The sequence below is a fragment of the Orcinus orca genome, chromosome 20, assembly GCF_937001465.1.
Source record: "Orcinus orca chromosome 20, mOrcOrc1.1, whole genome shotgun sequence".
NCBI lineage: Eukaryota > Metazoa > Chordata > Mammalia > Artiodactyla > Delphinidae > Orcinus > Orcinus orca.
The window spans coordinates 58,703,160-58,839,974 of NC_064578.1; the positions used below are offsets into that span (position 1 = coordinate 58,703,160).

The 136,815-nt window shown below is 51.2% G+C and overlaps 10 protein-coding genes across 25 annotated transcripts; 5 read left to right on the top strand and 5 right to left on the bottom strand.

Moving 5' to 3' along the window:
- Window positions 1-10,141: 10,141 nt before the first annotated feature.
- On the bottom strand, window positions 10,142-18,698 carry SLC27A5 (solute carrier family 27 member 5). Its single transcript, XM_004283241.3, has 10 exons — window positions 16,873-18,698; window positions 16,273-16,482; window positions 15,714-15,872; window positions 13,721-13,845; window positions 12,633-12,827; window positions 12,459-12,549; window positions 11,239-11,437; window positions 10,872-10,969; window positions 10,592-10,722; window positions 10,142-10,508 (listed from the first exon to the last, which is right to left on the bottom strand). The coding sequence occupies exons 1-10, from the start codon at window positions 17,558-17,560 to the stop codon at window positions 10,332-10,334; spliced, it is 2,073 nt and encodes a 690-aa protein (XP_004283289.1). The 5' UTR covers window positions 17,561-18,698; the 3' UTR covers window positions 10,142-10,331.
- Window positions 18,699-18,959: 261 nt separating this feature from the next.
- Window positions 18,960-23,887, bottom strand: ZBTB45 (zinc finger and BTB domain containing 45). Of its 4 annotated transcripts, none has more exons than XM_049703300.1 (3): window positions 23,754-23,887; window positions 20,364-21,648; window positions 18,960-19,739 (listed from the first exon to the last, which is right to left on the bottom strand). In XM_049703300.1, the coding sequence occupies exons 2-3, from the start codon at window positions 21,646-21,648 to the stop codon at window positions 19,483-19,485; spliced, it is 1,542 nt and encodes a 513-aa protein (XP_049559257.1). In that variant the 5' UTR covers window positions 23,754-23,887; the 3' UTR covers window positions 18,960-19,482. The 4 variants fall into 4 exon arrangements, with proteins under 4 accessions (XP_049559257.1, XP_004283299.1, XP_033267690.1 ...); XM_004283251.4 differs by having other exon boundaries at window positions 23,703-23,820; XM_033411799.2 differs by lacking the exon at window positions 23,754-23,887 and adding an exon at window positions 23,373-23,514.
- On the top strand, window positions 23,423-38,751 carry LOC117197922 (nascent polypeptide-associated complex subunit alpha, muscle-specific form-like). Of its 3 annotated transcripts, none has more exons than XM_033411806.2 (2): window positions 23,423-24,013; window positions 38,203-38,751. In XM_033411806.2, the coding sequence occupies exons 1-2, from the start codon at window positions 23,423-23,425 to the stop codon at window positions 38,749-38,751; spliced, it is 1,140 nt and encodes a 379-aa protein (XP_033267697.1). The 3 variants fall into 3 exon arrangements, 1 of the variants encoding a protein (XP_033267697.1); XR_007474254.1 differs by lacking the exon at window positions 38,203-38,751 and adding an exon at window positions 24,693-26,863 and having other exon boundaries at window positions 23,899-24,013; XR_007474255.1 differs by lacking the exons at window positions 23,423-24,013; window positions 38,203-38,751 and adding exons at window positions 24,024-24,231; window positions 24,693-26,863.
- On the top strand, window positions 38,594-44,984 carry TRIM28 (tripartite motif containing 28). Its single transcript, XM_012538004.3, has 17 exons — window positions 38,594-39,208; window positions 39,543-39,655; window positions 39,882-40,014; window positions 41,692-41,827; window positions 41,905-42,021; window positions 42,121-42,235; window positions 42,394-42,540; window positions 42,644-42,758; window positions 42,844-42,950; window positions 43,041-43,077; window positions 43,160-43,205; window positions 43,286-43,538; window positions 43,626-43,945; window positions 44,024-44,147; window positions 44,230-44,316; window positions 44,395-44,532; window positions 44,627-44,984. Exons 1-17 carry the CDS (start codon window positions 38,860-38,862, stop codon window positions 44,801-44,803), a joined length of 2,514 nt encoding a protein of 837 aa, XP_012393458.1. The 5' UTR covers window positions 38,594-38,859; the 3' UTR covers window positions 44,804-44,984.
- A 659-nt stretch (window positions 44,985-45,643) lies between these two features.
- CHMP2A (charged multivesicular body protein 2A) lies at window positions 45,644-49,019 on the bottom strand. Of its 2 annotated transcripts, none has more exons than XM_012538010.3 (6): window positions 48,375-49,019; window positions 47,423-47,614; window positions 46,341-46,520; window positions 46,137-46,267; window positions 45,985-46,046; window positions 45,644-45,866 (listed from the first exon to the last, which is right to left on the bottom strand). In XM_012538010.3, exons 1-6 carry the CDS (start codon window positions 48,594-48,596, stop codon window positions 45,739-45,741), a joined length of 915 nt encoding a protein of 304 aa, XP_012393464.2. In that variant the 5' UTR covers window positions 48,597-49,019; the 3' UTR covers window positions 45,644-45,738. The 2 variants fall into 2 exon arrangements, with proteins under 2 accessions (XP_012393464.2, XP_004283295.1); XM_004283247.3 differs by having other exon boundaries at window positions 47,423-47,636; window positions 48,375-48,514.
- A 151-nt stretch (window positions 49,020-49,170) lies between these two features.
- Window positions 49,171-51,936, bottom strand: UBE2M (ubiquitin conjugating enzyme E2 M). Its single transcript, XM_004283250.3, has 6 exons — window positions 51,801-51,936; window positions 50,519-50,613; window positions 50,358-50,396; window positions 50,142-50,245; window positions 49,769-49,832; window positions 49,171-49,683 (listed from the first exon to the last, which is right to left on the bottom strand). The coding sequence occupies exons 1-6, from the start codon at window positions 51,907-51,909 to the stop codon at window positions 49,543-49,545; spliced, it is 552 nt and encodes a 183-aa protein (XP_004283298.1). The 5' UTR covers window positions 51,910-51,936; the 3' UTR covers window positions 49,171-49,542.
- Window positions 51,937-56,707: 4,771 nt separating this feature from the next.
- Window positions 56,708-64,945, bottom strand: MZF1 (myeloid zinc finger 1). Of its 2 annotated transcripts, none has more exons than XM_033411757.2 (5): window positions 64,550-64,945; window positions 63,973-64,156; window positions 63,402-63,472; window positions 63,183-63,303; window positions 56,708-58,326 (listed from the first exon to the last, which is right to left on the bottom strand). In XM_033411757.2, exons 1-5 carry the CDS (start codon window positions 64,943-64,945, stop codon window positions 56,891-56,893), a joined length of 2,208 nt encoding a protein of 735 aa, XP_033267648.1. In that variant the 3' UTR covers window positions 56,708-56,890. The 2 variants fall into 2 exon arrangements, with proteins under 2 accessions (XP_033267648.1, XP_033267647.1); XM_033411756.2 differs by having other exon boundaries at window positions 63,967-64,156.
- A 1,793-nt stretch (window positions 64,946-66,738) lies between these two features.
- LOC101281124 (tigger transposable element-derived protein 1-like) lies at window positions 66,739-85,506 on the top strand. Of its 9 annotated transcripts, none has more exons than XM_049703222.1 (7): window positions 66,739-71,040; window positions 71,699-71,775; window positions 72,406-72,516; window positions 73,144-73,228; window positions 73,677-75,319; window positions 83,074-83,153; window positions 83,588-85,506. In XM_049703222.1, the coding sequence occupies exons 5-7, from the start codon at window positions 73,772-73,774 to the stop codon at window positions 85,398-85,400; spliced, it is 3,441 nt and encodes a 1,146-aa protein (XP_049559179.1). In that variant the 5' UTR covers window positions 66,739-71,040; window positions 71,699-71,775; window positions 72,406-72,516; window positions 73,144-73,228; window positions 73,677-73,771; the 3' UTR covers window positions 85,401-85,506. The 9 variants fall into 9 exon arrangements, with proteins under 9 accessions (XP_049559179.1, XP_049559180.1, XP_049559176.1 ...); XM_049703223.1 differs by having other exon boundaries at window positions 71,703-71,775; XM_049703219.1 differs by lacking the exon at window positions 71,699-71,775 and adding an exon at window positions 71,836-71,996.
- An 839-nt stretch (window positions 85,507-86,345) lies between these two features.
- On the top strand, window positions 86,346-89,213 carry LOC125962642 (tigger transposable element-derived protein 1-like). The gene is made up of 3 exons (XM_049702780.1): window positions 86,346-86,366; window positions 87,464-88,102; window positions 88,149-89,213. The coding sequence occupies exons 1-3, from the start codon at window positions 86,346-86,348 to the stop codon at window positions 89,211-89,213; spliced, it is 1,725 nt and encodes a 574-aa protein (XP_049558737.1).
- A 278-nt stretch (window positions 89,214-89,491) lies between these two features.
- Window positions 89,492-93,533, top strand: LOC125962643 (uncharacterized). The gene is made up of 3 exons (XM_049702781.1): window positions 89,492-89,530; window positions 90,556-91,205; window positions 93,259-93,533. The coding sequence occupies exons 1-3, from the start codon at window positions 89,492-89,494 to the stop codon at window positions 93,281-93,283; spliced, it is 714 nt and encodes a 237-aa protein (XP_049558738.1). The 3' UTR covers window positions 93,284-93,533.
- The last annotated feature ends 43,282 nt before the right edge of the window (window positions 93,534-136,815 follow it).

Sequence of the window (136,815 nt, forward strand, 5' to 3'; positions counted from 1 at the left end):
TACTAGCAGAGGTGGGGTGGACACCTGGGCTGCGTGGGGAGGACCTTGCTGCAGCCTGAAACTGGGAGGGAGAGGCCTCCATCTGGAGGACCCGTCTCCTCCATGCCCAGTCTTCTGAGGACCTTTGACCTGTCGGCCACACTCAGGCCTGGGGAAGTAGAGCCAGGCTGGAGATGGAACCGGGCACTGGTGATCTTGTTACCGAGTCCCAGCTTGTACTGCTGGCCGCACCACAGGCCAATAAATTGAGAGCCGAGTTGTTGAGGCAAGGAATAGTGACTTTATTCAGAAAGTCAGCGGACTCGGGACTTCCCTGGCGGTGTAGTGGTAAGAATCCGCCTGCCAACCTATGGGACACGGGTTCGATCCCTGGTCTGGGAAGATCCCACATGCCGCAGAGCAACTAAGCCCGTGCGCCACAACTACTGAGCCTGCGCTCTGGAGCCCGAGAGCCACAACTACTGAGCCCGCATACCTAGAGCCTGTGCTCCACAACGAGAAGCCACCGCAATGAAAAGCCCACCGCAACTGGAGAGAAAGCCCGCGTGCGGCAACGAAGACCCAACGCAGCCAAAAATTCATTGAAAAAGAAAGTGCTGGGCTTCCCTGGTGACGCAGTGGTTGAGAGTCCGCCTGCCGATGCAGGGGACACGGGTTCGTGCCCCGGTCTGGGAAGATCCCACATGCCGCGGAGCGGCTGGGCCCGTGAACCATGGCCGCTGAGCCTGTGCGTCCGGAGCCTGTGCTCCGCAACGGGAGAGGCCACAACAGTGAGAGGCCCGCGTACCGCAAAAAAAAAAAAAAAAAGAAAGTGCTTTTAAAAAAAATAGAAAGCCAGCAGACCAAGAAAGTGGTGCACTCGTGCCCCAAAGAACCATCTTGCGTGAGTTAAAATTCAGGTTTCTTTCATACTGAAAGGGGAGGGAGTAAAGTGAAACATTTCCTGGCTCAGATCAGCTCCGGGAGAGGATGTGTTCGTTTCTTCTCCCTGCAGTCATTCACAGGGGGGCCTGGTCAGGAGGTTTCCTGGGAGCTGAACAAAGGTATTTTAGCTTAACGCCCATTATACCTGGGAGGCAGGGCTCCCAGGAATGGGCCATTGTGTATATTGAAGCTTATAGGCAACATCCCTCCGGTTACTAACTTGTAACACAATACAAAGGTGCTTCCCTGTTACAATCTGGTTGGCAAGCAGGAAGCTTCATCCATGCCGGGGACACGGCGGAAGAGGACAGAGCAGGGCCCGAGCACTCAGGCCAGGCCGAGGGCCCAACGTCAGGACCGCCAGGTGCTGAGGGAGAGCGATGGGCTATCTTCTAATGCAATTTTGCATATTTAAAAGTAGTTTATGTTCACTTAGAGAAATCTGAAATATACAAGAGGGCAAAGGAGATCGCAAAAACGATTCCTAATGCTGCTGTCTTATTCTCAGTGTTCATCCACGGGGGTTTGTGTCACACAGCTTGTGAAGCTACTGTACGTTGTGAATCGTGCTCTTACCACGCAGCTCCCTGTGTTATTAAAAATGCCGGGGTGGAAATCCCGTTTTCTGGCCGGCAGTGTTGTTCCCACCAAGCCCAGATAGTTCCTTGTTTCCCGCCCCCCTTAGCACCCAGTGCTGTGGTGGCCGCACCTGAGCAGACACCCCAGATGCAACCTAGCTGTTTCCTCAGAACAGACACACCCCAAAGTGGGAGCGGTGAGTTTCCGGGAGCATGGGATTTCTGTTCTTGTTTTTTCCTTTTTCTTTTGTCTTAAAACATTATTTTATAGTTCTGGAGGTCAGGGGTCAGGCACAGTCTCACTAAGCTAAGCTCCAGGTGCGGCAGGGTTGAGTGCCTTCTGTCTCTGGGAGAACCCATCCCGTGTGCTCGACTTTTCCACCCTAGAGATGGCCTGCGAGCCGGTCTCACGGCCCTTCCCCACCTTCTGAGCCAGCGGTGGCCAGTCGGCTTTCTCCCACAGGGCGTCACCCTGCCACTGTCCTCTGCCTCCCCTTCCACCTCTGAGGGTCCTCGTGGTGACGTTGGGCCCACCCGGATCATCCAGAACGCCTTTTTTTTTTTTTGGCTGCATTGGGTCTTCGTTGCTGCGCGCAGGCTTCCTCTAGTTGCGGTGAGCGGGGCCTGCTTTTCGTTGCGGTGCGCGGGCTTCCCACTGCGGTGGCTTCTCTCGTTGCGGAGCACGGGCTGTAGGCACACGGGCTTCAGTAGTTGCGGCACGCAGGCTCAGTAGTTGTGGTGCACGGGCTTAGTTGCTCCATGGCATATGGGATCTTCCCAGACCAGGGATCGAACCCGTATTCCCCTGCATTGGCAGGCGGATTCTCAACCACTGCGCCACCAGGGAAGCCCTGGACCATGGGATTTTTAAATTCTCATGGATACGTCAGTGTCTTCCGGAAACGTGGGGCCCGCCTGTCTGCCTTCCCTCCAGAAGGGCTCCCTGGCAGCTAGAACACCCTGGTCTCCCGTTCTCTACCGTCTTCTCCATCCTGCAGGCAGAACCCAAGTGCACTGTTTCTCCATGGGTGCCAGGCGGGCTGCACCCTCCTCCCCACAGCCGCTCACGTGGGTTTCCTCTCCCGTGAATGCACGGTGTGGGCCACACCGCTGGTCACATCTTCATGCATCTGATCTGACTTTGGAATTTTCACGTAGTCAGATCCATCACCGTCCTCATCTTCCGTCGCTTTTTTGTTGTTGTTGTTAAATATTTCTTTCTTTGGCTGTGCCGGGTCTTTTTTTTTTTTTCATTTATTTATTTATTTGGTTGCCCCAGGTCTTAGTTGCATCAGGTGGGCTCCTTAGTTGCGGCATGTGAACTCTTAGTTGCAGCATGCATGTGGGATCTAGTTCTCTGACCAGGGATCGAACCCGGGCCCCCTGCACTGGGAGCGCAGTCTTAACCACTGTGCCACCAGGGAAGTCCCTTCCCTCGCTTTTCTTAGACCGCTTGCCCCAGCCAGCTCAGCAGCATGGTCAGCCTGCAGGGCAGCTTCCAGAATCTACCTCTTCACGTTAGAAACCGGGCCAGGCCACCCCTCCCGTGGCAGCCCCTTACCCCTGCCATCCCCTGGGCTGTCTCTGGGCTGAGGCTGCAGGAGGTGTCTTCCTGCCCAGTTCCAGCTGCTCGCCCCCCGCCCCCAGTCTCCTGTGATCCTCACGACCACCCCAAGCGCCTCTCCTCCTCACCTGGGTCTCCCTCCAGCCCCTTCTCCTTCCTCTGCCGCTGCTCCTGAGGTCAGCCTACTTGAGGTGACCCAGTGATTGGCAGAGCCAAAATCTGACACGGGTCCGTCTGACTGTGGAAGCATCTGCGGATGTGGGGAAAGGCTAAAAGCAGAGCCCGATTCTAGGTGCCTCCCTAACTCCTGAAACCAGGAGCGCCCCAAGGGCAGGTAGCAAGTCCCCCTCCCTCCCTCCACTACTCCTGCAGTAACAGCCCCAAGTCACACAGCCCTCCCCATCAAATGGCTGATCCTGCCAAGCCTGCAGAATTATTCCAGAAAGCCAGTCACACATCCTGCAGCAGGGGCCAGGGGCCACCCAAGAGCACGTGACCCTGTGTGGTGTGAGGTGCTCTCCTCCGCAGGCTGTGAGCTCATCTACACGTGTTGTGCGTGCAGCCACTCCCCATAGCCCTAGGGCTGGTTGAACAGAAGATGATTAAAACAGTGGGCCCCCATGCACTTATGGTCAATAATCTATGACAAAGGAAGCAAGGATATACAATGGAGAAAAGACAGCCTCTTCAGTAAGTGGTGCTGGGAAAACTGGACAGCTACATGTAAAAGAATGAAATTAGAACACTCCATAACACGATACACAAAAACAAACTCAAAATGGATTAGAGACCTAAATGTAAGACCGGACACTATAAAACTCTTAGAGGAAAACATAGGAAGAACACTCTTTGACATAAATCACAGCAAGATCTTTTTTGATCCACCTCCTAGAGAAATGGAAATAAAAAAAAAAATAAAAAAATGGGACCTAATGAAACTTAAAACCTTTTGCACAGCAAAGGAAACTACACACAAGACAAAAAGAGAACCCTCAGAATGGGAGAAAATATTTACAAATGAATCCACGGACAAAGGATTAATCTCCAAAATATATAAACAGCTCATGCAGCTCAATATTAAAAAACAAACAACCCAATCAAAAAAATGGGCAGAAGCCTTAAATAGACATTTCTCCAAAGAAGCCATACAGATGGCCAAGAAGCACATGAAAAGCTGCTCAACATCACTAATTATAAGAGAAATGCAAATCAAAACTACAATGAGGTATCACCTCACACCAGTTAGAATGGCCATCATCAGAAAATCTACAAACAACAAATGCTGGAGAGGGTGTGGAGAAAAGGAAACCCTCTTGCACTGTTGGTGGGAATGTAAATTGATACAGCCACTATGGAGAACAGTATGGAGATTCCTTAAAAAACTAAAAATAGAACTACCATATGACCCAGCAATCCCACTACTGGGCATTTACCCTGAGAAAACCATAATTCAAAAAGACACATGCACCCCAATGTTCATTGCAGCACTATTTACAATAGCCAGGTCATGGAAGCAACCTAAATGCCCATCAACAGATGAATGGATAAAGAAGATGTGGTACATATATACAATGGAATATTACTCAGCCATAAAAAGGAACAAAATTGGGTCATTTGCAGAGACGTGGATGGATCTAGAGACTGTCATACAGAGTGAAGTAAGTAAGAAAGAGAAAAACAAATATCATATATTAATGCATGTATGTGGAACCTAGAAAAATGGTACAGATGAACTGGTTTGCAGGGCAGAAATAGAGACACAGATGTAGAAAAAAAAAGTATGGACACCAAGCGGGGAAAGTGGCGGGGGTGGTGGTTGTGGGATGAACTGGGCGATTGGGATTGACATGTATACACTAATATGTATAAAATAGGTAACTAATAAGAACCTGCTGTCTAAAAAAAATAATAAAATTCAAAAAAAATTTTTAAAAAGGAAAAAGAAAACCAGTGGGCCCCCTCGGGTGCCCACTGCCCACTGTGGGAGCCATGGTACTAGATTAAGACGCTCCAGAGTTGGGTGGAGCACCACACCCCAGAGCTGCTGAGCAAGGCTGAAGCAGGGCGAGGAGAGCAGGGCTTTGAAGGGAGGCCACAGGCTCACCATCAAGACAGGTAATAGCTTCATATTCTACGAAATAAAAATGAATGCAAACATCATAAAATGTTACATTTCAGTGTAGAGATTTTTCACAGCTTTATGGAGATATTCACATACCATGCAATTCACCCCTTGAAGGTATACAATTCAGTGGTTTTTAGTCTATCCACAGAGCTGTGCTTCCATCACCACACATTTAAACATTTTCTCACATTATCCAAAAAACGCACACCTGTTAGCAGTCATCCCCAGCTCCTCCTCCCCGGCCCCTGACGATCACCAGTCTCCTTTCTGTCTCTGCGGATCTATCAGGGCTTCTTCTTTTTGCTGCCGAATAATATCCCATTGCATGCATGTAGCACATTGTGTTTATCCATTCCTAAGTTGTTTGGACAGTTTGGGTTGTTTGCACGTTTTGGTACTGTGAATAATGCTGCTATGAACATTCATGTGCGAGGGTTTGTGTGGACATATGTTTTTATCTGTCTTGGGTATAAGATTATGTTAGGAGACTTCCCTGGTGGTGCAGTGGTTAAGAATCTGCCTGCCAACGCAGGGGATACAGGTTCGAGCCCTGGTCCGGGAATATCCCACATGCCACAGAGCAACTAAGCCCGTGCGCCACTAGTACTGAGCCTGCGCTCTAGAGCCCGCGAGCCACAACTACTGAAGCCCGTGCGCCTAGAGCCCATGCTCCGCAACGAGAGACGCCACCGCAGTGAGAAGCCCGTGCACCGCAACGAAGAGTAGCCCCCGCTCGCCGCAGCTAGAGAAAGCCCACGCAGCAACGAAGACCCATCGCAGCCAAAAATAAATAAATTTATAGGGGAAAAAAAAGAGTATGTTAGCACTGGAATTACTGATCATACAGTAACTCTACATTTAACCTTGAGATGACTGTTTTCTAAAGCAGCTGCACTGTTCTGCATTCTCACTAGCAGCGTACAAGGCTTCCAGTTTCTCCACACCTTTCCCAACACTTGTTATTGTCTTTTTTTTTTTTTTTTTTTGCAGTACGCGGGCCTCTCACTGTTGTGGCCTCTCCCGTTGCGGAGCACAGGCTCCGGACGCGCAGGCTCAGCGGCCATGGCTCACGGGCCCAGCCGCTCCGCGGCATGTGGGATCTTCCCAGACTGGGGCACGAACCCGTGTCCCCTGCATCGGCAGGCGGACTCTCAACCACTGCGCCACCAGGGAAGCCCGTTATTGTCTTTTTTTATAACCACGCTAAAGGGTGTGAAGTGTGATAAAGAGGTGTTATAGGATCTACCTTTTTAATCGTAATGAAACACATTTAGAAATAAGACCAAAAAAGCAAACTATTGACAATTCTCCCGAAAAGACCTCTGGATCAGAGAAGGAATCGCTGTTTCATAGTAAATTGACTCTTGTCCACTGAATTTGCCAGGCCAAGAAGGGACTCCCAAATCAGACTGTGTCTTGCTCTACGATCTATTTGCTGACATCCAAAAGGGAAAGAGTCTTTCGCGGGGGCTATCGAACTTGCTTTTCTTCTGTTGCAAAATGTATATTAGGGCCCTGAGGCCCAAGTCAGCGTGAGGGAGACATGGTTTGGGGTAAAGGCCTGAAGTCACAAAACAACGGCAGAGTGAAGCTAGATGCGGCTCACAGACTCTGCTCACAGGGTAGGCTTACAGGGATCTTGTTTTCAGGGGTGAAGCGAGGACAGCCTGGCCCAGCGGAGAGGACCGCTTGTGCCGGCTCTCCCGGCCGTGCCCGCTCGTCACCCCAGAAGTTTACACAGGCAGGGACAGTACACAAACTTAAAAGACCAATCCAGAAGAGTAGAGCAAATAAATCCCAAATAGAGCTCTCTGCACAGAACAATAAATAAAATAGATGACGCCACTGAACCTGAGCAAAGAAATGAGACAGGCCACTAAAGCATGTAAGTCTAGTCATGAAAAAAGAGTGAAAGGTACCCACAAATAGACTTGTATCAGAGATAAATCATAAATATACATTTATGTATATTATGAGCAACCCCATGGCAACACAGTTAAAAATCCATTAGTAATGGATTTTCTACAACGGAAGCCCAGGGATACAGAAATCTATCCAGTTATTTTACGGAACTGGCTTAATCTTATGTGACTACATAAAAGTCTAATTTCTGTACAGCAAAGAGATACAGAAACAAGATTAAGAGAGTCTGCTCCAAATCTGTGCCACCCAGTACAGATAAAAGGCTAATATCCTGAAAAGACAAATTTAAAGGACTCCTTTAAATTGTTAAGAACAAGGCAAACCTCCAAAGGAAAGTCAGCAGAACACACAAATGGAGAAGTCGCAAGGAGGAACAGCCAATGTCCCTGTCACTTGAAGACACGGGATTTAAAGTGGCTCCAAGCTGTGACTCTACCTGACAAGGCAGCAGAAAACAACAACAGGCGCAAACCTCCTTGCTGGCGTTAACATGAGCAGCCTTTGGGAGAGAAAGCTGGGGCCACCAGCCACATTTTTTTTTTTTTAATTTTAAGCTGCATTGGGTCTTCGTTGCTGCACGTGGCCTTTCTCTAGTTGCGGTGAGCGGGGGCTACTCTTCGTTGCGGTGCGTGGGCTTCTCATTACGGTGGCTTCTCTTGTTGCAGAGCACGGGCTCTAGGCGCACGGGCTTCAGTAGTTGTGGCTCGCGGGCTTCAGTAGTTGTGGTTTGCGGGCTCTAGAGCACAGGTCAGTAGCTGTGGCTTATGGGCTTAGTTGCTCCACGGCATGTGGGATCTTCCCGGACCAGGACTCGAACCCGTGTCCCCTGCATTGGCAGGAGGATTCTTAACCACTGAGCCACCAGGGAAGCCCCAACAATTATGTTTTAATCCTTGCAAAGGTAATAGCAAAAACTGTGAATGTCCGAAGCTGACTGGGGCTTGCAGGGGCAGGAATTTGTTTAAAGTGCTGGTGAACCTGTAAGCCTTCAGATCCATAGTGAGATCTTTTTATAACATCCATGCGATGACGGAGGGACTTGACGCCTGCCCTGATGGTGCTGGCTAAATAACTCATGGCTGAAGCACCCCCTCAGCCAGGGCTTCCTTGACAGTAAAGTGGGAATAACGCTACACCCACCCTGTGAGATGGGATGAGGGTGACACAGACTGTTGACTGAGACGTACCCGCATTAGCCCGGCTACAAGGGCAATCTTGAGGGTTCTTAGGTACAGTTTGATCCTGTTGTTGCTGACAATGATCCCTCCCAGTGACGCTGCTGATGAAGAAACAGGCCCGCAGTGAGAGCCGAGCCAGGATGCCCATGTCAGGGCCGACAGGTAGCCCTTGTGGGGAACTTTCCCTGCACTTCTATCTTGTTTAATCCCCATAAACATCTGTTGAGGTGGACACAATCACCAGTCCCATTTTACAATGAAGAAAGACAGTGCTCGGGAGGTAAGGGGTTCTAGGCATTGCCCCAGGCCATCCAGGCTGTAAGCGGCCCGCTCTCAATCCACACTGAAACCTCCGGGATCCACAGACCCAGGTTCGCGTCCAGTACACGTCCCCCCGCGCCACTCTCCAGGCATCCCAGCACATGTTCTTCTGTTGACTGGGTGGGTCTCTTTGGCTCACATCCCAGATGCTAGCCTCTTCTGTCAAGAGGAAATGCAGTGACACGGCCTCACCAGTCAGGGCCCCTTGACCTGGGTGCAGGAACGCAGTGTTCCTCATCGGGGGTGATGGCCACAACTTCACCCCACTCGCAGCATGGTATATGCAAGAGAAGCGGACGTATCGGCTCATGCTGGCACAGGCAGTGGGCAGCTTTTCCTTCTCCAGGGAAGCCTGGAGAACCTGTAGAGCAGTGCCCAGCAGATCTTAAGGGACAGTGACCAGTCATGGCAGGAGCACTTGGTCGCAGTGGGGTGGCCAGTGGCAGCCTCTACTGCTTCATCCATACACTCCAAGCTCTCTTCCAAGCTGGTTTCTGGTCCCGGAGGGTACAAGGGCCTTAACGGCAGGACACTGCGCCTCAACCTGGACCAGCCCAGTCTCTGCTGCTATGTGCCAGCTATCAAACGATACTGGACCTACTGTGTGCTCCAGGAGGAAGTAGGCCTGGGCCAAAGCAGGGGTGGCCAGCCGGGGCCTCTGCTGCTATGTTCACACAGCCCCAGCTCCCTTCCTAGCCAGGGTCTCTCATGGAGGGAACAGGCATGTGAACAAACCTGATGACCTCGTGTGTGCAGGGAGGCGGGCTGGACCACAGTGGGCCCAGATTGAGTCCAGCTGTGTGCACCGGTGCCAAGAAGGGGCTGTGGTTCTGTGGGGGACAGACGGGGCTCCCTTGGCCCCAAGGGCAGAGAAACAGTCAATGACAACAGGAATTGCCACATCCCGGAAGATAACCACAGGGGTGGCCCGCAGGGCCTGGTCTGCTTGCTCAGGCCGCACACAGCGCCCGGCCGCCGCCACTGACCAGAAGATCCTCATAGCAAACCCACCTTAAAGTGCCCAGGGGCCCGTGGGACCATGATACTGCCTCGGGGACGTCACCCAGCAACAACTGCTCCTGCTAACATCCCCCTGCCCACTGCTCCCACAATGGACCCTAAGACACTGTGTACTCTGTTCTCCAGAAGCCTCTGCCTCTGCTTCCCCCAGAGGGACTTGCCACAGGGCCTTTGCACATGCACTCTGCCAGACACACTCCTCCCCCAGTCACACCCTTCTTGCCTCAGTCCAACGCCCTCTGGCCTTTGTCAGACTGCCCATCATGGCACTTCTCCCCACATCCTCCAGACCACGCCCACATCCACTGGCCTAGCCAAGCCTCAGCTGCATCAGAGGCCACAAGTGACCCACAGATAGAATTGTCTCTCCACCTGGGGTGGCTGCGGGGCTGCGGGCTCCTCCCACACCCCTGGCCTTGACCACTCCTCAAGTGGGAGGGGGCCCTGAGGTAAGTGAGGGCGCCGGCCCCTGCACTCCTTGCTTGTCTCCCCATCCACACAGACATCTGTGTGCACATCCAAGTTTATTCTCGCTCTGCTGCGGGGCCAGGGCCATCCCACACTGCAGCTGGGGATAAGGAGAGGCTGGGATTCCTGATGACGCCGTGCAGGTCTGGGGTGTGGGTGACAATACAAGAGGGGGTGGTGATCAGCGTTGGGCCTAGTGCCTTCGGACGTCCTGTGGGCTGACCCGATGGTTAGAGTCTCCAGGCTCCCTCACCTACTGCCCGGTATATGTCTGGAGTCAGGGGCCGGAAGGCTCGGGCCTGGTTGTCCAGCAGGTACAGGGGGTCAGCAACAATGCCCACGTTGAAGCCCTCGCGCACCAACCGCGACTTCACCAGTTTGAACGTGCTTGTGATCTCCAAGGCGTCCTGCAAGGGCAGGGACTGTAACCCCGACTGTGACTGTCCCGCCGAGACCTCCCACCCACCTACTCCAGCCACGGTGAGCTCACCTGAATACGAATGAAATGAGGGGCAGCGTAGGCGGGGAGCCACGTGCGCACGTGCTGGTACAGCCTCTGCCCATCAAACGCCTGGCCGGGGGCCAGCTGCACGGCAGCCATGCCCACCTTGCCCTCACATCCTGTGGAGCACATGCATCCTCGGCGGACCCACCTCACAGTGCCCGCGACTGGCTCTCTCCCCTGGGTCCCAGCAGCCCCCCACCTGTAACAAAGCTCCGGCACCACCCACAAAGCAGTTGGGGGTTAGAATGAGGTGAACCCTCCGCACCTGGCACAGGCACACCGTAGACGTTCACCTCCTGCAGGAAGTCCACGAGTGACAGCACGCCCTCCACTTCCCGCGTGGACACGTTCTCACCCTTCCACCTGCGGGGTTGGAGGGGGTGCTGGGACCAGGGCCCAGGAAAGGAGGCCCCGCCCCTGACCAAGCCCCGCCTCCTGGCGACTAGGCCCCATCCCCTCTGGAATTCAGAAGTCCCGCCCCTGGAAAGGAGAGGCCCCGCCTCCTTCCACAAGCCCTGCCCCCTCCGGCATCTACAAGTCTCGCCCCTGGAAAGGAGAGGCTCCGCCTCCTGCCCACGAAGCTCCGCCCCCTCCAGAATCCAGAAGCCCCGCCCTGAGAAACCCCGCGGGACCGGAAGGTGTCCCCGAGGCGGTCGCGGAAGTAGAGGAAGCCTTCGTCGTCCAGGGCCAGCACGTCCCCGGTGTTGTAGTAAAGGTCGTTCGGGCGCCGCACGTTCTTCACCAACTTCCTTTCTGTGTGCTCCCGGGGCCCACGGTAGCCCAGGAAAGGTTGGTGACGCAGCACCTGGGTCAGCAGGAGCCCTGCCTCCCCTGGGGGGTAGGAGTGGGAGTCCAGCATTAGCCGTGGACGAGGACATCAGGAGCCCACCAGGCCGCGGCCGGGACTCTGCCAGAGAAGAGACAGAGAGAGACCCAGAAACAGATCCAGAGACAGAAAATAAGAGGCAGAAGGAGAGGGAAGGTGGCGTCAGGGAGTCCATTAGAAATAGGGGGACCACCGCCGCGGAAAGGAGCCCGGAGGAGTCTCTGCAGGGAGTGTCGGGAAGGGAGAAGCTAGGGGGACGGATGAGTCTTCAGATGCTGCGAAGTCGACCTTGCGGAAGGACAGTTAAGGCTCGTACTGTGTGGCCCCACAGGGGCAGAAATAGAATCAGAGGGTGGAAATTGCAGGGAGGCAGCTGGGGTCAGTATAAAGAAGATCCTTCCAATCACCAGTTATCTGTCAGTGTGATGGGCTGTTCCAGGGGGTAGTCAGCAACTTTGCACGTGTGCACATAGGGGCTGGGTTCATTCACTCAACAAACTGACCGCTGGCCGTGGGCCAGACAATATGCTGGGGGTAGATATTAAATAATTGTATGTATAGCACAATACCTGCCACATAGTAAATGTTATCTAAGTGTTTAAAAAAAAAAAGAAAAGAAAAGAAATAGGGAAAGGCTAACAAGGATGGACGAGGGAGAGAGGCAAATGGTGGTGGGAAGAGAGAGATTCCGCCAGGACCTTGCAACGCCCCCGGAGAGAAGATCCTAGGAGAAGGTTCAGGACAAGAGACTGATGCCTGGGAGGATGTGACTTCCACAGAAAGCTCAAGAGAACAACTCAAATGGACAAGAGGTTGAGGCAGAAGAGCTGGGCAGAGCTGACAAGCTGAGAGGGAGAGGGCCCCGGACCGCTGTCAGACAGGCCTGGGACTCAGGGTCCAGGTGAGGACTGCAGACACCACCACTGGACATCAACCTCAAGGCTTTGGGTGGCTTGTTCCAGCCACGGAGGAGACCTAGGGTCTCCACCCTCCCCACACCCAGGGAAGGTCCCCCAGGCCCCATACCTGGCCTCGCAGGGATGCAGAGGCCCCAGTTGTCCCTCACAGGCTCCTCTGTCTCCATGTTATACTGTACAAGCTCGAAGGGGGACAGCATCTGAGTGGAGGGTGGGGAGGTGTCAGCAGAGGTCCTGTGGGCTCAGCCTCAATCAGGGCCACTGTCACGCCCAACACACTCACTCGAAGGAAGCAGCTTGTCTTGCCCTGGGCCCCACAGCGCCCTGGATAGTTGACAAAGCCACCGTTGCCTTCCGTGGAGCCGTAGACTTCCCAGATCCGAATGGGGCCAAAGCGCTGCTGGAAGGTCTCCCACACTTCTGCCCGGAGTCCACTGCCAATCGCCAGGCGGACTTTATGTGTTCGGTCCTCTGGCCGCTGCAGGGACATCCCAAGAAGGGTGAGGAGGTGCCCTCGGGTGTGCCCAGGAACCCTTACCCGGGAGGGCTATCTTGGGTCCTGACCTGAGCAGCTACCTGGGAGGTGATGGGGGGTCTTTACCTAGGTGATCTACCTGAGTTCTTACTTGAGCAGTTACCTGGAGAGTTACTTGCAGGGGTTACCTGCAGAGGTTACCTGGGAACCTTACCTGGAGAGATATCTAGGGGCGATGGGAGGCCTCATCTGGGGTCTTACCTAGGGGAAGCATCTGGGGTCTTACATAGGGGTAGTTACCTGAAGATTTTACCTGGGGGGTGGGGTTAACTGGAGGCCTTACCAGGAGGGGTTACTTGGGGGCCTTTACCTGAAGGTAACCTGGGGAGTGACTTGAAGCTTTATCTTGGGGAGTTATCTGGGAGCCTTACTTGGGGGTAGTTACCAGGAACCTTTCCCTGAGGGGTGACCTAGAGACTATATTTGGAAGGATACCTGGAGATCTTGCTTAGAGACAGTTACCCAGGGTCCATACATCATCGATACACAGCATGAGGCCAGCTCGCATCTAGTGAGTTTATCCTGAGCCACGCCCTGTTCTAGGCACTTTACGTGTTTAATTCTCACAATACCCCCTTGAGGTGTTATTCCTGATTTCCCAAAGAGGACACTGAGGCTGAGAGACGTGAAGTCACCTGCCCGAGATAGCACCGCTGTTCATCAGAGCAGCCATGACTGGAAACCTTGTGTGGGACTCACTGTCCGTGCCTCTTGTCTGGGGTGTTTTATTGATACCTGAGGGACCTTGCTTGAGTCCTGGACTGAATCTACCTGAGATCTTTACCTGGGGTGATTTCTGGGGTGTTCACCTTGGAGCCCTAATCTTAGCACCTCACCTGGGGAGTGTTGCACAGGTACCGCAGGACCTCGCCCACATACTGGATCACAGTCACGCCGTGCTGCCGACAGTCGTCCCAGAAGCAGGAGGCAGAGAACTTGGGAGCCAGGACACAGGTCACTCCTTGGAGGGAGGAGAGGAAAGGGTTTCAGATCATGCTTCCAAACCACTGTGAGAAGCTGCTTTGATCACCTGGCTGTGGCCCCTGAAACCCAAGATGACATCAGGCTCATCTCTGTGTTGCTGGCCCAGCCAGAACTATTCCCATGAGAAGAGCACAGCCGAGCCTGAGTTTGAATCCCGTCTCCAGTATGTGTGGAAAGCTCGGTGCCTGGTACAAAGTGAGCACTGCCGAATAAGGGCTGTGAGTAGGAATCACTCTTGATTGTGATAACTGTCTTAGGAATGTCTAGCTCGGCAAATGGATAGATGGATGAATGGGTAGGTGGATGGAAAGGTGGGTGGATGGGTGATGGGTGGGTGGGTTGGTGGATGGATATATGGATGTTCTGAAGGATGGACACATGGATTAATACATCTTAGGGGCCACTACATGCACTCCAGGAAATTGCTCCCTCCTTTTCTGATCCCCTCCTCTGCAGCTGGCTCTGTGGATGGTACTCTCCTTACCTCAACCCTAATCCTCAACAAAACCCCGAAAGCTAAATATCATCCCTGCACCCAAAGGGACGATGGCTCGTGTGCTTGGTGAGGTAGCAAGCATGTGTCTTCTTCGAGGCTGTATCTTGACAGAGGTGAAATAGAATGCCCTCTCTGTGAAAATGGATGCTGGGTCCTTGAAACCGATAGCTTTGTTAGCAACCCCTAGTGAAATGCCTGGATTCTGGAAAGGTCTTCAAGAGCTGCTAAAGCCAGGGGGGAGGTTGATAAGGATTTTTCCAATGAAAGCTTCCCAATTCTTCTTAGCCTAAGGTAGGATCCCAGTTTTGAGCAGCCTCCAACGTGACAAATTAGGAGGCACTTTGCACCCCACCAAGGTTCTTGACAAGAATAATTGGACTGAATCTGAAAACATCTCTAGAGGGAACATCCAGTCTACCAGGAAGTGTGGGAGGGAGAGGAGCAGAGACCAAGCAAGCAAGTACAATGAGAACAGTTTAACTGCAAAAAGGCAGTAAGACAATTGGGGAAATTTTTAACATGAAGTGCACATCAGATAATATCAAAGAGTTACTGTTAATTTTTTCAGGAGTGATGATCACTCTGGTTACAGTTTTTTAAGGCCTTACCTGTTAGAGATACATACTGCAATATTTACCAACAAAAAGATAGTGTCTAGGATTTGCTCCAAAATAATCCAGAAAGAAGGAAGGGAGTACATATGAAATAAAATTGGCAACATGTTAACAATTGTTGAGGCTGGGTGAGGATATGGGAAGCATCATCAAACTGACTGCTCTGCTTTAGTGTATGTTTGAAATTGTCCATGATTTTAAATATTTTTAAATAAAATATGAGTAAAAAGACAAGTGGGAATAAGGGGGAGGCGATAAACGAAACACAGAAGAGCAGAATGCTGATGGTGGCTGAAGCTGGGTGGTGAGTACTTGACGATACATGTAGAGAATTTTAGAAATTTTTATATTTCAAAATTTTCCATGTTAAAATTTCAGGGAAAAAACAACAACAACAACAACAAAAACAGACCAGCGCAGTCTGTTGACAGAATTCATGGTCAGGTGTCTAGGGAGACGACAATCGGATGGAATGTTTGGTGAGTGTTCCCTCACTGGCTCCGCCTGTGACGATGATAGATATGAGTGACCAACACTCACATCAGGTCTTTCACCTCCCGACTACAGCACAGCCATTAAGGACTGTCTGGGTGTCCAGCCCTCTGTCCAGGTAGCCCTGGGGCTCACTGTCCCTTGTCGAAGGTAAGAACCTGGGGTGCTGGGTAACCTATGGGGCCTTGACGTCAAGTCTGGCAGTCCTGTGGATTGGGGGGTGGTCCTCAGCGAAGGGCTTACCAAGCTCCAGGCAGCTAAGGACCCCAAGGACCAGCCCCATCGTGTGGTACAGAGGCAAGACCGTGTAGACCACGTCATCAGCTCTGACCCCACACAGGGTCAGCATCCCGCTTATCTGCAGCGCCCGCTCGTACGTGAGGATGGCTGGCTTCGGGAGCCCTGGGGGAAGAAGCAATGGGAAGAGTGGGGTGGTGCACAGACAGCACTAGAGGGACCCGCACGCAGGAGTGGGTCTCCAGGATCAGGTCTGCACAGTCAGGGGTCTGAGGCTCTCGAAAGGTGGTCAAGTATGGGACCTGTGGGCGCGTTTAGGGAGGACACGTTGGACTGGAGTTCAAAGGCTGAATTCCAAAGTTCAGGGTTTCAGTGGCTCTTTACTGGGCAGAGGCAGGATTCTGGCACTGACCATTCAAATAACACTGGGGGTCAGAGTTCGGCCAGGTGTCAAAATCAAAGGGCAGGGTGGGTTTCAGAGGTCAAATTTGAGGCACAGGTCAGGCTTGGAGTCATGTCAGCAGAAGGGTTCAGAGGTTGGGCTAGGACTGCTGGGCGCCCTCACCGGTGGTCCCCGAGGTGTAGATGAACAGGGCTGGGCTTCTCAGCTTGATCTCAGCTCGAAGGTCAGCGGGCACGGGGTCTGAGGGTGCAGCATCAAGGGCAGCCCCCAGAGCCCTCACCCCCGGCGTGGGCGAGGAGTGGCTGAGGTAGAAGCAGCGGATGTTCTCTGCCTGCAGCTTGGGAAGGACCTCCTCCAGGTTCTCGCGGAGGCCTGTGGGAATGGGTCAGAGGAGGAATTTAGAGGAGGCCCACCTTTGAGGTGGGGGGGGACCCGAGATGTGGGAGAGGAGCCCACTGCCAGCCATGGAGGAAGCAGCCAGCAGAGAAGAGCATCTGCCTTATCTGTAAAGAACCCCGTAATTGTACTGGGGGGCAAAAAAAGTTGAAATAGCCATGTTGAAGAAAACACAAAGCAAAGCCCTGGTGCCCTCAGAATTACTTCCCAGCAACTAAGTTTTGGCCCTAATTGCCTGGGGGTGGGTGAGGAGCGTGGACCTCTTGCCCAGCCCCCACCAGGACCCTCTGAACAGCAATCCTCCACGTCTGTCTCCTGCCCCTGTCCCCACCACATCCGACCTCCGCTGGTCTCTGAGGTCCTCACCTGGGTCCACCACCAGCACCCGAGCCCCAGAGCTCAGCACCGAGTGCACCAGGGGCGCCCCCCGGCCGTGTGGATTAATCCAGGCCACCGGACAGCCCAGCTTGGCCAGCCCGAGCCACAGGCCCAGGGCAGGAATGGTCTGCGAGGGCAGCACGAGGAGGGCGGTGGGCTCCTGAGCACGGGGTCCCGTGGCGTCGCCCAGCTCGGCCTTCATGACCCACGCCGCCCGGCAGGCCCTGGCGTCCAGCTCCCCGAAGGTGACCGAGCGGCTCCCCGGCCCCGTCCACACCAAGATCGCTCTCCCTGGCTGCGCTCGCACCCGCCGCTCGAAGGAATCTACGAAGGTGTCAGGTGGCTGCCGGCTCAAGCGCGCCCGGATGTTCAGGCCCAGGCGAAGAACCTTGAAGATGTAGGCCAGGTCTGCAGGCAGCCAGCGCAGCCCTGGGGGCGGGTGCGTGGGCAGCAGAGCCAGCGTGAGGGCCGCGGCCGCCAGGCTCAGCCAGTGGGGCATCCAGGGCCCGAGCCAGGGCCACGCCAGCACAGCCAGGACCAGCAGCCCACAGCAGGCAGAGTCTCCCAGGAGCCAGCGCAGAGCCAGGGCCACTGCTGCAGGCCACGAGGACTGCCCCAGGCCTCGCAGCAGCAACAGCAGCAACAGCAAGAAGGCCAGTCGTCCCCAGATGCCCATCGTACCTGCTCCTGCCTCAGGGACACGTCCAGGAATGCCCACCTCTTGCCCGGGCTGATAACCCGTCAGCCCCACCCCCTGGCGGTGACCCAGAGGCTGCTGGCCATGGCGGTGGTTCCAGGACTCTGCCTCCAGCCCTTCTTAACCCCAACTGTTTGTTTCACTCTGCCTGGTCTTCCGCGTGGCTCCAGCCCCTCTGCCTCTGTCCCCCACGCTGTGCCCCAGGCACTTGGGAAATAGGCAGAAATCCCTCTCTCAGGAAACTGAACTTCCAGCCATGCCAAATGCAAATTCAGCAGGATAGCAGGGCAGCTCTGGTTGTAAGCACTGCCTTCCCATCTGCAAACCTCACCAGGAAGTTCTCCTGTGGCAACTACTTAATCTGAATCTTCCGGGAGATGGGGCCTGGCTGGAATGAGCCCCCAGCCTCCTGCCAGGTACACAGCAGGTGCTCAGTAAGCCCTTGAACACCTGCAGTGCCCGAATTCAAACGCAGCTCTGACCCCCAACCCATGTGGTCCACTCTGACTCTCTGCCTTACCCTTGTCATCAGTGGGGACCATGCTCAGGGTTCAGGAGGCTGAACTCTGCCTGGAATGTGGGTCTGGCAGTCTATGCACGGTTGGACCAGGAAAGCCTTAGCCCCCCCTCGTCCGGGAGGCAGTCACAGGGGGTAGCGCAGAGAAGCGTTGCCATTGGCCTAGGATCACAGCAAGCTGGGCTACTGGAGCGCCCTACAGGCCACACCCCCCTCACCGGCTCCAGATACTTTGGACCGGGGTGCCCAGGCCACGTGCCGACAGTGTGATGGGGCACGCGGACAGTAGCCTCGAACTGACACTGGTTGGCCATCTTCCGCAGCCCAGTGGGCAGCCCAAGGGTCCCGGCTGCCGCTTTCTGCCCTGCCCCCACCCCAGCCCTGCCTGGCACTTCCGGCCTTGCCGGCCAGGACAGCTATCCTGGGGCTCGGACCCCCTAGTGGCAGCCTGGCCCCAAAGGCCCCCTGGACCCCCAAAAGTGCGGTGCTCAACCGGAGGAGAAGTCTGAAGGCTAGCGATTCTGTCTGGAAGATATGGGGGGAGGGGCCTCGAAATCTTTATCTTGGGCGGCAGCAGCTGGGATTGTGGCTGCGAATTTCCCACACGTGGCCTCCCTCTCCGAGACCCGCCTGTACCCCTCCCCACAGGACCGAGGGCTCTGGGAGAGTCAAGCGCCAGTCATACGTGCACCCCACTCCCACCCAGAGAACAGAGACACGAGATGGCAAAGCGGATCATCCGCTCGCAGCCCAAAGGAGCCCAGGGAGCAGCAGGGATGCTGCCAGGGACAGGGGCACTGAGGCCCAACACCCACAGTCGGTCTGTGAGGAAGAGGAACACACGGGTCCGGGAGCACATGCTTCCAGCTTTCGGCCCCACGGCCCACAGTCCTTTATTACAGAGCAGGGGTCCCAAGACCAGGCCTCAGTCCATGATGGGCCCACCTGAGACGCCCCAGGCGCCAGATGAGGGAGGATTAGCTCGGGTCGGGGAGCTGGGGACATTTCCCGGCTTGACACAGGGGCAGGGGAGCAGACCCCACCCCACTCATGGGAGGGGAGAGGCGTGAACCAGAGTCGGAGCCATGAATCCTGGGCCCTGCACCATGGTTGAGCCCTAGTTCAGGTTGGAGATGATCCAGTTCTCAGAGGTGGTCGGGTCCCTGACCATCCCCAGCCAGCCCCCACCCGGAGGGCCGAGTACGTAGGAGGAGAGGAATAAGGCGGGCTGGGCTGGAGAGAAGGGTGGAAGCAGGAAAAGGGCCTGATCTCAGGAGAAAGCGTGGGCTGGTGGCGGGAACGTGGTCAAGTGGCCGCGGCAGGCGTGACAGCGGGTGGGGCTTGACCGATCCCTCGGTGGGCGTGGCCAGGCCCCATGCCCGGATCAGGGCGCAGGGTGCGCGGCCAGGTGGCGCTCCAGCAGCGCGCGGTGCGAGAAGACCTTGCCGCAGGCGGGGCACGGCGCCCGCTCCGGCCGGTGGGTGCGCATGTGCACGTTGAGCGAGCTCTTCTGCGTGAAGCGCTTGGCGCAGACGGCGCACTGGAAGGCGCGCACGCCCGTGTGCGTGACCATGTGCTTGAGCAGGTAGTCGCGCAGCGAGAAGGATCGCCAGCACACGGCGCACTGGTGGGGCTTCTCCCCTGCGGGCGACAGGGCGGGCAGCAAACTCAGGTCAGGTGGGGAAGGGCCCCGGGGCGCCTTTGCCGGCAGGGACTCCCCTCCCCAACCGGACCAGCCATCCATCCGGAATCCCCCCGCCCGGCAGCGACGCCCCTCTCCCCGACCCTTAGGGTCATACCGGGATGTCACTGCCTGTCTGTGACCCACAACTCCAACAGGTAGCCTCCCAGCGGGGAACCCCGCAGGTCTGGGACATCGTTGCCCACCGAGGCTGACCACTCAGGTCTACCCCCACCTCCAGGGACCTTCCCGCCCCCAAACCGCACCGTGCCTGGCACAGGGCCGCGGGCTACCCCTCCCCCATCCCTGCCACGCTCACAGAGCGTTCTGGACTGTCTGGTCGCTGGCCACCATTCTGGGGACAGTCTAGCAAGGCCCAGCACCCTTACACTGGGAAAGACCCCGGCATACCTACCCCCTCCCTTCTGGCTGCTATCATGTTCCAGGGGTGACAGAGTAGGCTGCCCCCCTCCCCCTGAATCAGACAGGGGGAGACAGGCTGTGTTTGACCCCTAGGGTCATCAAGTATTAACAAAAAGCCTATCTCCAACGATCAAGGGGCTCAGAGACCCTGCCCGGCTCACCCGAGTGGATGAACATGTGCTTGGTGTAGTTCTTCCGGGAGCTGAACGTCTTGTGGCAGTGACTGCACTCATAGGCGGGCGGCTCAGCACCCGGGGCGCGCGCAGGGGTGGTCGACGGGGCTGCGCTGGGAGCGGCCGGTGGGGCCGGGGCCTCCCCTAGAGGCGCGCTGGGAGCTGCGTCCGGCTGGAGCGCTGGGTAGAAGGCGGGTGGGGGCGCAGGGGCCGGCCCCGAGGGCGCGGGAGGGGGTTGCGCTGGCGGCCCGGGAGCGCCCAGATGAAAGGGGAAAAGCGCGACGGGCGGCCCGGGGGTCTTCACGCCAGGTGGGCGGGGTCCGGATAGGACACAGTCGGGCGGGGCAGGGGTCTCGGCGGGACAGCCTTCAGGGGCGGTTTGATCTCCGTCTTGCCAAGCGGAGACGTAGCTGTCGGGGAACACGTCCTCGGCAGCCGAAGTCCCCCGGAGGAAGTCCCGCCCGGCGCCGCCGTAATCGGAGAGGCCGGCGGGCGCAGGCGGCTCCTCGCGCGCGCCGTCCGCGGCCGCAGGTAGGAAGCCGGCGGCGCAGTCGGGGAAAGAAGGGGGCGCCTGGCCCTCACCCGGGCCGCCGCCTTCGCCATCCTCGCCGTCGGTCTCCTCATCGGTCTCGTCGTCGTCGTCGTCCGCGCCGTCGTCTGGCGCAGCGGTCAGGGCAGGGTCGGCATCCGATCCCTCCGCCTTGGCAGGCGCGGGGGGCGCGGGCAGCTGCAGGCGCGCGGGCTGGCGCTGCTTGCGTGTGTGCGCGGCACCGGGGTGGCCCGGGGGGCGCGCGGCCAGCAAGTGGCGCAGGCGGTGGCGCAGCTGCGCGGGCGCGAGCGGCGGGGGCACGGGCGTGGGCAGGGGCGCGGGCACGGGGGGGCCCGGGGCAGGGGCGCGGGCGCGGGCTATGATTTGCGTGCATTCGTCTATGACCGTCTGGATGCGCAGCACCGACGCGGCCGTGAGCACCTGCAGCGCTTCACCCTGCGCCACCACGAGCGAGCCGCTGTAGAGGAACTCGACGAGCTGGCGCACCGTCTGCGCGGGCACCACAGGCGGCACGCGGATCTCAGAGTGGCCGAGCAGCAATTTGTCCTGGAAGAAGGGCGAGCCGGCTGCCAACACGCAGCGGTGTGCACGCAGTGAAGCCTCGCGGATGCGCACAGTCACGTCACAGAAGTGCCCACCCAGCCGCTGCCCGTTGAGAGTCTCAAGCAGGGATCGGGAGAAGTTCTGCAGGTGAATGTGGTGCACCGCCTCCGCTGCCGCCATCTGCACCGGACCAGCGGGTGTGGGCAAGAGGAAGTCAGCCAGGGACCCACCTCTGCCCCAGCGTTCCCATCCCTTCAGCGGGACAGGGCCCAAGGGTGAACCACACCCCCAGGCCTCAGGAACCCCAACCTTCTCCAATGCCCCTGGCCCCTCGAAGTCCTGGTTCCCAACACAGCAGGACTCCCTGCCCCCACCCCAGGACTTCTGCAGCCCCCTCTACCTCTGAAGCCCCCAGCACACCGCTGTGAGAGGGCTGGGGATACCAAAGGTTTGCTGCCCTCCGGTCTTGCTTACTGCCAGCGTGGGGAGCTCCAGGGCTCGCTTCCCCTATTTTGCCCCACCCACCCTTCCCGGAACTCTGGTATCCATAGCCTTCCCCACATCCTCCTCTGACAGGACACCCTGTGGAGGAGAGGGCGGGGACCCCTATCTAGAACAGGCTTCCACGTCTCACCCACTCCCCACCCTGCTGGCTGCGACTCCCACCATGAGTGGCTTCTTTTTGATCTCCCTTGATACAGCCCCCAACCTTGGAACATCCAAGGCCCTGTGCAGACCGAGGTCTGCTGCCTCAGAACCTGGCTACTTTAACTAGTGTATATGGAAGTCTTCGCAGGGGTGTGGCTGGCATGAACTGCCTCCGGGGCTAAGCGATTTGGGGTGTGCATAGTCACACAGAGTTGAGACTAGATTGGGCATTAGCCTAGCAGGTGCCCTGCGGGAGGAAAATACATGGTCTCTGGCCCGCTCCAGCACAGCGAGCGGGAGACGCCTCCTGCAGCCTCATGCTTCCTGGAATCTTGATTGGGCCTGTGGGGCGCAGGGTGTGGGTGAGGCATAGAGAGGGGGCTTGTGGACTGTGCAGGGGTGTGTGATTGCTTGGGTGCAGGTGGAGCGGCAGAGGCCTCAAGATCAGCATGGCTGAGCAATATGGACACTTCTTGTTAAACTGTGGCCTCGAAATCCCAGCACTGCCCAGCCTCAGGCACTGGAAAGGGAAAGGGGTACCACCCCCCTGGGAACAATGGGAATCTGAGAAGCTCAGCTACTTCACCAACAAACAGGCAACATGCTTGCTTGGCCTCAGTTTCCCCTCTATCTTAGATACCTGGCTCACCCCACACCCAGGCCACACACACCTCCAGTCTAGGGGAGAAGCATCAGTCAGGACAAAAGACACACCCTGAGACCCACCCACTCTGCACCAGCCTGGCTCAGGTGAGGCCTCTCTTAACTCCTCGGGGTCTACTTCAGTCTCAGACTCACCCCCTCGGGCGCCTTAAGCCCAAACAGCCTTTCCTTTGCTGGGGCCATTCACGATCCATATCTGACCCCTTAGACCACTCTGCACACCTCCACTGCCCCAGTAACCTCCTCGCGTCCCCCCACCTCCCGGTCTATTCCCGACGCGACAGCCAGAGGGAGCCTGTTCAGACCTAACAGTTCGGGACCCTCCTTAGCTCAGAGCTCTCCAGTCAATTCCTCAAACAGGCCAACTCCGCACGTACCGTTACCTCTGCCACAAGCACCCATCACCGTCTTTTTTCACCCAGCACCTAAAGGATTTCAAATCTGTGCCCGGACAACGGGGGCAGAAACCTGCGCCTCAATCCGTAGGGACTGAACCCTTCCTCTTCCGATCCACCCCCGCCGTGCTCCCCAGCAGGCTCCAACTATAGTGCAGGTGCAGCAGAGCCTCTGGGCGCCTCGGAACAAAGGCCCACCTTGAGACGCCGCACCCAGGCGTCCTCGCCACCACGCTTTTGCCCACGCCATGCACTTTGCTCCGAGCACCCTCTCCCGTTCTCTGCGCCATTGCCCGCGCCTCACCCTGAGTCCATCACCCCCTTCTCTGATCTGCCCCGGCTGCGCCCGCCCCAGCCCTAGCCGACTAGGTTTCCCGCCTCCGCGCTCCTGCCCGCGAAGTGCCCCCGTCCTGCAGCGCCCCCTCACGTCTGCGGCGCGCGCTCCAAGCCTAGCGCGGGCGCCCCTCCCCTGGCACGCCCCGGCCTCCCCGCCGGCCCTGCGGCAGGGGGATGCCCGCCTGACCCCACCTCCGGCTCCTCCTCAGGCACCAGGCCGGGCGGTGGCCGCCTCCAGCTCACCACTTTCAAGGCCGCACTTCCGGGCCGCAACGCCGGCGGAACCAAAGTCCGCCGCTGCAGCGGCGCGGCGAACTACTAGGTCAGAGCAAGTTTCCGGTGTCTCCATGGAGACTAGTCGCCGCTGCAAGGTCGCACTTCCCACCAAAGTCACAGGGGCTGGGACAACCAGGCAGTGTCGCCCTAGAGACGGGGCGGGGGCGGAACCTGTGCCGTCAATCTGTGGGCCGCACCCACTCGCCTGTGCTGCGGGGCGGAAGAAGGTGAGAGGGAAAGAGGGTGGGAGGGCGGTCGGCTCCGAAGACCCCGGCGGGTCCCGGCAGGTTTAAACCCCACTGCACCCCAGCCTTCCACCCATATGGTTGGAGCAGCAGTAGGGCTCGCCCCTGGTGCGGGACTCCAGCCCGAGTGGGGCCTGGGGGCTGCAAGTGGGATGTGGGAGCGGACGCCAACTCGGGCCGGCCCTGAGCCTGGATCCCAGGTAGAAGATGGAGGCAGCCAGACTCGATGCCCCTACACCAGGCCCACCTGCCCCAGGGCGAGTAGTGTTCACTTAGTGCCCGCTGCATGCCACACTCTGAAGCTGAGAAAAGAAGGGGAGTGGGGTGTGTGTGTGTGTGTGTGTGTGTGTGTGTGTGTGTGTGAGCTGGGTCCTACGTCTGCCAGGAGGGTGGTGAACAGCCAGACTTCAAAGCCCAGAAGACACTTTAGGGGACAGAATCTGTGGGAAGAGCTGTCTGGGCAGAGGAACAGCCGTGATCCGCAAGGGCCTTGAGGTGGGGCTGGTTGTCCAGGACATCCGTGAACCAGGCCCACTAGATGGTGAGGCTGCAGTGGTGGGCTGGCTGGGCCTTGTTCCCTACTCATGGGGGCTGAAGGAAGGCGGGGAGTCGGGGGGGAGCGGTGCCTAGACCTCAGTGGACCCCATGCTTTCTGCAGCAGGTGTGGATTCCAGAGTGGAGGGGCTGACTTCTCTGCTGCCAGTATGAGGACAAGGTCAGCATGCCAGCCTCCTGCCTCAGGCAGCTGCTGAGCGAGCAGCTGTGTTGTAGACGTGTTCTAGATGTGTTGTAGACATGTTCCAGGCAGGGAAGGGAGGGGATGTGCCAGGTGGGAAGCATTCCATGGCCCATGCCCCGAGGAACATTAAATCCCAGTCCCGTGGCCTCATTGTCCTCATTGTCGCTGTTCAGAATCTAAGTCCTTCACGATGGCCTGCCCGGCTCACTGGGTCTTCTTCCATCGAACCTCCTCTACCCAGTTCCTATCACTGTTCATTCCTCTCTGGCTTCACAGGCCCCTTGCTGTGCCCACCTCGACCTGTGAGGCTAGGGGTTCATCTGTGTCCTTCACCTTAACAGACAACTATTGCCACTACGACCCAAACGGGAGGACAGTGGACCTAGTGGGGCAGCACACATAAGAGGTCCCGAAGGCAGCAGTGGCGGCTCAGACCTCAGCAGGGGAGGCCAGGTGCGGGCAGAGTCAGGGTAGGAAGGAGAGGACACGGGCGGCTTCAGAAACGTTCTCAGCAGATGAGGGTGCGATGGAGGACCTGGCCCTGAAGGAGTGTGAGAGACAAGAGGAAACACCCAAGCCCCGACCCCCCTCAGGCTGCAAAGGAGATGGGAGCAGTGGCCTCCAGCGATACAAGCCTTCAGAAAATGTCTTTTTTTTTTTTTTTTGCGGTACGCGGGCCTCTCACTGTCGCGGCCTCTCCGGTCGCGGAGCACAGGCTCTGGATGCGCAGGCTCAGCGGCCACAGCTCACGGGCCCAGCCGCTCTGTGGCACGCGGGACCCTCCCAGACCGGGGCACGAAACCGCACCCCCTGCATCGGCAGGCGGACTCCCAACCACTGCACCACCAGGGAGGCCCAGAAAATGTCTATTTTGCTTTTCTCTCCAAAGACCTTGGCCTGTGATTGTGGGAGCATCTCGAAGAATAAATAGTGTGGCTGAGGACGCAGGTTTAAGATGCCAGGGGTGGGCCCATGTGGCCTGCCAATATGGCAAGCTCCCGACCAGGTCTGAGAGTCTTGGAGGCGGTGGGGATGAGAAGGCCACACTGAAGGGAAGAAGCCGAGAGCTCAGGGCAATCACAGACACATGAAAGGAGCAGAGGAAATTGAGCTCCCACATGACTGGGCCTCCTGAGCGGGGAGGCAGGCCCCCACCCCCAGCCACCCAACACACACAGAGTTTTCGTTTTATTTATTTGCTTATTTTTTGGCCGCACTGCACAGCTTGAGGGATCCCAGTTCCCCGACCTGGGATCAAACACGTGCCCCACCCCCGCAACTGAGAGCATGGAATCCTCACCACAGGACGGCCAGGGAAGCCCCTACAGTTTATGTCAGCAGTCAGGAGGCTCAGCCCCTCCTCCCAGCTCAACCAGGGTCCCCAGCCTCTCTCCAACCTCCTGCCGTGCCAGCCACTGTCCACGGGGGAAGCCCAGTGTTCAGGTCTCCAAGCCCAGCCCTATCCTAGTGGGTCTGGACTGTGCCAGGTGTGGGATGCAGGGCCCAAGACTCAGGCACACACCTCAGTCTGCCAGGAGCTTCCCTCGGCCAGCCCGGGGTTAGACACCAAGGACATCCCCAGGAAACAGGGTGGAGACCGAGGGAGGTCCCTGGCAAGGGACCTGCAGTGGAGGGTTTAGCCCTCCAGACGTGCTGAGAGGAAATGGAGAGCCCTTTGGGCTGGGGGAGGGGCAGTGGCAGGATCCCTAATACACCAGAAAGGCCCTAGAAGGAAAGAAACATCCAGATAGACATCAAGGACTGTCACTGAGGGGGTAGAGGTGGCGGTGGGGGGGGGGAATAATTGCTACTTCAATTTGCTTTTATATTTGAAAGACAACGAACCTCCTACTAGCCCTGTGGCCTGAGGAAACTGTGGGGAGGAGGAGACCTAAACTGAAATAACAATCTTAACTGCACAACTACTGATGTCGCTTCTCCAGGGTCCCTGCACCTAGGTCAAGTACCGGGCCCTTGGATTAATTTTCAAAAGTTAAAAAACCCAAATATGTGGAACCTGGAAAAGTGGTACAGATGAACCGGTTTGCAGGGCAGAAATAGAGACACAGATGTAGAGAACAAACGTATGGACACCAAGGGGGGAAAGTGGCGGGGGGGGTGGTGGGATGAACTGGGAGATTGGGATTGACATATATACACTAATATGTATAAAATAGATAACTAATAAGAACCTGTTGTCTAAAAAATAAATAAAATAAAATTCAGAAATTCAAAAACAAAACCAAACCAAAAAAACCCCCCAAGAAACAGAAAACAGTAGAGCACACACTGGAGCACTCACACTCTCAAATTAGCAAATATTCTTGTTTTGTCCTTTTTTTTTCTCCTGTTTTTAGTACACTAAAAATATTTTTTTCAAGTAAAAACCTTTTTTTTTTTTTAAGTAAAGCTTGTAGGTGAAGGGGAAAGCCCCTGGAGGTGGCACACCTAGGCAATTCTGTCCTTATGGCCTCTTGTTCCATCCCGGTTTAATGCATCCCCTGAGGCCAGATTAAAATGTTTGTTTTAATCAATGTTCTAATCCCTTCCCCTCCCATCCATCATTGCTCCTCGGTGCCCTGGGGCTGGGAGTTCCTGGCACCCTGGCACAGGGGCCCAGTACAGCCTTTCCTACTTCTTTTTTTTTTTTTTCTTAAACTACTTTTTTAAAAAAATTACTTATTTTTGGCTGTGTTGGGTCTTCGTTGCTGTGCGCGGGCTTTTCTCTAGTTGCCTCGAGAAGGGGCTGCTCTTCGTTGCAGTCTGCGGGCTTCTCATTGCGGTGGCTTCTCTTTGTTGTGCACAGGCTCTAGGTGCGCGGGCTTCAGTAGCTGTGGCACACAGCCTCAGTAGTTGTGGCTCGCAGGCTCAGTAGTTGTGGCGCATGGGCTTAGTTGCTCCGTGGCATGTGGGATCTTCCCGGAGCAGGGCTCAAACCCGTGTCCCCTGCATTGGCAGGCGGATTCTTATCCACTGCGCCACCAGGGAAGTCCACCTTTCCTACTTCTGAACACCAAACTCTCTGATAGAATTCTCCCATCTCAAGTGCACATATGATCCAGTCATTTTTAGTAAATTTACCATTTTCTGTAACACTTAGCATCCTCCTGTTTTAGAACATTTCTGTCATTCCCAATGAAATCCTCTGCCCATCTACTGCGAGTCTCTGTTCCCACCCTGTCTCAGGCAGCTGCAAATCTAATGTCTCTATAGATTTGCCTGTGCTGGACATTTCATGAGCAATGAAACGGCACAATATGAGGTCTCCATCACTTTGCCTCAGGCTGGTGTGCCAGCCACCCAGATGTGAATTTCGTCTGGTTGGATTGTTCCTTGTTTTCCATTCAGGAGCTGTGTGCCCTTGGCTTCAGGTCTGAAAAGCACTTCCCTGCCGAGGTGGGTGACTAATGCAGAAACCTCCCAGGCCAGCTCTTCCAGGCTGTGTTCCTGCTGGGTCCATGGTGGCTGAGGCCCACCCAGACCTGGTTCCCTCCACTCTGCCCTCTTTGTGTTTAAGACACTGATTAACTCTTCTGGTTTTTCTTTTTTCTTTTAATTTATATATTTTGGCTGCACCAGGTCTTAGTTGCAGCATGCGGACTTCTTAGTTGTGGCATGCGTGCAGGATCTAGTGCCTCGACCAGGGATCAAACCCCAGCCCCCTGCAGTGGGAGCGTGGAGTCCTACCCACTGGATGACCTGGGAAGTCCTAACTCTTTTTATTTTATTTTATTTTTCTTGACGTATAGTTGATTTACAATGTTGTGTTAATTTCTGCTGTTCAGCACAGTGATTCAGTTATACATATATATATATATATATATATATGTATATACAATTGTTTTTCATATTCTTTTCCATTACCGTTTACCACAGGACATTGAATATAGTTCCCTGTGCTATACAGTAGGACCTTGTTTCTTATCCATCCAATATATACTAGTGTGCATCTGCTAATCCCAAACTCCCAATCCATTCCTCCCCCACCCCCCCTTCCCCTTGGCAACTGCAAGTCTGTTCTCTATGTCTGTGAGTCTGTTTCTGTTCCGTAGATAGGTTCATTTGTGTCATATTTTAGATTCTACATATAAGTGAAACCATACGGTACTTGTCTTTCTCTGTCTGGCTTAGTTCAATTAGTATGATAATCTCTAGGTCCATACATGTTGCTGCAAATGACATTATTTCATTATTTTTTAGGACTGAGTATTATTCCATTGTATATATGTACCACATCTTTTTAATTTTATTTTTACTTTAGTTTTTTTAAATTTTATTTATTTACTTATTTTGACTGTGCTGGGTCTTAGTTGCGTCATGTGGACTTCTTAGTTGTGGCATGCATGTGGGATCTAGTTCCCTGACCAGGGATCGAACCTGGGACCGCTGCATTGGGAGAGTAGAGTCTTGCCCACCGGACCGCCAGGGAAGTCCCTGTACCACATCTTCTTTATCCATTCATCTGTTGATGGACATTTAGGTTGTTTCCATGTCTTGGCTATTGTAAATAGTGCTGCTGTGAACACTGGGATGCATGTATCTTTTTTTTTCTTTTTTTGGCCGTGCTGTGAGGCATGTGGGATCTTAGTTCCCCGCCCAGGGATTGAACCTGTGTCCCCTGCATTGGAAAGCGGAGTCTTAACCACTGGACTGCCAGGGAAGTCCCTGCGTGTATCTTTTTGAATTATAGGTTTTCTTTTGGTTTTTTTTTTTGGCTGCGTTGGGTCTTCATTGCTGTGGACGGGCTTTCTCTAGTTGTGGCTGGGGCTACTCTTCGTTACAGTGCGCAGGCTTCTCATTGCAGCGGCTTCTCTTGTTGCGGAGCATGGGCTCTAGGCACGCGGGCTCAGTAGTTGTGACGCATGGGCTTAGTTGCTCCATGGCATGTGGGATCTTCCCGGACCAGGGATCGAACCCGTGTCCCCGGCATTGGCAGGCGGATTCTTATCCACTGCGCCACCAGGGAAGCCCTGAATTATAGTTTTATCCAGATATATGCCCAGGAGTGAGATTGCTGGATCATATGGCAACTCTATTTTTAGTTTTTTAAGGAACCCCCATACTGTTTTCCATAGTGACTGTATCAATTTACATTCTCACCAACAGTGTAGGAGCATTCACTTTTCTCCACACCTCTCCAGCATTTATTATTTGTAGCCTTTTTAATGATGGCCACTCTGACGAGTGTGAGGTGGTACCTCACTGTAGTTTTCATTTGCAGTTCTCTAATCATTAGCGATGTTGAGCATCTTTTCATGTGGCTGTTGGCCATCCTTATGTCTTCTTTGGTTAATTCTTTTAACCTCCGGATTCATCTTTTAAAAACAAGGAGGTTGCCTAGTTGCCTGTCTTTGGAAGCTTCCTTGACTCCTTAGCATGTCTAATCCACATCCCCACGTCACCAACTGTCCACAAACAGGCCCTGATGGCTGGTTTGTCCCTGCCCAGGACCCATTCAGGATGGCTCAAGTCCTTTGCTCCCTATTGATCTGGAAGCCTCACCTCTGCTTTTAAAATTAAGGTGATTCACATAACACAAAAATTAACCATTTTAAAGTGAACAATTCAATGGATTTTATTTTTTGTTTGTTTGTATTTTTTTTTTTTTTTTTGGCTGTGCCACGTGGCCTGCAAACTTCCCCAACCAGGGATCAATCCTGTGCCCCCTGCATTGGAAGCATGGAGTCCTAACCGCTGGACCGCCAGGGAAGTCCTCTGTGGATTTTAGTATAGTTGCAAGTGGTGTAACTACCACCTCCATTTAGTTCCAAAACATTTTCCTCACTCCAGTAGCTCCTCATTTTCCCCTCCCTCCAGCCCCTGGCAATGAATAATCTCTATGTCTCTATGAATTTGCATATTCTGGATATTTCATAAAAATAGAATCATACAATATGTGGTCCTTTGTGTCTGAGTTTTTCACTTAGCATAACGTTTTCAAGGTTCATGTATGTTGTAGCACATACCAGTACTTTGTTCTTTTTTTATGGCTAAGACTCCATTGTATGGAAATACCACATTTATTTTTGCATTCATCAATTGGTGGACATTTGGGTTGTTTCCACCTTTGGCTATTGTGAATAGTGCTGCTGTGAACAGTCCTGTACCAGGATTTGTTTGAACACCTTTTTCAATTCCTTTGGATACATACCTAGGAATTCATTGCTAGATCAAAAAGTTAACTCTATGTTTAGCCATTTGAGGAACTGCCAAACTTTTTTCCAGGATGGCTGCACTATTTACGTTCCCACCAGCAATGTAGGAGGGTTCCAATTTCTCCACATCCCTGCCGACACTTGTTTTTTTCATTTTTTTTTTGAAGCCATCCTACGTGGGTGTGAATCAGTACTTCACTGTGGTTTGGTTTGCATTTCCCTAATGACTAATGATGCGGAATGTCTTTTCATGTGCTTATTGTCCGGGCCATTTGTATATCTTCTTTGGGCCTGCCCTCCTCTTTCAACAGTTGTATTGAAGTGGAATTTATATGCCATAACGTACACCCACAGCAGGTACCCTTCAAAGACTTGTAGTAGATTAGTATTCATATCGTGCAGCCATCGCCACTATTCAGTTTTAGAGCGTTTCCCTCTACCTTAACACTTCCTTTGTGTGGTCTGTGTCCATTTCTGCTCCAGCCCCAGCAGCAACTGCTCCAACGTCTGGCTAGAGACACAGCCCCTCAGTGAGGACTGGGCGGGCACAGTGGACCCTGGCTTCTAGCAGGACACGCCCCATCCAGATGGCCTCTCTCCCTCCCCCCAACATCCCCTTTAGCGCCCACGGATGGAAAATTAGATCTAAAGACTCGCTGGGCTTTGGGCCAAATATTGTTGGCTAGAACCCCTCACAGGGGGTGTTAGATGGGCACCATTGCATCCCATGCAGGACCTCGGTGCTGCTGACCCTAACAAGAGGGCAGTAACAGCCTGACTCTGCTCACTCGTGTGTCCCCACCCCCAGATGTCCACATTGACACCTCACCCTCCATTCACCTCATAGCATGTACACCAGATAATCCTAGCCTGCTCAGGAATCTCATTACCGCTTGGGAAGTGATGTTTTCCAAACTCTAGCATTTAATTATCTCATCAAGGACTGGGGCCATGTGTTCCCTGAAATACAGGTTCCTTTGGGGAGGCAGAATCGGTGCTGAATTCTCAGAGTGAGGAGCTGCCTTAAAAGCAGCACCATGGGGACTTCCCTGGTGGTACAGTGGTTAAGAATCTGCCTGCTAAGGCAGGGGACATGGGTTCAAGCCCTGGTCCGGGAGGATCCCACATGCTGCGGAGCAACTAAGCCCGTGCGCCACAACTGCTAGACCCGCGTGCCACCACTACTGAAGTCCGCACGCCTAGAGCCCGCGCTCTGCAACAAGAGAAGCCACCGCAATGAGAAGCCTGCACACCGCCAACAAAGAGCAGCCCCCGCCCGCGGCAACTAGAGAAAGCCCGTGTGCAGCAGCAAAGACCCAACACAGCCAAAAATAAATAAATATACTAAAAAAGAGAAAAAAAAAGCAGTACCATTTGGTGACAGATGGGCTTATTTTTCGACTCTTCCTTTTGAGAACCCTTAACTCATGGATAGGGTGGATTCATTGTGTGTCAGTCAATGACAGTCATTGTTTTTCTGATGCTTGAGTCATATCATCATGTATGGCTTCTGTGTCCTTTTAACAGGTTTCTTTCGTGCTCCTGGGGCTCACCTGGGGCTTTCCCTGGAATGCTTTCTCCCAGGAGCCCTGGTTCCTAACTGCAGGGAAAGGGCTGAAACTCTGGGCTCTGGTTGTGTCCTGTCCTTTCTCTCCCTGTCCTCCCTGGGGGCCAGAGATTCCCCAGAACTGGGTTGAACTCATGCAGGCTGTGCGGCCCTGGATGACACCTTCTACTCTCTGGGGACCAGTTTTCCCATCCGTGAAATGTGGGCTGCAATAGGCAGAAAGGTGGCTCCAAAGATATACACATCCTAATCCTCAGAACCCGGAAGTGTTACCTTATCAGGAAAGAGAATCTTGGCAATTGTGATTAAAGATCTGGAAACGGGGAAATCATTCTGTGTTATTTGGGTGGGCTCTAAACGTAAATTCACATGCATCCTTGCAAGAGCGGCAGAGGGAAATTTGTCAACTGTCTTAGTTGGGCTTGGCTGCCATAACAAAATACTATAGACTAGGTGACTCAAAGGACAGAAATTTACTTCTCACAATTCTGGAGGCTGGGAAGTCCAAGATCAAAGTGCCGGCAAGGTATGTTTCATTCTGAAGCCCCTTCTCTTGGCTTGGAGAAGCCTGCTGTATTGCTGTACGCTCACGTGACCTCTTCTTTGTGACCACAGCAAACTCTCTGGTGTCTCCCCCTCTTTTTAAAAAAATTTATTTATTTTTGGCTGCACCGTGCGGCTTGCAGGATCTCAGTCCCTCCGACCAGGAGTTGAACCCTGGCCACGGCAGTGGAAGCCCGGAATCCTAACCACTAGGACACCAGGGAACTCCCTGGTGCCTCTTCTTAATAGGACACTAATCCCATTATCAGAGCTCCTCTCTCATGACATCATCTAACCCTAATTACTTCCCAAAGGCCCCATGACCAAATACTATCACATTATATTTTGGGGTGGACACACTTCTGTCCATAGAAGGACAAACAGAGGAAAAGTCAGTATGAAGTTGGAACAGAGAGTGATTTGAAGATGTGGACCTTGAAGACTGATGTGATGCAGCCACAAGCCTAGGTACCCCTGGAGCCACCAGAAACTGGAAGAGGTGAGGAAGGATTCACCCCTCGAGGCTTCAGAGGAAGTGTGGCCCTAACATTTAGATTTCATAATTTTGGCCTCCAGAACTGTGAATTAAATTTTTTAAAATATATATTTATTTATTTATTTTTGGCTACATTGGGTCTTTGTTGCTGCGCACGGGCTTTCTCTAGTTGCAGCAAGCAGGGGCTACTCTTTGTCGTGGTGTGAGGGCATCTCATTGTGGTGGCTTCTCTTTGTTGAGGAGCACAGGCTCTAGGTGCGCGGGCTTTAGTAGTTGCGACCCGCGGGCTCAGTAGTTGTGGCTCACGCACTTAGTTGCTCCATGGCATGTGGGATCTTCCCGGACCTGGGTTCGAACCCGTGTCCCCTGTGTTGGCACACGGATTCTCAACCACTGCGCCACCAGCAAAGTCCCTAAAGTTTTGTTTTAAGGTACCAAGTTTGTGGTAATGTGTTACAGTGGCCACAGGAAACTAATGGAGGAACCATAGTTGTTTAATTTAATTAATTAATTTTATTTATTTATTTTTGACCACGCCAGGCGTCTTGCGGGATCAACCAGGGATCAAACCCGTGCCCCCTGCAGTGGAAGTGCAGAGTCCTAACCACTGGACCACCAGGGAACTCCTGAACCATAGTTACGTTAAAGCGTGATTTTAGGGGATCTAGTGCCTTCTCTGCCTGGCCGGCATGGACGCTTCTCTTCTGCTTTCCAGCTCCTACCATCCATTCCCTACCTAGAACACTTAAAATGGGCGTCCGATCCTGCCATATTCTAAACCCTTCTGTTAGCTCCTTACAGTGAAATAAAAGCCCAGCCAAAAGCCCTGAACTGGGAGTTCCCTGGTGGTCCAGTGGTTAGGACTCGGCACTTTCACTGCTGTGGCCCAGGTTCAGTCTCTGGTTGACCCTGCAAGCCGCCTGGCGACGAAAAAAAAAAAAAAGCCACTTATGGTGCTGCCGCAGCCCTACTGTGCTTGCAGCACAAGCAGGACAGAGACCCAAGCGCCGCCAAGAGGAGAACATGTAAACAAACTGTAGGATATTTGTGGGCACAGAGGGAATCAAGGCCACACACAGCCACGTGAATGTGATGTGAATGTGAACGCGGGGAAGAAGGCGTGTGAACACATGGTGTGGACATGCAAACTGTGTGTGGTTCCGTATGTATACCAGGAAAGCCTGTCCGGGGTGGGAGAAGTCAGGATGGTGGCAACTGCCAGGGGCGTGGAAGGCTTCTGAGAGCCAGAGACATTCTGTGTTTTGCTATCAGAGCTGGTTACCAAGGGTGCTCACTGTACGTACACTGTGTAGGCTTTTCTCTATATATCATAAGCCGCCATCAAAAGGTTTAAAAGTCCATAGAGACAGAAAGCAGAGTAGTCACTGCTGGGGGCCGGTGGAAGCAGGAATGGGGGGTAAGTGCTGATGGATACTGGGTTTCCTTTTGGGGTGATGAAAACGTTCTGGAATTAGATGAACTGGTGGTTGCACAACATTGTGAATGTATGAAATAACACTGAACTTACACTTCAAAATAGCTAAATTGATGGATTTGATATTATGTGAGTTTTAACACAATTTAAAAAGAAAGCTTAAAAAGTAATAGAACTCAAACCTTATCTTGTAGCCTACAAAACTGGCCGGGTAGAGACAGTCATTATCTTCATGCATTTGTTTGTCCTTTTACTCACTGACTGAGTGCCCACTGTGGAGCAGGCCCCAAGCAAGACATGGCAGACGCAGCAGTGACGTAAACGGTTTGGAGCTCACTTCCTTGTGATTCTCACTAGTTGAAATGTGAAGGAAGAGAAGGAGCCAGCCAGAAGGGGAGGTGGGAAGAACATTCTGGCTAGAAGGAACAGCAAGTGCAAAGGCTGTGAGGTGGGAACAACAGGTCAGCCTGTATGGCTGGAGCCAAGCGGTGAGGTCAGAGGTCAGAAGGGACAGACTCACCAAAATCTGATTTTTATGTGTGTGCTAAAATACACATAAAATTGCCACTTCAGGGACTTCCCTGGTGGCGCAGTGGTTAAGAATCCTCCTGCCAATGCAGGGGACATGGGTTTGAGCCCTGGCCCAGGAAGATCCCACATGCCTCGGAGCAACTAAGCCCGTGCACCACAACTCCTGACCCTGCGCTCTAGAACCAGCGAGCCACAACTACTGAGCCTGAGAGCCACAACTACTGAAGCCCGCGTGCCACAACTACTGAAGCCCACGCGCCTAGAGCTCGTGCTCCGCAATAAGAGAAGCCACCGCAATGAGAAACCCGCTCGCCGCAACTAGAGAAAGTCCGCGCGCAGCAACAAAGAGCCAACGCAGCCAAAAAAGAAATCTAAAAAAATTGCCATTTCAACGCTTTGTAAGCATACAATTCAGTGGCATTAAGTACATTCATGATGTTGTGCAACTACCACAATCGCCCAGTTCCCAAATGAAACCTGTGAAGGTGGAGAAAGAGATCAGAGTGATGCAGCTACAAGGCTTCCCCAGGAAGTGGCTTTGGGGGTGACACCTGAAGGTCAGAGGGAGAATCGGGAGCAAGCGCAGAGTTTGGGAAGTGAAGAGGCAGTAAGGATGGCTGTCTGCAGGCAGGTGCCTGCAAGGGGTGGTGGTCTGGCTGACACCTCCTACACATTGCTTCACCCCTTGAGCCCTGTCTGCAAAGCCAGGATACAGGCAGTTTCCAGTGGTCCAGGATTGGAAAGGGTGAGATGCCTGTGAAGGGTGGACAAGGCACACAGGGGATGAGAGTATACGATGACACTGGCCCACTGGGAGGCAGAGTCAAGATGTGCCCATGTTCTGCCACTCACCTCTGGACAGGCTGGCTCCTCGGAGAGGGCCTCTGAGGAAGGCTTCTGGCCTGGCCTTGCCCTCCTGTATGCCCACTCTGTCTCGGCCAGTCCCAGGATGCTCCCGTGCGCTTCCCTGAGTTTGCCCGAGCCTGATTTCCAGGTGAACCTGCCCGCACGGATGCTGTTCTGAAACAGTTGCCAAGGTCTAGTGAAGGGACCATACCAGGGGCAACCGGAGGGCTCAACCCATCCCCAGCAAGCTGTCCAGCAACCTCTAGGCATCTCCCACCACTCTTCCTGTCACTCCTCCGGGTGTGCCTGTCTGCCTCCGGGCCTTTGCACTTGTTTCTCCCCTGAACGGTTCTTCCCCCAGGTGTTTGGGGGCAGCCCCGAGGCAAGTCCACTCCTACACTCTTTACCATCACCTACTTATTGTGACTGTCTGGCCCTCGACAGCCCCGCATCTGCCCGGGCGGGGGTGGGCGGCCAGGGTAGGTATGGATCATCTCTACCCGACACAACCCGGTGATTTTGGGGCCCAGCGCAGAGAGCGGGAGGGGGCATGGAAAGTACTCAACAAATATCACTAAAGGATTCCGCACCTCAACTTGGGCGCTGCCAGCCACCAACTTTCCTTCCCAATTGTCGGAGGAAGGAGGCGAGGGTCTGCAGCCCAGGCCTCGGGGGGAGGGGCTGAGCCGGGGCGGGCTAGTCAGTGGGGGGGAGGGGCCTCGCGCGGACCGGGCGGTGGGCGCTCCGGCGGCTGAAGGGGCGGGGCGGGGCGGGGCCCGGATTTTGGGGCCGCACTCGAGCTGGAACAAAGGCAGGCGCGGAGACAATAGGCCCGAGTTCCCCCCAGGCCCTGCGGCAACAAGAGCAGCGCCGGACGCACTTCCACCACCGCCACCTACACCGCGTGTGGGCGCCTAGGGGAGCTGGGGTGGGGGAGGCTGCGCCCCGCTCCCCTGAAGCTTTTGCGTGGTCAAGCCCGCGGGAGGCGGAGTAGGGCCTGGGGGCTGGACGTGCCGGCCCTCCAGATTCTCTGCATCGTCTCAGAGCTGCCGCCCAAGCCTACCCCTGGACTGGCAACCGCAGGACTGAGGAGCCCTGCACAGGGACGAAGGCCCACCCCAGGCAGAGGCTCCAAGGCACCCTTGCCTCAAGTATTCTCCGTGCCTAGTGACTTCAGAGAGGATCCCTTCCCACAGGCCCCACTCCCACCTCCGACGGGATCCCCTCCCACTGATCTTGCTTTCCTCTCCGTCAGGACCCCTCCTCCGCCAGCTCCAGCCTTAGGCCCTGCTTCCCTCCTTCTCAGCTCAGACAGGACTCCTCTCTCCCCACGGACCCTGCCCCACCCCCATTTCTCTCGAATAGGATTCCTCCTCCAGGCCTAGCTTCCCCCATCTGACAGAATTCTCACCAGACACTCTACGTCCTTCCTCAGACGGGAACACCCTCCCCGCACGCAGATCCTGCTCCCCACTGAGGCAGGCTTCCCCTCCCTACAGATCCTGCCTCTGCCCACAGACGGATCGCCCCACGCAGACCCTGCTTCCCTCTCAGAATTTCCCCACTGTTGCGGTTCAGTCCGCCCGCTTGAAGAGCATCAAGGCCAGCGCAGTGGCGGACTAAAATATGGCAAGGGGCGCTTGCAGGGCCAGGCGGGATTTCAGTCTCGGTGTTCTGAGCCCCGTGGGATCTATTTGATTTAGTCAGGTTTCAGTGTTGCTCATGTTAAACAATAAAAAGGTTAAAACCCCAAAGTCTAAGTCCCGGTTTAGAACAGTACTTCCTCCACGGGATGGGGACCCTTCGCCCCTCTCCCTGGGCCCAGCATCTTCCCTAGCTCTCGGCCCCGCCCCCTCTAGGGAACGCTAGTCGACGCAGCAACTGGAGACCTCCCCAGGCGGGCAAAGGGGCGGGGATCGAGGTGGAAGAACGGACTGCCGGCGCGCGTGCGGAGTAAACGGCCTGGAGCAGGGACTACAATAACGGACGCGAGCCCGGCCGGTGGACCAGGCTGCGGCGGCGACGACGCAGGTGCCCCGCCCCTGCCGCACGAGCGGCGCTGCGGGTGGTGGAGGCGGGGGTGGGAGGAGCCCGCTCAGGCGCGTGCGTACTCATGGCCTCCCCCGCCCTGGCCCGCCCCGGCCCCGCCCCCGGGCGAGAGGCGCCCAGTGCGCGTGCGCGACGGCGTCGGCGCCAGTTATTTCTGTCCCGCCCCCCAGCCGCGGCTCTTTCTGCGAGCGGGCGCGCGGTCGAGCGGTTGTGCGCGTGCCGCGTGGCGCTGGTTTCGGTCGCCGCTGAGAAGGAAGCGCGGGCGGCGGCGGAGACAGGAGAGCGGGCAGCGGCCGGCCGGGCCTCGGCAGCGCCCCGCGCGCAGCGGGCGGCGACCTAGGAGCGCGTGGCGGCGCTAGGCCTCGCGGCGGCGGCAGCGGCCCAGCCGTTGGCGGCGAGCGCGTCTGCGCCTGCGCGGCGGGCCCCGCGCCCCTCCTCCCCTCCTGGGCGCCCCCGGCGGCGTGTGAATGGCGGCCTCGGCGGCGGCGGCCTCGGCGGCGGCAGCGGCTGCCTCAGGCAGCCCGGGCCCGGGAGAGGGCTCGGCGGGCGCCGAGAAGCGCGTCGTCGCCTCCTCGGCCACGGCCTCGGCTTCTGCCTCGGCGGCGGCGTCCGCATCGGCATCGTCGCCCGCGGGGGGCGGCGGCGAGGCGCTGGAACTGCTGGAGCACTGCGGCGTGTGCCGGGAGCGCCTGCGGCCCGAGAGGGAACCGCGCCTGTTACCCTGCCTGCACTCGGCCTGCAGCGCCTGCCTCGGGCCCGCGGCGCCTGCCGCCGCCAACAGCTCAGGGGACGGAGGTGCGGCGGGCGACGGCGCTGGTGAGTGCGGCGGGGCCGGGGGCGGCCCCTCCCCCACCCCGCAGCCTTTGATCCCTTTGAGGCTCGGGGACTGGGGGTCGGTTCCCAGCGTGACGATGGCGGGAGTCGCCTGGGCGAGAGGATGGGGACCCGAAGAGTGGCCGGAACGTGTGTGGGCAGTGGGCTGTGTCCCGGGTACTGAGATGGGGCGACTGTTTAAAGTTCGGTAAAAGAAGGGTTTGGTTCTTCCTCCGGGAGGGGAGGGTCGTCTCGGCTCGGCAGGGGATGGAGTTTGGGGCCCAGTGGGGGGATGCGCTCACCATGCGATGGTTTTGTTTCTTCGTGTTTTTCGTAGTGGTGGACTGTCCAGTATGTAAGCAGCAGTGTTTCTCCAAAGATATTGTGGAGAATTACTTCATGCGCGACAGTGGCAGCAAGGCTGCCACCGATTCCCAGGATGCGAATCAGGTATGTCTCGCCCAAGCAACCCCCAGGAGGTCTCTGGCCATGAGTAGGGGTCACTAGACCAGAGCGTGGTACCAGCTCCAGGCTTTACTGTCCCCGTAGTAGAAAGCTTAGGGCAGGTTATCTAGGCTAAGTAAGGCCCCCACCTTTCTTCATGTCGTATTTCTTGGTTCTAAATGCAGATTTCTTTGGTGGTTCTGTCTCTTCTGACTCTGCCTTTGCTCAGCAGTGCTGCACTAGCTGTGAGGATAATGCCCCGGCCACCAGTTACTGTGTGGAGTGCTCTGAGCCGCTGTGTGAGACGTGTGTGGAGGCACACCAGCGGGTGAAGTACACCAAGGACCACACTGTGCGTTCCACTGGTACGCGACGTGCAGGGGGCTGCCCTTGCTGTTCTCCTCTCTATGCCTTCAGTTGCTTATGATGGTAGTTGCAGATGGTGGAAGGATCTCAGGGAGTTTCTCTACAGGGTACCAACTGAAGGGCCTGAGGGCAGAACTCAAAAAGGGGGAGGCTGGGGCTCTGGTGGGCAGTCTCTGCAGGTCCAGTGGCAGGGGAAAAGCCACAGGCAGGGAGTGGGGGGAGTTCACAGGGGATCTCATGGTGCCGCAGGGGGTGTATAGAGGGCTTGAGGAAGCTCATCAGGGAACCCCCCTAGGCAGGGGATAGGCCTCCAACGGTAGAGAGATCCGCATGTATGGATAGGGAAATGCAGGGTGTTGGGGGAATGATGTGAGGGACCTCCTGGACCAGAGGTTCCCTGGCACCTGTTTTAAGCCTCTGTAGGGGAAAGTGAGATCTTTGGGCCTTGTGTCTTAACAAGCTGGTAGAGTCATCAGACTATCACTGACCAGTGAGTGCTGGAAGTGTTCTTATCATTGGGTCACAGGTATTTCACAGCCTAGCTTGGTATTTCCAGATTTTTCTGTGAGTGTGTTGGAAGTGCTATGGAGAGGGGCTTGCGCTTGGTGTTTGGCCCAGGACTCCCCATGAGTGGCGTCTTGGTAGTCACACTGTGGCTGCGCCAGCCCAGAGGACAGTTTTGATGGGAAAACTTGGGTAGAGATGGTTCCTGTGGGGCATGAGGAGCCAGGAGAGAAGGGCAGGGGTCTCCAGGGGGTCCTGGGTTCCAGGCAAGGGTCAGGGTGCAAGAGCGGGCAATATTTAGAGGAGCTGAGGCTCGGTTTATTTGTATCGAAATGTTCCTATGTCTCACGCTGGGTTGGTGTGGTAACGAGACATGATAGGGATTGGGGAGAAAAGAAGGATGGATGTTCTCGGTTTTCTAGTGGCAACAGCCTCTGGGGAGGGCTGGGGGGTCAACGTGGTGTATTAGTCTTTGGGGAGTGTTGCTCTGAGCCGTAGGACCTTTGTCCCAGCACAGGGGCCTGACGCCTCTCTGAGGGTCCTGGTCTGATATCGTATCTCTCCAGCCTGAGAAGGCTTTGCAGGTTCCCCGTGGGTCGTTAAGATGGTGTGGTCTCCTTTTAGCAGAGAAGAGAGGGGAGGTCACCAGGCATGGCTTATGAGGAAAATGTATCTGACGGTCTCTTTAAGCCCTGATTTGCTTTTTGTCTGAGCCAGAAAGCAAATGTTGTGTGTGCTGGGATGCCACAGTAGCCAGAATGCCCTCCCCTGCTGGACAGAATCTTCTGTGAGCGGAGTAGAAAGGGAGCCCAGTGGCGGATGGGGGCAGGGCTTCAGAGGCGGAGGAGCTTTCCTGAGTGTCCACCTGGAGGAGGTTTCAGCAGAGGGAACAGCGGGAGGTCTCTCCTGGCAGAGGCCGTCAGTCTACGTCAAGCTGTCACCTCCAGAAGCTGAAAGGAGAGGGGTGTGACCCTCTCGGTCAGGCTGAGGGCAGAGGGTTTTGAGAGCAAGGATCTCTGCTCCTCCCTGTCCACTGCTGTAGGCCCTCTGGGTCCTTCCGGCAGATAGCCCAGGGTTGCAGGACAGGCAGGAAGTGAGGCCCTGATCTCTGTCCGCTCCTCGAGCTGGAGGTGGTGAGGATGAGCTCCCGCTTCATAGATCCCATTCCCCAGGACCAGCCAAGTCGAGGGACGGTGAGCGCACGGTGTATTGCAACGTGCACAAGCACGAGCCCCTTGTGCTGTTTTGCGAGAGTTGCGACACCCTCACCTGCCGGGACTGCCAGCTCAACGCCCACAAGGACCACCAGTGAGTCCTGAGGCTTGGTGGGTGGGTGCTGCCTGTTCCTGTGCTGGGCGCCTGGGCCCACCTCTATCTGCCCTCAGGTACCAGTTCCTGGAGGATGCTGTGAGGAACCAGCGCAAGCTCCTGGCCTCACTGGTGAAGCGCCTCGGGGACAAGCATGCGACATTGCAGAAGAACACCAAGGAGGTTCGCAGCTCGTAAGTGTGGGTGCCTGTGCTGTGCTGGGGCGGGGGGTGGGGTGGCTCTGGGTGAGCACCTGCCTGAGTGGCCCTGACCTCACCCACTCTGCTACCCAGGATCCGCCAAGTGTCTGACGTACAGAAGCGCGTGCAGGTGGACGTTAAGATGGCCATCCTGCAGATCATGAAGGAACTGAACAAGCGGGGCCGTGTGCTGGTTAACGACGCCCAGGTACCCGCTGCGTGGTCCTCCTCTGTTGGCAGCTCACTCTACCTCAGGTGGAATCGCCCTGGGGTTTGGCGCCCTCTGCTGGCTGCTGATGCCCTCCTTGGGTGGGGAGAGGTTCTGGTGCTTTGTCCTCCCTGACCCCATCTGCTCTCCACCTGCAGAAGGTGACTGAGGGGCAGCAGGAGCGCCTGGAGCGCCAGCACTGGACCATGACCAAGATCCAGAAGCACCAGGAACACATCCTGCGCTTTGCCTCATGGGCTCTGGAAAGTGACAACAACACTGCTCTGCTACTCTCTAAGAAGCTGGTGTGTGCTGGTGGGCACCCAGGTGGTGGGTTCCAGGTAGGCACCTCCCAAGACCCTGGAGCCCTGTTCACTGCCCGTGTGCTCATGTACTGCCCACCCCCAGATCTACTTCCAGCTGCACCGGGCCCTCAAGATGATCGTGGACCCTGTGGAGCCACACGGTGAGATGAAGTTCCAGTGGGACCTCAATGCCTGGACCAAGAGTGCAGAGGCCTTTGGTGTGTTTTTGTCTTTCTCTTGCTGCACCCTGCCATCCCAGGCACTGCACTCACTTTCTTACACTGTTTTACTTCTTTACTGCAGGCAAGATCGTGGCAGAACGTCCTGGCACCAACTCCACAGGCCCTGTACCCATGGCCCCTCCTCGGGCTCCAGGGCCTTTGAGCAAGCAGGGCTCTGGCAGCAGCCAGGTGAGCCAGGGAGGGGACCATAGTGGGAGGAAAGAGGCACGGGGTCCTGTGGGATACCTGTCCACTGAGGTCCACTTGCTCTGCCCACAGCCTATGGAGGTGCAGGAAGGCTATGGCTTCGGGTCAGGTGAGTGATTCTGCCCCCCCAGTAGGTGGGAGAGCTGCAGTGCCCTATGTCCACCCCAACCTGTTTTCTGTGTTCTGAGCAGATGACCCTTACTCGAGTGCAGAGCCCCACGTGTCAGGGGTGAAGCGGTGAGTGTGGCTGCCCTTTGGTGGTTATAGGGACAGGGTGGCCATAGGGGTGGGGCGCTCACACCAAGCCGCGCCCACAGGTCCCGCTCAAGTGATGGTGAGGTGAGTGGCCTCATGCGTAAGGTGCCACGGGTGAGCCTCGAACGCCTGGACTTGGATCTCACGGCTGACAGCCAGCCACCAGTCTTCAAGGTCTTCCCAGGCAGCACCACTGAGGATTACAACCTCATCGTCATTGAGCGAGGTGCTGCAGCTGTTGCAGCTGGACAGCCTGGGACTGCGCCCCCAGGGGCCCCTGGCGCTCCGCCCCTGCCTGGCATGGCCATCGTCAAGGTGAGCCTGCCCAAGTGACTGTGGCTGGGAGATGAGGATCTACTGCCCAGGCCGGCACCCCACTGAACACCCCTCACCTCCTCACAGGAGGAAGAAACAGAGGCTGCCATTGGGGCCCCGCCTGCCGCCACTGAGGGCCCCGAGACCAAACCTGTGTTGATGGCCCTGGCCGAGGGCCCCGGCGCCGAGGGCCCCCGCCTGGCTTCACCCAGTGGCAGCACCAGCTCAGGCCTGGAGGTGGTGGCCCCTGAGGGCACCTCAGCCCCAGCTGGTGGCCCAGGTGCCCTGGATGACAGTGCCACCATCTGCCGTGTCTGCCAGAAGCCAGGCGACCTGGTCATGTGCAACCAGTGCGAGTTCTGCTTCCACCTGGACTGCCACCTGCCTGCCCTGCAGGATGTGCCAGGGTGCGAGGCTGTGCGGGGTCTGTAGGGCGGAGGGCTGGGCCAGGTCCCATGCAGCCCCTCACGGTCTGTTCCCTCTAGGGAGGAGTGGAGCTGCTCTCTCTGCCACGTGCTACCCGACCTGAAGGAGGAGGATGGCAGCCTAAACCTGGATGGGGGTGACAGCACTGGTGTGGTGGCCAAGCTCTCGCCAGCCAACCAGCAGGTGAGGGTGGGGCCCACTCCCTTGGTTTGGCCAGCAGCACCCCAAGTCCCCTATGACTCTGATGTTCATGTAACGCCTGCAGAAGTGTGAGCGCGTCCTGCTGGCCCTCTTCTGCCATGAGCCCTGCCGGCCCCTGCACCAGCTGGCTACTGACTCCACCTTCTCCCTGGTGAGTTCTGGGACTTGGGAGGGTGGGAGGTGCAGGGGCTGTTTGGCCTCACCTTCAGCCTGTGGCCTCTGCTCGAAGGATCAGCCCGGCGGCACCCTGGACTTGACGCTGATTCGAGCCCGTCTCCAGGAGAAGTTGTCACCCCCCTACAGCTCCCCCCAGGAGTTTGCCCAGGATGTGGGCCGCATGTTCAAGCAGTTCAACAAGCTGACAGAGGTGAGCCTGTTGGGGTGGGGATGGGTTGGGGAGGGGAGGCTGGGGGCAGAGAGGTGGGCGACCTAGGACCCATCCACTGTAATTTGCCCGGCAGGACAAGGCCGATGTGCAGTCCATCATTGGCCTGCAGCGCTTCTTTGAGACTCGCATGAACGAAGCCTTTGGTGACACCAAGTTCTCCGCTGTTCTGGTGGAGCCCCCGCCGCTGAGCCTGCCTGGTGCTGGCCTGAGCGCCCAGGACCTGTCCAGTGGCCCTGGTGATGGCCCCTGAGGCTGGGCAGCCCCCGAGCCGCTCCAACCTGGCTCTGTTCTCTGTTCTGTCCTGTCACCCCTCTTCTCTCTCCTCCTCTCCTTCCTCCGGTGGCCTGGTTCCCACTCCTTGGTGGCCCATACCCCAGCCCCTCACAATATGGTTTTTACTTCTGTGGATTTAATAAAAACTTCACCCGTTACTCAGGCCTTGGTTGGTGGGGGCAGTGGTCCTGGGGGCCTGGTCTCTGGCTGTTACCGATCCCTCACCAAACCCTGTTGGGCCAGATGGGGGTGGGGCACTTGTCTCCGGCCACCTGGGTGTCCAGGGAGTGGGGAGCAGCATCCCTCCTGGGCCCTTTGCGATCTGGGGAGTGTCTGGTGGGTAGGAGGGTCACCCGGTAGGTAGGCAGACCCAGGCTAACCTGTGGGCAGGCAGGGTGAATCCCCAGGTAGGTGCTGCACGGCAGCTCATTCTCCCCGAGAGCTTCCTGGACTGGCTTGGAACTGTTTCTCGCAACCAGCTCATCAAAGTGAGCTGGGTGGGCTGGGCTAAGCGGAGTTGGGCAGTGTATCCCTGGGGGACAGGCCTGCACTCCTGGGATGCTACCAGGATGTCTGGGGAGCCTGCCTTCTTGCGGGTGCTGGGCCAGTGTCTGCTGCTCATTTTCACATCCCAAGCCCTGAAGACGGGTAGGCTTGGTCTGTCCACTCCCGCCAAAACGAGAAAACCTCCAGTCCTCTGTCTTATACCCCAGCTAATGTGGCACACATGACCAAGCCCTGCCTGAGCAACTCCTGTCAGCCCTGTCACCAGACTCCCAGCCTGGCTCACATCAGGCCACTCACACAGGCCCAAGACTAGTGGCCAACTTCTTTTATTGCAGAAGGTACAGTGAAAATGCTGGGCCCTCCGCTGGCTCCCTAGGGTGGCACGGGGGTGTGTTGTGTGTGCAGTCAGTCCCTTCGAAGGTTCTTGAGCCGCTCCTCCAGGTCTGCGTCTGCATCGACTAGGGCGGAGGCTGCAGCCTCTGCTTTCTTCCCACTGGCAGCCACACTGAGGGAGCCTCCAGTGGAGGGGAGGTCTGCAGAGAAGGGGGGTTAGGAAGAGAGCCCCTGCTGGAAGGAGTAATGCTGGGAGAGGGAGGGTCTGCGCGATGGCTGAGCTGCGCGCAGGACAGGGCCCAGGGTCTGGACACTCACTTGACAGCTCATCGGTCAGGCTCAACCCCAGCTCGTCCAGGACCTGGGCTACAACAGCGTCACTAGGTAAAAAAAAAAGAACTATGAGGGCCAGGCACCCGGAGGGCCAGGCATCCCCTCTGTCCCCACCCTCCTGCCTCCTGTCTCCAAACCTCTCCTCTTCATCGTCCTCGTCACCCATGGCATCGTCAATGGCATCGTTCATCATCTCCTCCTTCATGTCCATAATCTCCGCCTGCCGCTCGAACTCCATCATGATCTTCTGGATCTGGGGCAACTTCAGCTGGAAGTGGGAGGAGGGTGAGTCTGGCCCCTGAGGTTAGCAGGGGTAGGGAGGGGGATCGGGAGAGGCGCACCTGTCTGTTCATGGTGCCCATGGCCTTGGTGACGCCCTTCATGGCTTGTGCCATTGAGTTGTTAGACTTGAGTGTCTGGATCTTGAGGGACACAGCTTGGATGTTGGCCCGCATCAACACAAACTTGCGCACGTACCGCCTTGTGCGCACCAGGTCTCTTGCCATGATACGCACAGCGTCCTGCGAGGGGACAGAGGTGGCAGGGAGCCAGCCTTGGGAGTGTGCTCACTGCCACTCCACCATGCCCACTGAGGCTTTCAGGGGCTCCTATGTGCCTGCTCCCACTGGCCACTGTTCCCTCTCGCCCTCATGCCTCTTGGGTCACCACTGCACAGACTCCTCCGCGGCCTTCTCATCTCTGCTCCAGAAATGAGAGGAAGAAAGGTGGGGCCACCCTTGAGGGATCCTTTTCTCTCCATGTCTATAGAGTCAACACCCATTCCTGAATTTCTCTCCTGGCCGAAGAATGTGTGTCTCCCTCCACCTCACACAGGCCCTCACCTCAAGTACAGGATCCTGATTCACACACGAACACTTCCAAACCTCACCTTTTCACTTCCTCCCCAGAGCTCTTCCTTGCTTTGCCCATCCCAGGAAATGGCGCCTCAACCCAGCTGCTCAGGCCAAAACTCTGTCGCCCATCAAAGGTGCTGCTCCCCAGCGGTTCAGGCTGTGCCCATCTCTCTGCTCACTGGCCCCCAGGGCCAGTGCATCCCATGCCACGTGGGCTCCCACTGTGGCCCACGATTCCAAGTGGTCTGGCCCACATCCACTCCTCTGAGCTCACCCATCACTCATGGAGCATCTGCTGTTCTATCTGACACACTTGCTGTTCTATCTGACACACTTGCCACTTGGATTTTCACGGGCTCACTCTCTTCCTTACTCAACGTTTGGCTCTGTTACCACCTCCACAGAGGCAGCCTTTTGGACCCTGAAACTAGGGAAAGCCCCACTCAACCCTTCATTTCCCTAGAAGCACCTCCCTGTTGGTGCTCAGCATGTCCAGTTTGCTGCAGCCCCAGTGTCTGAACAAGCAACAGCACTGGCCTGTGTCCCAGGCTGTGCCCAATCGAGCTTACCATCTGGCCCTGCTTGGCCATTTTCTTGATGTCTGCAATGATTTTCTTCTCCTGAGTCTCTAGCTTCTGTCGCTCACGGTCCAGCTCTCGCATGGCGCGGTTCAGGGCGCGCTGGTTCTGCCGCAGCAGCTCCTCCGGCGTCTTCCGGCGCCCAAATAGCAGGTCCATGGCCGCAGGAGCCCACCGGTAGGACTGGGGCAAGTGTGAAGCCTTACTGCAGAGTGGTGTGAGGCCCAAAACGAGGGCATGAGGCAGAGCTGGGGTCACACTGTGTATGGGCAGGGACAGATGGGGGCTCCCAAAATGGAAAGGGCCGAGCAGGGAGAAAAGGCGTGAATGGAAGGCCAAAAGAGTGGAGTCTGGAACTTGGGTAGCCCCAGGGACATGAGTGGGGACAACGTGCCCACCCCAACCCCTCCTCCATCACAGTGCCCCCACAGAGGTTCAAGGCTTCCACCTCGTCCTGCAGACCCTGCGATGAGGCCCTAGCGTGTTCGGTGGACTGAGACTGCAGATGGCCGTGTTTGGGCTGACGGGGGTAGGGGGCACTTGGAACCCTGAGCGCCAAGGACAGGGCACTTGAGAGGGTCCCTGACAGGAGGAGGTGGAGGCTGCGAGTGCTAGAAACAGGGTGGATGGGGGCGGCCCTGAAGCTGACAGCGTATGCATGGAATTCGGTTTGGGGCGGGGGTCCTAAATGCTGAGGGAATCTGGGCGCGGAGAATAAGGTTGGGGGGCGTTGCGGACTCCTGTACAGAGGGAGGGATGCTAAGTGTTGGGGTGCCTTGTTCACGCAGGAAAGCCTGGGGGGCCATTCGGGGTGTTGACCACTGAAGGCAAGACAGCATGGGGTCCTCTGATGATAAGGCCGGGTCCCAGAGAGGGGCGAGGCCCTCGTACGCCGCCACCCACGCGTCCACCCAGGGCCCGCACCCCAGTAGGGGCCACTCACCGGAGTTGCGACAGGGACTCGCTTCCGTTTCCGGGTCACGCTCTTCTCGCTGGGAGCCCCGGAGCGCCCACCAACAGACCCTCGGTTCTGTCGCGTCGGCGGTCGCCGCCGTTTCCGGATTAAACCACCTGACGTCACACGCCCCGCCGGCGCCCGGAATGCTGGGCGGGGACAACAGCGCGCGTGCGCACGCGCCGGGGACCAGACCGGCCCCAGGCGCATGCGCACCAGCTTCCGTGTCCGTGCCGCAGACTCGGTGTTCCACAGGTTCAAGTCCAGCCTGAGGGAGCCGAGCCACGGCCGGAGTCCTGGTCCTTGTGGGGTTGGCGCCCTTCCGGGCAGCCACCCGGAGGCCCTGCACCCCACCACGTTACCCACTGTAGGGCCCAGCTCATCTCAGGGACCCAGGACTCTCGCTGATGTTTCTGGACCTCAGGCACCCGGTGGCACCAGACAGCGTTCTCCTCGTCAGGCCCTCCCATGGCAGAAGGGGGCAGAACAGGAGATGGTGCGGACTTTCTTGTATGTTGGCTTACTGGCCAGGAAGCCTGTGGTTACTGGATCCTGCCCCTCCTTTGTTCCGGAGTGGGATTCATCCCACCCTGCCCGAGGCCTGGGGCTTGGTCCCCTCACGACTCCCAGGGCTGCCCCAGGCACTGGGCAGCCTGCTGATGCGGGGGTGGGGGGGGGCCCCTAACGCCACCTGTGATCACACAACTCCCACCGCGCTTGCTGCAGGAGCCCTGGTGGACATCACCTGCCCCTCCCACCCCACAAAAGGAAGAGGCAGAGGCCATGCAGTAACATTCCCCTTTAATAGCCTGGCGGGACCTCCAGTGGTGCAGGGGTGGGGTGCCGGGTGCCCAGCCACCCTTGACCTCCCACCCCAGAGCCCAGATTAGGGGGGCTGGACAGCACCCAGCGTGGGGCTAGACAAGCCAATTCATTTCCCATCGCTGAGCGGGTCGGGGGAGGCAGCGCCGACCTCAATCACATGGTGGTTTAAAAAAAAAAAAAACTAGGAGCGGGTGGCAGGGAGGGGTGGCAGGTCAGGGCATGGGATTCCCCCACCGGCTGCCCCATGCCCCCCCCCACCTGTGGCCCCCAATAAATATTTGCAGGGGACGCCGGGGCTGGTGGCCCTGGCAGGGGTGTGTATGCGCCAACCCTATTTCAGGCAGCGCTCGAAGTAGGTGGAGCCAATATAGCCACCCCGCATGGAGCGCTGCACGTTCTGCTCAAACAGCCTCCGGTTGTTCTGCAGGACCTCGGCGGCTTCCTTGTTCAGTGGGTCTTCAGGGTTGGGCTCCTGTGGCCGGTATGGGTGGGGGTCAACAAGCCCAAGGGGCAGAAGTCCAACCTCCCCCAGCCCCAGCGCCCCCGCCCCTACTCACCAAGAAGAGATACTGCAGGCCATAAATTATGGAGTTTATCGTAAGGACTGGCTTCCAGTCCTCTCTGTGGGCAGAGAACATCATGATCAGGGGCTGGTGAGTGGGAAGCCGCCAGAGGCCCTGCTGGGACCGGACAGATCAGGCCCAGGGCACGGGACAGTGCGGATGGGAGAAGCTAGCAGGAGGGTGCAGAGAAGGACAGACCATGGAGAAAGCCAAGGTCAAGCCACGAGGAAGAAAATGTGGAGATGAAGAGACAGAGGAACACGCACCACAAGGGGTAAGGAATGGACAGAGACTGGTGTAGTGCAAGGCCATGAAGGGTGCCTGGCAGGCAGGGCTGGGGGGAGCTGTGGAGGGCTAGTGCCCTCACCTGAGAATGTTGAGGCAGACGTTGCCCTCGAGGTCAATGTTGGGGTGATAAACCATCGTCTCACACTTCACCTTGGGGGGGTCATGCGGGTAACCCTGGCCCACCTGGCTCCAGGAAAAGAGAGGGGAGGTGGATAGGTGCCCCAGCAGTGCCTGGCCGGGGCCTCAGCTGTTGCTTCCTCAGCCCAGGGAGCCACCCCGGCCCACCGAGACTCACCTTAAAACTGAACACAAACTTCCCGCTCTTGTAGAAGCCCTGTGAAGGAAGAAAAGAGGAGCTGGGATCCCATCCAGCAAGGCCTGGCAGGTGAACCAGGTATCCCTACTTGAGGTGGGGCCACCCGCTGTGCCTGGGAGTCCAGCTGAGTGTGCCCTCACCTCATCAGGACAGATAACCAGCTTGAAGTTGAGGAGGTCGTCTGGATCTGAGAAGCTGATGTCGCACGTCTTGGGCAGATTCAGCTCGTTTATGTCTAGGTTTTCACAGCAGAAAAGGGAAACAGAGAGAAAGAAAGAGGGAGAGAGAGGAGGGTGTTCAGAGCAGGTGCAGGTGCCAGCAGAGCCTCCATAGCCTCCTCCAGGACCCCAGCTTTGTCCTGGGCAGTGGGACACATCCCCAACCCTCTCCCTGCTCTTTCTGCTCCCCAGTCTCCAGGCAGGCTTTTCTGGATCTACAGAACACCACAAACACACATGTTCAATTGTGACTGTGCTTGAGCTCCTGGCCCAGGGTAAGTTCCAACTCTTCTGAATCCACAGCCCTAAGTCCCAGCACCCAACAGCTGGGTCCCCCCGCAACCCAGCTCCTAAATGCCCCCACTCCCATGTGCCCTCCAAGAACCTCTGACTACCCCACACCCAGGATCCCTGGCCATAACCCCCACCTTCTAGAGGAGTCCCCAATTATCTGCCCAAACTCAAAGACCTTTTTCCCCCTCCACACCCTAAATCATCCCCCCACCAATCCCTGGTCCCCAAGATCCATATACTCCTCTTTCTGCCTATCATCCCAAACCCAGGTTCCCATCTGACCCCCAGATCTGTTAGTTCCCAGCCCTCCTACCTTACACTGTTCTGACTATAAGATTTCCAGCATCTCCAGCACCATGGTCTAAACCCAACTCTACTCCTATCTCTAATCTCTGGCACCCACTGTCCCTCCCTCCTCCTCCTGTCACCCTAAACCCCAAATTGCCATGTGACGCCCCCCCCAGACCCACGAAACCCAGGCCCCAGAACGTACTTCACCACGCCTGACTCTGATTCCCACTGACCCCAGCATAAAACACTAAATCTCCCACTCGGATCCTCAATCCTCGGCCCCCACTATCCATATCTCCTCTGCCTTTCACCCAGGTTCCCGTCTGACCCCGCAGACTCTCGAGTTCCCGGTCCCCCCACTACACTGCCACCCTCAGATTCTCAGTCCCTAATATCAGACATCTGGCTTTCCAAATACCTTCAGTGCCCCATCCTCGGCCCCGCATCTCTGACCACTTCAGTGACTATTACTCCACCCCTGATCCCTCAATCCCCAGGCCCTGATCTCCGATCCCCACATCCGCGGCCCCCCCATTTCTGACACCTCTGACCCCTGGCGACCGCATTACCCCAAGCCAGGCCCTGACCTCCGACCTCCACCCCCATCCCGACTCCTTACCCTTCTGGATCCGCAGCTGCGCCGCCGACGCCTTCTTGCTGCTGCCCTTGGTGCCGCCCGCCGACTCCTCCTCCTTCTTCTGCTGCTTCAGCGAGAACAGCTTGATCATCCTGCCGCCGCCGCCGCTGCCGCCCCTGCGGGGCCCGGGACCCCGGCCACCCGGCCCCCCGCCGCCGCCGCCCTTGCCGCCTCCGCCACTCGGACCCGCCGCCGCGGCCTCTTCGGCTGCTGCCGCCGCCCGCCCGGCCTGCCGCGCCGCTCCGCGCCCACCGCGCGGCCCGCGTCGGCTCCCGTAGTCGGCTCCGGCCTGGCCCCGCGCCTCGGGCTCGCTCGGCAGCACTCGGGCCCACTCGGCTGTTCTCGTGTCCGCTCGGCCCCGCCCCCACCCGCCGCTCCCTCCTCCCCCTCGCCCGCCCCGGTGTCCTCAGGCCCAGCGGCGGCTGCGGACGCGGGGTCCTCAGGCCGCGCCACTGGCCCGTTCACTCGCTCCCTTCCCGAGGGGGTTGCGGCTCGGGTCGGAAGAGGGAGGCGGGGGCTGCGGTGGCGACGGCCGTGTACTGGAGGAGGGTCGGCTTCCGCGGCAGCAACGGCTTCGGCGCGGAGGTCCGCAACGGCCTCGGGCGCCCCACCGCTTCGGATATTTCCGCCGCCTGCCCGCTTCGGCTCTTTCCGTCCGGCCTGCGCTGTGCGCCTGCGCAGCCGCCGACGCCACCGCCCCGCGTTGCTCCGCGATGGGACTTGGGGATCGGGCTCCTTCGGCTAGGCTCGAGTATTTCCGTTCGCGCAGGCCGGGCCGGCCGGTCACTTCCGGGGACGCCCGCGGGTCCAGGGAGTGGGGCGGTGTTGCCGCCATCTTTAAGTGGGGCAGATGCGGGCAGCTTCGCTTGCGGTCCAACCATTCCCACTTGCACTTGTGCAGACGGCGGCGTAGGCGGGCCAAACGAAGTACTTGGCCCCGGGGTTCACAGACTGAGGCTGGGTCAGGTCAGAGCCTGAGCAAGGCAGGGGCGTTGCCTAGAGGATGCGTGGTCCAGCACTTTCGGTGTCCCATCGCAAACCCAAAGAACCCTCTCGCAGAGAGTCTGGTTGAGGTAAACTAACAAATAAAACGTGTATTGTGTCAGAGAGTAGGAAGCACTGTGGAGGTTTACACAGGCTGACACACTTCGGAAGCGGAAAGTGGGGAGGGCCACGCTCTGCGCGGGTCTACAGTTCCAGCGGAGGTGCCCTACGACCTTCCGCCGGCTGCGCGTGAGATGTGGGCGGGGCCAATCTCCCCTCCAATCACGGCTCAGCGTGCCTCGGCGGGGCGGGAGGAAGCGGCGCGGAGCGGTTCTGCGATTTCAGGCTGTCACCAAGGGAACCGTCAGGCGGTGAGCGGTGCCGCGAGGGCTGGTGGTTGGGGCGGGGGGCCGGGCCCGTGGGGGCGGCGGGGGCTCTGTCTCTCAGCCTGCCCGCGTCCGAATGAGGCTCCTGCCGCACGTCACATCCAGTCGCTGAGGCCACGTGCCGCCATCATACGGACCACCAAGGGAGAAGTAGTCGCGGCGGCCCAGTTGGGCCCGCGCTGGGGGTGGGCAGGCTCAGTCCATGGCCTCCTCTTGGCGAACGACCCCGGCCCCATCCTCACCCCAGGGAGTCGGCTCTACGCCTTCGGGTCTTGATTTGGCGTCCATCCCGGCCCCAGCCTCCTCAGAGGCCCTGCCCAGGTATCCTCGGCGTCTTTGGGCTCCGTGGACTGATCCCAGTGGTGTCTGTGCAGCCGCTCCCCCTTTTGCCCCTTTCCATTCTCTTTCCACCATCCCACACGCCCCTCTTCAGCCCTGTAGTTGTCCTAGCTTCACACTCCCAGCTTCGTTGACTCCCCTGAGAGCTGAGTGCTGGAGAGGCGCCGGAGTGAGGATGGGAGATCAGAAGCTGCAAACGGCTCAGGTTTGGGGCTGACAAGATTGCAACCATCCCAGGGTTCTCAGGCTTCAGACATGGCTGGTCCTGGGACCCAGAGGGCTCTTCCAGACTCAATTTCCCTCTCCCTCTCCGTTCTTCTCATCCGCTCTGCTCTTGCTAATTATTTATTTTTGTACAGGACGTGAGGGTTGATGACCGTACTGTGGTTTCCAGCCAAAGTCTCAGGGGTGGTTTCTATTGGCCAGCCTGGTTCATGTGCCCATCCCCAGGCCAGTTGCTGAGGCCCTTCCGCTAAGGTCCCATCTGGGGATGGGGAATTAGTTCCCTGGAGAGGACTAGCCAAAGCTTGACTCACATGATCTCTGATCTTGTGGCTTCCCCACCGTCCAGTGGGGGAAGACTTGACCATGCAACAGAATGCTAGGCAAAGGGGGCCATGATTTCTGGACCAGGGAGGAGGGGATGGCCTCATCCCCCTCATCCCCTCAACCCAGGGGGCTGGGTTGGAAGTGGTGCAGCTAAGCTGTATATTCCTTGTCACCTTCGTGGCCCCCACTCAAGTGGCAGAGAGGCACAGGTGGTTTTGGTGGCAAAGGTGCCTGTGGCCCTTGGGCCTGCAGCCTCTTAGGATGCAACCTAGGGCTTAGCGCATGCAGAGGTCCTGAGGGAAGCTGGGGCCAGTGCCTTGGAGGGACTGGGCAGAGCGTGGCGGGTGAGTTGTGAGGGTGGAAGTGCACGTAGGGTTGTTAGCGTAGCCTCTGGGAGCTGACACTGGGAAGAAAGTGTCTGTTTGGGGAACGAGGGAGCAGGAGTAGGCAGGGAAGAGAGGCTGGGTGCCATGGGCCTCCAGGCTGGAGATGGACGGCTGGGATCAGAACAGTGCTGGGGGGTGGAGAGAAGTGGATAGATTCGGGAGGCTGGGCTTCTGGTGAGAATAATTGGATGGACGTGGCATGGGGAGGCTGGGCTTGAGAGTGAACAATATGGGCTCAGGTACAGACAGTCCAGGGACAGGCTGGCTGGGCACTGTTGTAGCTTTCTTAGATGACCAGTACTTAGGTATTCGTCTCCTGGGTTCCTCATATGGCTCTGGCCAAGTGGGGCGAAGTGGTCATTCTGTCCAAGACCTCAGCCCTTGATGATAGTATGGTAACACTTGGGTTCTCGACCTGCAGCCACATGACTGGATTGCAAAGGTGTGCCTGACCAGCTGCAGAAATGACCTTTCATGGGTGGCCCTCACATAGCTGTTCATGTTGACTTCTTCTCAGAGGGTTGTTTTGGCAGGTGGGTCCATGGACTTCTCAAGGCTTCGGGTGTGGGGCCCTGGCCGGATGTCTCCATGCTTTTCATGTTTGCTGTAATTTTTCCTGTGTGGAATTTCATGTTTTTATGTAGTTGTGTCTGCATAGATTTCCCTTCATGATTAACACGAAGATGATCACAGATGAGAGCTTTCTTGTTTTCTTTGTTTCAGATTATAAAAGTCATACAAATTGTAAAAAAATATATATATATATATAAGCCATGTTACAGGATTTATAAAGTTCCGGCAACATTCCTCCAACCTGAGACCACTGGCTACCCCAGTGTTCATTCATGTGCCTTCCCTGATCTGATTCTCCCAGCCCCTCCCTGCCTTCCTCTCCCCTCTGATTCTACAGATTCTAGACCAGGTTTCCTAGAATCCCCTTTGTGATCAGAGAGAACCGTGAGTGCTGTCAGAGGGTCCGGGACGCCCCACCCCTGACTGTGCCACACAGGAGTGCCCCTGCATGGGGGGGCTGCTGACTTTGCCAGATGCAGTAGATGCCAGAGTGGCTCTGGTCTTGGCTAGGGCTAGACTAGCGGGGAGGTGGGGAAAAGAGAGGAATGGGGGAGGGGAGGAAGGGGGGCTGAGGCAGGGAGCATGCCTTCTCTAGCATGTCTGTAGGAAGCCTCTGGCCCGGGCTGGCTTGTCTTTCCCTGATACCAGGGCCCAAGTCTTGAGGGGATCAGGGTCACTCAAAGTGGCAGGGGCGAGTCCAGCTGCACTTCTGGAAGAAGCTTGGACATACAGGCCTAGAAGGGCTGTTCTGGAACCTCTAGGCCAAGGGCAGGCTGACACCCTCCTAGAGTGGGGTTTAAGTCCCAAGCCAGACCCTGCTGCATGAAGATGCCCTCTTTGGAACTGCCTTTCTCCATTGTCTCTGGCACTTACAGCACCCATGGGTGGAATGGGGGACTGTGTCAAGGCCTGAACAATAGGATGGAAGGGGAAGATAGGGCAAAAGAAGCAGTGGCACAGGAAGAGGTTGGAGGGTTCCAGAGACACCGGCCCTCAAGTCTGCAGGACACGGAACTGGAACTGGCAGTATCTGTCCATCTTCATGAAAGCCGCTGCCAGCTGTGCATCCTGTGACTAGTTACTGAACACACGATAGATACCTCCCACTGTGCGGGAGCCCTTAGGGGCTGTGCGTGGGGCCAGGGAGGGAGGAGAATGGCGCATGATGGCAACGATCACCAGAGGGCTGGGGAACTGGCCTGGGGCTTGCAGCCACCTGCGGGTCTCGGACTGGCCGGAGTCTGCGGGGAACAGAGGAAAGCCTTGAAAGAATATGGATTCCCAGGTAAAGCCTTGTAGCTTTTACACCTAAGAAATGGCTCCCTAGGTTTAAAGTTTCATAAACACATATCCTCAGGCCGGCTCTGGCATGCTGGACACCAGTTTGATACTTCAGCACCTGATGATACTGGCTGCCAGTCCACGTCCTCATCTGGCAGTTGGCTTGGCCGGCAGACGTGTGGGTCGAAGGGAACATGGGCAAATAGTACAGGAGCCGTGGTGCAAGGAGGGCACCCCACAGATGTGGCCAGGCTCTGCTAGGGGCCACATCTGCAGGGGCCTCTGGCTCTTACAGGAATCATGTGGTTGCAAAGAAAGTGGTGGACCTGTGGGGTGGGCAGAGAGGGACCCAGGCAAGTGGGGAGGAACTGAATTGGTGCAGACCCAGACGCAGGTTCCGTGTACTGTTTATTGAGCACCTACTGGGCACCGGGCCCTAAGAGGGCTGGCTTGTACCCACGTGATCACAGGCCTCACAGCATCCCCGCGAGGTAGGTGTTCTGCAGCCCCCCCTGCCCCCCCCCCCGCACGAAGGAACGAGGTGAGGGCGGAGAGGGGGTGCAGCGCGCACTGGCTACTCTGCACTGTGGACGCGCTGATGCTGGATGAGCTTGGTGCTCTGGTGGAAGCAGCGGCCACAGTCCTGGCAGGCAAAGGGCTTCTCGCGCCGGTGGGTGCGCAGATGCTGCGTGAGCGTGGGCCGCTGGCGGAAGGCTTTGCCGCACTCGGGGCATGCGTACGGCCGCTCGCCCGTGTGGATGCGCCGGTGCTGCGTGAGGTTGGCGTGCTGCCGGAAGCTCTGGCCGCACTCCGGGCAGGCGAAGGGCCGCTCGCCTGTGTGGATGCGCTGGTGCTCGGTGAGCCGCGAGACTTGCGTGAAGCCCAGGCCACACTCGCTGCAGTGGTAGGGCTTCTCGCCGGTGTGCGTCCGCTGATGGCGAGTGAGCTTCAGACGCTGGCTGAAGCGCTGGCCGCACTCAGGGCAGGCGAAGGGCTTTTCCCCCGTGTGCACGCGCAGGTGCTGCGTGAGCGTCGGCCGCTGGCGGAAGGCCTTGCCGCACTCCGCGCAGGCGAAGGGCCGCTCGCCCGTGTGGATGCGCCGGTGCTGCGTGAGGTTGGAGCGCTGCCGGAAGCTCTGGCCGCACTCAGCGCAGGCGAAGGGCCGCTCGCCGCTGTGCACGCGCCGGTGCTGCAGCAACACCGAACGGCGGCCGAAGCGCTCGCCGCACTCCACGCAGCCGAAAGACTTGTCGCCTGTGTGCACCGCCTGGTGCTCCAGCAGCACGGCGCGCCGTGCGAAGCTCTCGCGGCACTCGCTGCACGGGAAGGGGCCTGGGGGCTCCGGCGCGCCAGGAGGCGCCGGGGGTGCCGCGCCGGGGCCCGGGGGGTCGCCGTGGATACGCTGGTGCTGCAGCAGGTTGGAGCGCTGCCGGAAGCTCTGGCCGCACTCGGCGCAGCGGAAGGGCTGCTCGCCCGTGTGCACGCGCCGGTGCTCCTCCAGGCGCGCGCTGCGTACGAAGCCTTGGCCGCAGTCGCCGCACACGAACGGCCGCTCCTCGGTGTGCGTGAGCTGATGGCGCAGCAGGTGCGAGCTGCGGCTGAAGCTGCGGCCGCATTCGCCGCACACGAACGGCCGCTCTCCCGTGTGTATCTTCTGGTGCCTCAGCAGGTTGCTGCGTTGGCTGAACACCTTCCCGCACACGTCGCAGCGGCCACCTCGCACGGCTCCGGCGCCTGTGCTGGGGCGACCTCGACCCCGGCTCCGGCCCCTGGCGGCACGCCAGCGAGCGGCGGCCAGCCCGGGGCCCACGCCCTGGCGGGGATCGTACGTGGGGTCCTGCTCACCTCCCGGGTCGCTGGAGAGCACCAGCGCGTGCGAGAAGCCACCTTCGAGGGAGGGTGACTCGAGTTGGCCCGTGAGGCTGGCCACGCCGAGGTCCCAGGGGAGGTGGATGTGGGGGCTCACAGTGTCTGGGCCAGCAGAGATGCTGTCCATCTGGAGTGTAAACCCTGCATTGCAGAAGGGGATCCACTCATTCATGACAGAGAACCCACTTGTGCCCAGAGCCACTCCAGCCCTGCAGAAACGGTGCGAACTAGAGCGACCTGAAACTGACCAAGGAGGCAGACAGAAGTGACGTGGGCAGGGGCAGGGGTTGTATCTGTGCAGGCTTCCCTAAGGAGGTGACAATAGGACAGACCCTTGCAGGAGGTGGAAGACTGAAAAGCTGGGGACAGGCTTTCCAGGTCTGACTTAAGTTTGTAAAAACCGCCTTTCTGGAAGGGCTGTAGGGCAAAGGTGGGGCAGGTGGCCCTTGCACTGTCCGGGTGGCTGATGATGGTTTCCACAAATGCAGAGCTGTGGGTGGGTCTGAGGGAGGCTGGAAGTGGAGCCAACAGGAAGGGAATAGGGCAGGGGACAGAGGCAGGGAATGCAGGCAACCAGGACTTTTGTCTGTCGTGCCTTCCTTGAGATGCCACGGGACTCCCGAGGGACAGAGGGCACGCACAGGCTGTGGGGCACAGGAGTCGGGCCCAGTCTGCCGGGAAAGGTGAACACGGGTGCCGTGGTGTGTACATGGCCTATGGAGTCCTGGGCCTGCATGTGATCAGACAGTGGTGGGTGTCTGCGGATAAAAGGAGCAGGTTCCAGCCACGCTGTGAGCACTCCATCATTAGATGTTGGGGAAGGGAGGCGATGTGAGCACAGGCAACGGAGAAGAAGGAAGTTAAAGCAAGGAGACTGGGAGACTAGCAAGGGCTTCAGTAGGTGACAGAAGACCTATCAGATGCCAAAGAAAACTCAGAAAAATTATACTGTGTCAAAGGAAATCATCTGTGCACAGCAAAAACCCTCCGAGTCAAAAGACGAATGACAAACTGCGAACTCTCCAGAGGCAAGGGACTAAGTAACCAGAGTAAGGTGCGCCGGTCAATCAACAAGAAAGACGGACAACCTGACAAACGTGGGGAAAGGGCAGGAAAAGAAAGGAAATGTCACGGATGCTTAAATTCCGTAAAATATGCTCAGGCCCCTCCTAGGAAGCAAAGTGCGTATTAGGGCCGTGCTCGTTACCGTTTCCACAGCCTAACTCCAGGAACCCAAGCATTCGTGTGCCCCGCTCGCCAGCATAAACAGAAGCTAGTGTGGCAAAGGGCATCAGAATGTCCAATTTCCCACCCTCTGATCCAACAGTTCCACGTCTAGGTACTTCTCCACCAGTTGTGTTCCCCCTGTGTGAAATGGTCGGTGTAGGAGGTTTCTCAGTTCTCACTGAAAAGTAACCCAAAGGAATGTCAGTAGGGGCCTGGATGGATAAACAAGTGTGTCCACGGTGAGCCCCAGTGGGCTCTATGCAGCTGTCACAAAGAGGAGGGCGCTCGCTGCTGTGTGTTCAAGTGGGAAGATGCACGAAAAATGTCAGGCGTGGAACATTGTGAAGATTAAGCATCCACGTGTGTTTTAAAAACGGGAAATGAGTATGCACCTGAATTTGTGTTTGTTCTTCTATGCAGAGAATCTTTCTGGAAGTACGCACAAAAAACCGGTGATGTTGGCTGTTGGGGTGCAGGACCATGTGATACAGGCAGGAGAGGGGCATTCCACTGTATACTCCCTTGTGCTTTCTGAATTTTCTAACACATGAATGTCCTAGCAATTCAAACTGTTCTCCTGATAAAAGCACTGGCTGCACAGAAGATGTTCGGTTGAGGGCAAGGGGAGCAGCCAGGAGACCTTATGGGGAGGCCAAGGTGGCTGAGGTGAGCTGTGGTTGTCTGGGGAAGAGTGCAGCCTGAGGAAAGAATGGGGCCGCAGAGAAAGAACCCGCCGAGGAGCCTGGGGTGGAACTGCCGGTGTGGCTGGAGAGAGCAGAGAGACTGTGGGGCTGTGGGCTAAGAGAAGCAGGTCCAGGCTGGAGTGTCAGCTACACAGCATGAGGCAAGCCTGGCCAGCCAGCTGAAGACTGAAACAGCAGAAGGGGCATGTATCACATGCTACTCTCTCAGCTTCAACATGCGCAACTGACAGACAGAACATAAGAAAAGAGCTTTCAAAATACGTGGGGCAGCTCCAAAGCAAGAAAGGACGGTGAGATTCAGGAATCCAGAGCCTGGTGCATGGTGCTCTACAGTGCCAAGGCTGTGGAGACTGAGGATGAGAGCCAGGCTCTGTCATGAAGTTGGGGGTTGAGGACATAGCCTGGGTGAGCCCAGTCCATCCATGGACCTTTTGCTTTCAGTGAGGCTGCAGAGGTATCTCCACTGAATGGCTAGGGGCCCAGATGAGCCTTCCAGTTGAGTTATGATGGACCCTGTGGCAGTCCCTCACCCAGGATGATGCTTAGGGCAGGGACAAACAAGAAGCCCCCAGAGCTGAGCAGGGCAGGCTGTCCACGTGCACCCAGTGGGAGCATTCACACCCAAGGAAACCAAGCTAACTAACAAGGCCGGAAATAACATAAGGTACTTGGAAATTCTCAAAGGATGGATCAGTATCCACAAAACAAGGACGCTATGAAAAAAGAATGAGTTTGGATCCTTGTTGATAAAAAACAGCAAATGGGGACTTCTGGGGAATAATGGTATCTATTTAAATTTGTTTCATTGTGCAACAACATTAAAAACCACCATAAAGGTTTTGTTTTATTCTTTCAAGGCATAAAATCTACAGGGATGAAGAGAAGAAGAGAGGAAACAAACAAATCCCTGATATTTTCTACTCTGGAAAGCAAAATGGGCAAATGGTAACTGTACAGCAGACTGGAGAAGGCGAATAGTAAGTCAGCAGTGGGGAAGACTGAAAGAAATCAACCCGTTTTACCGCAGACGTTGAAAAGTTCAGGAGCTGGAGGTACCAGGTACCTCTGGCCACGCAGGTGAAGGGGCAGGGGCATTGGGCGGGCTGGGGAAGCTGTTTCAGAAGCTGAAGCTGAAGCTGGGCAGGGCTACTGCAGGGAACAGCCCTGGGTCTGTCTGCACAGAATTCTGAGGAAGCGGTGGGCAGTGCTGTAGCTGTGACTTTTGGACCTCCTCTCGCTTCCTGGCAAAGGGCTGGGTTGAGGGCGGGAGAGGACCCTGAGGGAGTCAAGGGAGTTAAGGGAAGTCACACTGGGCGCCGCGACGCTAGCGTCTCTCCCGGGATGCTGGCAAGAGGCTAGGAGTGCCTTCTTAGAACACTCAGAGGAGAGAACTGAAGATCCTCACAGCAGGGGTACCTTCAAGCAGCCCAGCCAGACTGCCCTACGACTGCTTCAGTGGCATCCACTCATGTTCCACCCACCCACTCACGTTTCCCAAGAAGTGAGTCTCCTTGGGGAGTGAACCCCTCACCCTCCCCTTCCAGCCCTGATTTGTTGTCCTGGCCGATAAGACCCTCACCCATCTGCTCAGAGCTGCCAGAGGGACCAGAGACCACACTGGGAGAAGAAAGCTTAAAAAACAAGTTATTGTTATCCTCAGAGAAATAAGGAAAGATGTTACAACTGTAAGAATAACAGAAAGTGGTTAAAAAAAATGAACGATCAGGGAAAGAAGACACTCCTGGAAATTAAAACTCTGCTAGCAGATATGCAAATCTCAAAGGAGGGTCTGGAGGCTATAACTGAAGACATTTTCTGGAAAATAGAGCAGAAAGAAAGGGATGGGGAAATCGCAGTGAAGAGAACATTGGAGGATCTGTCCTAGAGTCCAATAACCAAGTAACAGGCATTCCAGAAACAAGAGAGCAGAACAATGGAGGGGAAGGAAATCAAAGAAACAATGCAAGCCAGTTTCCCACGACTGAGAAATGTGAATTTCAAATTTTAAGGGCTCACCAACAGTGGTGCTAAAAAATGTTTTGACCCGGTTTCACAGCAATTAAAAACAAAATGTTTTGAGAGAGAGTTAATAAAAAGAATTCTTCTGCCAAAATTCAGTGTAATACAAATGTGTTTCAGATATGGACCATAGCTCAGAACTTTACTTCCCACACCAGAGTTCACAGGAAGGTTCACCAGAACAAGGGGGTGGGACTTCCCGGGTGGCACAGTGGTTAAGAATCCGCTTGCCAATGCAGGGGACACGGGTTTGATCCCTGGTCCGGGAAGATGCACATGCTACGGAGCAACGATGCCCGTGTGCCACAACTACTCAGCCTGCGCTCTAGAGCCCGCGAACCACAACTACTGAGCCCGCGTGCTACAACTACTGAAGCCCATGTGCCTAGAGCCCGTGCTCCGCAACAAGAGAAGCCTCTGCAATGAGAAGCCCGCCCACAGCAACAAAGAGCAGCCCCCGCTTGCCGCAACTAGAGAAAGCCCGCACGCAGGAACGAAGACCCAACGCAGCCAAAAAAATAAAATAAATAACGAGGGAGTAAACCAACGTAGAGAAGGGGTCCAGGGAACAGGGAGCCTGGCCGACGGCAGACCATTGTAGGCTGCGTGGCTGAGGTGGACAGCACAGGGCATCTGGCCTGAGAGCAGGGAACCGCTCTGTCTTGCCCAGTCCCCAGCCTGTGTCAAGGTCCCCCCTGTCTGCCTACCCTGTGTACTGACTGCTGTCCCTCTCTGCCCCGCCCCCCAATCAGTGGGATGCAAGCCCAGAACCCGGGGGCCATCCAGGGTGCCGGGGCTGGGAGCGGACATGGGGAGCACAAGTCCTGCTCTCAGGAGGTTTTACTGGGGGCGGGGAGCAGCAGCTGGAGGGGCCATGAGGTTAGTGGGGGGCTTGGCTCTCGCGGGCAGGAGATGCTAAAGCAGGTTGAACGCTGCAGGCGATGGAGGAGCTCGGGGAATGCCAGAGTAAGGGGCCCATCTGAGCAGGGCCAGGAGTGGGATGGTCCGGGGTGGTGCTGCCCGTGTGGAGGGCCCCATATAACTCACCCGGGGAGAAGATGCTCCCAGCTTCCTCCTGCCACAGGGCCTCAGGGTGCTCCGTCCATGAGGACCCCTCAGGCCCAGTCTCACTATGGGGAGAGGCCTGGTCCAGCGCCACGCCACAGCCCTGAAACCACAGTGGTCACTGCTCGCCTGTGTCTGGCTAGGCCCAGGGAGGGACCTACCCAACCCCCACCCACTGAGGCTCCCAGAGCAGGGGCTCACCTGGGCCTCCTCAGGTAGGACAGTGGAAGTGGCCTCCTGGGGGTTGGTTAGAGGCCCAGAGTCCAGAAGCTCTGGAGAGGAAGGGTGGGGTCAGGCAGCTCCAGGGGCTCCCCACCCTGCTGCCCTCTTCAGTGGTGTGCCAGGTGCTGGGGTCCAGATGGGGCAAGAGCCGGGTGTAGACTTGGGGCTGGGCATGTCAAGGGGGCTCTAAGTGTCCACACAGGAATGGCAGAGAGTGTGGGTGGGCATGTCTGACACTTGTCTGGGAGGCGGATGAGAGAAGGGAACGCTCCCCAGCACTTTGGGGTCCTCCCTCCGCTGTGCCCACCCATACTCCAGCCTTCTGTCTGCTCTCGAGCAATCGGCTAATGTCCCCCAATGGATCTCCTCAGGGAGTGAACCCCACATGCCTCCCACACCAGGAAACCCCAATAGTCAGCTCCATGCCAGCTGAGAACATGGAAGGAACCACAGTGGTGACAGTTGGGCTTGGCACGCGAGGGATAATGACGGCCACTGGCTGGGCGGGATGTGGGGACCGCCAATGCATGGGCACGTTACCTACCCTCACCTGGATCCTCTGTAACCCCAGGCTCCTCTTTCACCCATAGGCCCAGTGACGACTCCTGTGTGGCCCCACGGGGCATCTCAAGTCCAGGTTCTGGAGTCCGAGGTGTGATTTGAGGGAGGGGCTGGAAGTCGGAGGGCTCCATCTTCTCTGATAGCACCTCCTGGCCTTGCACCTGGACTGTGACCTGGGGAGGTGCCCCCCACCATCAGGAGCTCAGGTAGGGAGTTCATGGGCATCCACCCTATCTTGGGACCCCAGGGGTCCTGACTGACTAGGTCCTCTAAGGACCCATGTCCACCAGGGACAGAGCAAGGAGCAAAGGGACCACCTGCAGTTGCTCTCCTGCTGCTGACACCCACCCTCTCTCCCCACCCTGCATCCCTTGTCCATGCCTCTAGGTGATGGAGGGATGGGCCAGTGATGCTGGCCCTGGAACCCCGTCTGCCCTCACACAGGGTCTGCTGCAGGTGACCACTTCCAAACCACAAGGGGCCAGTGTCTGGCTGAGCATAGCACCTCCCAGGAAGAGGCAGAGATGCATACTGTTCCAGCCCCGACCCCAGGGCCACTGACTCACCCATCTCCGGGGCCCTCCTGGCTCCCGGCGCAGGCCCTCGACCAGGGCAGCGGCCTCCTCAGGGCTGCCTGGCTGCTGTCCCCGCACGCGGGCCTGGATCTCGGGGGGCAGCGCGCCCAGGAACTGCTCCAGCACCAGCAGCTCCAGCATCTGCTCCTTGGAGTGCACCTCGGGCCGCAGCCACTGGCGGCAGAGTTCACGGAGCCGGGCCAGCGCCTCGCGGGGACCCACTGCCTCCTCATAGTGGAAGTGCCGGAAACGCTGTCGTGCAGCCTCTGGGCCGGGATCCCATGGGGCGGCTTCACCCTCCTCCTCAGACTCCTCCAGCTTCACCGTGATGGGCCCCTCATCTTCTGGGGGTGCGTGGCCCGGGGAGCCCAGAGCTGTGGGCCTCATTGGAAAGACCAGGCTGGAGCTCTGAGGCCAGTGTCTCTCCCTGGGGGAGGAATGGGATGAGGCTGCTGCGATGAGGACAGTGGTGACAAATGCTTATTGAGAGCCTACTGGATGCTGTGCTGTTGAATCCCGAGACCTGCCAAGTGGAAGGAGGATGAGGAAACTGAGGCACAGAGGCAGTCCCGTACCAAGGAGCCGTGGGGCTGGTGAGCCCTCGGTGAGCCTCTCTAGCTGGGCCTGTGCAGAGTCTCTGGTAGCCCCCTGTTCCTGGGCTGCTTCTTAGGCCCAGAAGGCACCTCGTCTCTCCCCCAAAGCCCATGTTTCTTCTACATGCACCACCTAACCCCTGCTCTGCATCCCTCTCTCTACCAGGTGAATGCCACCTACAACATCCACTGCCTAGGCATCTACACCACTACCACCCCTCCCCCACCAACGCCAGTCTATCACTGCAGCGTCCAGTCTCCCGCCTTGTCTCTCAGACCACTCCCCTCCCAGCGCGGTTTCACAGCGCAGCCTGACTGCACCTGCACCACCCCACACCTGTGCAAGGTCACCTGTATGGCCCAGCACCCAGACACCATTCTCCCCCCATTCAGCCCCGTTCTCTGAGCCCGACTTGTCACAACACGCAATGCCCCACTATCTCCTCCGTTTCCTGATTTAGGTGGGACTAGGAGGTAACAGGGGAGTTTTCAGAGGGCAGCTACAAAGGAGCCAAGACCACTGGACTCGGAGCCTGCAAGGAAAGTCGGAGATTCTGCCCAGCCTATTTGCCACGTAACCTCGGCTTGTCGCTGTGCCACTGTGAACCTCCGTTTCCCCCACCCCCACCACACTCGCGCTGCTCCTTATGCAACTGGAGGTACAGTGCAACCTTTGTAGAGAGATCTGAGTTTATTAAGGAAGTGGATTCGATTTCGAGGGCCGCCTGATCCCGTGGGTCTAACCTTCGCTCCTCAAGGTTCCAAGTCAACCTGAAACCCCAGGAGACGGCTGGGCCTCCGTAATCTGGCCGGCCCTGCGGAGCTCCCTGAACTACATTTACCAGAAGCCTGGGCGGGCACCTTCTGCTTTAGGGAGCCGGGACAGGTCCGGGTGCCGCCATGGCAACTGGGGGCGGGGACTCCAGATTCTGTCGCCGTGGCAACGCGCAGTGATTGACGAGCCGCGCGCGACAGCGCTGGGCCCGGCCACGGGGGACACCCAGGCCCCTGTCCTACGCTCCCGATCCCGCTGGGCCGCCGCCCCCGTCCCCGCCCGAACCTTCCCGGTTGAGGGGCCCCCGCCCTCACCTCCGCGCTCAGCGGGCCGCTCCGCGCTCCTGAGCATGCGCACTCGCCGACCTTCCCTCCCCGGCCGGACTATGTCTCCCAGAACGCTCCACGCACCAGCCGGAAGCGCCGCCTTGCCCGTCCCCCACCCTCGCCTCAGTTTCCACCCTCCTCCCGCTGTGCCCCGGGGCAGCGTTGTTCGCAACAATCGGGTCACACTCCGGGCCGCGTCTTCCCGCGCTCCCAGCCTCAAATCCAGGCGTCCAGGCGCCCGTCGACGCGAGCAAGCTTCTCAGGGGGTAACGGGCGGCCGCACCGCCTTCCCAACCGCGCATGCCGCCACCAAGTCTCCCTGAATACTCTACGGGGCTTCCGGGGATTAGCAGGGCTCTGCACCAATCACGGCCCTCGCTAGGACGCCGTCAGCCCCCTGTCTCCATGGCAACCCCCTGTGGAGACCCGGCCACCCCTTCCACCGCCCTCAGGACCGCAAGCGAGCCTCTCCCACTTTCGCCTTGGAGAGAGGCTCGGCCGGCTCCTGTCCGGGAGGTCAGCCAGTCCTCCGCGCGCGTGCGCGGCGCGATGACAGTTTTTTTTTTTTTTTTGCGCTCGTGGGCGGTAGGCGGGCCCGGGCGTCTTCATGGTAACCAGTGGGCCGTGCGGGCGGTTTCCAGGGCAACCCTGGGTACCGGCCGGCGTCTGAAAGAGGATGGGAGAGGTAGGCTGAGGGTAGAGATGCGGAGCGAGAGAGACAGGACAGACAGACACAGACTCGGGGGCGCGGAGAGTTGTGAGGAGAGACAGTGAAAGTAAGTGAACAGACACAGGGACAGAGACACGGGCAGGACAGAAAGAGACCTAGGTCAGAGAGTCAGGGCTGGGCAGACATGTGTGTCAGAACAGTTAACAAGAGGGAGAGCGATCAGGGCGGGATGGAGAGGAAAGGAGAGACAAAGATTTACAGCGACAAGACGTGCAGCTCGAGATTCAAGGGACAGACAAGGATCAGGAGTACAGAAGCAAGAGGGGAGAAAGGGACAGACATTAGAGATACAGTAAAGTGGATCGAGAGTTTTTAAAGACTCAGAGAAGGGTGACAGCAAGAAGAGAGAAAGACGGAGCGGGAGGGACACATGTTAAGAAAACTTATCCAAAACTTGCCATTAAGAGAAAAAAAGATGACTGGAAGAACTAGCACCGTCTCTACCAAGCCTGCTTCAGGTCATCTGATTCCCTAAGTGAAGCAACTTTTTTTTAAGTTAACTGCTTTTGATCAGAGTCCAGATACTGTGAAGTTAGATGCTAACGAGTAAAAGGTTGATAGGTTGTAAATGCTTTCTGTCCAGTAGAGAAGAGTACCCCAAGTTTTTTGTCACCCAGTAGGACACTAAGCAGGACACTAAGATGCCTGCCCACTGCCCCATGGTGCACTACCGATCCGACTTGGAGCTTTTATTTCACTGTTCGTTCTTTCACCCTTTCTGTTTTCCTTCTCTCTCATCTTCCCGGAACCACCTATGTCATCCTGCTAGTTGCCACCGGAGGTAAATAGATATTTGACGTGTGCTCACGGAGTTTGTTTTTATCTGTTTCGAAAATTATATCTTGACAGTCTAAAGGGAACCATTTCTCCGGAATGGGGGACAGACAGGGAGAAAGAGAAAACAGTGAGACAGACCCAGGAAAGGAAAGGAGGTAGCGAGGATGGTGGGAAAGAAAGAGACCAGGTCTAGGCGCGGAGGCTCCGGTGGGCCTCGCAGTGAGCTGGGCCCTGACTCATCCCGCGTGGGGAACGCGAGCCTCAGCCGGGCATGAGGGTGACCCTCGGGGCGGCTGGTCCAGTCATGGCAGACTACTGGAGGTCACAACCAAAGAAATTCTCTGATTACTGCAGGTGCTGGATTGCGGACAATAGGTCTAGTGTTGAAGTTCATGAAAGAGGAAAGAATCATAAGGAAAATGTGGCAAAGAGGATCAGTGAGATTAAACCGAAAAGGCTGGATAGGGCACAGGAAGAAGAGAAGGCATCAAAGGAGTTTGCTGCAATGGAGGCAGCTGCCCTGAAAGAATACCAAGGGGATTTGAAAAGCCTTGGCTTAGAGTCAGAAACTTCAGAGCCAAGCATATCACCAGTAACCAGCACTATCCCATCCGCCTCTGCATCAAATCAGCAAAAGAAAAAAAGAAAAAAAAAGACCCTTCAAAGGGCAGATTGGTAGAAGGCATAACCTCTGAGGGTTACCATTACCACTATGATCTTATCACAGGAGAATCTCAGTGGGAGAAACCTGAAGGATTTCAAGGAAATTAAAAAAAGACGGCAGTGAAGACTGTTTGGGTAGAAGGTTTAAGTGAAGATGGTTATACCTATTATTATAATTCAGAAACAGGGGAATCCGGATGGGGAAAACCTGATGATTTCATTCCACACTCTGGCGATCTGCTTTCTAGTAAAGTCAATGAAAAGTCACTTGGTACCCAAGAAGAGTCCAAATCATCAGATTCACGTTGTGATTCTGATGTGGAACACCAAGCAGAAAAAGGGGGGGGGGACAGGGGGACTTCCCTGGTGGCGCGGTGGTTAAGAGTCCGCCTGCCGATGCAGGGGACACGGGTTCGAGTCCTGGTCCAGGAAGATCCCACATGCTGCGTAGCAACCAAGCCCATGCGCCACAACTACTGAGCCTGCACTCTAGAGCCCGCGAACCACAACTACTGAGCCCACGTGCCGCAACTACTGAAGCCCGCGCGCCTAGAGCCCGTACTCCGCAACAAGAGACGCCACCGCAATGAGAAGCCCGCGCACAGCAATGAAGAGTAGACCCCGCTCGCCGCAACTAGAGAAAGCGCGCGCAGCAACGAAGACCCAACGCAGCCAAAAATAAATAAATCGAAGAAAAAGGGGGGGGGGGAGGAGAAGTCTCTACAGAAATGCAAAAGCTAGAAGTAAAGTTTAAAGAAAAAAAATAGTGATAAAGGAACTGAATCGGAAACACAGAAAGAAAAAATGCCCACGGTTATTCATCAGGTCCAAATGAAGAAAAATCCAAAGCTCATAAAAAATCAGACCCATATGGAAGGACTTCCCTGGTAGTACAGTGGTTAAGACTCCGTGCTCCCAATGCAGGGAGTCCAGGTTCTATGCCAGGGAACTAGATCCCCTATGCCAAAACTAAGACCTGCCATAGCCAAAATAAAAGTAATAATAATAAAGAAAGCTCCTCTGTGTTTGTTTTACATTACTTAATGCTAACATTTTAGACTTATTCTGAATGTATTTTATGTGAATTTAAAATAACTCTTTTTTTGTGTGAAATTGATTTTTGTTCCTAAAATGGAAGCCTACTACATTGCATTGTAATACAGTGTGTTATGTTCAGTGTCTAAAAATTGCTAATTACCTCATAATATAAGATGCTATGTATCTGTTATTTAAAACATGGAAAAGTAAGGCCGTTATTCAATTCTTACTCGTATGAATATACTTGTACTGCACTGAAAATGCATTACTTTTTAAAAAAAATATTTATTTATTTGGTCTCACCAGGTCTTAGTTGCGGCAGGCAGGCTCCTTAGTTGTGGCATGCGAGCTCTTAGTTGCAGCATGCATGTGGGATCTAGTTCCCTGACCAGGAATCGAACACAGGCCCCCTGCATTGGGAGCATGGAGTCTTATCCACTGCGCTACCAGGGAAGTCCCGAAAATGCATTACTTTTGCACACTGATATTATTCAAGAAATAAGAATTAGACCACGTAAGAGAAGATTCACAACCTGTGATAATTCAGTTCTGAGGATCCTGTCAGAAGGCTGATGTAGAAAGTGTATGTATATTGGCTTACCTTACTCAATTTAAGGTCAAGAGCCAAGAACTGGGACTGCAGCTCAGGTCATGCTTAATATGGAATGAAAACTGGACCAAAGATGTATCTGCCTGGTTCAATGTAAAGCGCCAACCATTGCTTAAGCATTTTCACCTTGAGCCAGGCACTATGGTAGGAACTGGAGATGTAAAGGTGAGCAAGACATATCTCTGTTCTTCATGGCTTCTCATTCTGATGGAGTCCTTTTTTCCCTAGTCGTGCGCTCTGTGTAGAGGCCTTACATATACTGGAAAATATTATTTAGGGTTTATTTAAAACTATGGAGATGAAGTCTTGAACAAAAATAGTAAGTTCTCTGACTTCAGTAAAATGTTTTGGTGTTCCTTTAGAGAAATTGGAAAGTTCCCATTTCCTGGTTAAATTTCTTAAAAAGTGGAATTTTCTTATTTAATCCATTTGAAGTAGGTACCTTCCCTTTATTTTTCCAAATTCTTAAAATTATATGTTTTTGTAAACTGTACAGTAGTTAACATTTGATAGTAAATATTTGTCTTTTTAAGGTTACTAGTGTACATGTAAGAAAATTATAGGTTATTAAAAACTTTATGAAAGAAGAAAAAAAAAAGAAAGAAAAGAAAGAGACCGAAAGTAGATGGCAGGAAAGACAGGAGAGAGAAATTAATAGGCGAGAAATCCGGCCTTGGGCAGAGGCGGCCTTGGGCGACCCCGCCTGGACTCTGTGCTCGGCGGCCTCGTCGCTGAACTACGTTTCCCGGTAGGCCCTGGGTGACTGGACGCAGCACCTAGAGCGCCGTCGGGGGCGGGGCCCACGCTGCCTCCTCCAATCCCAGCCGTCGCCCGGCAACCTCCGCCTCCGCCGACAAGATGGAGGCTGGATTCGGCCGCCGCCGGGAAGCGGCGCCTGAAGCCGGAGATGGGGAGGGGCCGCAGCTCAGTCGGCCCACTTGAGGAAGCCGGCCTACGTCGCGGTCCGGAGGTGAGAGCGGTCGGGCGCGCGGGAGCCCGGGCTCCGGGGGGAAGGGGCCGAGGCGCCTATACCCTTGGTTCCCGTGGGGGGAAGGGGACGGACGCGCGCGAGGGGGCCAATCGGGGGCCTCCGGCGGCCCCGCGGCCTTCTGGGAAATGTAGTCTCGAGCCTTCCCCGTGGGCGGGCTTGGGGACTTTCTAGAGCGGGAGGGTGAAAACGAATGAATTTAATTTAAAATTGTGGGTGAGGGACTTACCTGGTGGTGCAGTGGTTGGGAATCGAACCCTGGTCGGGGAAGATCCCACATGCCGCGGAGCAGCTAAGCCCGTGTGCCACAACTACTGAGCCCGCGTGCCACAACTACTGAAGCCCGCGCGCCTAGAGCCCATGCTCGTCAACAAAGAGAAGCCACCGCAGTGAGAAGCCCGCGCACCTCAACGAAGAGTAGACCCCACTGGCTGCAACTAGAGAAAGCCCGTGCCGTGCACAGTTACGAAGACCCAACGCTGCCAAAAATATATAAATAAATAAATTTATTAAAAAAAAAATTGTGGGTGAGCAGGCGAAGGCAGGCATGTGGAGAGGGAGGGATGGGCGCGTGAGTGGTTTGGAATTTGGGGCCTCCTTCCAGGCAGGAAGCCTTCCCCATGCCCACCTCCCCTTTAAGCCAGGTGCAGCCCATGGGTCCCTGAAGGTACTCTTCCTCGGTGCCATAGACACTCCCAAAATACAAAGACCTGTCAGGTACTGTCCTTGTTTTTCACACGCATTCCTTAAAAAAAAAACTTTTACTGTTTTGATCAGGTGCTACTTTCACATGGTTTGAAATGCAAAAGGGACAAAGCGAGAAGCCTGCCTCCATCACTATACTTCATTAAATAATTCAGTCAGCAAGTGACTGTTGGATGCCTCCAAAGTGCCAGGCTCCCTTCCTGGGCCTGGAGACCCAACAGAGTGCTCAGTAGGTACAGTTCCTGCCCTCAGGCAATGTGTGATGGATGCATAATAAAATATAGGTGGGGAGGGCCTCTCTGATTAGGTTACATTTGAGCAGAGACCTGCAGAAGAGGGAATAAGCCATGCAGATTACAGGGAAGGGCCCCCAGTGGGCCAAAGAGCCACAGTAGCTAAGGCCCCTGGGTCGGGAGTGCCCTTAGTGTGCCCTGAGGATGTGGTCAGGAGTACGCAAAGGACAAAGGAGGCCCTTGACAAAGCTGGTGATGATTGTGGCTTTGACTCAGAGGTGGGAGGCCTGGGAGGGCTCTGAGCAGAGGAGCCACTGTTTTGTTTGTTTGCTTTTTTTTCTTTGCCGCGCCGTGCGGCTTGCTGGGATCTTAGTTCCCTGACCAGGGATTGAACCTGTGCCCCCTACAGTGGAAGCCCGGAGTCCTAACCGCTGGACCGCCAGGGAATTCCCCCCGACTTGGTTCTTAGAGAATCATTCCGACTGCTGTGTGGAGAACCACCTTCCTCCTCTATCCCCAGGTACTCCACGGTGGTGGCAAGAATTAAGGAGGTTACCTTCTGTGTTAGTTTCCTGTGATTGCTTTACCATATTACTACAAGCTTTAGTGGTTTATTTATTTTTAAATTAATTAATTAATTAGTTTATTTTTGGCTGCATTGGGTCTTCGTTGCTGCATGCGGGCTTTCTCTTTTGGCAAGCGGGGGCTACCCTTCATTTCGGTGTGCGGACTTCTCATTGCGGTGACTTCTCTTGTTGCGTAGCACGGGCTCTAGGCGCGCGGGCTCAGTAGTTGTGGCTCGCGGGCTCTAGAGCGCAGGCTCAGTAGTTGTGGCGCATGGGCTTAGTTGCTCCGCGGCATGTGGGATCTTCCCGGAACAGGGCTCGAACCAGTGTCCCCTGCGTTGGCAGGCGGATTCTCAACCACTGCGCCACCAGGGAAGTCCCGACTTAGTGGTTTAAAAGAACACAAATTTATTATCTTAGAGTCTTGGAGGTCTGAAATCTGAAATGGGGCTCCTTGGCTAAAATCAAGGTATTGGCAGGGCTGGTTCCTTCTGGAAGCGCTAGGCTTCAGTGGTCACATTGCCTTCTGACGAGGGAAATCTTCTGTGTCCTCTTACAAGTATCCCTCTGATTACGTTTAGGGCCCACTGGGATAATCCAGGATAATCTCCGCCTCTCAAGATTATTAACTTAATCACACCTGCAGTGTCCCTTTTGCCCTGAAAGGTAAACTTACTCATAGGTTCCTGGGATTGGGATGTGGATGTGGGTGTGGTTAGGAGCCATTATTCAGTCTCCCACACTGATGTTCCATGTCTCTGAATAGCATGGAGATGCTTCTGCTCATCAGTGTCTGAGAGATGGGTCAGGATTTCTAGACTCTCTTTGCATCTCCTTGTGGTTGCAAGAGGTTTTCTGGGGGAAGAACAAAGTCTCCCCACAGCACTTTTTTTGGTCTCATAAGCTAAAACTAAATGAAATGCTCATCTACACGCAAAGTATACTCGGAAGTGTGTATGCAGTGTCTTTATTGTTAGGGAGAGAAGGGACTGGGCCTGCCTCTGAGGCAGTGCTCATCAGGGCTGGGGGCCTTAGGTCAGAGCATGGGAAGGCCAGGCAGTGGTCCAGACTCTCATGTACTCACACATTAATGCCCATGTGTTCTCCTCTTCAGGCAGAGGCGGGCGTGGCAGGAGAGGCCCAGAGGCCATTGTGGGCACGGCAGTAGCTACCGTGGATGGGCAGTGGGGAGAGAGCTTGTTGAGGTGCATGGCTCGGGGAAGCGGCATGAAGACAACTCCCCACCCGCAGGTGCTGGGGAAGGCGCCCCTTGGGATTGGCCTCCGCCACAGTGCCAAGCGGGACCGGAAGTCCATCACCCTGCATGTGAAGTTGGAGGTGCTTCGGAGGTTTGAGGAGGGTGAGAAGCTGACGCAGATCGCCCGGGCCCTGGGACTGGCCACCTCCACGGTTGCCTCAATCCGCGTGAACAAGGATAAGATCCGGGCCAATTCCCAGGCAGCCACGCCCGTCAGCACCACCCAGCTGACCCGCTGCCGGGGTGTGCTGATGGGCCGCATGGAACGCCTCCTGAGCCTGTGGATTGAGGAGCAGAAGCGGCAGAACCTGCCTGTCAGCACGCTGCTTATCCAGGACAAGGCGCGCCGGCTCTTTGCCCAGCTGCAGCACGAGCAGGGCAGCGGCGCCCAGGCCGAGACGTTCGGGGCCAGCAATGGCTGGTTTGCCCGTTTCAAGGTTCGCCACAACGTGCTGTTGACGGATGAGCCGGCTGTGGCCGACGCCCAGGCTGCCGCACGCTACCCCGTGGTGCTGCGCGCCATTCTGGAGGAGGGCTGCTACTCACCACGGCAGGTCTTCAACGTGGACGAGACGGGCCTGTTCTGGAAGCGGCTGCCTGAGCGCATGCTTCTGGCACTGGAGGGGACAGCTGGGCCTGGGCCCAAGGCCTCTAAGGACCACCTGACCCTGCTGCTTGGTGGCAACGCGGCTGGTGACTTCAAGCTGAAGCCCCTGCTGGTGTACCCCTCGGAGAACCCGCGCGCCCTCAGGGGCTGCTCCAAGGCCAGCCTGCCTGTGGTCTGGCGCTCCAACCGCAATGATTGGTTGACACCCAGCATCTTCCAGGAGTGGTTTACTGGCTGCTTCTGCCCAGCTGTGGAGAGCTACTGTGCCAGCCATGGCCTCCCACTCCGCGCTCTGCTGCTGCTGGACAGCGCACCCTGCCACCCTGTCCACTTGGGTGGCCTCTCAGCCCATGTGCGTGTTGAGTTCCTGCCCAAGAGCACGTCAGCCCTGATCCAGCCCATGAACCAGGGTGTCATTGCCGCCTTCAAGGCCCATTATCTGCGCCGCACGCTCAGCCAGCTGGTCCAGGAGACGGCGGGTACAGACCGGCCCTCCGTGCGGGAGTTCTGGCGCAGCTATACTGTCATGACTGCTGTAGACAACATTGCTAAGGCCTGGGCAGAGCTGCAGCCTGCCACCATGAACAGTGCCTGGAGGAAGCTGTGGCCCGAGTGCGTGCCTGCTGGTGCCCCCCAGCCCAACGCCCTCCCCCAGCTCCGTCACAGCATTGTGACACTAGCCAGCCACGCAGGCCTCGGGGATGTGGCTGAGGCCGATGTTGCCCACCTGCTGCAGGCCCATGGGGAGCCCTCGCCCCGCAGCATCCCCCAGGAGGTGGAGGTTGGGGGTGTCAGTGACTCTGGGCTGCCCTGTGAGGCGGGGAAAGGCTTGGCCTCCAGAAGACCAGAGTCAGATCTCATGGAGGCCATGGTGGGTGTGGAGACTGAGGAAGTAAGTGTGGGTGCACTGCGCCCTGAGCACCTGGCCCAGGCACTGTCCCACTTTGCTGCCGGCCTGCGAGTCCTCATAGAGAACGATCCCAACCGGGAACGCAGCCTGCAGGTGTCCCGGGGTGTCCACTGTGCCCTCGCCCACCTCCGAGAGCTGCAGCGGGAAAGGAGGCGACAGGCTCGGGCAGTTGCGGGGCCTCAAGGGGCCCCATGATGGTGGCAACAAAGGAGTTGACAGAAAGCCTGCACTCACCCCAGGTGGGGCCCACAGAGGGTGGGCAAGTGGCCAAGGGCACAAACCCTGAAGGACAGACCTCTTTGGCTGTCCTGTGTGATTTAGGGCTTGGGCCTGACCTCAGATGAGCTTTGTCTGATGATGCTTTGTTTCTGGAGGGTAGACACTGCCACTTCTCACCCATGGTTCTCATACCTCATGCACTGCCATCTTTGTACAGTGGCACCCAGAGTGTCAGGCTTGGGGAACAAGAGGGTGGTGTTCTCTGATTGGCAGATGAGCTGCGGGACCCAGGAGTGCCCATCCGTGTCAGAGACACACCCTGTAGGACAGCGGTTGCCAAGCACAGCCCACCAGGGTAGCCTTCCTTGTGGTGAGGGGCCAGGGTTGAGACAAGCCTCTCCTATTTGCCAGCCCTGACCTGTCCGTGCACCGCTGTTACTCTTCGTAGCCAACTCTAGGTGGGGGTTTCCTGCTCTCCTTGCTCACCTTCCGTGTCATCCTCACTCTTTCTGGCTTCCACGGTTTGTGTTGTCTGAGGTTTCTGGTACCTTCCCTGTGCCCGAGCCTATGGGCGTGTGTGGCTTTCCTTGGTTTGGAGATGTTTTCTTCCCTGGGTTTCTGTGCCGTGGTTGTCTTGGCTTCCCTCCAGCCTCTGAGGCTGAGCCTTCTGACACTTCGATGGTCTCCCAGATCTAGAGCTCTTTGGAAAATCTCAGCCATTTTTGAGGGCTCAGTGTCTACCTCAGGGTCAGCTCCCAGCACATTGGCTGCAGCCCAGCCTCTCCCCAAGGTTAGAAACATGGCTCCAATTCCAATGGATTGGCTCCTTGGACGGTCTTGTTATCTCCGTCATTCCAGCTTGTTCTCCTGTCCCCCTAGATTGTAACAGCAAGCACACTGGGGTATCCACTTGACTCTGTAGACATACCATATGGGCCACCAAAACCCAGAGAGTCATCAAGGGAAGGAGTTCTTGTACTCCAGCTAGGTGAGCCACAGGCGGTGAGACAGGGCTGCCTGGCCTCCTGGCCTCCTTTCGACACAGGTACCTGCATGTGTCCGTGAACGTGTGCGCGCGACACACACACGCATGCCAAGAGTAAAGTTGGGAGAAAGGATTCCTTCTACCTCTGTCCCAGCTAACACTTGAAGTGCTGGGCCTGCTGTCAATACGTAAAAGGGGCCGGAGGCCAGGGAGGGGTTCCAGGGTCCAGCCTTCCTGGGAGAAAGGTCAGATGAGGCCCCTTGTTTGCTTTCTTGGGGAGAGTGGCAAAAGGGATGGCAAGGAGAAGTAGAAGAGCTTTTCTTAGGAGCCTGGTGACTGACTGGATTAATAAACTGCACAAATTATAAGCACTTGTAATGTGCTAGGTGTTGGGGAGACCAGGGTGGGAGAGACTGGCTTCAGGAGCTGCCGGTCCAAAGGCTGTTACATTCTGTGTGACGACGGCTATGACGGGCGACTTGTGAGGGACCTAAACCTAGCTGGGGTCAGAGGAGAGGACATGATAGGGAAGGCTTTTTGGGGAGGTGCTGCCCCAGCTTTTGGAAACCGGTCATTTCAAAATGCCAGGCATCACAGAGGGGCCTGTTTTAGACGGCCCAGCACGGTTTGGCTGGTGAAGCCCTGAGGACGGGGAAGCAGGAGCAGCCTCGATGGAGGCGGAGTGCGGCACAGCAGCTGAAAGAGGCAGGTGACCAGGTAGGAGGAAATGCCACATCCTCCGGGCGGGAGTAGAGAGGCAGCTGAGGGGCAACCTGGCACAGTCGAGCGGACGGATAGCGAGGGGTCCGTCGCGCGGTCGCGCCCATCTGGCTCCATAACTCTTTACTTCGGAACCCGGGACACCGCCAGTCGCACCACTGGCGCCCCCTTGCAGGCCCCTGAAGAACTCCATTTCCCGGCGGCGCCGAGCGCTGGTGCTCGCTGCCTTCTGGGAAATGTAGTGTCTATAGGTCACCCGGGCTGTTACTGTGGCGGGCCAACGACTACATTTCCCAGAGGGCTTCGCGGACAGGGCCGGGCTTGCGCACGTTCCACTTCCGGGCGCCGGACGTCGCCAAAGAGTTGCAGAAGTATACTGTTACCTCCCCTTCACCTCCGTGCGCTGGCCTGTCGTGGGGAGGTGGGTGGTTGCTAGGGAAGGGAGGGAAGGGGCGGGGTGGGCACAAGGCACCGGAAGTAGTCCTTGGGACGGACGGAAGCTCGTGGTCCTGGGGCCCCAGGGTGGTTGGTCTTTGTTCCAGCACGGTGTCGTTTGACGCCGTCCGCCTGGCTTCCTGGGGCGGTGAGTCTGGGCGCGACGCGGTGGAGGCTTCGGAATAAGCCCGGGGTAGGGTGTGCAGCTGGCCAGAGGGCGGCAGGAGAAGGGGGGCGGGGGAACACCAGCTGCTTTCCGAGGACTCCGGCGAGTCCACGGGGAAGGGCGGCGCGTGGGCTGCTGGGACATGGAGTCCGGCGGGGCTGGGCCTGCACCGGAAGTGATTCTGGGCAGAGCTGGGCTCTCGCCACGCCTCGGGGGTCGTGCACGTGCACCCGCGCTAGTCCCTTTCTCGGCGGAATTCCTGGGTTTCTGTCCACCATTCCACCCAGCTCCCCCTAAACTGACCTCCCCTGGAAAGTCTTCCTGGATTTCTGCAGCTCAGACCACCTCTTTGCTCCTGCTGCACCTGCGTGCGTCCCTCTATAAAGTGAGAGTGCGGGCGGGGTGGGGGGACGCTCCCCGCACAGGGGGATTAAATCCAGATCCTTCCCTGGCCGAAGGCTGTGCAAGTTCGCCCAGGCCACACAGCCTTCGCATTTGCTTATTCCGCTACGTAGACCGTCCTCCACTTTAGCTGTCATCTCAGGGTACTTGGGGGTGAGAGCCGGGGGTTGGGGGCTGTTGGATGGGGCGGCCTGGTTCAGGGGAGCCCTGACCAATGCTTTAAAGACGTGCATTGGCATTGAAAATGATCTGTGTTCTTTTTTCTTAAATACTTATTTATTTATTTTTTTTTGGCTGTGTCGGGTCTCAGTTGCGGCACGCGGGATCTTCATTGCGGCGCGTGGGCTTCTCGTTGCGCGCGGGCTTCTCTCTAGTTGCGGCTCGCATGCTCAGTAGTTGTGGCGCGCAGGCTTAATTGTCCCGCGGCATGTGGGTTCTTAGTTCCCGGACGGGGCATTGAACCCACACCCCTTGCATTGGAAGGCAGATTCTTAACCACTGGACCATCAGGGAAGAAGTCCCAATCTGTGTTCTTTTCTGAAGTTACAGTGGTAGCAAATGGCCGTTGGCAGAAAAATTCAGGTGCTCTGCAGACATTACAAAAGAAAAAGCAGATGTCCTCCCCCAGTTCCTTTCTCCAGAATTGCCAGCTGAGGCGTTGCTGGTTTTCAGGATCCTTTTCTGAACACTTGTAGCAGTAGCTCCTGTTTTTTGTTTTGAAATTTTAACATTAGTGGGATCATGTCAGTTGAGGAGGACCACAGCTTACTTTCTTGTTTAGCACTGTAGCGTGGACGTCTCTCTCACTGTCCATTGTTGACCTTGCCTAGTTGAGTTGGGCCGAGCCTCTCAGGCCCCATAGGATTGTGCCATGAGGGAAGGAAGTCCTTCCAGTGTAGGAACCAGCTCTTGCTCTCCCTGTGCGGCTGCACTGCAGCCGTCCCCACTACCATCTTGGCCTTCCAGCCTGTCCCCCACATCACTCTTTCTAGTGCCCCACAGACTGCATCCTTCACTTGCACGGACCCTCCCTGGGCACTGAGTCTCTGCTAGTTCCCGCCAACACCTCTGCTTGGCTGCTGATGGGGTTCTCTCCACCCCTGAGACACTGGACACGTCCACGCCCCATCCCCAGGAGCAGCCCTCCTACTGGCCCAGTCTGGCCTGAACTCCTGAAGGCTTCTCTGCAGGAAGCGCTCCCTCACTGTCCTAACCAGATTCCCAGTGTGAGGCATCCTCTTGAGGGCACAGATGGGGAGGTCGAGGCTGGAGGTGTCCCCTTGCCAGGTTGTCAGCTGGCCAGGTGTGGGGACAGTTTCCACCACAGCAAGTGACCTTGCAGGCTATGAGTCGGTGGAGGGGTGTGGGTGGCCCATGGCCCTGATTGGTTGGGTGTGTGTCCCAGGAAGACGGTGTGTGTGGCCTGAGTGAAGGCAGAGAGGCCAGCTTCCCCAGGTTTCGCCATGGCAGCCGACCCAGCACCCATCGGTCAGGAAGAGCTCGTGATCATCAAGATGGAGGAGGATGAGGCCGCCTTGTGGGATCCTGAACCGTTCTTCAAGCCTCAGCCCCAAACCCTGTTGCCTGGGCTTGGTAGGGACCCCCGGCAGTGCTTCCGGAGCTTCCGTTATGAGGAGGCAGCAGGGCCCCGCGAGGCGCTGGCCCGGCTCCGGGAGCTGTGCCGCCAGTGGCTGCGGCCCGAGGTGCACTCCAAGGAGCAGATGCTGGAGCTGCTGGTGCTGGAGCAGTTCCTGGGCGTGCTGCCACCTGACACCCGGGTCTGGGTGGAGTCCCAGTGCCCCGAGAGTGGCGAGGAGGCTGTGGCACTCGTGGAGGACCTCGCTCAGATGTTGCAGGAGACTGGTGAGCCACGGGGGACTGGGCTTGGGGGCAGGGAAAGTGCAGGGGGACACAACTCATGACGCAGGGTCCTGAGTGCCTGCCCGCTCTGCCCAGGCCCTGTGTCCTCATCTCTGGGAAGAAGACTCAGAAGCTGTGACATGTTTGGAGACTTTTCTAGACTCTTAGCCTCCCAGAGGTGTGAGCCTGGGGTTGGTGTAGCATTTCCCCTGCTCAGGTGCACTGGCCTTCTTTCTCTTCCTTTTCTCCTTCCTGACAAAGTCACGGAGTGCGTGCCATGTGGCAGGCCCTGTGGGTCCAGCAGGGAAGGGAGAGAGGCAAGGTCCTTGGCCTGTTGGAGCCCAGTCTGGTTTGAGAGTTGGGACAGTGAGACCTCCAATCACAAGTAGGGTGTGTTTCTTTCTCTAGAGGGGGTGGAGGCAAGAGGAGGTGGGCACAGAGGTCGGCCCGGCCAGGGGTGGCTTTGCAGTTCGTGCTGTGTGATGTCTTCACCTTGGACGTGTGCTTCCGCACCTGTGAGGAGGTGACAGCCGTGCAGCAGGGAGGAGAGATGGTTGGTTACCACCTCGGTCCACCCTGGCGTGTGTTTACTTATTTACTCGTGTATTTGTGCAGTTCCTTTTGCCTGCTTGGCCCCTTGTATCGAGGGGTGGAAACCATAGCACTTAAACAAGCAAACAAAAACCCAGCTTTATTAGGCTCTAGCCCACATAATCAAAAAATTGTACACTTAGTGGGTTTTAGTATAGTCACAGGTTTGTACAACCATCACCCATGTCTAATGTCATCACCTTCAAATAAACTCCGTACCCGCCAGCAGCTACTCCCCATTCTTCCCTTTCCTAGTGCCTTGGCAGCCAGCAACCTGCTTTGTGTCTCTGTACACTTTCTTATTCTGGACGTTTTATTAAATGGTATCATACATTTCCTGGAGTCATACATGGCTTTTTATGATGGGCTGCTTTCATCGAGTGTCATGTTTCCAGCGTTCATCCACAGTGTAGTACGTCACTCATCTTTATGCCTAGTCATATTCCGTTGTGTGGTTATACCACATTCTGTTTATTCATTTATCTGTTATGGTTATTTGGGTTGTTTGTACCTTTTGGCTGTTACGATTAATGCTGACGTGAACTTACGTATACTTTATTCTCTTGGTTATATACCTAGGAGTGGAATTGCTGGATCACACGGTAACTCTGGCCTTTTGAGGAACTGCTAACACACCACTTGTTTTAAGAGAGGGGATTTAATGTAGAGAGTGTAACCTAGGCATTGAAGGAGTGAAAAAGTACAGAAAGAACTCTAAGGTGTCATGGCGGTAGGAACTGCAGGGAACTGTGTCCGCTCCGGGAAGAGGTCGGAATTATGACAGTTAGAGACTCAAAGGAGGGGCTGGGAGGTGGGGCTGCTGCTGGATGGTGCTGGGGTCTCCCAGGGGGACAGCATGCAGCTGGTTCTGCACATGTTGGAAAAACTGCAAACTGGATCTAGCTGCTGCTAAAGAAACCCTTGATAATGCACGACTGGTTTTCACCCAGGCATGAACGTGAGGTGCAGGTGAGACACCTTGTACGCATGGGTCCACAGTCCTCCCAGGGTGTCTGGCTGTCGTGCTGGGCTGTTCTCTGAGCCATGGGCAGCGTTTGTCGTCTTAGGGGACTGTTCTTAGGGAACTGTACCAGTTCCCAGCTTCCCACGGAACGGATGCTTAGGTGATGCACACTGTTAAAAGAGATTTTGCATCGTAAGAGTGTGGACGTTGGCAAAGCAGCCTGCTGGCACTGAACGGACTTAGGCCTGGTGTTCTCGAGGATCCTCTGGGGCATGCATGGTTATGTCCACTCAGTCCTGAAGCCGCATGGTCTCACGTTTACACGAAAACTCCTGCCTTTGCTCCGTACCCTTACCTGCTCTCAGCCTGTTGCTGGCCCCTTCGATGTCCCCACATGGGAGAGGGTAGGGCCCGGCCCTGGCTTTCTCTGGGTGGTTTTGGAGATGACTGCTCTGATGCTATCAGGGAGACTAGAATGATGTCCCAAGCTCTTCCTTGGCTGTTACTGTTGCTGTGTGTTCGGGGGTCCCAAAGACCCCCCTTAGCCTCAAGTGATTTGCTAGGAGTCACAGAATTCAACAAGGCTATTATATTCATGGTTGTAGTTTATTACGGTGAAGGATACAGATTAAAGTCAGCGGTGGAAAAAGGTGCCTAGTCTGGGAGATACCAGGCACGAGATTCCGGGTGTCCTTTCCTGTGGGAGTCGTGTGGGTCGTGCTTAATTCCCACAGCAGTGATGTGCGACGACACGCACAGGATGCTGCCACTGGGGGGCTCGCCTGCAGTGACGTCCAGGATTTTTACTGGGGGTCAGTCACCGAGTTATGGAACATGACTGACCTTAGTTACTCAGCCTGAACTCCCGCCAGAGGTCAGACCTGTACAGTGTGGCCCAGGGTTACTACCATGTCACATTGTTAGCATGAACTATCTGTGTGACCCAAGAACTTAGGTAAACAAAGATGTTCTTATCAGGCAGAATCTTCCAAGGGCTTAGAGGTCTCCTCCCAGGAGCAGGTCAAGGGCCAGACTTTCGTTTGGAGTGTGGAGGGTTTGGACAGCTCAGGCCTGCTGAGTCAGCCCTTTACTGACCACCCAGCTGCAGCTGAAGGAAGCTTCTAATGACTATCTCCTTGGTGTTTCAGTGACTTGGGTTTCAGGGGCCTTGGGTGTGTTCTTGAGGTACGTATGTGTGTGTGCATCGGAAGGGGCTGCCTGTCAGCCAGGGTACGGTGTTCTCTGTGAATCAGAGGGCAAGCGGTGTGTCATCTGGCTCAGAGTGTCTGGCCAGTAGGACATGTTGACCTCTGGATTGATTAATGGGCTTGGGTGCCTCACCCCTTTGTCCCCAGGGTGGGCCTGCAGACACTAACACTGCTCTTTCCCCTCAGCCCTGGCCCAGGCCCCTCCCGAGGACCAACGGTTTGGAGACCTGGCAGAGCCGGCCAAGCCCTTCACGGATGGAGCTCAGGTGAGCTGTGAGTCCTCCAAAGTCAGAGATGCTACATCCTGCGGGACCCAGCCCGCCTCCCACCCCCCCTTCACCCCAGGCCGTGGAGGGTCACATTCAGCAACTGTGCCCAGCCCCCACCCCCACCACCCCTCGCCCTCAGGCTGGGCTCAGGACCTGCCCATCACCCTCTCCCAGCTCCTGGGTCTGAGGATGGGGCCTCCCCAGGCTCACACCATTTGAATACAGAGTACAGTAAGTCCCCTACACACAAACCTCCAAGTTACGAACTTTCAAAGATGCGAACATGCGTTCGCATGTCCAATCACGTAAGTTAGTTCACGTGTCTGGCGTACATTGTCATGTGCGTGCATCCTCTACAAGTGGTTGTGCTTTTGTGTGCTTTACAGTACTGTATAGAGTACAGTAGTACAGTATCTTTATTTCAAGCCCAGGATGTCCGGAAGCAAGCGTAAAAGCAGCGGTGATGTAGCGGGTACTGCTAAGAAGCGCCACGCGATAACGATGGAAACAAAAGTGAAAATAATTGAGAGAGTGGAGCGAGGCGAAAAGATGGTAGACGTCGCTCATTCTTATAACCTGAATCGTTCAACCATCGGCTCAATCGTAAAGAACAAGGACAAGATCATGGAACATGTGAAGTCTGCTATGCCGATGACGTCCACAATAATAACAAAGAAGCGTGGAAAAGTGATGGAGGAGATGGAGAAACTTCTCAGTGTGTGGATGCAGGATCAGCGTCAGCGTCGAGTCCCACTCAGCTTAATGCTGATTCAAGAGAAAGCCAAGAGCCTTTATGAAGACTTGAAGAAGAAACACGGCGAAGAATCAGAGGGCAAATCTTTTAATGCCAGCCGTAGCTGGGTTCACCGGTTCAAGGCTAGAGCCAAACTTCACAATGTAAAAGTGAGTGACAAGGCAGCGAGTACAGATACAATAGCTGCCCGGGAATTTCCTGAAACGCTTCGAGAAATTATCGATGAAGGCGCGTATTTACCCGAGCAGGTGTTTAATGTGGACGAGACAGGACTGTACTGGAAGAGGATGCCGGACCGAAGTTACATCAGTAAGGAGGAAAAGTTGATGCCGGGCTATAAAGCATCAAAGGATAGGCTCACGCTGTTGTTTGGTGGCAATGCTTCCGGTGATATGAAGCTGAAGCCTCTGTTAGTTTATCACTCAGAGAACCCAAGAGCCCTTAAAAACATAGCCAAGGGCTCTCTTCCTGTTGTGTGGAAGAGTAACCCCAAAGCCTGGGTTACACAGGCCATTTTCCAGGACTGGTTTTTCCACCACTTTATCCCGGAGGTAGAGAAATATTGCTTGGAGAAGGACGTCCCATTCAACATTCTTTTGCTGCTTGACAATGCTCCGGGCCACCCCCCATTCATGGACGACTTTCATCCCAACGTCAAAGTAGTGCATCTGCCACTGAATACTACGGCGCTCATCCAACCTATGGACCAGGGAGTTATAGCGACTTTCAAGAAATATTACTTACGTCACACTTTTCGTCAGGCAGTAAAGGCGAGTGACGAATCAGGAACAACCTTGCGACAATTTTGGAAGGACTATAACATCTACAAGGCCATAAAAAACATTGACTTTGCCTGGAGTGAGGTTACGGCCGTCACCATGAATGGGGTTTGGAAGAACCTTTGCCCGAAGTTTGTTCACGATTTTCGTGGATTTGAGAAGGTGGATGAGGAGTCCAAAGAGGTCTTCAGCAACTTAGTGACCCTCAGCGAGAAGCTGGAGCTAGATCTGCAAGAGGACGACTTCATTGAACTCCTTGCTGTGCAACATGAGGAGCTCACTAATGAAGACCTGATGGAATTGGAGGCCCAGAGAAAGGATGAAGAGGGACAGGAGGAAGAAGAAGTAACTGAAGAACCGAAGAGATTCACGACGCAGGAAATGGCAAGGGGGTTTTCTTTATTTGAGGAGGCGCTGTTGGTGTTTGAGGCACAGGACCCGAATGTAGAACGGTACACGAAGGTTGCAGCAGCCGTTCAGAATGCAATCCAGTGCTACCGTGTCATCTATGACGAGAAAAAAAGAGCTACTACGCAGACATCACTGGATCGTTTTTACAAGAGGGTGGATAGAATTAAATCCAGCAAGGAACCAGAGCCTGTGCCATCCACGTCAGGCGTGAGTGAAATTGCAGCTTGCCCTCCGTCTCCTACTGCTGACGATCCTTCAGCCCTACCATCTCCCACCTCCTCTTCCTCCTCCAGTCAGTAACTCTTCCTGCCTGTTCCCTTGATGCCAGCCCCTGGATGCCAGCTGTTGTACTGTACTACGGTACTTTTCAAGGTACTGTACTGTAAGATTAAAAATGTTTTCTTTATTTTTTGTGTTTGTTTGTTATTTATGTATTATTCGTGTGAAAAGTATTATAAACCTATTCCAGTACAGTACTGTATAGCCGATTGTGTAAGTTGGGTACCTAGGCTAACGTCGTTGGACTTACGAACACATTGGACTTACAAACGTGCTCTTAGAACGGAACTCGTTCATACGTAGGGGACTTACTGTAGTTGTAGTCTCTCTTGCACAGAGATAGAAATACAGCAGTCATTATTTATCCTCCCATTTTAAAGAAAAATTTTAAATGTATATAAAACATGTATATGCATTATAAAGTAATTCAAACCTTAAGAGAAGCACATAACGTTGAAACCCCACAGCCAGTCTTCCTCTCTGGAAATGGCCACTGCCACCCATCGTACACCCTTCCTCTTTCCTGTACACACGTGCAGTTCACACACATGGGCGTGTGTATGAACGGGGCACACAGACATTTCCAAAGGAAGCCCATTAACGCTCTGCACCTCACTGATTTCACTTCGTCTTGTGTTGAGGTCCCTTCCAGTGGCACAGGCAGCTCCAGCCTTTCTTTTTAGTGGCTATCTTGGAGTCATGTGCCCAGCCCCGCTAGGGAATGTGGGCCGCTGTTGGTTTCTCATCCCAGAACACACACCCTCATCTTGGCTGCTGCCCCTCTGGCTCTTCTGCCCCTGGGCCTGCCTGTCCTCTGGGTGGCCTCAAGACACAGGGACCAAAGCTTATCTCTGTGTCACGGGGTGCCTGCATGTCTTTGATCCTGGTGGGTAACCCAGGGGGCTTCCCCAGGAGGACAGAGGGACTTGCTCACACGTGGGAAGGAGGGCAGACCAGCCAAGGAGCATGGCTGGGGTCTCCTGCCAGGTGAGGGGGGAGAGTGGACCACACCCTGGCCTTTCCCACCCTTGACTGCCATTCCTGGTCTTCCTGAGACACTGCGAGGCCTGGGAACGCCTGCGGTGGCCCTGCCTAGATCTGCCCAAGTCCGGCTCAGCCGGTGTCCTGCCGGCAACTCTCAGAGAACACCCAGGGCTGCTTTACTGTCAAACTCCCATCACCAGTCGGGAGTGTAGAGCTGGGCTCTGAGAGATGCTGCTCCTGGAAGAAACAAGGTGCTTGGCCCACCCCCCTGTGGAAGGACACTGGGAAGTGGGTCTCCTTGGCCACCTCGGGGCCCCAGGGCTGGAGGCAGGCCTGCCCCTCGCCGGGTTCTCCAGGAGCCCGTCTGGGTAATTGAACCCTGCACAAGTATTTCCTTCATTAAAAAAACCAAAAACAGGGACTCCCCTGGTGGTCCAGTGGTTAGGACTCTGCTCTTCCACGGCAGGGGGCACGGGTCCGATCCCTGGCTGGAGAACTAAGATCCCCCATGCCGCGCGGCTTGGCCAGACCAACCAAAAAATCAAAACAACACACAAACAAAACAAAAACCTTGAGTCCTGACACCCTTAATTAATGACATTGCTCAAGGTCTTGCGAGCTCGGGGCCATGAAGCGTGTTGGCTCCATGGACAGCTCGTTCCTCTGCTTTCCCGGGTTGCCACCAAGCTCTGAGCTGAGGTTTATACACTGTGGCTGCCCGTCCCTGGGCCCGGCTATGACGTGCTGGTAATTTCTGGGTTCTGTATTTGGTCTGACATCAGTTTGTGGTGTATTACGCCACCCTGGATGCTTCAGGAGGCCGGCGAGTAGGTGACCGGGGATGGTGGTGTCAGCGGGGAAAAGTGGTAGAGGGTTTTCAGAAAAAAGTGGAAGAGTGGAAGGAAAGTGGCAGAGGGTTTTCAGAGGCTTGCTGCAATCCTGGGGGTGGAGTTTATTTAGTCCACGGGGCCAGACTCATCGAGTGGCCGGATGTGGCCCCGAATCTCCCACCTAAAGAGAGACTAGTCAGGGACCTCTAAGGGTTTTACCCAGGCCCGTCAGCACTTCCCACCGGTAAACGTTGTCTCCCCATTTTACAGCGGGTCAGGGCTGGGGCGGCAGCGGCCCTGAAATCAGCGGGCTCAGGGCGGGAACATAAATATTCTGTTGTGGTGTCCGGAGAGAGTGATGCGGGCCCGAAGCCCCCCCTGAAGAGGCCGCCGAGGGCGGGCCAGCGCCCAAGTGCCAAGCGGGACCGAAAGGCCATCAACCTGCAGGTGAAGCTGGAGGTCCTGCGGCGCTTCGAAGCCGGAGAGAAGCTCAGCCGAATCGGGAGGGCACTGGGTCTCTCCACCTCCACTGTGGCCACCATTCGTGACAACAAGGACAAGATCCGAGCGAGTTCCCAGGCGGCCACCCCGCACGCGGCCTGTAAGCTGACGCGCAGCCGCAGCCTGGTGATGGAGAACATGGAGCGGCTGCTGAGCGTGTGGATCGAGGACCAGAACCGGCGTGACGTGCCGGTCAGCGTGGTGCTCGTCCAGGAGAAGGCCCGCAGCCTGTTTGAGGAGCTCAAGCGGGCGCAGGGTGAGGGCTCCGAGGCGGAGACTTTCGGCGCCAGCCGCGGCTGGTTCGCGCGCTTCAAGGCGCGGCACGGGCTGCGCATCCTCGGGGCTGGAGGCGAGGCGGCGCGCGCAGACGCAGAGGCTGCGCGCAGGTATCCGGCGCTGCTGCGGAGGGTGATCCAGGAGGGCGATCCAGGAGGGCGGCTACACGGCCCGGCAGGTGTTCAACGTGGACGAGACCCGGCTCTTCTGGAGGCGGCTGCCGGGCAGGACGGGCCCTTCCATGGCGGAGAAGCCAGGCCCCGGGTTCACAGCCGCCCAAGATCTCCTGACCCTGCTGCTCGGCAGCAACGCCGCCGGCGACTTCAAGCTGAAGCCGCTGCTGGTGTACCCCTCAGAGAACCCGCGCGCCCTCCGGGGCTTCTCCAAGCCCAACCTGCCCGTGCTGTGGCGCTCGCACAGGAAGGCCTGGGTCACTGTGAGCCTCTTCCAGGAGTGGTTCGTGCACTTCTTCTGCCCCGCTGTGGAGAGGTACTGCGCCCGGCACGGGCTCCCGTATAAAGCTCTGCTCGTCCTGGACAGCACTCCCGGCCGCCCAGGGAACCTGGACGACCTCTCCGACCACGTGCGCGTGGAGTACCTGCCCAAGGACACCACGGCCCTCATCCAGCCCATGACCCAGGACGTGGTCGCCACGTTCAAGGCCTGCTACCTGCAGAGGGTCTTCCGCCTCTTGGCGGCGAGGGCGGGAGGCGCTGGCGAGCGGTCAGCGGCCTCGGACTTCTGGCGGGACTATAGCATCCTGGACGCTGTGCACAACATCTTCGAGTCCTGGGAGGAGGTTCCGCCCGCGACGTTGAACCAGGGTTGGAGGAAGCTGTGGCCCGAGTGCCTCCAGCACGACGCCAGCCCCCGACCCGGGGAGGCCCTCCCGCAGATCAGGCGGGACGTCGTGGCGCTGGCGCACGGCTTGGGTTTCGGGGAGGTGGCAGAGGCGGATGTGGCTGAGCTGCTGCCGAGCCAGGGCGCAGACCTGTCCAATGAGGAGCTGGTGGGGCTGGAGCAGGAGCTGGCAGCCGGGGAGGAGGGTGAGGACAGCTCGACGGCTTCCCGCCAGCTCACGGCCAGGTACCTGGCCAAGGCCCTAGCACATTTCGATGCTGGCCTGCAGATCGTCAGGGACAACGATCCCAACCTGGAGCGCAGCCTCCGCGTCTGCCGGGGCGTGAACAACGTGATCAGCTACTATCGGGAGCTCTTCAAGGAGAAGAGAGGCCCCAAATAGTGTGTGTTGAGGGGGAGGGGGTGTTGGGAGTTCTGAGGCCTCCAGACTTTGTTGGGGAGAGGGGGTCCTCCCTCCCCATCTTTCACATGGAAGTGACACTGGTCTGCATGTTTCCATTTCATTAATCCCTCAAATGTTTTTCTGTCAGCAAATAATTTAGTGTCTCAAGTGAACTTCTCAAATATATGGTTTTAGAAGCCTTGGTGAATTCTCAAGTGACTTTATTGCATCCTGGGCCCTTTCGGAGCAGTGCATCCTCGGTTTCCTAGTGGAAGCCCATGAGGAAGCCGGAATCACCGGGTAGCACCCCTGGCACGGTATTCCTGCCACCTTGCTCACTGCGCTGAGCTCTTCCTGTATTCAGAGCTGGGGCTCACGGAGCTGAGAGGGGTTCAGAGAGGGGTTCTGCTTGTTTTATGGCCCGCTCACCCTTCAGCTGAGCTTCAGGACCTGCAGGCGGCAAAGGCTGACCCCGGATGAGCACCCAAAGAGACTCAGGGATCCAGAGAGTGGGCCTGGGTGGGAGGAGTGTCCGGCCACACACCTCCCATCTCTGTTCTCCCGGGACACTGGATGCGTCTTGTCATCTTGTTCTGTCCTCTGAAATGATGCTGTGCCCCTGCTGACTGGCCGGGGGGGAGGGGGGCCGGGAGGAGAGACTACATCCCGTTGTGGGTGAGCTGGTGAGGCAGCACATTCGCCAGGCTCCCCGGCCCCGGCGCGGGCGTCCTCACGGCTGCAGGCCCGGCTGCAGGCCTGCTGCTAACTCTCCCTCTCTTCTTGTCTCTCTCCTCTGCTGCTCCCTCTCTCCACCAGTTTCCGTTTGACTCCTGCCATGCCCCTTTGACTCTTCTTCCCGTGGACACGGGCTCATTCCAGGCAGTGGTGGCATTTGGAGACAAGGCCCCGGATGCCATGTGGGAAGACTGGGAGGCACACGATGCCCCACAGAAGGAGGGGTAAGGATGTGGGGTTTGGGGTAGGGTTGGCCTTACTTCAGGACGCACGGGTCCTCAGGTGAGTGGTCCCTGTCTCCAGCCAAGGGGCCCTGTTAGAGGAAGCCTTCCCTGAGCCTGCCTTCCTTCTGCAGGAGGTGGGGGGCAGGGGGTGGGCGGGCTAGCCCGGGAGATTGGTTGGGGGCTAAATTTGGCCTGAAGGTTTTGCTGGGGAGCCCAGGTGCCCTCACATCTCCCATCTGCTGTCCATACACCCCGGTGTACACCTGACTGAGGTATGCCCAGAGCCGACCTCTGAACCCATGCACAAAGCAAGCACTCCCTGCTGGCTGGACCTCTTGCATCCGCCCCAACTCTTGGGCCATCGTGGGTACCCGTAGCTCTAGGCTGTCCTGGGGGTGGCCACTGTGGGTGTACCTGACCAGGGATGCTGGTCTGCTCCTGCTTGGCTATCTGCACCGTTCAGTGTAGAATTAGAGCCAGAGGAGAGACTGACTTTAAAGGACACTTCTGGGCATATTAATCACGTTAAGGCTGTACACGGGTCTTCTCTTCCTGGCTGGGGTCTGGCTGGACACGGGGTGTTTTCCAGGGGTGCTGGGCGCGGAACCGGGCCCCGGGAGCTGGGGCCGGAGCGGGACCCAGTCCCCGGGCGCTGGGGGCGGAGCCGGGCCCCGGGCGCTGGGGGCGGAGCCGGGCCCCGGGCGCTGGGGGCGGAGCCGGGCCCCGGGCGCTGGGGGCGGAGCCGGGCTCCGGGCCGCTGGGGGCCCTTCGGGTTCGGGCCAACAAAGAGCAGCCCGGATACCCACGCCCACGGCTGGGCCTGCTGGTCTCTCCGTCCTTCTGTCGGGCACAGTGTTCACCTCCCCCTGCTGCCCCGGCTGGCCTATCTCCTGTCGGGTGGTAAGCTCTTCGTCCCAGCCGCCATCTCCCGCAGCAACCACCCCTTCTCCAGCCTCGGGGATGACCCAGGACCCTCCCTGGGCTCCCCGCCTGCCCCCCTTGGTCGGTGTCCTCAGTCCCCCTGTGCTGACAGGTGAGTGTTCCCTCCAGACGCTCCCAAACGCTTCACCCCAACATCCTCCCCGGGGTCGGCCCCATGTCCTGTCGGGATGTCCCCTGTCACCAAGCCCCAACTACATGGCGAGGGCAGGCATCGGGCTTGCAGCAGGTACCGCTGTGTATCCTGCTGTATACACAGGCATGACCCTGCCCCAGGGTGCAGGAAAGGCAGCCCTATCTCAGGATATGGGGAGACGACTGACTGACTACAGGGCGGACGTCAGCTCTCGGCGCACTAGGCAAGAGCAGCCGGGTTCTCGCTCCCTGGACCCTTTCTCACCTGACTGTGACCCGGCTTTGTTCCCACCCCCGTTGTCCCTCCATTGGCCTCGCTCTTGTGAGCAGAGCAGGACAGTGTGGTCAGCGGTCACAGGCTGAGGCACAGGGACACTGGCTGACCCCACGGAACGGGCATTGCACCAGGGCCTGTGTGGTGCTGGTTCACCTGCCCACAGAGAGGCCGGGCCTCTGTCCTGGCTCCAGAGGTCACCTTGAGTCTGACGGGAGTGTCCGTGCTCCATGGGCCTCGCTCCAGGCTGGTCTGTGCTGACGGCATGATACACAGTGGGGCTTCCTTCCCCGGGGGCTGGAGGCCGAGGTCGGGCACATGGTGGTCCTCATGTCGACATGACCGACCCCAAAAAACCCTGCACCTCAGGATTCAGGAGGGCTTCCCTGGGTGGCCACACCCAAGGGGCCCCCGATGCTGCTCCTGACCTCTGCCCTCGGCTGATATTAATCTACACCCTAAGCAACTCTGTGCCAGCTGCAGAGAGAGGGGGCTTGTTCATACCCCCCTCCCTGTGCACGGGGCTCTCGTGGACAGGCCCCTCCCAGGATATGGAGCTCACCTGGGCATGTACCCAGCAGCCCACGGGGCTCTCGTGGACAGCCCCCTCCCAGGATATGAGCTCACCTGAGCAGGTACCCAGCAGCCCACGGGGCTCTCGTGGACAGCCCTCTCCCAGGATATGGAGCTCACCTGAGCAGGTACCCAGAAGCCCACGGGGCTCTCGTGGACAGCCCCCTCCCAAGATATGGAGCTCACCTGAGCAGGTACCCAGCAGCCCATGGGGCTCTCATGGTCAGGCCCCGCCCAGGATACAGAGCTCGCCTGGGCAGGCACCTGGCAGGGCTGGGCACACAGGAACCGTGCACATAGCCCTCATTGCAGAGCACCCCCAACTCACCTGTTGGTCAGAGCTGACCCTGAGCACCTCAGAGCAGGACCTGAACTAACAAACAGCAGCTCCTGGACAGGTCTGTGACCCTGGGCTTCACTCTGTGTGGCCTCCCTCCACCGCGTCTTCCAGAGGCTTCCAGTGCCGCCGGGGCACCAGGCCTCTGTCTCCACCCACCACCCCTCCTCTCCCTGACTCCTGGGTTCCTCTCATTACGAGAGGGTCTTCTTAAAGTTGTCTCCCACTCATGGACCAGATAAAATGATTAGAAAACAGGACTTCCCTGGTGGCGCAGTGGTTGAGAATCCGCCTGCCGATGCAGGGTACATGGGTTCATGCCCCGGTCCGGGAGGATCCCACATGCCGCGGAGCGGCTGGGCCCGTGAGCCATGGCCGCTGAGCATGCACGTCCGGAGCCTGTGCTCCGCAATGGGAGAGGCCACAGCAGTGAGAGGCCCACGTACCACAAAAAAAAAAAAAAAAAAAAAAAAAAAAGATTAGAAAACAAGCCAGAGCTGCAGCCCCCTGTCTATCCTGACTCAGGAGCCCACACCTGTTCCTTGGACCTGGCCGGTGCAGCAAGGCCCATTTTCTGCAGCTATGAGCCCGTGATGGGTGAGGATTGGCTGACCTGGGCAGCATGACCCGGCCGGGCAGCCCTCCCCAGGTGTGCCTGGTTTGAGTTCAATATAAACCGCTCCAGGCAGCAAGAGCCCCTGCAGCTGTGCCTGACGCCATATTCTCTGCCCCGTCAGCAGTCTCGGGGCTGGGCTGCTGGGAGGGAGTGAGGGGCCACGGATTTGTGGGTGGCCCGGTGTGAGTGGGGCTCTGCTGGACTTTCTGCAGGAGTTGCCGGGCTGCCACCTGCTAAAGAAGAGGATGTGTCACCCATACCTGCCGCTGGAATTTCTCCCCGGGCAGAGGTGAGGAAAGAAAAAAGCAGTGGGGGCCGGGACAGGAGGGTTACCTCAGGCAGGGAAATGGAAAGCTTCCAGAAGAGCGCCCGCGGCCAGGACCATCCCGGCTGGCTTGGAGGCACCAACTCGGCCTGTGTGCTGTGGCTGGTGTGACTCCAAGCCCTTTCCTCTAGGCTTTCAAGTCCTTGCACACATTCAGGTGTTTTACCTGGGAAGGGTGGGAACAGTTCAGCAGCAGGTGGCCTGGGGCTCAGCTCACGTTTACTCACAGACGCCTCGGCACGGTCCCCCAGCTTTACAATGAGGACGCTCCTTGCGGGGTGGGGGGCTGCTGGCTGCATGCGAGACGATTCCCCACCTCTGACCAACTTCAGAATTGTTTACTGCTGGAGCAAGTGCCCTGATAGGGTTTTCATCTGTATAACTGGTGGGTTCTGTTTTTTTTTTTTCTTTTTTGGTTCAAGGTAGGTTTTATTGCTCTTTTTTGTATTTATAGATATAAGCATGGAAATAATTCATTCATATAAATACATCTATGGGAAGGGAAGAAATTTATTTTCTGTTTTATTTTTAAAATTTTATATATTTTTAAAAATTTTTAAATTTTATTTTTTTTATACAGCAGGTTCTTATTTGTTATCTATTTTATACATATAAGTGTATACATGTCAATCCCAGTCTCCCAATTTATCCCCCCCACCCCCTGCCACGGCGTTACCCCCTTGGTGTCCATACGTTTGTTCTCTACATCTGTGTCTCTATTTCTGCTCTGCAAACCGGTTCATCTGTACCATTTTTCTAGGTTCCACATATATGCATTAATATACAATATTTGTTTTCCTCTTTCTGACTTACTTCACTCTGTATGACAGTCTCTAGATCCATCGATGTCTCTACAAATGACCCAATTTCATTCCTTCTTATGGCTAATAGTCCGTTGTATATATGTACCACATCTTTATCCATTCGTCTGTCTGTGGGCATTTAGGTTGCTTCCATTACCTGGCTATTGTAAATAGTGCTGCAATGAACATTGTGGTGAATGTGTCTTTTTGATTTATGGTTTTCTCTGGGTATCTGCCCAGTAGTGAGATTGCTGGATCATATGGTAATTCTATTTTTAGTTTTTTAAGGAACCTCCATACTGTTCTCCATAGTGACTGTATCAATTTACATTCCCACCAATAGTGGAAGAGGGTTCCTTTTCTCCACACCCTCTCCAGCATTTGTTGTTTGTAGATTTTCTGATGATGCCAATTCTAACAGGTGTGAGATGATACCTCATTGTAGTTTTGATTTGCATTTCTCTAATAATTAGTGATATAGAGCAGCTTTTCATGTGCTTTTTGGCCATCTCTATGTCTTCTTGGAAGAAATGTCTATTTAGATCTGCCCATTTTTGTATTGGGTTGTTTGTTTTTTTAATATTGAGCTGCATGAGCTGTTTATATATATTGGAGAGTAATCCTTTGTCCATTGATTCGTTTGCAAATATTTTCTCCCATTATGAGGGTTGTCTTTTCGTCTTGTTTGTAGTTTGCTTTGCAAAAGCTTTTATGTTTCATTAGGTCCCATTTGTTTAGTTTTCTTTTTTATTGCCTTACTCTAGGAGGTGGATCAAAAATGATCTTGCTGTGATTTATGTCAGAGTATTCTTCCTATGTTTTCCTCTAAGAGTTTTATACTGTCCGGTCTTACATTAAGGTCTCTAATCCATTTTGAATTTATTTTTGTGTATGGTGTTAGGGGGTGTTCTAATTTCATTCTTTTACATGTAGCTGTCCATTTTTCCCAGCACTACTGATTGAAGACACTGTCTTTTCTCCTTTGTATAGTCTTGCCTACTTTGTCATAGATTAGTTGACCATAGGTGTATAGGTTTATCTCTGGGCTTTCTTTCTTTTTTTTCCTTTTACACCTTCATTGGAGTATAATTGCTTTACAATGGTGTGTTAGTTTCTGCTGTATAACAAAATGAATCAGCTATACCTATACATATATCACCATATCCCCTCTCTCTTGCATCTCCCTCCCACCCTCCGTATCCCACCCCTTTAGGTGGTCACAAAGCACCGAGCTGATCTCCCTGTGCTATGTGGCTGTTCCCAGTAGCTATCGATGTTACATTAGGTAATGTATATATGTCCATGCCACTCTCTCACTTTGTCCAGCTTACCCTTCCTCCTCCCTGTGTCCTCAAGTCCTTTCTCTACGTCTGTGTCCTTAATCCTGTCCTGCCCCTAGGTTCTTCATAAACTTTTTTTTCTTTAGATTCCATATATCTCTGTTAGCATACGGTATCTATTTTTCTCTTTCTGACTTACTTCACTGTGTAGGACAGACTCTAAGTCCATCCACCTCACTACAAATAACTCAGTTTCATTTCTTTTTCTGGCTGAGTAATATTCCATTGTATATATGTGCCAGATCTTCTTTATCCATTCATCTGTCAATGGACACTTAGGTTGCTTCCATGTCCTGGCTATTGTAAATAGAGCTGCAATGAACATTGTTGTTCATGACTCTTTTTGAATTATGGTTTTCTCAGGGTAAATGCCCAGTAGTTGGATTGCTGAGTCGTATGGTACTTCTATTTTTAGTTTTTTAAGGAACCTCCATACTGTTCTCCAAAGTGGCTATAACAATTTACGTTCCCACCAACAGTGCAAGAGGGTTCCCTTTTCTGCAGTAAATGCCTCTCCAGCATTTATTGTTTGTAGATTTTTGGATGATTGCCATTCTGACTGCTGGGAGGTGATACCTCACTGTAGTTTTGATTTGCATTTCTCTGATGATTAGTGATGTTCAGCATCCTTTCATGTGTTTGTTGGCAATCTGTATATCCTCTTTGGAGAAATGTCTATTTAGGTCTTCTGCCCATTTTTGGATTGGGTTGTTTGTGATATTGAGCTACATGAGGTGCTTGTAAATGTTGGACATTAATCCTTTGTCATTTGCTTCATTTGCAAATATTTTCTCCCATTCTGAGGGTTGTCTTTTCGTCTTGTTTATGTTTTCCTTTGCTGTGCAAAAGCTTTGAAGTTTCATTAGGTCCCATTTGTTTATTTTTGGTTTTATTTCCATTTCTCTAGGAGGTGGGTCAAAAAAGGATCTTGCTGTGATTTATGTCATAGAGTGTTCTGTCTATGTTTTCCTCTAAGAGTTTTATAGTGTCCGGTCTTACATTTAGGTCTCTAATCCATTTTGAGTTTATTTTTGTGTATCGTATTATGGAGTGTTCTAATTTCATTCTTTTACGTGTAGCTGTCCAGTTTTCCCAGCACCACATACTGAAGAGACTGTCTTTTCTCCACTGTATATCCTTGCCTCCTTTGTCATAGATGAGTTAGCCATAGATACGTAGGTTTATCTCTGGGCCTTCTATCCTGTTCCATTGATCTATATTTCTGTTTTTGTGCCAGTACCATATAGTCTTGATTACTGTAGCTTTGTAGTATAGTCTGAAGTCAGGAAGTCTGATTCCTCCAGCTCTTTTAATCTCCCTCAATGCTGCTTTGGCTATCCAGGGTCTTTTGTGTCTCCATACAAGTTTTAAGATTTTTTTTGTTCTAGTTCTGTAGAAAATGCCACTGGTGGGCTTCCCTGGTGGCGCAGTGGCTGAGAGTCCGCCTGCCGATGCAGGGGACACGGGTTCGTGCCCCGGTCCGGGAAGATCCCACATGCCATGGAGCGGCTGGGCCCATGAGCCATGGCCACTGAGCCTGCACGTCTGGAGCCTGTGCTCTGCAACGGAAGAGGCCACAGCAGTGAGAGGCCCGCGTACCGCAAAAAAAAACAAACAAACAAAAAAAAAAAGAAAATGCCACTGGTAATTGGACAGGGATTGCATTGAATCTGTAGATTGCTTTGGGTAGTATAGTCATTTTCACAATATTGATTGTTCTAATCCAAGAACATGGTTTATACCTCCATCTGTTTATATCATCTTTGATTTCTTTCAGCAGTGTCTTATAGTTTTCTGAGTACAGGTCTTTTACCTCCTTAGGTAGGTTAATTCCTATGTATTTTATTCTTTTTGTTGCAATGGTGAATGGGATTGTTTCCTTAATTTCTCTTTCTGATCTTTCATTGTTAGTGTATAGGAATGCCAGAGATTTCTGTGCATTAATTTTGTATCCTGCAACTTTACCAAATTCATTGATTAGCTCTAGTAGTTTTCTGGTGGTATCTTTAGGATTCACTATGTAGAGTACTGTGTCACTTGCAAACTGACAATTTTACTTCTTTTTTTACAATTTGTATTCCTTTTATCTCTTTTTCTTCTCTGATTGCCATGGCTAGGACTTCCAAAACTATGTTGAGTAATAGTGGTGAGAGTGGACATCCTTGTCTTGTTCCTGATCTTAGAGGAAATGCTTTTAGTTTTTCACCATTGAGAATGATGTTTGCTGTGGGTTTGTCATATATGGCCTTTATTATGTTGAGGTAGGTTCTCTCTGTGCCCACTTTCTGGAGAGCTTTTTTTATATCATAAATGGGTATGGTGTATGATCCTTTTAAGGTGTTGTTCAATTTTGTTTGCTAGTATTTTGTTGAGGATTTTTACATCTATATTCATCAGTGATATTGGTCTCTAATTTTCTTTTTCTGTAGTATTTTTGTCTGGTTTTGGTATCAGGGTGATGGTGGCCTCATATAATGAGTTCGGGAGTGTTCCTTCCCCTGCAAATTTCTGAAGAGTTTGAGAAGGTTGGGTGTTAGCTCTTGTCTAAATGTTTGATAGAATTCACCTCTGATGCCATCTGGTTCTGGACTTTTGTTTGTTGGAAGATTTTTTATTTTTTAGATGTTGGGAATAGGAGTTTATTAACTTATTTATTTATTTTTGCTGTGTTGGGTCTTCGTTTCTGTGTGAGGGTTTTCTCTAGTTGTGGCAAGCAGGGGCCACTCTTCATCGCGTGGGCCTCTCACTATTGCGGCCTCTCTTGTTGTGGAGCACAGGCTCCAGACACGCAGGCTCAGTAGTTGGGGCTCATGGGCCTAGTTGCTCCACGGCATGTGGGATCCCCCCATACCAGGGCTTGAACCCGTGTCCCCTGCATTAGCAGGCAGATTCTCAACCACTGCGCCACCAGGGAAGCCCTGTTGAAAGATTTTGAATCACAGTTTCAATTTCATTACTTGTGATTGGTCTGTTCATATTCTCTATTTCTTCCTGATGAAGGTTATACGGTTCTAAGAATTTGTCCATTTCTTCCAGGTTGTCCATTTTATTGGCATAGAGTTGGTTGTAGTAGTCTCTTAGGATGCTTTGTATTTCTGTGGTGTCTGTTGCAACTTTTCCTTTTTCATTTCTAATTTTATTGATTTGAGTCCTCTCCCTCTTTTTCTTGAGTCTGGCTAAAGGTTTATCATTTTTGTTTATCTTCTCAAAGAACCAGCTTTTAGTTTTATTGATCTTTGCTATTGTTTTCTTTGTTTCTATTTCATTTATTTCTGCTCTGATCTTTATGATTTCTTTCCTTCTACTAACTTTGGGTTTTGTTCTTCTTTCTCTAGTTCCTTTAGGTGTAAGTTTAGATTGTTTATTTGAGATTTTTCTTGTTTCTTGAGGTAGGCTTGTATTGCTATAAACTTCCCTCTTAGAACTGCTTTTGCTGCATCCCATAGGTTTTGGATCATCGTGTTTTTGTTGTCATTTGTCTCTAGGTAGTTTTTGATTTCCTCTTTGATTTCTTCAGTGATCTCTTGGTTATTTATTAACGTATTGTTAGCCTCCATGTGTGTGTTTTTTACGTTCCCCCCCCCCCGTAATTGATTTCTAATCTCATAGCCTTGTGGTCGGAACAGATGCTTGATATGATTTCAGTTTTCTTAAACTTACTGAGGCTTTATTTGTGATCCAAGATGTGATCTATCCTGGAGAATGTTCTGTGTGCAGTTGAGAAGAATGTGTAATCTGTTTTTGGATGGAATGTCCTATAAATATCAATTAAATCTATTTGGTCTATTGTGTTATTTAAAGCTTGTGTTTCCTTATTAATTTTCTGTCTGGATGATCTCCATTGGTGTAAGTAAAGTGTTAAAGTTCCCTGCTATAATTGTGTTACTGTCGATTTCCTCTTTTACAGCTGTTAGCAGTTGCCTTATGTATTGAGATTCTCCTATGTTGGGTACATATATATTTATAATTGTTATATCTTCTTCTTGGATTGGTCCCTTGATCATTATGTAGTGTCCTTCCTTGTCTCTTGTAACATTCTTTATTTTAAAGTCTATTTTATCTGATATGTGTATTGCTACTCCAGCTTTCTTTTGATTTTCATAGAATATCCTTTTTCATCCCCTCACTTTCAGTCTGTATGTGTCCCTAGGTCTGAAATGGGTCTCTTATAGACAGCATATATATGGATCTTGTTTCTGTATCCATTCAGCAAGCCTGTGTCTTCTGGTTGGAGCATTTAATCCATTCACATTTAAGGTAAATATTGATATGTATGTTCCTATTACTGTTTTTTTAATTTTTATGGGTTTGTTTTTGTAGATCCTTTTCTTCTCATGTGTTTCCCACTTAGAGAAGTTCCTTTAGCATTTTTTGTAGAGCTGGTTTGGTGGTGCTGAGTTCTCTTAGCTTTTGCTTGTCTGTAAAGCTTTTGATTTCCCCATCGAATCTGAATGAGATCTTTGCTGAGTAGAGTTCTCTTGGTTGTAGGTTCTTCCCTTTCATCACTTTAAATATATCATGTCACTCCCTTCTGGTTTGTAGAGTTTCTGCTGAGAAATCAGCTGTTAACCTTATGGGAGTTCCCTTGTATGTTATTTGTCATTTTTCCCTTGTTGCTTTCAATGATTTTTCTTTGTCTTTAATTTTTGTCAATTTGCTTACTATGTGTCTCAGCATTTTTCTCCTTGGGTTTATCTTGCCTGGGACTCTCTGTGCTTCCTGGACTTGGGTGGCTACTTCCTTTCCCTTGCTAGGGAAGTTTTCAACTATAATCTCTTCAGATATTTCTCGGGTCTTTTCTCTCTCTCTCTTCTCCTTCTGGGACCCCTATAATGTGAATGTTGTTGCGTTTAATGTTATCCCAGAGGTCTCTTAGGCTGTCTTCATTTCTTTTCATTCTTTTTTCTTTATTCTGTTCCACAGCAGTGAATTCCACCTTTCTGTCTTCCAGGCCACTTATCCGTTCTTCTGCCTCAGTTATTCTGCTATTGATTCCTTCTAGTGTATTTTTCATTTCAGTTATTGTATTGTTCATCTCTGTTTGTTTGTTCTTTAATTCTTCTAGGTCTTTGTTAAGCATTTCTTGCATCTTCTCAATCTTTGCCTCTGTTCTTTTTCCAAGGTCCTGGATCATCTTCACTGTCATTATTCTGAATTCTTTTTCTGGAAGGTTGCCTATCTCCACCTCATTTAGTTGTTTTTCTGGGGTTTTATCTTGTTCCTTCATCTGGTAAAAAGTCCTCTGCCTTTTCATTTTGTCTATCTTTCTGTGTACATGGTTTTCCTTTCACAGGCTGCAGAATTGTAGTACTTCTTGCTTCTGCTGTCTGCCCTCTGGTGGATGAGTCCATCTTAGAGGCTTGTGCAAAATTCCTGATGTGACAGACTGGTGGTGGGTAGAGCTGGGTGTTGCTCTGGTGCGCAGAGCTCAGTAAAACTTTAATCCGCTTGTCTGCTGATGCATGGGGCTGAGTTCCCTCTCTCTTGGTTGTTTGGCCTGAGGCGACCCAGCACTGGAGCCTACCTGGCTCTTTTGTGGGGCTAATGGCGGACTCTGGGAGGGCTCATGCCAAGGAGGACTTCCCAGAACTTCTGCTGCCAGTGTCCTTGTCCCCACGGTGAACCACAGCCACCCCCTGCCTCTGCAGGAGACCCTCTAAAACTAGCAGGTAGGTCTGCTCAGTCTTCTATGGGGTCACTGCTCCTTCCCTTGGGTCCTGATGTGCACACTACTGTTGTGTGCCCTCCAAGAGTGGAGTCTCTGTTGTGACTCTGAGTCTCTGAGTGCAGTTGAGACTCTGAGTGGAGTCTCACAGACTCTGGGTCCTGTGAAGCTTCGATGCTTTGTGGTTCTGGAAGTCCTATAGGAGACGGTCCACAGCAGGTGAAGCTAATGCTGTCAGTGGAGGTGGTGAAGCCAAAGATCTGCAGTTCAGACTGAAGGTGCCAATGTACATACAGAACAAAACCATCTCATGTGAATGTAGTTCAGGCACGTTTAACATAAATACAGTCATGTTAATGCCTAACATCTTCTATCTTGTGCCTCCCCTCAGGGACCCCCTCCTCAGTTCCTGAGGCTCCTGTAACTCATGTACAGAGGAATGGAGAGTGGGCTCTGTCCAGTCTGAGCCCTGAGTTACCTTGTGTGTATCTTAGGATACTTTGTATTCCTGTGGTGTCTGTTGTAACATCACCGCTTTCATTTCTGATTTATTTGGGCCCTCTCTTTTTAAAGAAACATACTACTATTTTATTCTTTACAGAAGCTTAATAAATGTTTGATCTACTACCCTTACTCTATTTATACTTTTTGCAGTGAGACTTTTACTTTTGTTTGTTTTCTTGTTACTATCAATAATTAGTGAGACTTCTTTTAAGCTTAAGTAAATTCCTTCAACATTGCATATAAGGCTGGTTTAGTAGTGATGAACTGTTTTAGCTTTTGCTAGTCTGGGAAACTCTTGATCTCTCCTTCAATTCTTTTTTCCCCCATAAATTTATTTATTTATTTACTTTTGGCTGCGTTAGGTCTTCATTGCAGTGTGTGGACTTTTCTCTAGTTGTGGCAAGTGGAGGCTACTCTTCGTTGTGGTGCACGGGCTTCTCATTGCAGTGGCTCCTCTGGTTGCAGAACATGGGCTCTAGGTGCTCAGGCTTCAGTAGTTGTGGCTTGCGGGCTCAGTAGTTGTGGCTCATGGGCTCTAGAGCACAGGCTCAGTAGTTGTGGCACACAGGCTTAGTTGCTCTGTGGCATGTGGGATCTTCCTGGATCAGGGCTCGAACCCTTGTCCCCTGCATTGGCAGGCAGATTCTCAACCACTGTGCCACCAGGGAAACCCTCTCCTTCAATTCTGAATCATAATCTTGCTGGTAGGGTATTCCTGTTGTAGACTTTTTCTTTTTAGCCCATTGAATATATCCTATCATTCCTTCTTAGTCTGCAAATTCTGCTGAGAAGTCATCTGACAGTCTTATGGGAATACGTTGAACATAACTAGACCCTTTTATTTCACTGCTTCTGATCCCTCTTTACATTTTTAAATTTTTGGTGCTTTATAATATGTCTTCGTGTGGACCTGTTTGTCTTCATCTTGTTTGGGTCTCTGTATTTCCTGGACCTGGATGTGTGTTTCCTTCCCCAGGTTAGGAAAGTTATCAGTTACTATATCCTCTAATAAGTTCTCTGCCTGTTTCTCTCTTCTCCTCGTTCTGGGACCCCTGTAATGCTCATGTTAATATTCTTGATGTTGTCTCAGAGGTCCCTGTACCTATAGTCTTAATTGTTTTTTCTTCATGCTATTCAGTTTGGGTGATTTTCACTACTCTGTTTTCCATTTCACTGTTCTGTTCTTCTGTATCATATAATGTTGCTTCCCTCGTGTGTGTGTGTGTGTGTGTGTGTGTGTGTGTGTGTGTTTTAACCTCACTTACTGTATTTTTCAGCTGTTTGGTTCTTTTTGACATGTTATTACTCTTTGTTGAAATTCTCACTATGTCCATGCATTCTTCTCCTGACTTGGGTGAGCATCTTTATAATCATTACTGTGAACACTTTTTTTATTGGGTAGAATGCTTATCCCTGTTTTATTCAGCTCTTTTTCTGATGTCGTGTCTTATTACTTCATTTATAACATATTCCTCTATTTCGTTATGTTACCTAATTCTCTGTGCATTTCGATTCATTAGGTTCAGGTTGTTACATTCCCGGGTCTCAGAGAAGTGGCCTTATATAGGAGATGACTGATAGGTCCCAGCAGCTCATTGTCCTCTGACCAGCAGAGCCACATGCTCCAGGGATGTCCCCTGTGTGGGCTGCACAAACCTTTCTCTTACAGCAGAGCCAACTGCTGTAGACAAGCTGGTAGGCGGTGTTGGACCCTGGCCTAAATGGCTGTGAGCCCCTGTATGTGATTGCCGTGGGTGTGCTGATAACCAAGGCAGCCCTCCATTATGGGTGGCTGTGTGGTGCTCCAGGTGCACAGGCGGACAAGGTAGGCCCCCATTGTGTCTGGTTGTGAGGCCTTCTGGTGCAGGAGTGCTATGGACATGGTGGTAAATGGGGCAGGACCCTGATTCTAATCAGTTCCAGGGAAGACTCTAAAATGTTGCTTGCCAATGTCTCAGTTCCTAGCGGGAGTCCCAGCTGCCTCTTGCCTTTCCAAGAAGCTCTCTGAGAATAGCAAGTGGGTCTGACCCAGGTGTCTTTCACACTACTGGCTCTGCACAGGGACTGAGAACATGTGAGATTTGTGTGTGTCCTATGAGAGCAAAGTCTCAGTTTTCTTTAGCCTCCAGCTTTCCTGAAAGTAAGCCCTGCAGGTTTTCAAATCCAGACCTGCTGTGTTCTTTTCTTCCAGTGCAGGAACCCTGGGCTGAGCAGCCTGATGACAGGCTCAGACCCTTCCCTCCATGTGGAAGACCCATGCAATTGTGATATCTTCCAGCTGTGGGTCACTGTGCTCTAGGTGTGGGTTCCAAGTAGATTGTGTTTCCAGTCCTCCTACCTGCCTTGTGGTTTCTCCTTCCTTATATCTTTAGTTGTGGAAAACGTTCCCTGCTAGTCTTCAGAGATAATTTCCATGTAAGTTGTAATTTTGGTGTGTCCATGGCAGGAGGGGAGCTCAGTATCTTCCTACTCTATCATCTTGATACCCTCTCAAGAATTCTTTGAAAATATATGCATTTATTACTGTAAACATAACTCTTTGAATTGCAGTCTTGTTCCTGTATTCCATAAATTTAGGTACTTTGTGTTTCCAATTTTGTTTACTTTAAGACTTTTTTTTAAATTTCTCTTTTGATTTATTCCTGTATGCATTGGCTATTCGGGAGCTTATTGTGCAATTTCTAAGTGTTCTTGAATTTTCAGTTCTTTTTAATATTGAATTTCAATTTCATACCATTGTGGTTGGAAATGATCCTTGATATGATTTCAATATTCTTGGATTTTTGAAGACTCGTTTTGTGGCTTAACATAGGATCTACCCTAGGCAATATTCTACGTGTACTTAAGAAGAATAGAAAGTTTGCTACTGTTGAGTGGAATATACTGTATATGTCTGTTAGGTTCATTTGATATCAAGTGTGTGTTCAAGTTCAGTGTTTCCTGATTGATATTCTGTCCAGATGATCTATACAGTGTTGAAAGTTGGGTATCGACCTTTCTTACCTTTATTTTATTTCTGCACATTTTCCCCTTCTCGTGGGTTAATATATTCTTTATATGTTGAGAGGCTCCAAAGCTGGATACATACATATTTATAATTGTCATGATTTCTTGATGAATTAATCCATTTATCATTATATGATAAACTTATTTCCTTTGAAGGTTTGACTTCAAGTCTTTTTTGCCTGATAATAGACTAGTTATGCAAGTATCATTTTCATGGAGTATTTTTTCCCACTCATTAATTTTATGCTATATATGGATTAGAAGTTAACATGAATCTCTTGCACACAGTATAATTGAACTTTCTTTAATCCATTCAGCCACCCTATGGATTATTTAAATTGAAGTATCGTTGATTTACAATATTACATTAGTCTCAGGGCTACAACATATGGATTGAATATTTTTATAGATCATGCTCCACTAAAGTGATTACAAAATAATGGCTATATTTCCCTGTGTTGTACTATATATCCTTGTTTGTTTATTTCATACATAGGGGTATTGGATTTAGAGAAACAAACTACTGTCTTTCCCTCCCCCCTTCACTTGCCCCACCAGTAACCACTAAGTTGTTCTCTGTGAGTCTATTTCTGTTTCGTTATATACACTCCTTTCTTTCATTTTTAGATTCTACAGAGAAGTGAGAACATAGAGTATTTGTCTTTCTCTAACATTTTTAAGGAGGTGTAAATATTCTAGGCTTATCCACGTTGTTGCAAGTGGCAGAATTTGATCCTTTTTAATGGCTGAGTAATAGTCTATTGTGTATAGATACCACATCTTTTTTTTTTTTTTGATACCACATCTTCTTTATCCACTCATCTGTTGATAGACATTTAGTTTGCTTCCATATGTTGGCAATTGTAAATAATGCAGCTATGAACATCGGGATGCATGTATCTTCTCAAATTGGTGTCTTCATTTTCTTTCGACATATACCAAGCAGTGGAATTGTTGGCTAATATGATAGTTCTACTTTTAGCTTTTTTCATGACCTCAATATTCTTTTCATAGTGGGTGTACCAATTTATAATCCCACTAACAGTGTACTAGGATTCCCTTCTCCATGTCATGAACAACATTTCGTATTTGTAGACTTTGGAATAATAGCCACGTTGAGAGGTGTGACGTGACATCTCATTATGGGTTTTCTTGTGGGTCATTCGTTAAATTTAATTTACAAAAGAAGGTGATAGGCTGGATGTGATCTCCAGGTTGAGTTTGCTAGTGCCTGGTATAGGTTAATGTGGGGAGAATTAATACCTTTACAATGTTATTTATTGCTTAAATTTTTCAGGTTGACATTTAATGATTGGTAACAGATTTAAAAATTTTTCTCCCTGAAGGATATCTGAAGTCTGTTGGTTTGTTTCTGTTTTATAAAGTTGTTCATTTCTATCATTTTTTAGACTCCACTATAAGTGATATCATATGATATTTGTCTTTTTCTATCTGACTTACTTCACTTAGAATGAAATAACGCCATTTGCAGCAACAGGAATGGACCTAGAGATGGTCATGCTTTTTAATTTCTGAGTAATATTTGATTGTGTACATGGACCCCTTATTCATCATCCATTCATCTGTTGATGGACATTTTGGTTGCCTCCATGTCTTGGCTACTGTAAATAGTGCTGCAGTGCATGTTGGGGTTTGGGTGCATTTGTCTTTTTGAATTCTGGCTTTCTGCAGATGTACGCCCAGAAGTAGGATTGCTGGATGATATGGTAGCTCTCTTTTTACTTTTTAAAGGCATCTCCATACTGTGCTTTATAGTGGCTGTTACCAGCTTACATCTCGCCAACAGCATAGGAGGGTCTCCTTTTCTCCATGTCCTCTCCAGCATTTATGGTTTGTAAACTTTTTGATGATGGACATTTTGACTGTGCAAGGTGATACCTTGTTGTAGTTTTGATTTGCATGTGTCTAATAATTCGAGATGTTGAGCATCTTTGCATGTGTTTTGTTTAAACACTGTGAGAAAAAGTTACAGTTAACATTGGGTTTTTGAAAGTCTTAACTATTTTGAATTTTTGTTCAATAACTACCACAGGACGTTTGTTAAGAGCAGGTGTCATTTACACCCTGGCAGTCCTTGTGAATATTAAGTGCCCATAAGCACATGTTTTAAAGTTGCTGTTGTGGAAATGGGCACAGGTGGTAGGATTTCCTTCATGCCCCTCTCTGGTTACTTGGGTAACCAGAGCCACTGTGGAAGATGGGCTCCTGAATTGTAAATTAGTGTGGGCTGTGGCATAACAAACACCGAAAATCTTCTGTTTTGTTACTTCTTGTTTTTGTCTTAATTTAATTTTTCTTTTTTATTGGAGTAAAGTTGATTTAAAATATTCTGTTTGTGGTAGGCGTACAGAACCTTGTTCAGTTATGTATATTCATATGTCTACTGATCTTCAGATTCTTTTCCCATATAGGTTATTAGAGAGTGTTGAGTAGACTTCCCTTTGTTATACAGTAGGTCCCTGTTGATAATCTATTTTATATGTATTAGTGTGTAAGTATTTTTCCCAGCCTCCTGATTTATTCTTTTCACTCACATTTCTCATTGGGTAACCATAAGTTTGTTTTCTAAGTCTGTGAGTCTGTTTATCTCTCTTTTATTTCATTTTTTTTGCTCTACTGCAAGACATGCGTGATATTAGTTCTCCCAACACCAGGGATCGAACCCATGCCCCCTGAAGTGGAAGCTCGGATTCTTAACCATGGGACCGCCTGGAAAGTCCCTGTTTGTCTCTTGTAAAGTAGTTCATTGGTATCAATTTTTAAATTTCAGGTATAAGTAGTATCACATGATATTTGACTTTCTTTTTCTGACTTACTTCACTTAGTATGATTATCTCTAATTCTATCCATGATGCTGCAAATGGCATTCCTTCATTCTTTTTCTTTTCTGAGTAATATTTCACTGGGAACATGTACCACATCTTCATCCATCCGCTGATGCGTATTTTGGTTACTTCCATGACTTAGACATTGTAAATTGTGCTGCGGTACACATATGGGTGCATGTGTGTTTTCCAATTCTGGTTTTCTCCTGTTATATGCCTGGGAGTGGGACTCCTGGATCATATGGTAGCTCTAATTTTACCTTGTAAAGACACCTCCATACTGTTATTCATAGTGGCTGTTACCACCTTAGATCCCAACAGCAGCATAGGAGGGTTCCTTTTTTCTACAACCTCTCAAGCATTTATTGTTTGTGGACATTTCAATGATGGCTATTCTGACTCACGTGGAGTGATCCCTCATTGGAGTTTTGATTTCCACGACGCTAATAATACAGGAATTAGAACATCTTTTCAAGTGCTTTTCTTTTAAACAGTGTAAAATTTACCTATTGAAATAGGATCTTGAAAGTCTGTTCCTTTAGAATTTATTTTGCTTACCTACCCCTGGACATTTCCTGATTGTGGGTGTCAGTTACAGCCCAACAGTCCTTGTGAATATTACCTACCCATAAGCATTGTTTTTAAAGTTGCAGTTTCAGGAAAGAGCAACAAGGCAGCGGAATTTATTCATACTCAACTTGATTGCTAGGGAAAACAGAGGCTTACTGGAACTCCTGTTCCTAGGTTGTAAATTAGAGTGTAAAGTGCCAGGACAAATACCCAAAATCTTGTGTCACATAACTTCTTGTTTAATTTAATTTTTATTTCTTATCAGAGTAAACTTGATTACAATGTTGTGTTTGTTCTAGGTGTACAGAATCTGGTTCATTCATATGTCTACATATATCTAATCAGGTTTAGATTCTTTCCCGTGTTGGTCATTAGAGAGAGTTGTGTAAACCTCCCTTGGCATCCAGTAGGTCCTTCTTGATTATACATTTTATATGAATTATTAAATGCATGTTAACCCCAACATCCTAATTTTTCCATTCCTTTCACCTTTTTCAAAGTCTGTATGGGTCTTTCTCAGTGGAAATATGTTCATGGGTATCAATTTTTAGATAACACTAGTAAATGATATCATTGGATACTTGTCTTTCTTTTTGTGACTTACTTTACATAGTATGATTACCCCTAGGTTCATCAGTGGTGCTGCAAATGGCATTGTTTCATCTTTTCCACGGCTAATATTCGATCGTGTACATGTACCACTTCTTCTTTGCCCTTTCATCTGTACATGGACATTTTGCTTGCATCCATGTCTGCCTATTTTAAGTATCGTTGAAGAGCACTTTTGGGTACCTGTGTCTTTCTGAATTCTGGTGTTCTCGGGATACAGGCCCATTAGTGCTTTGGCAGGATCACATAGTAGCTCAATTGTTACCTTTTAAAGGCACCTTCATTCTGTTCTGATTAGTGGCTGTTACCAGTTTACATCCCAGCAACAGCATAGGAGGGTATCCATTCTCGGAAACCCATTCAGCATTTATTGTTTGCAGACACTTTTTTCTGTTGGCCATTCAGACTATTGTGAGGTGATACCTTTCTGTAGTTTAAATTTGCATGTCCCTAATAGTTCTTGATGTTGACATTTTTTCATGTTCTTTAAAAAAAAAAAACACTGTGGAAACACCTCTTGAAATTGTCTTCTCCAGATTTTCTACTGTTTTGCATATTAATGTCCATTCCTGACCGCAGGATATTTTTTGAGGGCAGGTGTCATTTAAAGCCCTGCAGTCCTTGTGAATATTAAGTGACCAATAGCACTGGGATTAAAGCTGCTGTTGCGGGAATTGGCCGCAAGGCAGCAGATTTCTACATTCCCAGCTTTGGTTAGAAGGGCAGGAGAGCCTTCCTGGAAGTTGTGTTCCTAGGTTGCAAATTGTAGTGGAGTGTTCCAGGACAAACTCCCAAAAGCTTATGTCTCCTACTTATGTTTGTTTTTTAAATTTATTTTATGATTTTTATCGGATAAAATTTTATTAGAGTGTTGTGATTCTCTGGGTGTACCGATTCTGAGCAATTTTTCATACATATATCTGTTCATCTTTGGATCCTGTTACCATGTAGGTTATTACAGAGTGTTGAGTAGACCTCCCTTGGTATTTGGTAGGTGTTTGGTGATTATATAATTTATATGTATTAGTGATTATATAATTTATATATTTTATATGTTATATGTTTATATATATATAACATACATTAGTGTATGTATGTTAACCCCATAATCCTAATTTATCCATCCTCCCACCTTTCATTTTGGTTAACCATTAGTTTGTTTTATACGTCTCTGATTGTCTTTTCTTTTGGAAATATGTTCATTGGTAGGAAGCTTAAGATAACATCTATAACTTATATCATAGGATATATATCATACATTTTTGACTTACTTAATGTAATATGATTATTTCTAGACTCACCTGTAGTCATGAAAACAGCATTGTTCATTTGTTTCGAAAGCTAATCTTCCATTAGGTACATGGACCACTTCTTCTTTGTCCATTCATCTGTTGATTTACATTTTGGCTGCTTCCATATCTTGGCTATCTTGAATATTGCTGCAGTACAGATTTGTCAGCCTGTGTCTCCTCGATTCGGCTCTTAGGTGATAGGCCCAGTGGTGGGCCTGCTGGATCGAATGGCATCTCAATTTTTACTTTTAAATGCAGCTCCTTTCTGTTCTCATTACTGGCTCTTACCACTTTACATCTCACCAGCATCTAGAGGGTACACAGTTCTCTAAAACCCCTTCAGCATTTATTGTTTGTAGACACTTTGCTGATGGCCATTCGACTGATGTGAGTTGAAACCTTTTCGTAGATTAGATTTGCATGAGTCTAATAATTCCTGGTGTTGAGCTTTTATCCATTTCCCTTTTTGAAAAGAGTGTGTAAAACTCACCTCTTCATATTATCTCTTTGAAAAATTTGCCAGTTGTGAATTTTTTTGGCCATTCCCTACCTCAGGACATTTTTTTTACATCTTTATTGGAGTATAATTGCTTTACAATGGTGTGTTAGTTTTTGCTTTATAACAATGTGAATCAGTTATACATATGTTCCCATATCTCTTCCCTCTTGCATCTCCCTCCCTCCCACCCTCCCTATACCACCCCTCTAAGTGGTCACAAAGCACCGAGCTGATCTCCCTGTGCTATGCGGCTGCTTCCCACTAGCTCTTTTTTTTTCTTCTTCAGTATGCAGGCCTCTCACTGTTGTGGCCTCTCCCGTTGCGGAGCACAGGCTCCGGACATGCAGGCTCAGCGGCCATGGCTCACGGGCCTAGCCGCTCCGCGGCATGTGGTGTCCTTCCGGACCAGGGCACAAACCCATGTCCCCTCCACCGGCAGGCGGACTCTCAACCACTGCGCCACTAGGGAAGCCCTAGCTATCTATTTTACGTTTGGTAGTGTATATATGTCCATGCCACTGTCTCACTTTGTCACAGCTTACCTTTCCCCCTCCTCATATCCTCAAGTCCATTCTCTAGTAGGTCTGTGTTTTTATTCCCGTCTTACCCCTAGGTTCTTCATGACATTTTTCTTTCTTAGATTCCATATATATGTGTTAGCATATGGTATTTTTCTCTCTCTTTCTGACTTACTTCACTCTCTATGACAGACTCTAGGTCCATCCACGTCACTACAAATAACTCAATTTCGTTTCTTTTTATAGCTGAGTAATATTCCATTGTATATATGTGCCACATCTTCTTTATCCATTCAACTGATGATGGACACTTAGGTTGCTTCCATCTCCTGGCTATTGCAAATAGAGCTGCAATGAACATTTTGGTACATGACTCTTTTTGAATTATGGTTTTCTCAGGGTATATGCCCAGTAGTTGGATTGCTGGGTCATATGGTAGTTTTATTTGTAGTTTTTTAAGGAACCTCCATACTGTTCTCCATAGTGGCTGTACCAATTCAAATTCCCACCAGCAGTGCAAGAGTGTTCCCTTTTCTCCACACCCTCGCCAGCACTTATTGTTTCTAGATTTTTTGATGATGGCCATTCTGACTGGTGTGAGATGATACCTCACTGTAGTTTTGATTTGCATTTCTCTAATGATTAATGATGTTGAGCATCCTTTCATGTGTTTGTTGGCAATCTGTATATCTTCTTTGGAGAAATGTCTATTTAGGTCTTCTGCCCATTTCTGCTTTGGGTTGTTTGGTTTTCTGTTATTGAGCTGCATCAGCTGCTTGTAAATTTTGGAGATCAATCCTTTGTCAGCTGCTTCATTTGCAAATATTTTCTCCCATTCTGAGGGTTGTCTTTTCGTCTTGTTTATGTTTTCCTATGCTGTGCAAAAGCTTTGAAGTTTCATTAGGTCCCATTTGTTTATTTTTGGTTTTATTTCCATTTCTCTAGGAGGTGGGTCAAAAAGGATCTTGCTGTGACTTATGTCATAGAGTGTTCTGCTTATATTTTCCTCTAAGAGTTTGATAGTTTCTGGCCTTACGTTTAGGTTTTTAATCGATTTTGAACTTATTTTTGTGTATGGTGTTAGGGAGTGTTCTAATCTCATACTTTTACATGTACCTGTCCAGTCTTCCCAGCACCACTTATTGAAGAGGCTGTCCTTTCTCCACTGTACATTCCTGCCTCCTTTGTCAAAGATAAGGTGTCCATATGTGCGTGGGCTTATCTCTGGGCTTTCTATCCTGTTCCATTGATCTATATATCTGTTTTTGTGCCAGTACCATACTGTCTTGATTACTGTAACTTTGTAGTATAGTCTGAAGTCAGGGAGCCTGATTCCTCCAGCTCCGTTTTTCGTTCTCAAGATTGCTTTGGCTATTCGGGGTCTTTTGTGTTTCCATACAAATTGTGAACTTTTTTGTTCTAGTTCTGTGAAAAATGCCAGTGGTAGTTTGATAGGGATTGCATTGAATCTGTAGATTGCTTTGGGTAGTAGAGTCACTTTCACAATGTTGATTCTTCCAATCCAAGAACATGGTATATCTCTCCATCTATTTGTATCATCTTTAATTTCTTTCATCAGTGTCTTATAATTTTCTGCATACAGGTCTTTTTTCTCCTTAGGTAGGTTTATTCCTAGATATTTTATTCTTTTTTTTGCAATGGTAAATGGGAGTGTTTCCTTAATTTCTCTTTCAGATTTTTCATCATTAGTGTATAGGAATGCCAGAGATTTCTGTGCATTAATTTTGTATCCTGCTACTTTACCAAATTCATTGATTAGCTCTAGTAGTTTTCTGGTGGCATCTTTACGATTCTCTATGTATAGTATCATGTCATCTGCAAACAGTGACAGCTTTACTTCTTCTTTTCTGATTTGGATTCCTTTTATTTCATTTTCTTCTCTGATTGCTGTGGCTAAAACTCCAAAACTATGTTGAATAAGAGTGGTGAGAGTGGGCAACCTTGTCTTGTTCCTGATCTTAGTGGAAATGTTTTCAGTTTTTCACCATTGAGGACGATGTTGGCTGTGGGTTTGTCATTTATGGCCTTTATTATGTTGAGGAAAGTTCCCTCTATGCCTACTTTCTGGAGGGTTTTTATCATAAATGGGTGTTGAATTTTGTCGAAAGCTTTCTCTACATCTATTGAGATGACCATATGGTTTTTCTCCTTCAATTTGTTAATATGGTGTATCATGTTGATTGATTTGTGTATATTGAAGAATCCTTCCATTCCTGGAATAAACCCCACTTGATTATGGTGTATGACCTTTTTAATGTGCTGTTGGATTCTGTTTGCTAGTATTTTGTTGAAGATTTTTGCATCTATGTTCATCAGTGATATTGGCCTGTAGTTTTCTTTGTGACATACTTGTCTGGTTTTGGTGTCAGGGTGATGGTGGCCTTGTAGAATGATTTTGGGAGTGTTCCTCTCTCTGCTATACTTTGGAAGAGTTTGAGAAGGATAGATGTTAGCTCTTCTCTAAATGTTTGATAGAATTCTCCTGTGAAGCCATCTGGTCCTGGACTTTTGTTTGTTGGAAGATTTTTAATCACAGTTTCAATTTCAGTGCTTGTGATTGGTCTGTTCATATTTTCTATTTCTTCCTGATTCAGTCTTGGCAGGTTGTGCACTTCTACGAATTTGTCCATTTCTTCCAGGTTGTCCATTTTATTGGCATAGAGTTGCTTGTAGTAATCTCTCATGATCTTTTGTATTTCTGCAGTGTCAGTTGTTACTTCTCCTTTTTCATTTCTAATTCTGTTGATTTGAGTCTTCTCCCTTATTTTCTTGATGAGTCTGGCTAATGGTTTATCAATTTTGTTTATCTTCTCAAAGAACCAGCTTTTAGTTTTATTGATCTTTGCTAACGTTTCCTTCATTTCTTTTTCATTTATTTCTGATCTGATCTTCTTTGTTCTGCTAACTTTGGGTTTTTTTTTCTTCTTTCTCTAATTGCTTTAGGTGCTAACTTTGGGTTTTTTTTTCTTCTTTCTTCTGCTAACTTTGGTTTTTTTTTTCTTCTTTCTCTAATTGCTTTAGGTGCAAGTTTAGGTTGTTTATTCGAGATGTTTCCTGTTTCTTAAGGTAGGATTGTATTGCTATAAACTTCCCTCTTAGAACTGCTTTTGCTGCATCCCATAGATTTTGGGTCGTTGTGTCTCCATTGTCATTTGTTTCTATGTATTTTTTGATTTCCTCTTTGATTTCTTCAGTGATCACTTCGTTATTGTAGTGTATTGTTTAGCCTCCATGTGTTTGTATTTTTTACAGATCTTTTCCTGTAATTGATATCTAGTCTCATAGCTTTGTGGTCGGAAAAGATACTTGATACAATTTCAATTTTCTTAAATTTACCAAGGCTTGATTTGTGACCCAAGATATGATCTATCCTGGAGAATGTTCCATGAGCACTTGAGAAAAGTGTGTATTCTGTTGTTTTCGGATGGAATGTCCTATAAATATCAATTAAGTCCATCTTGTTTAATGTATCATTTAAAGCTTGTGTTTCCTTATTTATTTTCATTTTGGATGATCTGTCCATTGGTGAAAGTGGGGGATTAAAGTCCCCTACTATGAATGTGTTACTGTCGATTTCCCCTTTTATGGCTGTTAGTATTTGCCTTATGTATTGAGGTGCTCCTATGTTGGGTGCCTAAATATTTAAAATTGTTATATCTTCTTCTTGGATCGCTCCCTTGATCATTATATAGTGTCCTTCTTTGTTTCTTGTAATAGTCTTTATTTTAAAGTCTATTTTGTATGATATGAGAATTGCTACTCCAGCTTTCTTTTGGTTTCCATTTGCATGGAATATCATTTTCCATCCCCTTACTTTCAGTCTGTATGTGTCCCTAGGTCTGAAGTGGGTCTCTTGTAGACAGCATACATATGGGTCTTGTTTTTGTATCCATTCAGCCAGTCTCTGTCTTTTGGTGGGATCATTTAATCCATTTACATTTAAGGTAATTATCGATATGTATGTTCCTATTCCCATTTTCTTAATTGTTTTGGGTTTGTTATTGTAAGTCTTTTCCTTCTCTTGTGTTTCTTGCCTAGAGAAGTTCATTTAGCATTTGTTGTAAAGCTGATTTGGTGGTGCTGAACTCTCTCAGCTTTTGCTTGTCTGTAAAGGTTTTAATTTCTCCATCAAATCTGAATGAGATCCTTGCTGGGTAGAGTAATCTTGCTTGTAGGTTTTTCTCCTTCATCACTTTAAATATGTCCTGCCCCTCCCTTCTGGCTTGCAGAGTTTCTGCTGAAAGATCAGCTGTTAACCTTATGGGGATTCCCTTGTGTGTTATTTGTTGTTTTTCCCTTGCTGCTTTTAATATGTTTTCTTTGTATTTAATTTTTAACAGTTTGATTAATACGTGTCTTGGTGTGCTTCTCCTTGGTTTTATCCTGTATGGGACTCTCTGTGCTTCCTGGACTTGATTAACTATTTCCTTTCCCATAGTAGGGAAATTTTCAACTATAATCTCTTCAAATACTTTCTCAGTCCTTTTCTTTTTCTCTTCTTCTTCTGGGACCCCTATAATTTGAATGTTGGTGTGTTTAATATTGTCCCAGAGATCTCTGAGACTGTCCTCAGTTCTTTTCATTCTTTTTTTCTTTATTCTGCTCTGCAGTAGTTATTTCCACTGTTTTATCTTCCAGGTCACTTATTCATTCTTCTGCCTCTATCCGTTATTCTGCTATTGATCCCTTCTAGAGTATTTTTAATTTCACTTATTGTGTTGCTCATCGTTGCTTGTTCCCTCTTTAGGTCTTCTAGGTCCTTGTTAAATGTTTCTTGCATTTTCTCTATTCTGTTTCCAAGATTTTGGATCATCCTTACTATCATTATTCTGAATTCTTTTTCAGGTAGACTGCCTATTTCCTCTTCATTTTTTAGGTCTGGTGGGTTTTTATCTTGCTCCTTCATCTGCTGTGTGTTTTTCTGTCTTCTCATTTTGCTTATCTTACTGTGTTTTGGGGTCTCCTTTTCACAGGCTGCAGGTTAGTTGTTCCCATTGTTTCTGGTGTCTGTCCCCAGTGGCTAAATTTGGTTCAGTGGATTGTTTAGGCATCGTGGTGGAGGGGACTAGTGCCTGTGTTCTGGTGGATGAGGCTGGATCTTGTCTTTCTGGTGGGCAGGCCCACGTCTGGTGGTGAGTTTTGGGGTGTCTGTGGCCTTATTATGATTTTAGGCAGCCTCTCTGCTAATGGGTGGGGTTGTGTTCCTGTGTTGCTAGTTGTTTGGTATAGGGTGTCCAGCACTGTAGCTTGCTGGTCGTTGAGTGAAGCTGGGTGTTGGTGTTGAGATGGAGATCTCTGGGAGATTTTCACCATTTGATATTACGTGGAGCTGGGAGGTCTCTTGTGGTCCAGTGTCCTGAAGTTGGCTCTCCCACCTCAGAGGTACAGCACTGACTCCTGTCTGCAGCACCAAGAGCCTTTCATCCACATGGCTCAGAATAAAAGGGAGAAAAAGTAGAAAGAAAGAAAGAGGATAAAATAAAATAAAGTAAGATAAAATAAAGTAATTAAAATAAAAAGTACAGAATAATTATGGAGAAAAAATTATTTTTTAAAGTAAAAAAAAAAACGGACGGACAGAACCCTAGGACAAATGGTGAAAGCAAAGCTATACAGACAAAATCACACACAGAAGCATACACATACACACTCACAAAAAGAGGAAAAGGGGAAAAAATAATAAATCTTGCTCTCAAGTCCATCTCCTTAATTTGGGATGATTCGTTGTCTATTCATGTATTCCACAGATGCTGGTACATCAAGTCGATTGTGGAGCTTTAATCCCCTGCCCCTGAGGCTGCTGGGAGAGATTTCCCTTTCTGTTCTTTGTTCGCACATCCCCCGGGGCTCAGCTTTGGATTTGGCCCCGCCTCTGCCTGTAGGTCTCCTGAGGCCATATGTTCTTCTCAGACAGGACGGGGTTAAAGGAGCCACTGATTCGGGGGCTCTGGCTCACTCAGGCCGGGCGGGGTGGGGGAGGGAGGGGCACGGAGTGCGGGGCGGGCCTGCGGCGGCAGAGGCCGGCGTGACGTTGCAGTAGCCTGAGGCGCGCCGTGCGTTCTCCCGGGGAAGTTGTCCCTGGATCCCGGGACCCTGGCAGTGGCGGGCTGCACAGGCTCCCCTGAAGGGGGGTGTGGAGAGTGACCTGTGCTCGCACACAGGCTTCTTGGTGGCGCAGCAGCAGCCTTAGCGTCTCATGCCCGTCTCTGGGGTCCGCGCTTTTAGCCACGGCTCGGGCCTGTCTCTGGCGCTCCTTTACGCAGCGCTCTTAATCCCCTCTCCTCGCGCACCAGGAAACAAAGAGGGAAGAAAAAGTCTCTTGTGTCTTCGTCAGGTCCAGACTTTTCCCCGGACTCCCTCCCGGCTAGCCGTGGCGCACTAACCCCCTGCAGGCTGTGTTCACGCCGCCAACCCCAGTCCTCTCCCTGCGCTCCGACCCGAGCCTCAGCTCGCAGCCCCGCCCGCACCGGCGGGGGAGCAGACAAGCCTCTCGGGCTGGTGAGTGCCGGTCGGCCCTGATCCTCTGTGCGGGAATCTCGCCGCTTTGCCCTCCGCACCCCTGTGGCTGCGCTGTCCTCCACAGCTCCGATGCTTCCCCCCTCCGCCACCTGCAATCTCCGCCCGCGAAGGGGCTTCTAGTGTGTGGAGACCTTTCCTCCTTCACAGCTCCCTCCCACTGGTGCAGGTCCTTTCTCTATTCTTTTGTTTCTGTTTATTCTTTTTTCTTTTGCCCTACCCAGGTACGTGGGGGGTTTCTTGCCGTTTGGGAGTTCTGAGGTCTTCTGCCAGCGTTCAGCGGGTGTTCTGTAAGAGTTGTTCCATGTGTAGATGTATTTCTGATGTATCTGTGGGGAGGAAGGTGATCCCTGCGTCTTACTCTTTCGCCATCTTTCCCCCCTCTCTCTCAGGACATTTTTTTGAGGGCAGATGTGCTTTACAGCCCTGAGTCCTTGTGAATGTTAAGTGACCGTTCGCTGTGGGTTTAAAGCTGCCACAAGGCGGCAGCATTTCCACATTTCCAACTCTGGGTTTTTGGGCAACAGAGCCTTCCTGGAAATCGTGTTAGTAGGCTGCTAGTTAGAGTGGAATGTGCCAGGGCAAACCCCCAAGAGCTTATATCTCCTTACTATTGTTTGTTTTTTAAATTTATTATCAGAGCAAATTTGATTAAAATGTTTGTTTTAGGTGTACAGAATCTGATTCATTATATCTATGTATCGATCTATTCATCTTTGGATCCTTTCCTGTGTAGGTTATTACAGAGTGTTGAGTAGACCTCTCTTGGTATTCCATAGGTATTTTGTGATTATATATTTCATATGTATGTAACATGTCTGTTAACCCCCATATCCTAATTCACCCATACCTTACACTTTTCCATTTAACATAATTTGTTTTTCTGAATCCATGTGTGTCCTTCTCTTGGAAATAATTTCATGTGTATCAACTTTTAGGTAACACCTATAAGTGATATCATAGGATATCTGTTTTTCGGTTTCTTCCTTACTTCAAATTTGGTGTTTGTCTGTAGGTCCTTCTATGGTGGTGCAAATGGCACTGTTTCATTCTTTTCCATAGCTAATATTCCATGTGTACATGGACAACTTATTCGTTGTGCATTTTTCTGCTGATGGACATTTTGGTTTCTTCCAAGTCTTAGCTATGTTAAATGTTGCTGCAGTGCAGGATTGCCAGCCTGTGTCTTTTTGATTCTGGTCTGCTCAGGTGATAGGCGCATCAAAGGGCCTACCAGATCACATGGTAGCTCAATTTTTTACCATTAAACCCACTTCCATTTATGTTCTCACTACTGGCTGTTACCAGTTTATACCCCTCCAGAAGCTAGAGGGTACACAGTTCTCTAAAACCCCTTCAGCATTTATTCTTTGTAGACTTTTTTTTTTTTTTGCACGATACGCGGGCCTCTCACTGTTGTGGCCTCTCCCATTGCGGAGCACAGGCTCCGGACGTGCAGGCTCAGTGGCAGTGGCTCACAGGCCCAGCCGCTCCACGGCATGTGGAATCTTCCCAGACCGGGGCACGAACCCGTGTCCCCTGCATCGGCAGGAGGACTCTCAACCACTGCGCCACCAGGGAAGCCCTGTCCTTTGTAAACTTTTGGCTGATGATCATTCTGATGGCTGTGAGGTGAACGTTTCTGTAGATTGGATTTGCATGGCTTTATTAATTCCTGATGTTCAGCATTTCTTCATACCCTCTTTTTTAAAAAAAAATGAAGAAGGAAAAGACAAACTGTGCTTAAAATATGCCTCTTGATATTGTATTCTTGAAATGTGGACGTCTTTTGAATTTCTTGGTCGATTTACAACCTCAGGATTTGTTTTGAGGGCAGGTGTCATTTACAGGCCTGCAATTACTTTGAATATTAAGTGACTATTAGCACTGGGATTAAAGCTGCTGTTGTGTGAAACGACCACAAGGCGGCTGCATTTCTCCTTACCAAATCTGGTTACTAGGGCAACAGAGCCTTAGTGGAAGTCGTGTTCTAGGTTGTAAATTAGAATGGAATGTGCCAGGAAAAAGCTCCTTAAGTTTATATCTCACTGATTCTTCTTCGTTTTTAATTTAATTTTTATTTTTTATCACAGGAAGTTTGATTACAATGGTTTCTTTGTTCCTTGTGTGTACGATGTGGTTCTTTTACACATATACATATATCTATTTTTCTTCGGATCCTTTTCCCATGTAGGTTATGACACAATGTTGAGTAGTCTTCTCTTGGTATTCCGTATTTTGGTGTTTATATATTTGGTGATTATATATTATATATTTGGTGATTATATATTTTGGTGATTATATATTTGGTGATTATATATTTCATCTGTGTTTGTATATCTCTGTTAACCCCAATATCCTAATGTATCCAATCCTCACACCTTTCCATTGGTGTACCATTAGTTTGTTTATTGAATCTTGTGATTGCCTTTCTCTGTGGAAATATCTTCACTGGTATCAATTTTTAGGTAACACCTATAAGTGAGATCATAGGATACGTGTCTTTCGCTTTCTGACTTACTACCAGTTGCGTGATTACCTCTAGACTCATCTACGGTGCTGCAAATGACATTGTGTCATTTTTTTCCTTGGCTAATATTCCATCTGTACATGTACCAGTTCTTCTTTGTCCGCTCATCTGTTGATGGACTTTTTGGTTGCTTCCATGCCTTGGCTATTGTAATACTGCTGCCATGCAGATTTGCCTGCCTGTGTCTTTCCAACTCTGTCTTCTTCGGTTATAGGCCCAGGAGTGGGCCTGCTGGATCATATGGTAGCTCAATGTTTACCTGGTAAAGGCACCTCCATTCTCTTCTCATTAGTGGCTCTTACCAGGTTGCGTCCCACTTAAAGTTGACGGTATGCACTTCTCCCCAACCCCTCAGCATTTTTTGTTTGTAATTTTTTGCTGATGGTTATTCTGACTGGTGTGAACTGATACCTCTTTGTGGTTGGATTTGCATGCGTCTCATAATCCCTTCAAATTGAGCTTTCAGGCATTTCTTTTTTTTTTTTTTTTTTCAAACAGTGAGTACAGCTTACCTCTCCAAATTGTTTTCTTGAAGTATGTGCCACATTTTGAAGTATTTTGGCCATTATCTCCTTCAGGACATTTTGAGGGCAGGTTTCATTTACAGCCCTCCAGTAGTTGTGCATATGAAGTGATCATTAGCACAGGTTTTAAAGTTGCTGTTGCAGGTAACGGCCAGAGGGTGGCAGCATTTCTGCGTTCCCCACTCTGGTAACTAGGGAAACAGACCTTCCTGCCAGTGGTGTTCCTCGGTTATAAATTAGAGTGGAATGTGTCCGGATAACCCCCCAAAAGCTGATGTCTCCTTACTTATGTTTGTTTTTTAAATTGAATTTATATTTTTTATTGGAGTAATATTCCATTGTGTACATGGACCACTTCTTCTTTGTGCATTCCTCTGTTGATGGACATTTTCACGGCTTCCAAGTGTTGGCTATGGTAAATATTGCTGGAGTGCAGAATTGCCAGCCTGTGTCTTTTTGATTCTCATCCTTTCAGGCGACAGGCCCAGCAGTGGGTATGCTTGAATGAATGGTAGTTCAATGTTTACCTTTTCAAGACACTGCCATTCTGTTTTCATTAGTGGCTCTTACCACGTCCCAAGGTATGCATTTCTCCACAACCCCTTCAGCATTTATTGTTTGCAGAATTTTTGCTGATGGCCATTCTGATTGGTGTGAGCTGATAGGTTTTTGTAATTTGGATTTGCATGTCTTTAATAATTCCTAATGTTCAGTATTTTTCCATGCTTTTTAAAATTTCTGTTAAACAAAGAAAAAAACTGTGAGTACAGTAAACCTCTTGAAATTGTCTTCTTGGAAGGGTGCCCTCTTTTGAATTTTTTGGTCGATTTTGGACCCCAGGATTTTTTTTGAGGGCAGGTGTCATTTACAGGCCTGCAATGAGTGTGAATATTTAGTGACCATTAACACTGGGTTTAAAGCTGCTGTTGTGGGAAATGGCCACAAGGTGGCAGCATTTCTCCATTCCCAAATCTGGTTACTAGGGCAGCATAGCCTTTCTGGAAGTCCTGTTCCCAGGTTGTAAATTAGAATGGAAAAAGCCCCTGAAGTTTATGTCTCATTACCTCTTGTTCGTTGTTTTAATTTTTTAAATCGAGGTAATGATTAGAATATTGTTTGCCTTAGGTGTACACAATCTGGTTGATTTGTACATTATATATATATATATATATATTCATGTACATATCCTCTTCCCATGTACATTATTACAGTGTTCCGTAGACCTCCCTTGCTATATGGTCTTTTTTATATATGTATTTAATATGTATTTGTATACGTGTGGTAACACTAATCTTAATTTATCCATTGCCCCCACCTTTACCTTTAGATAAGCAGTTTGTTTTCTAAGTCTGAGTGTCTTTCTCTGTGGAAATATGTTCATTTGTGTCAGTTGGTAGATAACGCCTATAAGTGATATTATAGTATATGTGTTTTGCTTTCCGACTTACCTCATGTTCTGTGATTATCTCTAGGCTCATCTATGGTGCCTCAAAGAGCAGTGTTTCATTGTTTTCCATGGCTAATATTCCATTGTGTACATGGACCACTTCTTTATCCATTCATCTGTTGATGGACATTTTAGTTGCTTCCATGTCTTGGCTATTGACAATATGGCTGCAGTGCAGCTGTTGCAGCCTGTGTCTTCTCGACTCTGGTCTTCTCAGGTGAGAGGCTCAGCGGTGGGCCTGCTGAATGGAATGGTGTCTGAGTTTTTACTTTTCAACGCAGCTCCTTTCTGTTCTCATTATTGGCTGTTACCACTTTACATCTCACCAGCAGCTAGAGGGTACAGAGTTCTCTAAAACTCCTTCGGCATTTATCGTTTGTTCACTTTTTGCTGATGGTAGTTGACTTGCGTGAGTTGAAACCTTTTTGTAGCTAGATTTGCATGAGTCTAATAATTCCTGATTTTGAGCTTTTATCCATTTTCCATCTTTTTGAAAAAGAGTGAGTAAAACTTACCTCTTCATACTATCTCCTTGAAACATTTGCCTGTTTTGAATTTTTTGGCCATTCACCAGCTCACGATATTTTTTGAGGGCAGGTGTCCTTTATAGCCCTGAGTCCTTGTGAATGTTAAGTGACCGTCAGCTGTGGGTTTAAAGCCGCTCTTGCGGGAAATGGCCACAAGGCGGCAGCATTTCTACATTTCCAACTCTGGGTTTTTGGCCAACAGAGCTTTCCTGGAAATCGTGTTAGTAGGCTGCAAATTAGAGTGGAATGTGCCAGGGCAAACCCCCAAGAGCTTATATCTCCTTACTTCTTGTTTGTTTTTTAAATTTAATTTTTATTTATTATCAGAGCAAATTTGATTAAAATGTGTGTTTTCTAGGTGTACAGAATCTGGTTCATTATATCTATGTATCGATCTATTCAACTTTGGACCCTTTCCTGTGTAGGTTAGTACAGAGTGTTGAGTAGACCTCTATCAGTATTTCATAGGTATTTTGTAATTATATATTTCATATGTATTAGTACATGTCTGTTAACCCCCATATCTGAATTCATACATTCCTTACACCTTTCCATTTTGTTAAACATAATTTGGTTTTCTGAATCCACGCATGTCCTTCTTTTGGAAATAATTTCATGGGTATCAATATTTAGGTAACACCTATAAGTGATGTCATAGGATATCTGTCTTTTGGTTTCTTTCTTACTTCAAGTTGGGTGATTATCTCTAGATCCTTCTATGGTGTTGCCAACAGCATGGTTTCATTCTTTTCCATGGCTAATATTCCATTGTGTACATGGACCACTTCTTGGCACATTTTTCTGTTGATGGACATTTTGGTTTCTTCCAATTCTTGGCTATGGTACATGTGGCTGCAGTGCAGGATTGCCAGCCTGTGTGTTTTTGATTCTGGTCTACTCAGGTGATAGGCCCATCAGTGGGCCTACCAGATCACATGGTAGCTCAATTTTTACCTTTAAACGCACCTCCATTCTGTTCTCACTACTGGCTCTTACCAGGTTACATCCCAACAGCAGCAAGAGGGTACGCAGTTCTCTAAAAACCCCTTCAGCACTTATTCTTTGTAGACTTTTTTGCTGATGATCATTCTGACGGCTGTGAGGTGAACGTTTTTGTAGATTGGATTTGCATGACTTTATTAATTCCTGATGTTGACCATTTTTCCATGCCCTTTTTTTAACAAAAAAGAAAGACAAAATGTGTGCAAAATATGCCTCTTGAAATTGTCGTTTTGAAATGTGGACGTCTTTTGAATTTTTTGGACGATTTACGACACCAGGATTTGTTTCCAGGGTAGGTGTCATTTACAGGCCAATGATTGTTTTGAATATCAACTGGCCACTAGCGCTGGGATTAAAGCTGCTGTTGTGAGATGGCCACAAGGCGGCAGCATTTCTCCTTCACCAAATCTGGTTACTAGGGCAACAGAGCCTCAAAGGAAGTCGTGTTCTAGGTTGTAAATTAGAATGGAATGTGCCAGGTAAAAGCCCCTTAAGTTTATGTCTCACTACTTCTTGTTCTTTTTTTAATTCAATTTTTATTTTTTATCACAGCAAGTTTGATTACAGTGTTTTGCTTGTTCTACATGTGCAAGATGTGGTTCTTTTACACATATACATATGTCAATTCTTCTTCGGATCCTTTTCCCATGTAGGTTATGACAGGATGTTGAGTAGTCTTCTCTTGCTATTCTGTAGGTCTTTGGTGATTATATATTTCACCTGTGTTTGTATCTCTGTTAACCCCAATATCGTAATGTATCCAATCCTCACACCTTTCCATTGGTGAACCATAAGTGTGTTTAATGAATCTGTGATTGCCTTTCTCTGTGGAAATATCTTCACTGGTATCAATTTTTAGGTAACACCTATAAGTGAAATCATAGGATACGTGTCTTTCGCTTTCTGACTTACTACCAGTTGCGTGATTACCTCTAGACTCATCTAATGGTGCTGCAAATGACATTGTGTCATCTTTTTCCTTGGCTAATATTCCATCTGTACATGTACCAGTTCTTCTTTGTCCACTCATGTGTTGATGGACTTTTGGTTGCTTCCATGCCTTGGCTATTGTAATACTGCTGCCATGCAGATTTGCCTGCCTGTGTCTTTCCAATTCTGTCTTCTTAGGTTATAGGCCATGGAGTGGGCCTGCTGGATCATATGGTAGCTCAATGTTTACCTGGTAAAGGCACCTCCATTCTGTTCTCATTAGTGGCTCTTACCAGGTTACGTCCCACTTAAAGTTGACGGTATGCACTTCTCCACAAGCGCTTCAGCATTTATTGTTTGTAGCTTTGTGGCTGATGGTTATTCTGAGTGGTGTGAGCTGATACCTCTTTGTGGTTGGATTTGCATGCGTCTCATAATCCCTTCAAATTGAGCTTTCAGGCATGTCCTTTTCTTCTTCAAACTGTGAGTACAGCTTACCTCTTCATTGTTTTCTTGAACTCTGTGGCACATTTTGAAATATTTGGCCATTACCTCCCTCAAGACATTTTGAGAGCAGGTTTCATTTGCAGCCCTCCAGTAGCTGTGCATATGAAGTGACCATTAGCAGTTTAAAGCTGCTGTTGCAGGTAACGGCCAGACGACAGCAGCATTTCTGCGTTCTCCACTGTGGTAACTAGGGAAACAGACCTTCCTGCCAGTGGTGTTCCTCTGTTCTAAATTAGAGTGGAATGTGCCCGGATAAACCCCCAAAGGCTGATGTCTCCTTACTTATGTTTGTTTTTAAATTGAATTTATATTTTTTATTGGAGTAATATTCCATTCTGTACATGAACCACGTCTTCTTTGTGCATTCCCCTGTTGATGGACATTTTCATTGCTTGCAAGTGTTGGCTATGGTAAATATTGCTGGAGTGCAGGATTGCCAGCCTGTGTCTTTTTGATTCTCATCCTGTCAGGCGACAGGCCCAGCAGTGGGTGTGCTTGATTGAATGGTAGCTCAATGTTTACCTTTTCAAGGCACCTCTGTCATGTTTTCATTACTGGCTCTTGCCACGTCCCACTTAGAACCGAGGGTACGCATTTCTCCACAACCCCTTCAGCATTTACTGTTTGCAGAATTTTTGCTGATGGCCATTCTGACTGTTGTGAGCTGATAGGTTTTTGTAATTTGGATTTGCATGGCTTTAATAATTCCTAATGTTCAGCATTTTTCCACGCCTTTTTAAATTTCTGTTAAGCAAAAACAGAAAGAAACTGTGAGTACAATAAACCTCTTGAAATTGTCTTCTTGGAAGGGTGCCCTCTATTGAATTTTTTGGTCGATTTTCGACACCAGGATTTTTTTTGAGGGCAGGTGTCATTTACAGGCCTGCAATGAGTGTGAATATTTAGTGACCATTAGCACTGGGTTTAAAGCTGCTGTTGTGGGAAACGGCCACAAGGTGGCAGCATTTCTCCATTTCCAAATCTGGTTACTAGGGCAGCACAGCCTTTCTGGAAGTCCTGTTCCCAGGTTGTAAATTAGAATGGAAAAAGCCCCTGAAGTTTATGTCTCATTACCTCTTGTGCGTTGTTTTAATTTTATTAATCAGGGTAATGATTAGAATATTGTTTGTCCTAGGTGTACACAGTCTGGTTCATTATATACATATTCATGTACATATCCTCTTCCCACGTAAATTATTGCAGAGTGTTCTGTAGACCTCCCTTGTTATATGGTTGGTGTTTTTGATATATGTATTTGTACACGTATGGTAACCCTAATCTTAATTTATCCATTCCCCCCAACTTTCCTTTTAGATAAGCATAGTTTGTTTTCTAAGTCTGTGAGTGTCTTTCTCTGTGGAAATATGTTCACTTGTGTCAGTTGTTAGATAACACCTATAAGTGATATCATAGGATATGTCTTTTGCTTTCCGACTTACCTCATGTTCTGTGATTATCTCTAGGCTCATCTATGGTTACTCAAAGAGCAGCATTTCATTGTTTTCCATGGCTAATATTCTATTGTGTACATGGACCACTTCTTTTTTATCCATTCATCTGTTGATGGACATTTTGGTTGCTTCCATGTCTTAGCTAGTGTAATACGGCTGCAGTGAACATATTTCCAAAGAGAAAGATACTCATAGACTTAGAAAACATACTGTGGTTATCTAAAAGGAAAGGTGGAAGGAATGGTTAAATTAAGATTACGTTTACCAGGCTTCCCTGTTGGCGCAGTGGTTGGTGGTCGGCCTGCCGATGCGGGGGACAAGAGTTCGTGCCCCGGTCCGGGAGGGTGCCGCGTGCCGTGGAGCGTTTGGGCCCGTGGGCCATGGCCGCTGGGTCTGCGTCTCCAGAGCCTGTGCTCCGTAGCGAGGGAGGCCACAGCAGTGAGAGGCCCACGTACTGCAAAAAAAAAAAAAAAAAAAAAAAAGATTACGTTTACCATACGTATACAAATACATATATCAAAAAGATAGACCATTTAGCAAGTGTGGTCTACTAAACACTCTAATAATTTAAATGGGAAGAGGATCTGTACATGAATATATATAATGTACAAAAAAAACCAGATTGTATACACCTAGAACAAACAATACTGTAATCATTACCCCATTTTAAAAAATTACAACAACGCACAAGAACTCACGAGAATAAACTTATGGGGGTTTTTCCTGGCACATTCCATTCTAATATACAACCTACGAACACAACTTCCAGAAAGGCTCTGCTGCCCTAGTAATCGGATTTGGGAATGGATAAATGCTGCCGCCTTGTGGCCGTTTCCCACAACAGCAGCTTTAAAACCCAGTGGCAATGGTCACTAAATATTCACACTCATTGAAGGCCTGTAAGAGACACCTGCCGTCTAAAAAAAATCCTGGGGTCGAAAATTGACCAAAATATTAAAAGAGGGCAACCTCTCAAGAAGACAATTTCAAGAGGTATATTTTACTCAGTTTTTTTAACAAAAAAGAAAAAGACGTGGGAAAAGGCTGAACATTAGGAATTATTAAAGACATGCAAATCTAAATTACAAAAACCTATCGGCTCACACCAGTCAGAATGGCCATCAGCAAAAATTCTGAAAACAATAAATGCTGAAGGGGTTGTGGAGAAATGCGTACCCTCGGTTCAAAGTGGGACGTGGTAAGAGCCACTAATGAAAACACAATGCAGGTGCCTTGAAAAGATAAACATTGAGCTGTCATTCAATCAAGCACACCCACTGCTGGGCCCGTCGCCTTAGGAGATGAGAATCAAAAAGACACAGGCTGGCAGTCCTGCACTCCAGCTGGCAGTCCTGCACTCCAGCAGTATTTACCATAGCAACACTTAGAAGCAACGAAAACATCGATAAACAGATGAATTCACAAAGAAGAAGTGGTCCATGTACTCTGGAATATTACTTCAATAAAAATATAAATTCAATTTAAAAAACAAACATAAGTAAGGAGACATCAGCTTTTGGGGGTTTATCCGAACACATTCCACTCTAATTTATAACCAAGGAAGACCACTGGCAGGAAGGTCTGTTTCCCTAGTTACCAGAGTGGGGAATGTAAAAATGCTAACGCCCTCTGGCCGTTACCTGCAACAGCAGCTTTAAAACCTGTGCTAATGGTCACTTCATATGCACAGCTACTGGAGGGCTGCAAATGAAACCTGCCCTCAAAATGTCTCGAGGGAGGTAATGGCCAAAATATTTCAAAATGTGGCACATACTTCAAGAAAACAATTTGAAGAGGTAAGATGTACTCACAGTTTAAAAAAAAAAGGACATGCCTTAAAGCTCAATTTCAAAGACTTATTAGACGCATACAAATCCAACCACAAAAAGGTATCAGCTCAAACCAGTCAGAATAAACATCAGCAAAAAAACTACTAACAATAAATGCTGAAGCGCTTGTGGAGAAGTGCATACCGTCAACTTTAAGTGGGACGTAACCTGGTAAGAGCCACTAATGAGAACAGAATGGAGGTGCCTTTACCAGGTAAACATTGAGCTACGATGTGATCCAGCAGGCCCACTCCTGGGCCTATAACCTAAGACGACAGAGTTGGAAAGACACAGGCAGGCAAATCTGCACTGCAGCAGTATTACAATAGCCAAGACATGGAAGCAACCAAAAGTCCATCAACACATGAGTGGACAAAGAAGAACTGGTACATGTACAGATGGAATATTAGCCAAGGAAAAATATGACACAATGCCACTTGCAGCACCGTAGATGAGTCTAGAGGTAATCACGCAACTGGTAGTAAGTCAGAGAGTGAAAGACACATATCCTATGATATCACTTATAGGTGTTACCTAAAAATTGATACCAGTGAAGATATTTCCACAGAGAAAGGCAATCACAGATTCATTAAACACACTTATGGTTCACCAATGGAAAGGTGTGAGGATTGGATACATTAGGATATTGGGGTTAACAGAGATACAAACACAGGTGAAATATATAATCACCAAAGACCTACAGAATACCAGGAGAAGACTACTCAACATCCTGTCATAACCTACATGGGAAAAGGATCCCAGGAAGAATAGACATATGTATATGTGTAAAAGAACCACATCTTGCACACCTAGAACGAACAAAACACTGTAATCAAATTTGCTGTCATAAAAAATAAAATTAGGCTCCCCTGGTGGCGCAGTGGTTGAGAGTTCGCCTGCCGATGCAGGGGACACGGGTTCGTGCCCCGGTACGGGAGGATCCCACATGCTGTGGAGCCACTGAGCCTGCGCGTCCGGTGCCTGTGCTCCGCAACGGGAGAGGCCACAACAGTGAGAGGCCTACGTACTGCAAAATAAATAAATAAATAAATAAAAATAAAAATTAAGAGTCTTTTTCCTGGCACATTCCATTCTAATTTACAACCTAGAACACGAGTTCCACTAAGGGTCTGTTGCCCTAGTAACCAGTTTTGGTAAAGGAGAACTGCTGCCGCCTTGTGGCCGTTTCACACAACAGCAGCTTTAAACCCAGCGCTAATGGTCACTTAATATTCAAAATAATCTCCAGCCTGTAAATGACACCTGCCCTGAAAAACCTTCTGGGGTCGTAAATCGACCAGAAAATTCAAAAGTCACATTTCAAGAAGACATTTTCACGAGGCATAGTTTACGCACATTTCATCTCCTTTTTCTTGTTGTTTAAAAAAAAGGGCGTGGAAGAATGCTCAGCATCAGGAATTAATAAAGACATGCAAATCCAATCTACAAAAACGTTCACCTCACAGCCGTCAGAATGATCATCAGCAAATAGTGTACAAAGTGTAAATGCTGAAGGGGTTTTAGAGAACTGCGTACTCTCTTGCTGCTTTTGGGATGTAACCTGGTAAGAGCCAGTAGTGAGAACAGAATGGAGGTGCGTTTAAAGGTAAAAATTGAGCTACCATGTGATCTGGTAGGCCCACTGATGGACCTCTCACCTGAGCAGACCAGAATCAAAAAGACACAGGCTGGCAATCCTGCACTTCAGCCACATGTACCATAGCTAAGACTTGGAAAAAACCTAGATATCCATCAACAGAAAAATGCACCGAGAGGTGGTCCATGTACACAATGGAATATTAACCATGGAAAAGAATGAAACCATGCTGTTGGCAACACCATAGAAGGATCTAGAGATAATCACCCAACTTGAAGTAAGAAAGAAACCGAAAGACAGATATCCTGTGATATCACTTATAGGTGTTACCTAAAAATTGATGCCCATGAAATTATTTGCAAGAGAAGGACATGCATGGATTCAGAAAACCAAATTATGTTTAACCAAATGGAAAGGTGTAAGGAATGTATGAATTAGGATATGGGGGTTAACAGACATGTACTAATACATATGAAATATATAATCACAAAATACTTATGGAATACCAGGAGAGGTCTACTCAACACTCTGTAATAACCTACACAGAATAGATTGATACATAGATATAATGAACCAGATTCTGTACACCTAGAAAACACACATTTTAATCAAATTTGCTCTGATAATAAATAAAAATTAAATTTAAAAAACAAACAAGAAGTAAGGAGATATAAGCTCTTGGGGGTTTGCCCTGGCACATTTCACTCTAATTTGCAGCCTACTAACACGATTTCCAGGAAAGCTCTGTTGGCCAAAAACCCAGAGTTGGAAATGTAGAAATGCTGCCGCCTTGTGGCCGTTTCCCACAACAGCAGCTTTAAACCCAGTGCTAATGGTCACTTAATATTCATAATTGTTGCATGGCTTGTAAATGACACCTACCCTCAAAAAATGTCCTGGCGTATGTAATGGCCAGAAAAATTCAAAACAGCAAAAATTTTTCAAGAAAATAATTTGAAGACATAAGTTTTACTCACTCTTTTTTTTAAAAAAAATAAAAGTACATGGATAAAAGCTCAATATCAGGAATTACTGGTCGCATGCAAATCCAAACTACCGAAAGGCATCACCACCCAGCATTCAAAATGCCATCAGCAAATGTCTACAAGCAATAAATGCTGAAGGATTTGTGGAGAAATGCATACCCACTATATGCTGTTGGTTGGATATAAACTGGTAACAGCTAATAATGAGAACAGACTGAAGCTGCGTTTGAAAGGTAAAAATTGAGCCATCATGATCTGGCTGATCCACTAATGGGCCTATAACCTAAGAAGACCAGAATCGGAAAAATACAGCCAGGCAAACATGCACTGTAGCCGTATTTACAATAGCCAAGACATGGAAGGAAACAAAATGTCTGTCAACAGATAAATGGACAAAGAAGTGGTACATGTACCTACTGGAATATTAGCCTTGGAAAAAAATGAACAATGCTGTTTTCATGACTACAGGTGAGCCCAGAAATGATCATATTACGTTAAGTAAGTCAAAAGGGTATGACAAATATACTATGATACCATTTATCAGTGTTATCCTAAGATTGCTACCAATGAACATATTTCCACAGAAAAAGACACTCACAGACTTATAAAACAAACTAATGGTTAACCAAAATGAAAGGTGGGAGGATGGATGAATTAGGATTATGAGGTTAGCATACTAATGTATCTTATTTGTATATAAACATATAACATATAAAATATATAAACTATATAATCACTAATACACATGAAATATATAATCACCAAACACCTACCAAATACCAGGGGAGGTGTACTCAACACTGTAATAACCTACATGGTAACAGGATCCGAAGATGAACAGATATATGTATGAATAATTGACCAGATTCTGTACACCCAGACAATCACAACACTCTCATCAAATTTACTCTGATAAAAAATATAAATTAAATTAAAAAAACAAACATAAGTAAGGAGACATAAGCTATTGGGGATTTGTCCTGGAACATTCCACTCTAATTTGCAACTTATGAACACGACTTACAGGAAGGCTGTGCTGCCCTAGTAACAAGATTTGGGAATTGAGAAATGCTGCCACCTTGTGGCCAATTCCCGCAACAGCAGCTTTAATCTCAGTGCTAATGGTCACTTAGTATTCACAAGGACTGCAGGGCTTTAAATGACACCTGCCCTCAAAAAATGTCCTGCGGTCAGGAATGGACATTAATATTCAAAACAGGGAAAACTCTCGAGAAGACCATTTCAAGAGGTAAATTTGCTCACACTGGTTATTTTTTCAAAAAGATATGAAAAAATGTTCAACATCAAGAATTATTAGAGACATGCAAATTTAACCTACAAAAAGGTATCACCTCACACTAGTCTGAATGGCCATCAGAAAAAAATGTCTGCGGACAATAAATGCTGAATGGGTTTCCGAGAATGGGTACCCTCCTATGCTGTTGCTGGGATGTAAACTGGTAACAGCCACTAATCAGAACAGAATGAAGGTGCCTTTAAAAGTTAAAAATTGAGCTACCATATGATTCTGCCAAACCACTAATGGGCCTATAACCCTAGAACACCAGAATTCAGCAAGACACAGGCACCCAAATGTGCACTGCAGTGATATTTACTATAGCCAGATATGGATGCAACCAAAATGTCCATGTACAGATGAATGGACAAAGAAGTGGTACACATACACAATGGAATATTAGCCATGGAAAAGAGGAAACAGTGTCTTTTGCAGCACCACAGATGAGCCTAGAGATAATCATACTATGTAAAGTAAGTCAGAAAGAGAAAGACAAATATCCGATGGTATCATTTACCGGTGTTATCTAAAAGCTGATACCCATGAACATATTTCCACAGAGAAAGACCCATACAGACTTAGAAAAAGGTGAAAGTAATGGAAAAATTAGGATGTTGGGGTTAGTATACATTTAATAATACATATAAAATATGTAATGAAGAAGGACCTACTGCATGCCAAGGGAGGTCTACTCAACACTCTGTAATGACCAACATGGGAAAGGATTTAAGCCTGATTAGATATATGTATATGTGTGAATGAACCAGATTCTGTACACATAGAACAAACACAACATTGTAATCCAATTTACTCTGATAAGAAATAAAAATTAAATTAAACAAGAAGTTATGTGACACAAGATTTTGGGTATTTGTCCTGGCACTTTACACTCTAATTTACAACCTAGGAACAGGAGTTCCACTAAGGCTCTCTTTGTCCTAGCAATCAAGTTGAGTATGAAGAAATTCCACTGCCTTGTTGCCATTCCCTGCAACGGCAACTTCAAAATCAATGCTTATGGGTAGATAATATTCATAAGGACTGTAGGGCTGTAAATGACACCCACAATCAGGAAATGTCCAGGGGTAGGTAAGCAAAAAAAAATTCAAAATAAACAGACTTTTAAGATCCTATTTCCATAGGTAAATTTTACACTGTTTAAAAGAAGAGCACTTGAAAAGATGCTCTAATTCCTGTATTATTAGTGGCATGGAAATCAAAAGTACAAGGAGGGATCACTTCATGTGAGTCAGAATAGCCATCATCGAAAAGTCTACAGAAAATAAATGCTTGAGAGGTTGTAGAAAAAAGGGAACCCTCCTATGCTGCTGTTGGGATCTAAGGTGGTAACAGCCACTATGAATAACAGTATGGAGGTGGCTTTACAAGGTAAAATTAGAGCTACCATATGATCCAGCAGTCCCACTCCCAGGTGTATAACAAGAGGAAAACAGAATTGGAAAACACACATGCGCCCATATATGCACCACAGCACAATTTACAATGTCTAAGACATGGAAGCAACCAAAATATCCATTGGCGAATGGATAAAGAAGTGGTACATGTTCACAGTGAAATATTACTCAGAAATGAAAAAGAATGAAGGAATGCCATTTGCAGCATCATAGATGGACCTAGAGACACATTCTAAGTGAAGTAAGTCAGAAAGGGAAAGTCAAATATTATATGATACCACTTATAGGTGAAAATAAAATTTGGTACCAATGAACTAATTTACAAGAGAGAAACAAGAACTTTCCTGGTTGTCCAATGGTTAAGAATCCGAGCTTCAACTGCAGGGGGCGTGGGTTCGATCCCTGGTGTTGGGAGAAATAATATCACGCATGCCTTTCAGTGCAGCCAAAAAAATAAAAGAGAGAGAAACAGACTCACAGACTTAGAAAACAAACTTATGGTTACCCAATGAGAAAGGTGAGGGGAAGGGTAAATCAAGAGGTTGGGAAAGACATTTACACACTAATACATGTAAAATAGATCATCAACAAGGACCTACTGTATAACAAAGGGACGTCTACTCAACACACTCTAATAACCTATATGGGAAAAGAATCTGAAGATCAGTAGACATATGAATATACATAACTGAACAAGGTTCTGTACGCCTACCACAAACACAAAATATTTTAAATCAACTTTACTCCAATAAAAAAGAAAAATTAAATTTTAAAACAACAAGAAGTAACAAAACACAAGATTTTGGGTGTTTGTTCTGGCAAAGTCCACACTAACTTACAATCCAGGAGCCCATCTTCCACAGTGGCTCTGGTTACCCCAGTAACCGGATAGGGGCATGAAGGAAACCCTGCCGCTTGTGCCCATTCCCACAACAGCAACTTTAAAACATATGCTTATGGGCACTTAATAGTCACAAGGTCTGCCAGGGTGTAAATGACACCTGCCGTTTACAAATGTCCTGTGGTAGTTATCGAACAGAAACTCAAAAGAGTTAGACTTTCAAAAAGCCAATGTCAACTGTAACTTTTTCTCACAGTATTTAAGAAAAACACATGCAAAGATGCTCAACATCCCGAATTATGAGACATATGCAAATCAAAACTACAACAAGGTATCACCTCGTACAGTTAGAATGGCCATCATCAAAAAGTCTACAAAACATAAATGCTGGAGAGGACATGGAGAAAAGGGAACCCTCCTATGCTGTTGGTGGGATGTGATCTGGTAACAGCCACTATAAAGCACAGTATGGAGATGCCTTTAAAATTAAAAATAGAGCTACCCTATCATCCAGAAGTCCTGCTTGTGGGCGTACATCTGCAGAAAAGCAGAATTCGAAAAGACAAATGCACCCAAACCCCAACATGCACTGCAGCACTATTTACAATAGCCAAGACATGGAGGCAACCAAAATGTCCATCAACAGATGAATGGATGATGAATAAGGGGTCCATGTACATAATCAAATATTACTCAGAAATGAAAATGCATGATCATCTCTAGGTCCATTCCTGTTGCTGCAAATGGCGTTATTTCATTCTAAGTGAAGTAAGTCAGATAGAAAAAGACAAATATCATATGATATCACTTATAGTGGAGTCTAAAAAATGATAGAAATGAACAACTTTATAAAACAGAAACAAACCAACAGACTTCAGATATCTTTTAGGGAGAAAAAATTTAAAATCTGTTACCAATCATTAAATGTCAACCTGAAAAAATTAAGCAATAAATAACATTGTAAAGGTATTAATTCTCTTCAAATTAACCTATACCAGGCATTAGCAAACTCAACCTGGAGATCACATCCAGCTTATCACCTTCTTTTGTAAATTAAGTTTAATGAATGACCCACAAAAAAAACCTCACAATGAGACGTCACATCACACCTCTCAACATGGCTATTATTCCAAAGTCTACAAATACTAAATGTTGTTCATGAAATGGAGAGAAGGGAATCCTAGTACACTGTTAGTGGGATTGTAAACTGGTAAACCCACTATGAAAACAATATGGAGGTCTTGAAAAAAGGTAAAAATAGAACTATCATATTAGCCAACAATTCCACTGCTTCGTATATGTCCAAAAAAAATGAAGACACCAATTTGACAAGATACATGCATCCCAATGTTCATAGCAGCATTATTTACAATTGCCAACATATGGAAGCAAAGTAAATGTCCATCAACAGATGAGTGGATAAAGAAGATGTGGTATCTATACACAATAGACTATTACTCAGCCATTAAAAAGGATCAAATTCTGCCACTTGCAACAACGTGGATAGGTCTAGAATATTTATACCTACTTAAATAAGTTAGAGAAAGACAAATAATCTATGTTCTCACTTCTCTGTGGAATCTAAATGCAAGAAAGGAATGTATATAACAAAATAGAAATAGACTCACAGAGAACAAATTAGTGGTTACTAGTGGGACGAATGAAGGGGGGAGGGAAAGACAGTAGTTTGTTTCTCTAAATCCAATACCCCTATGTATGAAATAAACAAACAAGGATATATAGTACAACACAGGGAAATATAGCCATTATTTTGTAATCACTTTAGTGGAGCATGATCTATAAAAATATTAAATCCATATGTTGTACCACTGAGACTAATGTAATACTGTAAATCAATGATGCTTCAATTTAATCCATAGGGTGGCTGAATGGATTAAAGAAAGTTCAATTATATACTGTGTACAAGAGATTCATGTTAACTTTAAATCCATATATAGCATAAAATTGAATGACTGGAAAAAAGATACTCCATGAAAATGATACTTGCCTGACTAGTCTATTATCAGGCAAAAAGACTTGAATCAAACCTCTCAAAGGAAAGAAGGTTATCATATAATGATAAAGGGATTAATTCATTAAGGAATTATGACAATTATAAATATGTATGTATCCAGCATTTGAGCCTCTCGATATATACAGAAAATATTAACCCACATGAAGGGGAAAATGTGCAGAAATAAAATAATGGTAAGAAACATCAATACCCAACTTTCAACACTGTATAGATCATCCAGACAGAATATCAATCAGGAAACACTGAACTTGAACACACACTTGATATCAAATGAACCTAACAGACATATACAGTACATTCCACTCAACAGCAGCAAAATTTCCATTCTTCTTAAGTA

Bases quoted from the DNA above. Each gene is read 5' to 3' on its own strand.
- LOC117197922 (XM_033411806.2), top strand. From the start codon at position 23,423: ATGCACTTTGCTCCGAGCACCCTCTCCCGTTCTCTGCGCCATTGCCCG. The intron at 24,014-38,202 runs GTGAGAGGGAAA...CGCCCCCTCTAG, and splicing joins GTGCTGCGGGGCGGAAGAAG to GGAACGCTAGTCGACGCAGC.
- LOC125962642 (XM_049702780.1), top strand. From the start codon at position 86,346: ATGGCTGGGGTCTCCTGCCAG. The intron at 86,367-87,463 runs GTGAGGGGGGAG...CCCATTTTACAG, and splicing joins TGGCTGGGGTCTCCTGCCAG to CGGGTCAGGGCTGGGGCGGC. The intron at 88,103-88,148 runs GTGATCCAGGAG...ACGGCCCGGCAG, and splicing joins ATCCGGCGCTGCTGCGGAGG to GTGTTCAACGTGGACGAGAC.
- ZBTB45 (XM_049703300.1), bottom strand. From the start codon at position 21,648: ATGGCGGCAGCGGAGGCGGTGCACCACATTCACCTGCAGAACTTCTCC. The intron at 19,740-20,363 runs GTGAGCCGGGCA...TGTCGCCCGCAG, and splicing joins GCACATGTTCATCCACTCGG to GGGAGAAGCCCCACCAGTGC.
- LOC125962643 (XM_049702781.1), top strand. From the start codon at position 89,492: ATGAGGAAGCCGGAATCACCGGGTAGCACCCCTGGCACG. The intron at 89,531-90,555 runs GTATTCCTGCCA...CCGTAGCTCTAG, and splicing joins CGGGTAGCACCCCTGGCACG to GCTGTCCTGGGGGTGGCCAC. The intron at 91,206-93,258 runs GTGAGTGTTCCC...GACTTTCTGCAG, and splicing joins CAGTCCCCCTGTGCTGACAG to GAGTTGCCGGGCTGCCACCT.
- LOC101281124 (XM_049703222.1), top strand. From the start codon at position 73,772: ATGGCTCGGGGAAGCGGCATGAAGACAACTCCCCACCCGCAGGTGCTG. The intron at 75,320-83,073 runs GTAAGTGTGGGT...CTTTCCCCTCAG, and splicing joins TGGGTGTGGAGACTGAGGAA to CCCTGGCCCAGGCCCCTCCC. The intron at 83,154-83,587 runs GTGAGCTGTGAG...TTTCAAGCCCAG, and splicing joins CCTTCACGGATGGAGCTCAG to GATGTCCGGAAGCAAGCGTA.
- MZF1 (XM_033411756.2), bottom strand. From the start codon at position 64,945: ATGAGGCCCACAGCTCTGGGCTCCCCGGGCCACGCACCCCCAGAAGAT. The intron at 63,304-63,401 runs GTGAGCCCCTGC...CTGTGGTTTCAG, and splicing joins TCCTACCTGAGGAGGCCCAG to GGCTGTGGCGTGGCGCTGGA. The intron at 58,327-63,182 runs GTGAGTTATATG...TCTGCAATGCAG, and splicing joins TGGGAGCATCTTCTCCCCGG to GGTTTACACTCCAGATGGAC.
- SLC27A5 (XM_004283241.3), bottom strand. From the start codon at position 17,560: ATGGGCATCTGGGGACGACTGGCCTTCTTGCTGTTGCTGCTGTTGCTG. The intron at 11,438-12,458 runs GTATGGGGCCTG...CCTACCCCCCAG, and splicing joins CTGCATCCCTGCGAGGCCAG to GGGAGGCAGGGCTCCTGCTG. The intron at 10,723-10,871 runs GTGCGGAGGGTT...TGTGCTCCACAG, and splicing joins CTACGGTGTGCCTGTGCCAG to GATGTGAGGGCAAGGTGGGC.
- UBE2M (XM_004283250.3), bottom strand. From the start codon at position 51,909: ATGATCAAGCTGTTCTCGCTGAAGCAGCAGAAGAAGGAGGAGGAGTCG. The intron at 50,246-50,357 runs GTGAGTCTCGGT...TCCTGGAGCCAG, and splicing joins AGTTTGTGTTCAGTTTTAAG to GTGGGCCAGGGTTACCCGCA. The intron at 49,684-49,768 runs GTGAGTAGGGGC...TACCGGCCACAG, and splicing joins GCCTGCAGTATCTCTTCTTG to GAGCCCAACCCTGAAGACCC.
- CHMP2A (XM_012538010.3), bottom strand. From the start codon at position 48,596: ATGCGCCTGGGGCCGGTCTGGTCCCCGGCGCGTGCGCACGCGCGCTGT. The intron at 46,521-47,422 runs GTAAGCTCGATT...GTCCCCTCGCAG, and splicing joins TGGCCAAGCAGGGCCAGATG to GACGCTGTGCGTATCATGGC. The intron at 46,047-46,136 runs GTTTGGAGACAG...TTTTTTACCTAG, and splicing joins GAGGACGATGAAGAGGAGAG to TGACGCTGTTGTAGCCCAGG.
- TRIM28 (XM_012538004.3), top strand. From the start codon at position 38,860: ATGGCGGCCTCGGCGGCGGCGGCCTCGGCGGCGGCAGCGGCTGCCTCA. The intron at 41,828-41,904 runs GTGAGTCCTGAG...ATCTGCCCTCAG, and splicing joins AACGCCCACAAGGACCACCA to GTACCAGTTCCTGGAGGATG. The intron at 42,541-42,643 runs GTGTGTGCTGGT...GCCCACCCCCAG, and splicing joins TGCTACTCTCTAAGAAGCTG to ATCTACTTCCAGCTGCACCG.